The 118,583-nt window shown below is 42.0% G+C and overlaps 12 protein-coding genes across 22 annotated transcripts; 6 read left to right on the top strand and 6 right to left on the bottom strand.

Moving 5' to 3' along the window:
* Positions 1 to 19,961: 19,961 nt before the first annotated feature.
* On the top strand, positions 19,962 to 23,788 carry LOC116197638 (serine/arginine-rich splicing factor RS41-like). Of its 3 annotated transcripts, XM_031527844.1 has the most exons (7): positions 19,962 to 20,144; positions 20,707 to 20,843; positions 21,781 to 22,025; positions 22,241 to 22,353; positions 22,476 to 22,702; positions 22,925 to 23,185; positions 23,460 to 23,788. In XM_031527844.1, the coding sequence occupies exons 3-7, from the start codon at positions 22,019 to 22,021 to the stop codon at positions 23,494 to 23,496; spliced, it is 645 nt and encodes a 214-aa protein (XP_031383704.1). In that variant the 5' UTR covers positions 19,962 to 20,144; positions 20,707 to 20,843; positions 21,781 to 22,018; the 3' UTR covers positions 23,497 to 23,788. The 3 variants fall into 3 exon arrangements, with proteins under 3 accessions (XP_031383704.1, XP_031383691.1, XP_031383697.1); XM_031527831.1 differs by lacking the exon at positions 21,781 to 22,025 and having other exon boundaries at positions 19,963 to 20,144; XM_031527837.1 differs by lacking the exons at positions 19,962 to 20,144; positions 21,781 to 22,025 and adding an exon at positions 20,251 to 20,271.
* A 6,868-nt stretch (positions 23,789 to 30,656) lies between these two features.
* On the top strand, positions 30,657 to 34,199 carry LOC116197617 (U-box domain-containing protein 4-like). Of its 4 annotated transcripts, XM_031527798.1 has the most exons (3): positions 30,657 to 31,131; positions 31,337 to 31,377; positions 32,228 to 34,199. In XM_031527798.1, the coding sequence occupies exon 3, from the start codon at positions 32,307 to 32,309 to the stop codon at positions 33,972 to 33,974; it is 1,668 nt and encodes a 555-aa protein (XP_031383658.1). In that variant the 5' UTR covers positions 30,657 to 31,131; positions 31,337 to 31,377; positions 32,228 to 32,306; the 3' UTR covers positions 33,975 to 34,199. The 4 variants fall into 4 exon arrangements, with proteins under 4 accessions (XP_031383658.1, XP_031383666.1, XP_031383678.1 ...); XM_031527806.1 differs by lacking the exons at positions 30,657 to 31,131; positions 31,337 to 31,377 and adding an exon at positions 31,611 to 31,752; XM_031527818.1 differs by lacking the exons at positions 30,657 to 31,131; positions 31,337 to 31,377 and adding an exon at positions 31,809 to 31,996.
* Positions 34,200 to 37,245: 3,046 nt separating this feature from the next.
* On the bottom strand, positions 37,246 to 39,242 carry LOC116192534 (probable inactive receptor kinase At5g53320). The gene is made up of 4 exons (XM_031521108.1): positions 39,068 to 39,242; positions 38,831 to 38,889; positions 38,149 to 38,522; positions 37,246 to 38,054 (listed from the first exon to the last, which is right to left on the bottom strand). The coding sequence occupies exons 1-4, from the start codon at positions 39,068 to 39,070 to the stop codon at positions 37,678 to 37,680; spliced, it is 813 nt and encodes a 270-aa protein (XP_031376968.1). The 5' UTR covers positions 39,071 to 39,242; the 3' UTR covers positions 37,246 to 37,677.
* Positions 39,243 to 40,495: 1,253 nt separating this feature from the next.
* Positions 40,496 to 42,736, top strand: LOC116210500 (peroxisomal membrane protein 11C). 2 transcript variants are annotated; one of them, XM_031544387.1, is made up of 8 exons: positions 40,496 to 40,652; positions 41,052 to 41,265; positions 41,501 to 41,575; positions 41,692 to 41,766; positions 41,874 to 41,954; positions 42,044 to 42,118; positions 42,205 to 42,378; positions 42,492 to 42,736. In XM_031544387.1, exons 2-8 carry the CDS (start codon positions 41,074 to 41,076, stop codon positions 42,525 to 42,527), a joined length of 708 nt encoding a protein of 235 aa, XP_031400247.1. In that variant the 5' UTR covers positions 40,496 to 40,652; positions 41,052 to 41,073; the 3' UTR covers positions 42,528 to 42,736. The 2 variants fall into 2 exon arrangements, with proteins under 2 accessions (XP_031400247.1, XP_031400253.1); XM_031544393.1 differs by lacking the exon at positions 40,496 to 40,652 and adding an exon at positions 40,841 to 40,941.
* Positions 42,737 to 42,869: 133 nt separating this feature from the next.
* LOC116210481 (F-box protein At4g00755) lies at positions 42,870 to 45,861 on the bottom strand. 3 transcript variants are annotated; one of them, XM_031544368.1, is made up of 6 exons: positions 45,707 to 45,861; positions 45,047 to 45,189; positions 44,163 to 44,579; positions 43,871 to 44,043; positions 43,441 to 43,559; positions 42,870 to 43,333 (listed from the first exon to the last, which is right to left on the bottom strand). In XM_031544368.1, exons 2-6 carry the CDS (start codon positions 45,171 to 45,173, stop codon positions 43,054 to 43,056), a joined length of 1,116 nt encoding a protein of 371 aa, XP_031400228.1. In that variant the 5' UTR covers positions 45,174 to 45,189; positions 45,707 to 45,861; the 3' UTR covers positions 42,870 to 43,053. The 3 variants fall into 3 exon arrangements, with proteins under 3 accessions (XP_031400228.1, XP_031400221.1, XP_031400236.1); XM_031544361.1 differs by having other exon boundaries at positions 45,429 to 45,855; XM_031544376.1 differs by lacking the exons at positions 45,047 to 45,189; positions 45,707 to 45,861 and adding an exon at positions 44,670 to 44,688.
* An 11,283-nt stretch (positions 45,862 to 57,144) lies between these two features.
* Positions 57,145 to 61,303, bottom strand: LOC116206612. Its single transcript, XM_031539391.1, has 2 exons — positions 60,899 to 61,303; positions 57,145 to 60,537 (listed from the first exon to the last, which is right to left on the bottom strand). Exons 1-2 carry the CDS (start codon positions 61,301 to 61,303, stop codon positions 57,214 to 57,216), a joined length of 3,729 nt encoding a protein of 1,242 aa, XP_031395251.1. The 3' UTR covers positions 57,145 to 57,213.
* A 1,127-nt stretch (positions 61,304 to 62,430) lies between these two features.
* Positions 62,431 to 64,233, bottom strand: LOC116206604. The gene has a single exon (XM_031539379.1). The coding sequence runs from the start codon at positions 64,231 to 64,233 to the stop codon at positions 62,431 to 62,433; it is 1,803 nt and encodes a 600-aa protein (XP_031395239.1).
* A 9,592-nt stretch (positions 64,234 to 73,825) lies between these two features.
* On the bottom strand, positions 73,826 to 75,881 carry LOC116192555 (F-box protein PP2-A13). The gene is made up of 3 exons (XM_031521129.1): positions 75,203 to 75,881; positions 74,956 to 75,074; positions 73,826 to 74,525 (listed from the first exon to the last, which is right to left on the bottom strand). Exons 1-3 carry the CDS (start codon positions 75,521 to 75,523, stop codon positions 74,105 to 74,107), a joined length of 861 nt encoding a protein of 286 aa, XP_031376989.1. The 5' UTR covers positions 75,524 to 75,881; the 3' UTR covers positions 73,826 to 74,104.
* Positions 75,882 to 88,912: 13,031 nt separating this feature from the next.
* On the top strand, positions 88,913 to 94,600 carry LOC116192011 (probable methyltransferase PMT15). Its single transcript, XM_031520398.1, has 7 exons — positions 88,913 to 89,502; positions 89,864 to 90,179; positions 92,672 to 92,882; positions 93,049 to 93,346; positions 93,478 to 93,870; positions 93,958 to 94,035; positions 94,118 to 94,600. The coding sequence occupies exons 1-7, from the start codon at positions 89,123 to 89,125 to the stop codon at positions 94,365 to 94,367; spliced, it is 1,926 nt and encodes a 641-aa protein (XP_031376258.1). The 5' UTR covers positions 88,913 to 89,122; the 3' UTR covers positions 94,368 to 94,600.
* A 299-nt stretch (positions 94,601 to 94,899) lies between these two features.
* On the bottom strand, positions 94,900 to 98,867 carry LOC116192012 (plant UBX domain-containing protein 9). The gene is made up of 9 exons (XM_031520400.1): positions 98,338 to 98,867; positions 97,650 to 97,711; positions 97,153 to 97,510; positions 96,898 to 96,981; positions 96,708 to 96,815; positions 96,203 to 96,319; positions 95,864 to 96,007; positions 95,729 to 95,785; positions 94,900 to 95,369 (listed from the first exon to the last, which is right to left on the bottom strand). Exons 1-9 carry the CDS (start codon positions 98,431 to 98,433, stop codon positions 95,262 to 95,264), a joined length of 1,134 nt encoding a protein of 377 aa, XP_031376260.1. The 5' UTR covers positions 98,434 to 98,867; the 3' UTR covers positions 94,900 to 95,261.
* Positions 98,868 to 100,878: 2,011 nt separating this feature from the next.
* On the top strand, positions 100,879 to 105,232 carry LOC116187843 (probable methyltransferase PMT13). 3 transcript variants are annotated; one of them, XM_031516834.1, is made up of 8 exons: positions 100,879 to 101,568; positions 102,279 to 102,482; positions 102,573 to 102,783; positions 102,917 to 103,124; positions 103,299 to 103,673; positions 103,860 to 103,955; positions 104,334 to 104,534; positions 104,876 to 105,232. In XM_031516834.1, the coding sequence occupies exons 1-8, from the start codon at positions 101,143 to 101,145 to the stop codon at positions 104,913 to 104,915; spliced, it is 1,761 nt and encodes a 586-aa protein (XP_031372694.1). In that variant the 5' UTR covers positions 100,879 to 101,142; the 3' UTR covers positions 104,916 to 105,232. The 3 variants fall into 3 exon arrangements, with proteins under 3 accessions (XP_031372694.1, XP_031372683.1, XP_031372673.1); XM_031516823.1 differs by having other exon boundaries at positions 100,880 to 101,568; positions 102,875 to 103,124; positions 104,891 to 105,232; XM_031516813.1 differs by having other exon boundaries at positions 100,880 to 101,568; positions 102,875 to 103,124.
* Positions 105,233 to 109,653: 4,421 nt separating this feature from the next.
* LOC116211020 (homeobox-leucine zipper protein ANTHOCYANINLESS 2) lies at positions 109,654 to 116,903 on the top strand. The gene is made up of 9 exons (XM_031545211.1): positions 109,654 to 110,571; positions 110,673 to 110,923; positions 111,042 to 111,159; positions 111,329 to 111,994; positions 112,234 to 112,335; positions 112,459 to 112,674; positions 114,762 to 114,936; positions 115,112 to 115,482; positions 115,947 to 116,903. Exons 1-9 carry the CDS (start codon positions 110,347 to 110,349, stop codon positions 116,331 to 116,333), a joined length of 2,511 nt encoding a protein of 836 aa, XP_031401071.1. The 5' UTR covers positions 109,654 to 110,346; the 3' UTR covers positions 116,334 to 116,903.
* The last annotated feature ends 1,680 nt before the right edge of the window (positions 116,904 to 118,583 follow it).

Here is a 118,583-nt window from a genome sequence, read left to right as displayed (position 1 = left end):
GTATCGAATGAACGCGGTAGAGAGTCTCGCCACTCAGGAAAAGTGTGCCGCAATGCGGCGTAGAGTCCTCCGGTCATGACGATCGGTGAACGCTGGGAATTGACCTGTTTGCAGCAAGTGCTTGATGTCTGCGTACCACGGTTTGCCGTCAACAGCATCAATTACATCGCAATGGGCAGGGCCCTGAGCAATCTCAAACTCGAGAGGTTCTATGAGATTCTCCTTCGTAATGCTCACCATGGATGCGAGCGTTGCAAGTGCATCTGCGAACTGGTTCTTCATTCGCTGGGGTGTACGTAAATGAGATATCTTTGAAGTTCTCTGTCAACTCTTCGAGGTACTCATGATATGGCACCAACTTTGGATCTTTCGTCTTCCATTGTTTAAGCGTCTGGAAGATTGTGAGCATAGAATCGCCAAACACTTTTAACTCCTTGACTTTGAGGTAGATTGCGGCCTGCAAACCGAGGATACAAGCTTCATATTCGGCTATGTTGTTGGTGCAAGGGAAATCAATCTTCGCTGCAACAGGGAAATGACGCCCCTCAGGGATATCAACACCGCGCCGATACCAGACCCAGTGGAATTGACTGCACCGTCAAAGTACATCTTCCATCCTAGAGTCTCTTCCTCATCACTCACTTGGAGGATCCTTTCATCTGGAAAGTTAGGGTTGATCGGTGTGTCGTCCTCGATCGGAAACTCCGCTAGATGATCTGCAATTGCTTGGCCCTTCATTGACGTGCGTGATACGTATTCGATGTCATACTCCGTCAGTTGGCAACGCCATTTTGCTATGTTCCTCATGGAGGACGGACTGCTGAGTAGATACTTCAAAGGATCTGTCTTTGACAGCAGGCGAACAGTATGGTAGAGAGTGTATTGCCGGAGCCTTTGCATGACCCAAACGAGTGCGCAACACATCTTCTCTATCTCAGGGTAGTTGGACTCCCCTTCAGTGAACTTTTTGCTTAAATAATAAATTGCTCGCTCTGCATGAGAGGAATCGTCCTTTTGCCCTAACATGCATCCGATGGATTGTCGGCGTACTGTCAGGTACAGAATGAGAGGACGATCCGGTGAAGGTGGAACCAACACCGGTGGCTGAACTAGGTATGCCTTGACTGTATCAAAAGCTTTCTGACACTCGTCATCCCATTCAACCGCTGCATTTTTGCGAAGCAAACGGAAGAGTGGTTGGCACTTGTCTGTTAAATTTGCAATGAAACGTGCGATGTAATTCAGCCGTCCTAGGAAACTCCTTACTTCGCGCACTGTCGATGGAGGGGGCAATTCCATGATCGCCTTGACTTTGTCGGGATCAACCTCGATGCCCTTTTCGCTGACTACAAACCCTAGCAATTTTCCTGACTTGACGCCGAAAGTGCATTTCGTTGGGTTGAGTCGGAGTTTGTACTTCCTGAGACGATCAAATAGCCGCCTGAGGTTGACAAGATGATCTTCACCTGCTTTGGACTTTGCAATCATGTCGTCGACGTAAACCTCTATCTCTTTATGCATCATGTCATGAAATAGAGTGACCATTGCCCGCTGATAGGTTGCCCCAGCGTTTTTGAGACCAAAAGGCATGACCTTGTAACAAAACGTACCCCACATCGTGATGAACGTCGTTTTGATCTTATCCTCCTCGGCCATCTGAATCTGATTGTATCCAGAGAAACCATCCATGAAGGAGAATTGTGTGTGGCGTGCTGTATTGTCCACCAAGACGTCGATATGGGGCAGCGGGAAGTTATCCTTAGGACTGGCCTTGTTAAGGTCTCGATAGTCGATGCAGACTCTGACCTTCCCATTCTTCTTTTTTCCACTGGCACCACGTTAGCTACCCATTCAGAGTAATTGCATACCTCTAAGAATCCCGCATCCACCTGTTTGACGACCTCCTCTTTAATGCGGAGAAGAAGATCAGCTCGTTGACGCCGTAAGTGTTGACGTTTGGGCGGAAATCTTTCAGTGTCGAGTGGGAGGAAATGCTTTACGATCGAGGGGTCCAAACCTGGCATATCGGTATAAGACCAAGCGAAGACCTCTTGATACTCTGACAAGAAATCGATCATCCGGGCTCTCTGTGCGGGGTCGAGATCCGTCCCGATCCTTAGGGTGCGTTGCTCTTCTGTGGTGCCTATGTTGATCTCTTCGGTTGGCTCGATCGAAGTGAGTTGATGGTTTTCAAGACGATGCAAACTCTCTTCTATCTCGGGCACGCGACCGTCCTCGTCAAGTCCTTCCCCGAAGTATATGGGTAGGGACTTTCTGAGGTGTGTTTCGGACGAATTCGAATCGTTGCATCGGTGATTTGGATTCGATTGGAGCCTGGACACGAAAGCGAATTGTTTTAGAAATTAAAGATGCTAGAAGTAAGCATGAGAGAGAGAATCTAGACACAAAAATTCAAAAAGCATGTAGGGATTTTATTAACAAGCCATAACAAAAACCCCTCTTCTGTTGTGTGGCTTATGGCGTTGCCGACACACAGGTAGCATTATATATAAAGACCGTCTTACACATCGGCAACTACGGCCGAGTAGAGCGGAACTGAAGTCCAGTTGGTAAGCTCCTCATCCTCCCGTACAGGGCGGATATGAACCCTGGAAGATGTCTCCTCAGTGACGGCATATATGGCTGGCAAAGCCAAAAACGCTTCAACTGCATCCGAAGAGAAGTCATCTGTTTCAGTGATTGGGCTATCGGAGGTGCCTCCCATGATCTGCGGTGGTGCTGCAAAAAACTGTGAGAGTGGTGGAACCAGAATGCCCCTGAAGAGCTTTTCGTAATGTACAGCAAGGCGGTGTAGATGCTTTCCACGGCGAGACTGCACGATCTCATGACAGGAGGGGCGAAAGCCAAGTCCCCTCCTATTGCGGTATTCCTCCATTTCAATCGGTCGAAGGATTCCCTGTGCACGTGCCCCAAGTCCAGTTCCGGGACGTAATCGTTCTTCAACAGAACCTTTCCAATCATACGATCGGTTCGTGATGGACCGACTTTTCCGTAGTCTCGGATTACGGAAATCGTGTCGAAAGAGTGAAAGGGAAGATTCTGATCTTCTCCAATGCTGATGTAAGGAACGGCTGTCTCCTTGTAGACTGCGTAGTCTTCCTCACCGTTGACAGTGATAAGCTTACCTTCGACGAAGAACTTCAGTTTCTGGTGCAGCGACGAAGGAACAGCGCCGGCGGCGTGAATCCATGGTCTCCCGAGCAAGAGACTGAAAGCATTGGGTATCTCGAGGATCTGAAAGGTGACAGAGAATGAGCAAGGACCCACATCGATCAGGAGATCGATTTCTCCATTCACTTCTCTCCTAGAGCCATCAAAGGCTCGAACAGTGGTCTTGCTTGCACGGATGCGGCTCATGTCCACGTTCATCTGTTTCAGTGTGGAGACGGGGCAAACGTTGAGAGCAGAGCCGTTGTCGATCATGACTCGACCAACAATGTGATTGTTGCACTTACAGACTATGTGCAATGCCCGTAAGTGTTCCTGACCTTCGGATGGAAGCTCATCATCTGCAAAGGATATCTGATTCGAGAAGATTGAACTAACAGTCTGCTCGATATTATCCGGTGCCGTGTCTTTTGGGACTTGTGCCGCGGTGAGGACTTTCAACAAAGCATTCCGATGCGGCTCGGAGCTCAAAAGCAACGCGAGGAGCGAGATATGGGCGGGTGACTTGCCCATTTGCTCCACCACTTTGTACTCACTTGCCTTGATCACTTTCATGAAAGCTTCCGCTTCTTGATCGGTGACCTTCTTTGTAAAGACTGGCACGGCTTCTGGAACGGCTGAGGATGTAATAACAGGGGCTTTCCCTTTGTCTGTAGACTCTGGACCCTGATAAACTCGTCCTGAGCGCGTGATGCCCATCGCACTCATCTCATGCTCCATGTTGGCAACCTCATTCCCATAATCCCAGGGAACTCGACGGTCTTGGTATGGCTCCTTCGCAAGAACCTCGATAACGAATGGGACGTCAGATGTAAATGCATCATTTGTCGGAGCATAATTGACAATAAAGGGAATTGAGGTCTTCTGCGCGTCTTCTTCCTCTTTGATAGAAGCGATGCTGATCATGTTGATAGAAGGTCCTGAACCTGATCCATGATCGGGGAGAGGGTTTGCGCGGACATTCGGTGGCTTCACTTCATTAAAGGAGATTTGCCTTGCGTCGATCAACTCCTGAATTTTATTCCGGAGTGTCCAGCAATTGTCGAGGGTATGACCAGGAGCACCCCGATGGAATTCACAGTGTAAGTTCTGATTCTGCACTGCGGGGTCAAAGTTGGGACCAGGCGCTTCTGTTCTGATCTTGTTGCCTGCAAGAAGCTGCCTGAATATGTGAGAGAGAGGGGCTGGTAAAGTGGTGTACTGCTTGCGTGGACGCGGTTGTGCAACTTTGTCCTGATAAGTTCTGGGGGCTGGAGCACGTTGAACCGACTGAGGAGATCTCGAAGCCGGGGGTCTACCTTGTTGAGCCTGAGCAGGAATATGCTGTTGCGGAAGTTGCGACTGGATAACAGTTGGCGGGGTTGGGAAATAAGCCTGCGATGTTTGGTAGGGCTGCACATAATGCACGGGATGTGCATATGCCTGGGAGTCTGTAATGCAGGAGTATAGTCCACCGAAATCGGCTGTGAAGCCTGATATCCGGAGTTGACGGCGCCAATAGTCATGTCTTTGCTTCTCCTGGAGGTTCCAGCAGTCTGCTTCTTTGACGTCTCTCCATCCTTCTTCTTTGATGGGCCTTCGATTCTTCCTAACTTAACACCCATGTCAAGCTTCTTTCCTGCCTCGATCAAGTCCGAGAAGGAGGAAGTATGAGCCAGGAGATGTGAGTAATACGCGCCTCTGAGTGTGGAGTGGAACAGCTGAACTTGTTGTCGCTCAGTGATTGGAGGAATGTGCTTTGCTGCTCTTCCTCTCCATTCCGTTGCGTATGCTTCGAAAGCTTGACCCTCCTTCATCTCTGTCATGCTGAGATCGAGAAGGGTAGGAGGTGTTTCCGCACAAAATCGATACTGGTCGAGGAACTTCTGAGAAAGATCTGTCCATGTAGGGACATCGCCGGCTTTCAGGGTCATAAACCAATCTAGCGCCGATCCCATAAGACTATCTTGGAAAGTCTGAATGACGAATTCCTCATAATCCCAGTATGAGAGCATTTTGCTCTGATAATGACGGAGATGATGCCGAGGGTCTCTGGTCCCATCATATCTTTTGAACTCTGGAATTTTGATCTTAGGGGGCAGCCGCATGCCTGGAAAGAGATTCCAGTCACTGTCACTGAAATCGAAACGGGGGTTGCCTACTTGGAGGGCTCGAATGGTTTCCTCCATTCTCTTTATTCTCTCTCCTGTTCATTCTCCGCTTCGAGAGGAACGTTTGTCGGTAGAGCTGGAGGGGCAGCCTGAGTAGGCGTGCCCGGTTCAGTGGGAGGAATGTTTAGGGGCGGTGGAGCAGGGTAAGAAAAGCTTATTTGGGGTTGTGGAGTTTGGAAAGGAAATTGGTCTGCAGTGGAAACAGGAGCCTGTGCGATCGTGACCGGAGGAACTGTCGGTGGTGGCACAGTATAGATTGGAGGATGCATTGACACGGTTAGCGGTGGCAGCGCATGCATAGTAGAGTCCGTGGATAAGAAAGCTGCTGGTGGCAACGGAACTGCTGTTGGAGCAGGTGGTGGCGGTAAGGATCATTGATCGGATGGACTGTTGGTGCAAACGCCATTGCCGAGAAAGATGCGTCTTCAGCCTCCGAAGCAAAGGTTGGAGTGACCATTGGATTTGGATCGACAATTGGTCTATGCTCCAGAGGCGGAGTAAAGCTCGATGAGGCCTGATTCTGATTCCTGAGCATGGCCATGAGCTCAGTCATGTTGGTGGCCATGTTGGCCGCCAAGTGGTTCACCATTCCTTCTAACGCAGTAAAACGTGCGGACTCCACAAGGTTGGACGCCGTCTGTACTGTTGGTGGAGGATGTCCGATAGGGACGCCTGAATGCGCTGTAGATATGTCCGTGAGCATTACAGGTGATGTAACTTGCGTCAGTGGTGTTTGAGAATGTATCGGCGTTGGCGGAGTATCCTGTTCAAGAATGGCGGGTTGTTGGTCTTCTGCCATCCTTACTCGTGCACGAGTCGGATATCGATGGGACGCCAGTTGTTAGTACCTGTATGCGTAAGTGTATGAGTGTACTTATAGTGCTTTGACTATCTTCAAAATATAAATGACAGTATATGAATGCATGAGGTGCATAAGTTTGAAAATACTAATGCCATTACATCAGTTTGATTCATATTCTATAATTTATAAAGACAGTCTGTTTGAAAAGGAAACATAAACATTAAACCGCCAACTATTACAACCCGTAGCTGAGTGAACGCTGCGTGGGTCCGGTGCGGGGCAAAAGCGTTAACAAACTAAACCTAAGGATGAAAGACCTTGCGAGCTTTTGCCCGCGCTCGGTCCAGCATAGCGCTCAAACGCGCTATCTCCCTGTCTTGGTTCGCTATGCGTGCGCGAATCTGAGCCAACTCGCTCTGAAGCTCTCTGTGATCAGTGAGTTCTGCGCGAATATCCACAAGCTCACAACGGAGTCGATCTCGCTCTTCTCTGATGGACTGCAATTCTGTGCGCATGACTCCTTGGACTGAGCTCTCCGCGTCTGGAATGTCTGCATGCGGTGCGTGAGGAATCCGCGGCAAATGTCGTCGACGAACGGGTGTGAGTCCCTGTGGATGGAATTGCGCCACATATGCTACGGTAGCTGAGAAAGCTCGTTCGTCGTCGGTAGGGTGCTCCGGGAAATAGAGCTCTTGAACGGTGCGCGTGTTCCATAAACGTTGAACTTCTCTAATCCGCAGAACCCTATCTGGAAGTAAAGTTATAATATCCGTCCACATGAAGCGGTGTGGAGTGCGATCTGCCTCTCTAGGAATATCCTGTAAGCCGCCAAGTTGTCTGATGACTCGGGCTGGGAAAACAAGTGTGCTCCCTAAGTGACTGATCAGAGGAAGTCCTATGACTGAAGGGCATCCAATGGTCATGGGTCCACCGGGATTCCAGCGAGCAGCCCACAAAAACTGTGCCGGGGTGAGTCTCTTGAAGAACTGGATCCAATCGGTGTAGTCGCGATCGGAGGGCCGAAACACTTGAAGTAGGCGAGCGATGAGCGAACGCTCGTCAGTGATGTAGGAAAAGGGATGTGATGAGCAGAACGGCCTGATGTGTGCGAGGAGCCAAATCTGAAGAAGATGCGGAGCTCCTCTCATTCTACCACGTCGAACCTCTCGTACATAGTCAAGAGACCGAATGGTCTCAGCCAAGACGGCTTCTACATAGCTACGGCCTCCTACCACTTGGAGGATGACTTGGGCAAGTGCCCCGTCTATGAGGTTCGACGAGTGGGGGAATAGGATGGTCCCAAAGATGAGCAAGAGGAACCCGTGACAGGCGTCACGCTGGTACGATTCTCCCCTGGCATTGAGAGAACGAACATGTATGAAGTCTATGAGCCATGCGGTCCTAACGCTATGCTCCCCTCCATGCTGAAGCTCAAGACGAATTTCTTCGTCGCGGAGATCTAAGAGGATGGCGAGTCTACTCTGTATCGTGGCGAACTGGTTGGGCGCCACGATGTCGAGGGTCGGCATGGGTCGCTGAATGAGTGCCGCGTACTCCTCTACTGTGGGAGCTAGCTCTGACCCCTGAAAACTGAATACGGCCCGCTGAGTGTCCCAAAAACTAATAGCAGTTCTGAGTAGGGTCCAGTCAATGGGGGAATCAGCGAGTAATGGCAAGTCTCCTATGATGAGCCGGAGGAATGCACGGTCAACTGGGCGGAATGTATTCCAAAGGCGAGTAATGTCCGCAGATGGCATGATGATGACATCGAGCCTAAGACAGGGATGCGAGCGATCCATCCTTACCTAATGGAGAGATGTTGGTTTAATGTTTATAAACAAACTGATGTAATGTCCTAGGTTGTTTTGAAAACATGCATGCAGTGCAGAAAAGTAAAGTATATCTGTATCTATTACAATGTACATCGCTCATTGTAGAAAAACAACAAAAGGCCCGCCTAAAAGAAAACTAGGGGCCGACTCAAAGACCGGACTTTGGGTCGGTTGACGGCATGAGGTTTGTTTTGGTCCAGCATGACGGTCCCTGTTTATGCATGGTTTCAGTGTTCTACTGGGAAAACCACTAACTAGGGATGGGGGCTCCCGATTCAAGGGGATCAATTCCTTGAAATCGAGCGAGGATCTTTGGGGGCCAGTTCGGTGGCGGAGCCAACTCGATCCGTTCCCTTACTCGGAACCTCTGACTAACCTAGCTTCCTAGATTGGTGCCCGTGGGATTTCAGGCATTTGGTACCTAAATCCACTAGAATGATGCAATGCGAGTGCAGAAAAGTAAATGTGCAAGAAAAGTAAATACAGAAAGCGATAAATAAACATGCAAGCAAGCAAACGGATCGAGCCTGAATCCACTAAGTATGTCCCCAGTGGAGTCGCCAAGCTGTACGGACCCGAATGTGGACTCTCGTCGGGGCCCGCATTGCGCGCTTTTGGATCGCGCGGCTTGGGAGTGTCCACCTTCCCGTGGGGACGCGTGACGGACACGCGTGAGAGAAGGAGTCGCCACTTATCATTTTACGACCCGTAGGTCGAGGGCGGATAAGTTACCCGAGTCTAGGGGTATGGAACACCTAATTTGTCGTTAAGGCATTGATCTGTGCGGAACCGGAAAATCCGTGTTCGGGGGTTCATGTTACGTGCGGGCCTATATCCCGCACGCCCTTTCAGTACTTTGGTTTGCTAGGCTTGCATTTTTGTTTTATTTACCGCATGAATTAGGCTGCACTCGGCTCACACGTTTTGACACCGTAACTTCGATGAATTAAACGATGTCGGTGGAGAAGCTGAGAGAGAAGTAAACCCGTGTGTCGAGGAATTGGTTCACAATCTTGCGTTACAGTTCATCGAACCATGAAGGTTGAATCCCTGCGTGAACTAGAACCGCGAGTTCTTGGATTTACTTGTATTTGGGCAAGCATTAGACCGATTCGATTAATTCGACTCTCGGACCGTTCGCTCACCGACTGGAATTCTTACAGAATAAATGTACAAAATAAAATCCTTACAATGCTCTCGAAAACAACAAATACAAATTACAAATGGCCGAATTCCTGTCGACTCGCGTTCGGTTATTATTCCACTCTAACTCACCGTGAGTTTAGGGAAAAAGACCGAAAAACTGAAATTCAATGGACGCTCTCACTGAATAGGGCGTTGGACCCTGTGAGTGTTGATTAGGGCGTTGAACCCTATGCTCGATGATTAGGGTGTTGAACCCTAATATTATTCGGCCTAGGGATCAAGCTCGACCCGTATGGCAAACAAGTGCGGAAAGATAACACGCAACATGTTAATAACAGACAAGGTGTTTTGTATTTACCGAATGCACGTGGATTAACAAGTTTATTAATCCAAAAGTGTTTTTGCAAGCAAATGCCATATGCTAAGCAATCAAACACGTGCCAATGTTTTAGTATTCTGCTTTTGTTGGAAATTTGGAAAAGAGAATCGAATATCATGTGTGTAGATTGCTTTTATAGTGATTCGGTGTTGTGACACTGAATTACCACTGAATTGATCCAAACTTGTATTTTGACTCTAGATTTGGAACCTAGAGTTCCGCCTAACCATTTTCTAGGATTTGGTTAAGTCGAGTGAAATGATTAGTCCGATAACTGTATTTTGATACAGAATACCCAACTGACATCTTAAACTGCGCTAGGATGTCGGCGAATCACGAAATGATGTTCTTGCCCTTGATTTGAAAATTTGTTTTCAGAAAAGGAGAACAACACAATAAGGATTTGAAAGTATGAGGGTTTTGAAAAGGGCATTAACACCGTTTTGTAATTCGTCGACGCGAGTTACAAATTAATGTCCAATTCGTGCAAAGTTATTTAAATGGAATGAATTAACCGTGTGAACGTCTCGATTAACCCGTTCGTGGAATTAATGCTTAAGGTTATTGCCGAATACTTTAATTGTGAAAACGATTGGTGATTCGGCGACCAACACGAATCCGTAAGGATCGAGGATATTTGGTCCAATGACCGAAATTACCCTCGTAACCGAATGGACCCGAATGAGTCAACGATACCCGAATCCATGCATGTTTTGTTTTGAAAAGACATGTAATCGATGTTTTAACATGGGAATCGTGGAAATATCGAAATTACACTTTCGTACAATCCGAGAAATGAATTAAACTCGAAATAAGGAAATCATTCTTGATCCAAAAAGGGCCAAGAAGCCCTCGGCTTCACTATGTCAAAGATGGCCGAATACTCTCATGGCTCGATTCAAATCACAAAGAATTTCCTTGTCTAGGTTTAATCATTTTTCGCATGCTCAAACATCAAACATCATGAATAACACGTTTTGACAAAAGCCGGTATTACCATGATTTGATTAACTCATTTAAACATGCAAACATTCACAAACATGTTATTTAAGGAATCGATAAAATAATACCGGCTTCATGCATGCAAGAACAACAAAATAAACTCGGAAAATAACTTGGATCGGGCTAAGGAGACCAATCTTAACCCGAAAAGAGCAACTCAAGTCTCGGCCATCCCATTTAGAGACTTGGCCGTGAGCTCACTTGCCATTTCCGGGTCGGGATGATCTTCCAAACAACAATCCAAACCTTTTTCCGACATGCTAGCAAGTTATAAGGTAATACACATGCATAATATAACATAAAATTGCATAAAAGTTAAGTCTTGCAAGTTAAGTATGCATAAAATACCATAGTACTCCATAGCCATGCAAAAATATAAAAAGCCCTAACTCCTCTAAGTCAAGAGTGATTTACCTAGCCTCGGGATACGAGGAAAGAGTCGGGGAAGTGTTCGAGAGTCGGGTGACTCGGTTGAACGCTTGGAAGGATGCTCGGGTGCAAAGGATGCACGTTCGGGGAGCTAGGTGCACGGGGAATGCGGCTGGAATGCACGGGAGGCGCGCGGCGTGCGCGGGGCACGGGCAGGCGCGCGGGCGTGCGCGGGCCACTATTCACCCGAGAGTAGCGATTTCACCTGAAATGCACTATTTGACCTGAAACAATAATTTAAAGACTTCAAATGGAAAAACCAATTTCACCAATGAACTCCATGGGTCCAAAATGAGTGGGATATGAAGTTTGAGAAATTTTGAGCTTAAGTCGGGATGATGAACATCGGCTTCCGACTTAAGAACTCAAGGCTCTCTTTTGATCTTTTCGGTTTTCTTTTCTCTTCCTTCTAAGTGCTGAAGTTTTCTGGTTCTTGAGTGTTCTTGGCTATGGAGTTTGAGAGGATTTCTTGAAAGAGAAAGGTTGGAGAGAGTGTGTAAGAGGAGAAGTGATTATCTTAATCACTTTTGGGCCATTTATAGGCAAAGCTAATGACACAATTAGCAAAAGCAAGTGCTCTTAACCCCCATGCTTAGAAAATATCAAGCCTCATCCTCTTCCATTGCATTAATGAAGAAGAGATAAGACATTGATGAGCATTGATGAGCATTGATGGAGGCTTGAGTGTTGTCTTCAAACCCTTGGATATTTTCAAGCAAGAGTGCAAGTTGGCTTCTTGCATTGAAGAAGAAGAAGAAGCTTCTAGAGTAAAGGGTGACTCATCTTGAATAGCCCGTGGGTCCCACGACCGAAGAGGAGAAACCGGAAAAAAGCTCGGGTCTCGATTGATCGCGCATTCGAAGTTCGTGGTTTGAATTGAACGTCGAATTATCGATATACGCGAGGAAATGGATTTAATGAGTCCGAGATTGGCATTTTCCGTGAGAAATTGCCAAATGTCTGGATGAGGCTTGGAAGCCGGTTTTGCTCCTTTTATGCATTCAGAGCGAGGTTACCCACTTCTGACAGCATATCTTGTATCTGCATCCCACGTCGGTCATTTTGACATAAATTGTCAAATTACGTGGGCCCTTGTCCCTTAAGCCGGTAAATACAAATATGGAGCCGGAGATGTCCTAGGAGGCCGAAACTGGATTTCTCAGATTGCTTTCTGAGTTTCTTGGGCGATCCGGAGATTACTGCGATCTCTGTTTGCTGAGATTGGGCCTCTAAGGATATGAAAAGTGCATCTGAGACCCTTAAAGCACTGCTCGAGGGGTCTAGATGAGTTGTGTGATTCATTCCGACAATTCCACATTGAGCCTTGAGAAGGCTAGCATTGTGTAAGGTAAGCATCCGGCGTCAAGTTTCCCCAAAGAGGACCTCCGGATATGGATTTTCACTGAAAATGGCCTTTTGTGCCCCTCGGAGGTTACTCGGGAAACCGTGAAGGGTTTTGCTGTCTGTTTTGCCCAATTGCGAATGTCCGCTGGAGTTCTCAGGGCAATGTAGTGTGAACTTCGTTTGCCGTAATTCCATCAGACCAGTCTCCGGTTACGCTCTTCCGAAGAAGGGTATGCCCGTTTTGTCATTCGGAAGTCATTCAGAGTGTCTGTATGGCTTCTAAAAGACAATATGAAGCATTGCTCGTGCTCTGTATGATTGAGGGGCATGGCCGCATCTGATATTTGGAATTAACTTTTCTTCGAGAAACCGGCATTTTTGGACTTCCACTGAAAAGTTGTCTGTATACAGAAAGTTGTTCTGTATAGAGCAGATGATTTGCAAAATGCCTTTGGGGACACTTTTCATCTGTTTGGCATTGGAGTGGATTTTTGGGGTCCAATATTGGCTATCTTCCGATGATCGAGCGAACTATCGGAAAATAGAACTGTCCGTGTGATATACTGAAAATGCCGGTTTTGGATATTGCTGAGCTCTCTAGTCACTCTATTACCCTTTGGTGACCCCTGGAGTCATTCTGTCATATGCATGTGTCATTTGCCCGATTTTGCCGACTTGAGGATGAATAGTGATTTTCTGCTCTGTTAAGTCGTTTTTCTGTATTCTGCTCAGGTTGTGGCTTGGATCATTGCTTATATCATCGTTTGGAAAGGTGAGCCAAAATGGGGTGCTGACAATGAGCTTACAACCTATGCGGAAGCCGTAATAAGCCCTGACTCTGAAAAATGGCTGGAGGCCATGAGATCTGAGATGGAGTCCATGTACACTAACCAAGTATGGACTTTGGTTGATCCACCTGAAGGGGCAAAACCCATTGGGTGTATGTGGGTCTTCAAGAAGAAGACTGACATGGACGGTAATGTGATTACCTTTAAGGGCCGACTTGTGGCAAAAGGTTTCAGACAAGTTCATGGTGTTGACTATGACGAAACTTTTTCCCCGGTGGCTATGCTTAAATCCATAAGGATCTTGCTTGCAATTGCAGCTTATTATGATTATGAGATCTGGCAAATGGATGTCAAAACTGCTTTCCTGAACGGGAAGCTCCTCGAGAATGTGTATGTGACACAACCTGAGGGTTTTATCGATCCACATAGTGCCGGAAATGTTTGTAAGTTACAACGGTCTATTTATGGGCTGAAGCAAGCTTCTAGGAGCTGGAATCTTCGTTTTGATGATGCAATCAAAGAGTTTGGTTTCATCAAGAATGAAGATGAACCCTGTGTTTACAAGAAGGTTAGTGGGAGCATAATAATCTTCTTGGTGTTATATATAGATGACATACTTTTGATCGGGAATGACATTCCTTCCCTACAGTCTGTAAAGACTTGGTTGGGAAGGTATTTCTCTATGAAGGACTTAGGCGAAGCTACCTACGTGCTAGGTATTAGGATCTATAGAGATAGATCCAGGAGACTGCTTGGCCTAAGTCAGAGTGCATATATAGATAAAGTGCTTCGGCGTTTTAGCATGCAGGATTCTAAGAAAGGGTCGCTGCCTATGTTACATGGCATAAGCCTTTCGAAGGCTCAGAGTCCTTCTACTCGAGAGGAGAGGGACCGCATGAATAGGATTCCATATGCGTCGGCTATTGGATCCATCATGTATGCTATGTTATGCACTCGATCTGATGTCTCGTATGCTTTGAGTATGATGAGTCGATACCAATCAGATCCAAGTGAGAGACACTGGATCACAGTAAAGAACATCCTTAAGTACTTACGAAAGACTAAGGAGATGTTTTTGGTATATCGAGGCGAAAAAGAGCTCTTTGTAAAAGGTTACACCGATGCTAACTTCCAGACCGATAAGGACGACAGTAGATCGCAATTAGGGTATGTGTTCTGCCTGAATGGAGGTGCTGTGAGTTGGAAGAGTTCCAAACAGGAGACAGTAGCCGACTCTACCACAGAGGCCGAGTATATTGCTGCCTCTAACGCTGCAAAAGAGGCCGTTTGGATCAAGAAGTTCGTGACAGAACTTGATGTGATTCCTAGCATCGTAGACCCAGTGGATCTCTATTGTGACAACAATGGAGCCATTGCGCAAGCTAAGGAACCCAGGTCTCACCAGCGATCCAAACATATACTCAGGCGCTTCCATCTCATTCGCGAGATTATCGACAGAGGAGATGTGAAGATATGCAGAATACCAACAGATGAGAATCTCGTAAATCCACTTACGAAGCCTCTTGTGCAGTGCAAGCACGAGGCTCACACTAGATCTATTGGCATTAGACAGATGCCAGATTGGCTCTAGTGCAAGTAGGAGATTGTTGGGAATTGGTGTATGCCCTAGAGGCAATCTATAATCAGTTTTGTAATATGATATCTATTTCATTATAAAACGAGGCATTTCTGTTATTGTGTAGATTGCGCTAAATATGATTTTACACAATAATGTCCTTGGAATAGTATGTTCAATAGGCATCAAGTGTGACTTGATTGTGAGATCCTATAATTACCGAACATTATTCCTAAATGTCCATAGTCAAAGTATTATCGTTAATTAGGACAACGATAATACGGTTAGACTAGTGTGGGTGTTGATTGATAACCAAGTCTCACATGTCATGGATATGGAGATATCAAATCACACCACATGTATACATTAAAAGTAATATGTATTGGACTGATCCACCATGAGATTGCTACATGGGTTGTTACGTGACTGTCATTAGCACATCTCAAAGTGACTATAGTGTAATGGTCCTTTGACTTGAGGTCACCATGGATTCCTACATGTAATGTCGTATATTTTGATACTGTCAAACGCCACCGTAACAGGCTGGTTATAAAGATAGTTATTGGGTATGCCACAAAGCATGGAAAAGAATGTGAGTGACCAAGATAGGATTTGTCCCTCCTACGAAACGAAAGCGATATCTCACGGCCACTTGGTGGTTAAGTCTAAAAGTGTATGCATACCCAAATGAGTCGATATAATGATATCGAGCTCATTTGTTCTGATAGACTTACCCGGTAAACCAAGAAAAAGAGATATTGAGCCATACAAGGATCTCATCGACCATGCCTTGGGCTCAATAGAGATATAGAGGACAAAGAGATTATATTACATGGTAATATAGGTCACGAGGTTCGTCGAAAAATTGACTTTTCGATTACTTGAGTAACAGTGATGCATTGCTAGATGCCGCTCACTATTTGTAATATTGAAATAGATATTTCGATATTACTATCAACGTAATTGGGAACCTACAGGGTCACCCACTACGACTAAATTGACGAGATATTTTAAAACAATAAAATCGTCTAATAGAGATTAGATGATTTATGGTGCGACTAATTAATCGGATATTTAATGAGATTAAATTTGTCGATTAATTAGACTCGATTTATTAGATTAAATGGACCAAATTGATGCACGATTAATACGGTGACACATGGCAATTTGGGATCCTTAAATCCCCTTGTCCTACATCGGTAAGGAGACTTGAAAGTCTCCCCCTGATGCTTATATATATGTGTGCATGTAAATGTACATAGAGATATACGTGTGCTATATATATACATACATATGTGTGTACGTGCATTAATGTGGGGAAATTCAAGTTGAATTAACCCCATTAGTCTTAAATTTCGGGTGTTGCATCGGTGTTTCTTTCTAGTATTGGCCGCTAGCACCGCCGATCTCGAAAACTCGTCGACAAAGTCGGTGTGGATACCAGTAGAGGCGTCACGCGTGGGACGCTCGGTCAACAATTTTAAATATTCCAGGTACGCTTTTATTTACTCTTATTCTTCTAGTAGGTCTTAGGATTAGTTTCACGGGTAGGAAATTTTGAATTTCTGTTCCTTTTTCGCTTCCGTTGCGCCCCGTGAAACTAGCATAGGAGAGGTGAATTAGTCGTGAACCATACAAGATGGCCCTAATACCAAAAGAAAAGAGAAAAAAAAAGTGAAAAACCGGTACATATCATATATATTATATATACGGTGCTATTTTTACCACATATACCTTCCTCCTACTTTTATCATGTTTTATTTTCACTATGACCTTTTCAGTACGGGTAAACTCCTTGCTCGAGGTGTGGTGCGGACTACTCCGATCCATTGTAAGATTTGTTTCCTCCCTTCATGTTCAGCGATGGCCAGCACCACGTTTATTATTTGAGTTCCCAATGACTTCTTGGAGCAATAGTGACTAGCATTGAAATCTGAATATATAAGCTTGGTTATGGCAAGGTCATCGACGAATTTGATTGGGATTGTGCCGACTTTAGGCCTCCGTTGCTTCGATCAGTCCCTGCTTCAACTTGTCTCCCCACTCTCTTTCACGAGGAGTGACGAGGACAAAATAAAAGTTCGTTGGTGGCTCATTAGCATGACGGTGTCTCCCAATATGCGCCAATCACTCTGCCTCATGTTCTGAGTCTTAAAACCTTTAATTAATTATTTTAATTTTAATTTTTTTAAGAATATATTTTTCAAAAATTCATATTACTGTTTTGAGTGCTAGTTAAGTTGTTGGTAGTTATGAATGCTGTGAAGGTGAGAATGGATTGATGAAGAGTTAGAGTGGGAAAAAACAGAATATATTCGTAGAATATATTGTATTAATGACTTAATTGTGGATATAGCACCAACTAAGGTGGGTGCGCTCTCCTCATGTCATATGTTCGGTTTTTTGTTTCATATCACGTCCAACATATTTGCACATATTCCGTGTATGAAACCTAGATGAGTAAGTTTAGAGGAGTTGACTTCGAGAGAGGAGTGTGGAGGAGATATTTGACTACCACGAAAAGGCGTAAGGATGCAGAGTCCTAGAGAGTCATCTCAAGGGATTGGCTTTTTGAGACGAGAGGGAGGACCATGAAGGTGTTCGACTTATGGAGAGGAGCATGTGATGCTGATTTTTAGAGAGCAGTGCGCAAAGATGTCCGAACTAATCATTAGTGATATGTCCTAAAGCCTGTTTAAGTATTTGGATAATTCATTTTATGTCAATGATGTTTATTCTATTATTCATATATTGTCTATTAGAACAAAGTCCTTAAGTTACTTTGAATGATTCATTCTTAAAGAGTTAAGAATATGAGTGACGGAGTAATTCAGTAAAAATATTTTTAAACTATTCACGATTATAGGAGACTTAACCGGGCATTATCTCTTCGGATATATCGTCATCTCTGTCTGTATCCATGATTAGTATATAGATACTAACGAAGATGGAGTAGTGAGTCTCATGCTATCTGACAACTGTTGTCATGACAAACATGTAGATACTTATCGGATAAGTAGTCGAACATGACGTTCAGATAATATTCATACAGTAATTAACTAGTATTAGTGCATATAGTTCTTAGACTTGAGATGGAACGTTATCTCATGTAGTTTGCTATTGCTAAGGCATTTGTATATAGCATGAGTATTTAGCAGATAGTGGTTCTAGTTATTTATATTTGGAGATATTTGTCCGATCAAGACGGAATTCACTAACTTGAGTAAACAGGAAAAATGTCCTATGGATGTGAGTTTATTCTGGATTGAGAAATTCTCGGCAGAGGTAGATAAACTTGAGTAGAAAAGAGTTTCTGCTTAAATTCTACAGATCTAAGAATGAAATCAAATAATACATATGATCGGCTAAAGGGCTTGACATTTACCGTACCTCTAACTAGGTCAGGATCTTGTAGTGAATGGACTTAGTGCATGGTACATACGGTTATAAGTTCATTAGAATATTTTAATTATATATTCGTCGCCATTTTGAATGTCGAGGTATTCTACTAGGCGTCATTCATGACTTTAGGAGCTAAAGGCATTTTGGAAATTATGCTTTTGATTACGGAAAGAGTTTATGATAATGTCAAATGAGTTGATATTATAATTCCATTGCCATTTGGTGATGAACCTAGCTAGTCACACACATTGAGCATGTTTAAACTGAGAAAAGAATTAACTTTAGTTAAAGAAGTTAATTGGGAATTAATTATCGAATGAGGCTTGCAATATGATTGCAGGGGTGCGAGCACATCCTGAAATCGAATTCAACATCAAGGATAAATCTAATTAAGGAAATACAAGAGTTTCTTATTTGGAGAGTTTCTATAAATATATTATTTATTAAAGGAACTTGTGTCAAGGACTACATTGATCTTTCTTTATTACTTGGGAGGGCAAGTCATTAGATGATTTAAAGTGCGAGGACTAATTTGTGATTTATTAATTAATATAGATTAATTTATAAATTGCAATTAGATCCCTAGGGTAAATCTATATATAGATATGATCTTGTGATTAACCCTAGATGTGATTAAGCTCAAGACCCGAAAAGTAAGATAGAGAGGAGAGTCGGCCGAGACTTTATAGACTTAGTCGCACACTGCTCTTAGTCAATCAGAGGCTTCTCGGCTTCGTTCGGCGATTCGGAGTTGACCAAGACATCCTTGAAGCAGTCTTTTTCCTTTGGTGGTGATTCCGTTCGAGTTTGGTGACCTAGATCGGAGTGAACGGGTCGAGAGAAGGCTATACTCAGTGGTGACACATTCGTGTGGACGAGTTAAAGAACGAACAATTAGACGGTTGCGTTGATTGATCAAAGCGACTTGATAAGATTTTGCATTCGAATTCCCGATTATGAAATGGATTTTTGTAAGCATAACTTATTTTTTAGAAAACATTCAATTTGGTCCTCGAAATATCAGTTTGTCAACAATTTGTTCCCTCACTGAATTTTGCCAACAATTTAGTCCTCAAAAAATTAGTTGGCCAACAATTTGGTCCTCGAAAGATTAATTTTGCCAATAATTTGGTTTTTCAATAAATTTTGCCAACAACTTGGTCCTCGAAAGATTAATTGGGCAACAATTTTGTTCCCAAAAGATCAATTATGTTAACAATTTGGTCTTTCAATGAATTATGCCAATAATTTGGTTCTCGAAAGATTAGTTGGCCAACAATTTGGTCATCGAAAAACCGTTTCGTCAGACAATTTAGCCCTGACGTTAGTTTACCGTCGACTCTGAGACAATAATCTGACCTGAAAACTGATATGTCACAATCTTAACTAACAAATTTTCAATTGTCGTTAGTTAAGGATGTCTCATATCAGCTTCCAGGTCAAATTATCGTCACAGTGTCGATGGTCAGGGCTAAATTGTCTGCCGGAACGGTCTTTTGAGGACTAAATTGTTGGCCAACTAATCTTTCGAATACCAAATTGCTTACTAACTAATCTTTCGAGGACTAAATTATTAGCAAAATTCATTGAGGGACCTGGCAAAATTAATCTTTCGAGAACCAAATAGTTGGCCAATCAATTTTCAAGAACTAAGTTGTTAGCAAAAGTTACTGAGGGATCAAATTGTAGGCAAACTGATATTAAATGTTTTCTCCTTATTTTTTCTTCCCTCCAATGTTGCTTTTGCATTTGATTCCATCCGATTGTATTGTGGATTTTCCTAAGCAAGACTTGGCATAGGACTATCCATTGGCTATTGCGAATCCTGTGGTGTTCCGATCAGGATTAGGATAAACGCTAGATTTATCCAGAGTCAAACGGCCCCTTTAGATTCCGCGCCTCAAGCGTCATGCCTGATATTTATCCAGAGCCTGAAAACCTCAGCTACGTCGTCGTTTGGTTAGATCTCTCTCTCTCTCTCTCTCTTCACTGGAGCTGTTCCCCGGGAACCCGAGCGCGAAGCCTCGCATAGCTAAAGGCAAAAGCTTCTTCGATCTCCAGCTTCAACGAGTTCGACCTAGGGTTTCTTCACAATTTGCAGGGAGGTACTCTCTCGCTAGATCCATTTCCATCACCGTATATAACGAGTTCGAGATCTCGTTCTGATTTTGATATTGCGGCCAATTGTTGTTCAGAGCTCAAATTTGTGCAGAAAGCTTCTTTTTCTGTTGGGTATTCGCTTCCCATTTCCGTTTCTTTTCTTCGTTCGAGATCGTTGCTATGGCGATCTGGCCCGCTTTTGTATGAGTAGTTGCAATGTAGGCGTTGCGACAGATGATTTTTCCCCATTCGTATTAAGCTTCGTAAATCAAAGTTTTGACTTTTTGAGTCTTATGTTTTGAAATTACAACCAAGCTGCTCGATACAACTTGTCACTGGCAGCAAATTGAAGCAAATGTTGGGCTGAAAAGTCGTAATTTTCATAGTATAAATTGATTTATGCTTTGTGAAGTGATTCTTTTGGGACAAATGCCGAGTCAATTTCGTTGTGGGTAGGTTGACTATAGAAATCCCAAGCTGGGTTATGTTTGATTGGGAATTGCATCATGGTTTTTCATCATTGCCAACGAGGTCCCTTTCTGATTCATTTTCTCTCTTAAATTCCAGGGAGGGTTCTTTCGCGTAGTGGCTTAAGAAAATGAGGCCCCTATTCTGTGGTAACCTTGATTATGATGCACGCCAATCCGATGTCGAGAGACTTTTCCGAAGATATGGGAAGGTTGAGAAAGTGGATATGAAGTCTGGTAAGACTCTTCTTTAATTTCTCTGGTTCAATATGTTTTGCTGTTGTAAGCATTTCTTTTTCTTCACTATTTCCAATACAAATATTCCTGAACTGGATCTTCTTTTCAGCTGGTGATCTGCTTAAATTTGGCATGGAAGCAACCTTAAAACCATAAAAAGGATAAATTCCTGAAGTAGGTTCTTGTTGTTTGATCTGTTAGATGCACAATGTTGCTAAACTTTTGATGGATGTCGAGTTTCTATCATGAGCATTTCATTTCTAAACCAGGAAAATATATCTCCTGGGCAAGGAGCTGCACTCTAGCTTGTATGATTTCATCTGAAATAAATAATATGATAATTGTCTTATCTGGTTGTCAATCTTGCTGGGAAATGGATGCTCTTGAGAATCCTGCTTAACAGCAACACTCGAAGTTTTCTTGAGGCTGTAAGTTGTCTTATAATTATCTTCGAAAACCTGAAGGCTGAAGGTTTGTAACTTCGCATTTAATAGGAGAGACAAAGGGAAGGCATTGTGTATGTTGATGTTTGGTGTTGAAAATTTTTGTAAAATCAGAAGCAATCAGTGATCTCAGATATCGGGCCACCTTCTTCATGTTTGAGCCTCAAGGCCATGTGAGACCACTCTCGCTTTTTTAATATTTTCCTAACATCAGTTGTAAGAGGTGTCATATTAGTGGTATGTTTGTTATAGACCGGCATAAATGCTGAAGATTTCCTACATGTATGGATGTGTGCTTCTAATGGAACTTCCAGCTAGATTACTGAGCTGTTCTGTCTCCATATAAATTGTGTCTAAACTTGAGAAATCAGCTTCAAGCTGAATTCTTCTTTTCAGAAGTAATTCTATTTGAGTGGATAATGTTTCACTTCTTTTCTTTTAAGGAAAGCAAAATTTTTAGTTTGCCCCCATGATCAACTATGTCTTTGGCGCAGGATTACTTGGAATATCCATTGACCTCTTGGATGGATGTGCTCTCCTGCATTTCTTTTCTTGCCTGTGCTACGCTTCATCTTCTTCTGTTTTAAAGGAGACCCAACCAACCTAATTTGCAATGGCACTCCCATCCTATGACTCTCTGAGACACTATTGCCTTTTCACTTTTCCTGGAAACCCTTCAGTATTCCATTTCCAACATGTTTCACAGTAGAGGTCTTAGTGATCTCACAGCCAATGGCAGGTGTTGTGTTCCTCTTTATTGATTTCTTCTGCTTCTACTTCTGATCTTTATACATCTTCTTTCTATATGACGTATTTGTAGTGATTACTAAAAACTTTAGTATGTCTGGAAGTTTCCACTAGAGAATGCCGCAATTGCTCTTCGTCCATTCCTTTCATATAATTTGTGAAACTAAGGTTGTTTTCCTGCGGTTTTTGCATTCTTTGATTGCATAGGATATGCTTTTATCTACATGGAGGATGAGCGAGATGCTGACGATGCAGTTCGAAGGCTTGACAGGATTGAATTTGGTAGGAAGGGCCGTCGACTTCGTGTTGAGTGGAGTAAGGTAAGGTTTACTCACGAATTCTGGAAAGGAATAGCTTTAACAGGGAGGTCGTTAGTCTAATCCAGTCAATATATAATCAGTTGTGGTTTGACTTTGTAGTATTTTTCCTCTCTTCAATGCAGGAAGATGGTAGAAGAGGTGGTTCCAAAAGGTCCTCAGGTAACATGAGAGCATCGAAAACCTTGTTCGTCATTAACTTTGACCCAATGAATACCAGGACAAGGGACCTTGAGAGGCATTTTGAACCATATGGGAAAATATCAAACGTAAGGATCAGAAGGAACTTTGCATTCGTCCAATATGAGTCATTAGAGGATGCAACAAGAGCCCTGGAGGCCACAAACATGAGGTCTGAATATCTGGCTTTAATTAACAAAATATCGTATTTTCTGCTTATATTGACAATTAGAGCAATCTTACCAGAGAGGGGTTTCGATGGCAAGATCTATTCTGTCTTAATAGGCCATCGTTTCAAAGCATAAGATTGCATATACTTACACTTTGAAAAATGAGGTGAAGGACCTCTACTTGTTTTTGTCAATCTAATGGTATACAGCAATTGTGAATACAGCAAGCTGTTGGATCGAGTCATAACAGTGGAATATGCGGTTAGGGACGACGATGATAGAGGAAATGGGTATAGCCCCGATAGAAGAGGTCGCGATGGGTCTCCTCATGGAAGAGGCTATCGTGGGCGATCACCCAGCCCATATCGAAGAGATCGAGGTAGTCCTGATTACGGACGTGGTGCAAACCCAGATTCCAGATATGAGCCCAGAGGAAGTCCCAGGTACGAGAGAGCCGAAAGTCCAGCAAATGAGAGATATCACAGGTTCGTACTGCTATGAAATAACAGTTTCTTTTTGAAAAGCACATAAAATGACAGGACAAGTACTTAATGCTCTAGGAGATGTATTCTTTTGACATATGTCTCATAGCTTCCCTTATTTGAAGAATAGAGGGAAGCAAAAGGAAAAAAATGAAGAAACTTTTTGGTGCAGGACCATATGTCCTTGTCTCTTATGTGCTGCTTTTGTGCTCTATTTGCAGCCGAGTGCTTCATTCAATTAAAGAGATGAATATGACATTTTTATTTTACAATGCAGCCGCTCACCTCCGCCACAGGAGAGGTCACGCTCTTGAGATTCGCCCGGAGTCGAGGAGAAACAATTTGATGATGGGTAGGTCTTCTGTTTTATTTCTTAGCAGTCTCCATGCTGGTTATGAGTCCTTGTTTATCTCGATGTAAGATGTGCATTTGAACTCTCGAGAAGTCCTTAGATTGGCAGTGCCAAATTTGTCGGGGATCTGTTGTACTACCAGTCATAGTCTCTGTTGTTCTATGTGGACGAGCGCTTGTTTGTGTAGCTAACCATTGTGGATGTTCGAAATTGTATGGACTAAGTTGTCTGAAGGTCTTTTCCATCCCATGATTTAATCTTTAAGCGTAGTAGAAACCCGATGAAATTCTCTGGGCCCAACGATGATCCTATCCCAATGGACAAAGCAGCAGACAGCACACAATGCGTAGCCAACGCACGCTGCAGGGAAGGGAACGTCGACCCTTCATAAAGCTTCTCACGCTGACATTTATTGGGAGCCTCACTGCAGAGAAAAGCCTGTGTCCGCTGCCCCGTTGGTTGTCTGTTGCTCTGATCAGCTGAACCCAATGGACACAGCATGTCGGGAGATCATGATGGGTCATGGAGGCTGTAACGTTATGTTTACGTGGGGGGCGTCAACTGTTGCTGGGCTCACAGGATGTGTGAGACAGGATGGGAACGGTACAATCGTACATCTTTTTACGTCCCACTTTGCCCGAGCGAAAAAGGGCAGATGAAAATTGAGTGTCGGAGAGGGAAATTGGAGAATAATCTCTGATCTCCTCATTTTGTAGGCCATTCGTGCTAAATTCTTGGAGGTTCATACCTCGTGATTTGCAGGTGTATAACGAAATTTATGAGTTGTTTAATAATAATAATAATAAGTTGTGATAATTTATTGACAACAGTTATTGATATAGCTCGATAACTCTTATTTATTTATTTTTTCCAATCACAAAAGAACCATCAGTCAGTGTAAGAATCTAGAAATACTATATATTATCTGCTTTTGCCTTTCGCAATTATTAAGGTGACTATTGAGAAATCATTTATTACTTTTTTGGGTGAACAAGAAGTTAGATATTATCAATTCCCTTACAATGTGGAAAACTTGGAGTTTTCTAAGTAAGATAATTGAATTTCTATATTGGAGGAGACTTGTTAACTGTTAAATTAACTTAGATAATTTTTATGTACGGGACATGGAGGTGATTACATGAATCCATGATACGACGCCACATACTAGCAAGATTTTTTTCTTTTTTAATTTTAAATGTATTCAATATAGACAATCAACTTAAGGAATATCCGAGCAAAGATATCTTGGGAACGTTGAACCAATATTCAGAATAAATGTTGTTGTAAATTCACGTAACACCATAATTATATCGACAGGAAAAAAATTATGCAATAAAACTAATAAGAACAGTATTGCAATGATAAGAACACTGCAATTTGTGAGATGATTATTGCCAAGGAACAATAGAAAAGTATAACAGTTTTGAAAATATTTAATAGATACACTGCACGAGTAAAAGGTAGCATGCCAAGAGTGAGACATATAACGAATTGGAGCAAGGTGGACTGCTGGGAAAGAGGAGAAAAAATATGACGTGGAAAATGAATTTTATATATATCCTATACGAAAGTTAGAGAAATTAGGCTTTGTTTGATTTTAGAGTTTTTTTTTTAATTTTATTCTACTTAATTCCACTTATCTTCAATTCAACAACACAATTATTACTTTTTTTAAAAAAAAATTTAATAGTTCAATTCAATTTTTAATACTAAATTATCTCAACTGTTCATTACTTTTTTCACAATTCAATAATACAATCATTACTTTCTATTAACTATTCATTACTTTTTTTTTCATTTTTTCTCATGATTCGACAATACAATTATTATTATTATTATTATTTTCTCATTCCACCTTATTATTATTATCCCAATTAAATATATATAAATATAGTTGGAATGGAGTAGAGTTAAACTCTACTCGATAATTGTTTTCTAAGTAAGATATTTCTATATTGGACGAAACTTGTTAATTGTAAAATTAATTGTTTAATATTTGGAAACGAAACTCTTTACTCATATTCTCAGTATAGAAATAACATAGATGGATATCTAAAATTTATGGAATCGGCCACATATAAAATATTACAAAATCATTCATCCAAAAGAATATTATAAAATTCATTTTAACCTAAAAACATGGTCTTGATTCTTTTTTAGGTTTATGTTTATTAGGTAAAGTCATGCCACCAAAAGAGCTGAGGATATGAGAAAAGAAAAAAATAAAGTTATAGATTCTCCTCGTTGCATGTTTTAGCTTTTATATATTTATATTAACTAAAATAAACATCTACGCTAGATGTGAAAATAATATAATTTGATACTCTATTTTGCATAATATATAAATAAATATTAGTTATTATATATATACATATAACAATCATAATAATTTTTATTTTTTCAAATGATAGCATATATTGATTTTTTTTCATCTATCAACTTTTATGTTCAATTTAACCCTCATGATTAATAGTAAAAAAGAAATATCAAAATATTGACATACATAAATAAATATAAAATGATAAAAAATTTTCTTAAAAGTAGGTTTTTGTAAGTAGTAGAGAAGTAATTTGTATATACAATAATAAGTTCACCTACCAGAAATATGTGAGAGTTGTCTCACATATTTAATAAAAATTATATCAAAATAAGAAGCATAAAGAAACATAGTAAAAGGAAAATTGAGGGCTATATTCTAATTTTTTTTATTTGTAACATATATAAATATTCGTAGTTTGTTATTTAATAGTTGTTATACATGGTATTTATATGAAACTCAACTAATTTGTTAAGAAATTATTGCCGGAGCAAATTTCAGTGTTTTGGTTTTGGATTACTTTGAACGATGCTAGTGGTTTAAACAAATCTTTAGTATCAATTACTTGTTGAGGACAACTCAATCAACGACAACTCAGATCAATGACAAGTTAGGACCTGTTTGGTTTTTAAATTTTTTTTAATTCTATTACACTTAATTTCATTTATCTTCAATTCAACAATACAATTATTATTTTTCCCTTTTCTTTTTTCAATTTTTTTAACTATTCAATTCAATTTTTAATACTAAATTCTCTAAACTATTCATTACTTTTTTCACAATTCAATAACACAATCATTGCTTTCTCTTAACTATTCATTATTGTTTTCCACAATTCAACAACACAATCATTACTTCATCTCAACTATTCATTACTTTTTTTCATACTTTTTCTCATAATTTATCAATACAATCATTACAAACCAATTAAAACCAAAACTCGACTATACTCAACTCTAAAACCAAACACAACCTAATATTTTGGTTTGGGATAACTTTGAATGATAACAATGGTTTGAAACGCTCCTGATTGTTGGAGCAAGTTCCGTCATTTTGATTTGAGATAACCAAGATGGATTATATGGTAAACAGTAACAATGCTATGTTTAGTTGAAAAGCTTGCGCCTATTATTCCAGAATGAGGACCATCACTCAAGCCCAAGTAGCCATTCAAGAAAACCAACATCACCCCAATCAACCCCCATTATAATTCAATAACACAATCATTACTTTCTCTCAACTATTCATTACTTTTTCATAATTTTTCTCATAATTTATTAATACAATCATTATAAACCAATTAAAATCAAAACTAAACTATACTCAATTTTAAAACAAAACACAACCTAATATTTTGGTTTGGGATAATTTCGAATGATAACAATGGTTTGAAACACTCCCGATCGTTGGAGCAAGTTCCATCATTTTGATTTGGGATAACCCTGATGGATTATATGGTAAACAGTAACAATGCTCTGTTTAGTTGAAAAGCTTGTGCCTATTATTCCAGAATGAGGACCATCACTCGAGCCCAAGTAGCCATTCAAGAAAACCAACACCACCCCAACCAATACCCCTTACAATTCAACAACACAATCATTACTTTCTCTCAACTATTCATTACTTTTTTCATACTTTTTTTCATAATTTAACAATAGAATCATTATAAATCAATTAAAATCAAAATTCAACTATACTCAATTCTAAAACAAAACACAACCTAATATTTTGGTTTGGGATAACTTCGAATGATAACAATGGTTTGAAACGCTCATGATCATTGGAGCAAGTTCCATCATTTTGATTTGGGATAACCCCGATGGATTATATGGTAAACATTAACAATGCTCTGTTTAGTTGAAAAGCTTGTGCCTATTATTCCAGAATGAGGACCATCACTCGAGCCCAAGTAGCCATTCAAGAAAACCAACACCACCCCAACCAACCCCCCTTATAATTCAACAACACAAGCATTACTTTCTCTCAACTATTCATTACTTTTTTTATATACTTTTTCTCATAATTTATCAATACAATCATTACAGACAAATTAAAATCAAAACTCAACTATACTCAACTCTAAAACAAAACACAACCTAATATTTTGGTTTGGGATAACTTCGAATGATAACAATGGTTTGAAACACTCCTGATCGTTAGAGCAAGTTCCGTCATTTTGATTTGGGATAACCCCGATGGATTAATGGTAAACAGTAACAATGCTCTGTTTAGTTGAAAAGCTTGTGCCTATTATTCCAGAATGAGGACCCATCACTCAAGCCCAAGTAGCCATTCAAGAAAACCAACACCACCCCAACCAACCCCCTCCCCCTCCTCACAAAACAACAATGGCCTCGAAAACCAAGTCATCGGCGACCTCACATGGGTAGTAGTGACTGGCGCTGGGCCACTATTGCCCCAATCAAGGTCTTCGGTGACCTCTGTGGCTGCAGGAAGCCTTGACTGAGGCGGTGGTGGCAGATATCGGGCCACCACAATCCCGATCTCCTCTCTCAGCCTCCTTTTTATTTTTTTATAAATCTTGGGAGGTGGTGGCCCAACTCTGGCCACCATTGCCTAGGCTAGATCTAACTTATATTTTGCGGGGCAAATGTCAAACTCTGAAAAATATAGGTTCGTGATCAATAATGATAGATAAAAACATGTATGGCAATTCATGATTGCTTATTTTATGCTCAGAAAGCCCAAATAAAAGCTAGTTGAAATGATGGAATGAATATTATTTAAGTTTTTTAAAAGAAAAATTATGCCATCATATTGAAGAAACGCCACAAAAAAGGGTCTTTTCGTGATAGCTATGTTTAAGAGCCGGTCCTCGACCCTAAGGGAAAACGTCTTCTCTTAGGGCTAGAGTGCAACCCTCACTATTATTTATCACGAAAATCTTTGTTTTCTTGTGGTGCAAAAAATATTATCCTAATAAAATGTCATTTTCAACTCATAAAAGAGATATAGAAAGAAGAAAATGAAAGAAATGATGAAATATTTATTTTTATTCTATCTTTGTCGAGTACGGTGTACCCAATGTAATCTAAGTTTTTCTTATTTTTTCTTCACAAAGGCCTTTCAAGAATTTTTTTTTCCTTTGAAAGACATTATTTTTTCTTGAAAGGCTTTTGTGTTTAGAGTGGAATTTTCTTGGTAACTTACTGGTGTTGGAAGCGTGTGACGTGGATGAGTTTCTGGCCGGCCAGCAAAGCAAAAAATTGGGAAAAAGAAAGCGCAATTATTGTACGCGGGCCCTTGTTTAGAAGGTCTTCATCATAAGCTAATCATGATCATGCACGCATGGACAATTTCCTATAATATTACACCATGTCTGGAATGTTCTACTGTTTGAAATTCCTTCTAAATTATGCATTCAAGTTCATTGATGAACTTTCTCGCCTTTTTATTCATTTATTTATCTTTTACTAGCTAGGGAAAAAAAAAATTTAAAAAGGAAATTTCAATTCTGTTTGCATTTGTCTATTACAAGAAATTCTCGTTTAAAGAATTGAACTTGGTTTTTTTTTTCGGTTATAGAATTGAAGTTGGTTTTGATTGCATCAATTTGCTTGGTCAATTGATTTCTTGGAATTTAATTTAATTTAATTATTTGATTTAATGCAAAGTGACCTTGCTGTTCAAAGGCAATTAAAGCGAGTTGATTCCTTTATTTAGTGTGAAAAGGATAATTGATATGATTCGTATCTTTTTCAAGGGACAAAGTTTTCCTCTACTATGCGAGAGCACGCGTGCACATTATACATGCACAACAAAGTATAATTGTGTGTTTTCCTTTAGTGTGAATAAAATAATTGATTTCTTGTAATTGTATTTCAATGCCTATGGATTCAATAATTAATTTTTATGATTCCTATCCAATGCAGCAAAGTAAATTTACGAGTCTATATATATAAACATGCATATATAGTCAAGATAGTATTGCAATTATAAACGGGATCTACGTATATAGACAAGGAAGCCTTGCTTGAAAGAGTCAATGGAGCAATTAATTATTTAAATCTCAGTTATAAATTACAATGGTCCTTCCTAACAACGTAAAATTTTAAGAGCAAACGACGTGATCATCTTATAAGTTTTACATGGTACAAGAGTATATGTTTGAGATATCGCACGTGCTTGTATCTCTTCTTCAAGTATTTCATGCGATAAGCTTTCAAAATTATTTCAATAGATGAATGGGATGAATGGTGTCTATCATCCAATGAGATTGACTAATTTATTGTTTGATCAAAATATTATTATTATTTTTTCTCCATCTCTTCATATTCAAATCAGGGAAATAAAAGAAAATTTTAAGATTATTTTCTAACTATTTGGGCGCGGTCGTCCATCACATGGTCTATCGAATATGCTTAGCCTAATCTAAATAGCGTTGTTTCGTGTCGGTCGATTAGACCGGCTAACAATTTTTAATCAATATTAAAAAAATCTCTCTATCTCCACCGTTCGATTGATAGGGAAACATATCCACCGGTACGCATGGAGCACGGGACAAACTCGGTTAACGTGGAAACGGTTACACCTAATTACTCTCTCTCCTGCAACGCCCACCCCGCACGTGATCGTTTCCGCCACGTCATCATTTTGGACATTAAAAAAGCACATAAAACCAAAAATTCAAAATCAACCCAATCACGGCCGTTGGATCTCCGAGCCGTAGCTTCGCATCCGTAGAGCAAAACCATCGTAGAGTAGACGACGTATAGAGAGGATTATTTATTTTATAAAAAACATTAATAATTCTTGCAAAAACCGAAAAAGGGTAGAATCTGAGAGACCCAACAAGACACACTCCTGAGTCCTGACACCATCCCTTCCATTTGATAAGGACACAGAGAGAGAGAGCGAGAGAGAGAGTTTGAAGAGTTCTGGGGATGCTCGATTTTCTCGAGTATCATTAAATCCTTAATTAAATGGATCGTATGATGTCTCTGTCTCCGTGTCTTGTTGTGCTAAAAAGCTCGAGTTTTTAAGCTGGGATTTTTCAAAATTTGATCTGCTTCTCTCTCTCTCTCTCTCTCTACAGTTTCATCTCTGCTTCTAGCTGAGCATTATAATACCAGTTTTGACTTGTTCTCTCTGAGGCTGTCTGTTGTTTGCTTCCTTCCTCATAAGGAAAAAAATAAGTTCCGTCTGTCTGTGTCCAGAGAAAGAGAGGGAGGGGGAGAGGAAGAGGTTTGAAGATGAAGCTGCAGAGGCGGTTGCTTTCCTGAGAGAAGGGGACAAATTTGTGGCGTCTGAGTCGTAAAGGTTGGTGCTTAGAAGCAATTTCAGCTTGCTTTCTTTGTTCTCTCTCTCTCTCTCTCTCAGCTTAAGCAAGAAAGAAAAGAGAAGGGTAAAGCAATCCCATTTCCCAAAGGGGCTTCTGCTTAGCATTTGGGATTTTGTTAGTCAGCTGGTTTTGGTGATCTGACCGTATGCCATAATTTTTATTTATTTTTGGTTGGGTCTGCAGATGTCCATTTGAGAAGTTGGGAAAAGTCAAAGCAACTCGAGGTATACCGCATTTTCTCTCTTCTTCTTTTTTTTTATTAATTGCTGCTGAATATGAATTTTGTAATGTTTTTTAATATATGGGGTTGGTGTTCATGAGTTTAATTTAAAATACACTCCATACAACTGTTGATTGAGACTTGTATCTTCTCTTCAAAGTGAAGTCCTCTCTCTCTCTCTCTCTCTAAACCAATACCTCAAACGTATTTTTGGGGTTGAGATGAGAATGGCAATTGGGCTGAGAATCCCACTTTCCACCCTCGCCATCTTCTTTGTTGAAGAGTAAAGTTACAATCTTGATTCCTGCTTTTTACAATATTACCCTTCACTACTCGCTTGATTACACTTATTACCCTTCTGTATTTTGGGGTTGCCCAGGTGGGTAAATTTGCCTCCTTTCCCTTTGTTCTTTAGCAGCACCGCCCTAGTCATTTACATTGAAGAAGTGAAATCTTTCATTGTCACCATACAGCTGTATTAGGATCATATCATCATTAAATCTTTTTGTATCTGTTTATGTCTGCATCTCATAAACATGTGTATAAGCCATTCATCTACTGTTCTTTGCATTTAATGATGGCACTTGAAAAGTAAAAGAAAAGGCTCGTGGGGCATCTTTTAGGTACTTGTATTGTAGTGTATACCCTTTCAGAAAAGCAAGCATTCTGTGATCATATAAGATTCTCGAAGCCCATTGATGTTAACCTCTTCCTGCTTAACTTTTTTGCCATTTGTCTATATTTTATTCCGAATCGATTTGATATAATTTATGTATTGATGCCTCTGCAACTGCTCCACTGCCTTATCATTTTCCATACCAAAGTTTGTTCTCATCCCAGTCATCATCTTCCAGGAATCTTGTTGAGCTTGCTTCTTCTTCCGCCGGTGGTTAGATCGAGCTCGGTCAACTCCAACAGCTCTGCTGGGAAGCTATGGTGGGATTGGAAGGAGGGGGTAGTGAAGTCTGGGATGATCCCGATTTAGTGGAAGATTGGCTCTCTCGAACGCAAGAACTTGTTCCTGTGGCACTGGAGAAAGCTAAAGAGGTTAAGGGATTTCCGGGGAGATGGAAGATGATAATTTCGAAATTGGAGCAGATCCCATCCCGGTTATCGGACCTTTCTAGCCATCCTTGCTTCTCGAAGAATGCCCTTTGCAAGGAACAGCTGCAGGCGGTTTATGGTACTTTGAAGGAAGCAATCGGATTAGCAGACTTGTGCTTGACGGAGAAGTACGAAGGGAAGCTTAGGATGCAGAGCGATCTCGACTCCTTGTCGGGGAAACTTGATCTGAATTTACGTGATTGCGGCCTCTTGGTCAAGACCGGAGTTCTTGGGGAGGCCACCTTGTCCGAACCGGAGGCTGCTGGGACCCAGAGCAATATTAAGGAACTGCTAGCCAGGCTTCAGATCGGGCACTTGGGAGCAAAACACAGAGCTCTCGACAGTATAGTCGAGGCTATGAAGGAAGATGAGAAGAACGTTTTGGCTTCTCTGGGTCGGAGCAATATCTCTGCTCTCGTCCAATTACTAACCGCCACATCACCTACAATACGAGAAAAGACCATCACGGTTATCTGCTCACTTGCTGAATCAGGTTGTTGTGAAAACTTTCTTGTTTCCGAAGGTGCTTTACCCCCTCTTATAAGGCTTCTAGAGTCGGGAAGTGCCGTGGCCAAAGAGAAGGCGGCAATCTCACTTCAAAGTCTGTCCATGTCAACAGAGAGTGCTCGGGCAATCGTGGGCCACGGTGGGGTTCGGCTGCTGATTGAGATTTGCAGGACAGGCGATTCGATTTCTCAGTCTGCAGCAGCTGGTACTTTGAAGAACTTATCAGCTGTTCCCGACGTAAGGCAAAATCTGGCTGAGGAAGGGATCGTGAGGGCCATGATCAGCCTTCTCGACTGTGGGCTTCTGTTAGGCTCAAAGGAATATGCAGCTGAGTGCTTGCAGAACCTCACAATAAGCAATGAGAACCTACGGAGAAGCGTAATCTCTGAAGGTGGAATCAGGAGCCTGTTGGCTTACCTTGATGGCCCGCTCCCTCAGGAATCTGCGGTCGGGGCATTGAGGAATTTGGTGGGCCCAGGATCAATGGAGACCCTAGTCTCTCTAGGGCTTCTTCCTCGCTTGGCTCATGTGCTTAAGTCAGGCTCGTCAGAGGCCCAGCAGGCCGCTGCTGCCGCAATCTGTGGTGCCTGCAGCTCGAAAGAGATGAAGAAATCAATAGGAGAATCGGGTTGCATTCCTCTGCTTATCAAGCTGCTTGAGGCAAAATCTAGCGGTGCGAGGGAGGTAGCCTCTCAGGCACTATCGATCCTCATGACAGTTTCTCAAAATTGCAGAGAAGTAAAGAAGGACGATGAGAGCGTGCCAAACTTGGTCCAACTCCTCGACCCAGGCCCACAGAACACTGCAAAAAAGTATGCAGTCTTGTGCTTGTTATGTCTCTCAAACAGCAAGAAGTGCAAGAAGGCGATGATCTCTTACGGCGCAATCGGTTACCTGAAGAAGCTGACTGAGATGGACGTGCCCGGAGCGAAGAAACTGCTCGAAAGGCTGGAGAAAGGGAAACTACGAAGTATGTTTGGTAGGAAATAGCGAGAAGAGAGGTATGGGATGAATTGCATGGTCCCATTGTAAATGGTAGCCCAGTTTTTCTCCTGTCATATTTAGTACCAGGATGTCCTTTGCCTGTAATGTATGAAACACAGTAATTGAACATCTAAATCCAAACTATACCACTTATAAGCTAATTCACTGACGTACACCGTGGGCATTGTTACATGCTTACCATTATTGAATCGAAGTATGTTTACTCGATAATTTGAGCTTTTTCCCCTCATTTCACTTTACATGTTCTTTCTTATGATTAAGTAACGAATCTTTGGTCTTTCTTTGTGCTGAATATACCGATCTAAAGCTTTGAGATGGTCAGATAGTCAAAAGTCCGAGAACCATAATAACTGTTCTTTCACATCTATATTCATCAGCACATTGGTTATACCCTTACCTAAAGTTGATCATCCAGGGTCTCCTTACTCCGCCAAGATTTCGAGTTCTTTCGTTTCGTTTAAATGTTGCCCTGTACTGTACTCCTCGAGCATTGTATGAACATTGTATTTCCCATGTTGTTACATCAACATTTTGAGTCCATGTGATGAGAGCTGATTATGGATGAGGATTCAAGAACTTGACCCTAGAGAAGAGGTTCGGGTTTCAACTTCGGCTTCAGCTTTCTTTTGTCTGTCAAGTGGAAATCCCTTCTGCTGCATTCGACATTATACTTTTGCTTCTTCAATTCCCGAAACAGAACAAAATCTGATCGAGCTATGAGTCGAGCTTTGACACGAATCAATATATAATATATAATTTTTAAAAATTTACAAATAAATTTTTAAAATAATATATAATTTTTAAAATTTACAAATGAATTACAAATTAAATTTTTGATGCATTGATATTTTAATGAGTAAGGTAATAAATTACATAATGTTAGCGGCCAAATAATCTAAAACTCTTCTATATAATTAATATATATGTCCTATTAAATTGAATTTTATTGCATTGCAATCAAGACACATGAAAATTGATAAATGGCACCTATTCAATGCTGCAAAATTAGTCGATTAAATGTTTGTGAAACGTTTTTCTTATCTACTGATTTACGTGTTTTAATGAACCAAAAGGACTTAATATTTCATGTCTAAATATAAAGCACCAAATTGACATTTTAATGTGTAAGGTAATAAATTATTAACATTAGTGGCCAAATAATCTAAAACTTTTCTATAAAATTAATATATTTGTAATAGTAAATAGATTTTTATTGCATTGCAATAAGAACATATGAAAATTAGTACATGATGCATATTCAATGCCTACTAAATTATCTAATTAAATGGTTGTGAAATGTTTTTCATTATTTACCAATTGGCGTGTTGTAATGTTCCAAAAGGACTTAATAATGCATGTCTATATATAAAGCACCAAATTGTTAAAACCTTTCATCATTCATCGGCAAAAGAAAATTTTCTCTCCCCTTGTCTTTTTGTTGCACTTTTTATAACTAATGTCTCATGTCAAATTCCGTTAGTATTTCACAAAAGAAGAAGAAGAAGATATCCTTTGGGGTACATAAAAAATTAATCTTGGTGGATTTCCAATATTCGAGTGCTTGGTATCTACATTTACCTTGAGCAAGATGATGCTTCGGCAGATGCACTTACATCGGCTGATTGTACATCGACTTTGAGTGTTGCGGGAGAAAAGAAAAGGGGAAAAAAAGAAGTTTGTTTCTTATTTCTTTTATTGTTCATTGCTTTCTTTTTTATGTTATAACAGATATTTCTTTTCAACAAGATCTCACTAAGATTTTTCATAATTTCTAAAATATTAGAAATGCAATTAGATTACTAAGATAATTTTAAAAACTATTACTATTCTATTAATCAAAATGTTTTTGTTAAATATTCTTTGAGCAAGATACCTAAAACACATTTGTGCATAAAATATTACTCATATGCGGATGCCACTTGATTCTCTATCAGCATTAGAAAAATAAATTTTCTATAAGCATTTACTTTTATCATTCTTCTTTCATTAAGAAAAAAAAAAGAATAAAGATTGCAAAAATCATGCGTTTTGAAATTTGTAACAAATTATTTTTGTGATTCACTATCACTATAATTTAATAAATCATTTTTATGTACGAAAGGTAAAAAACAGAGACTTTCAATAAGTAATTGTAGAAACATAATTATGACTCAAGTTAGAAACGTTCTGATTTTACATTTCTTATCCGATTTTAGTGTAGTTTAGATTATAATTAATGCCCACTAAATTCGAGTGGAAACAATTTATTCTGGAAAATATATAGTTAGAACGATTATATTGTTGATGAAATTTAAAAATTGCATGAGAAGTTTTAATTAGTTGTCATTTACAACTAACTTTTCCTAATGATAATTTATTTCTTTTAAACGGCACTCTAATAATTTTGTTCAATACACCAACGATTACACACTACTATGAAGAACTATTAAGTTTTAGTGAATAAATGAAAAATACTATATAACTTATGTACCAAAAATTTATTTTTGAGCAATCATTTTGAAATTCATATCCAAAACCTGAAAATTTATTCACTAAGAAGATTTTGGAATAAACAACGTAAAATTGGCTATGCAATGCACGGGATGAGAACTAGTTACAGATAGAGACGTGGCCAGAGAAATGTCAAACATACAGAGTAGCACAGTACAACTCAAGACAGATGTACCGGATGACTATATGTTCTATATATATCTTCTAACACATTTTGTCCAGCTCATAATCTAGAGTTGAATTCAATTATGTCCAATAGCTTAATGGTGATCTTTACTTTAATCAATCGGGATAATGGTAATAGGATTACCGTGAATTAAGAGAAACATCGAACCATTATCGAGACACCCAACTAGATTACGCAGATGAGATACTCGAGACCAAGACACTTCTCGACCATAGTCCCGAAGGCACTAGTGCTTGGCCATTACGGCCAAGGGCTACATTTAGCTGGTCGTGTTCTTATATCATCAGTTGTTTAATTGATCTGAACATAATAAGGATAATGAAGGAGCAACAGAATGTCATTGCTTGCTTGATCACTGCGCAAAGACAAGAGTTAGTGACTACAATGCTGCAATATCCTTGCAACATCATTCTGCAAACTAGCTCGTGCTGTTCCAAGAAGCCCGACATTTTCACTCTCTGGTAGCGCACCATAAAAGCAGAAGTGCTCTTGCGTTGAAGGCCGCCACATAAAGATTCTTCATGATAATAAGACAATCTGGCAATAGTCAAGTGATATGATGTCTCGACTCTGCAGCAACTGTATTATTTGAGACATCTTGTGTTAATGTTCTCAACAGTCTAGCTTTTTAAAGTGCTTGAATTTTCAGCAGATGCTGCTGCGTTTGTTTATGACAGACAAAAGAACACCGATGTTGCATTCGATTAAAAAGATTCAAAAACCATGTTAACGGCCACAAATTGTATTGGGGGTGACCATTGTTTTACATATCGGCATCTTTCAGCATATTTTTGTATATCAAAACCGGTTTTGGTCCTCCTTAATTCTCATTCCTCAGTGCAAGAATTTCCTCCAAACTTTTCACCACATCCGATATCTTTGGTCTCTCTTCGGGCCACTTTTGCACGCACAGAATCCCTATATGGAATGTCTCCTGCAGTTCTTTCAGTATACTCGGTTGATCCCTAAGATGGTCATCAAAGACTTCTCCGCTATCCACCTCTCTACTCACTACCTGCCCCCATTGAACGAAGTCTCTGACCTCCCCATCACTCGGGGCGGGCTCAAATTTCCTAACAAGAAGCTCCAGCAGAAGTACCCCGAAGCTGTAAACTCCGACTGCTGGAACCGCCTACTCACTACAACTTCGGGGGCCTCATATTTGGTGCTTGGTTGCTGCTGAACATGGTTCATCAGAGACGGGAAGAGGATGTCCGACACAATCCCGTATCCTTGAGAGCTTAAAAAGATGTTTGAGGGCTTTAAGTTCCCATGGAAGAGTTTCCCACCTTCTTGCTTGTGGATGTAATCAATGCCTCTTGCTGCTCCGATGGCCATGTTAAGCCGATCCTCCCAAGTCATAGGGGCCACAACCTTCCCTTTTTTACCTATTTCAGGCAACAGAATTCAATAGGTTGAAGCTGCACAATAGTACATAGAAATGCAACGAAAGGGGATTAGGAAAGACTGAGGAAATGATACCGTGTAAAAGAGATGACATGCTTCCTAGATCATAGTAATCATAAATAAGAATCCGCTCGTCCTTGTCACAGTAGTACGCCCTCAGGGTAGCTACATTCTCGTGCCTAAGACTTGAGATCTTTTTCGCCAGTTCCTCGAACTCGGTTATAGCAGTATTTGCCATTTTCATCCTTTTGACAGCTACGGTGGGCCCATCCTCCAGGTCCGCCTTATATGATGTCCCAAAAGAGCCTTTGCCAAGAACCTGTGCTGATGCCCTTAACATGTCCTCCACGTCGAAGTCATAACCACAGTCCTGCATGAACACGAGCTTACCAAGTTCGCGCTTTGTGGACTGTTTGGGGGGCTCGGGCTCACGCTCATGCTCACCTCCACTGTTTCGGAGGCAAATGGTCATAAGTACCGGAAATAATTACTAAATGAAACTCAAGTATGCAACCTCCAACTTTTGCAGCTTTCTTATACGACTAGGAGCTTGAGTACAAAGAAAGAGAAGTCCAAGAATATCCAACTAAGAAATCTCTCATGTAGTAGACAAAATCAGACCATCGAAGGCTAAAAACGAGACAAGGCTCCATCTAATCTGTTCAAACCTCAAGCGAGCTATATTAACGACCGGAAAGAAAGCTTCATATCTGATTAAAGGCCATCTAAAATAGCATGGAGGAAGCAATATGTCTACCTGAGCCGTGAGTAGCTCCCTTGTCCCTGGAATTTCCTTTCGAATGAGATTTTCTGTCCCTGTGAGCATTAGTTGAAAATGAAAAATTAAACCGAGAGATACATCATGTTAATCTTCCCGATCAGATATTGAGACAATCAATTTAGCAGAAAACAAACACTCATCTCAGGACCCAGGACGAGGCTAACAGAAACACTGCGAGACATGACACACAGGTAAGTAAGACTAATTGCATACCATATCGATATCCTAGAAGGGAGAGGACCGTTACTCGATTCCAAGGTCGGGTGCGAAGGCTTGCTTGCTGGGGAAGGAACAAGGAGATGGCAGGACGAGGAAGAAGAAGGCACACTGAAGGTCAACCCCTCTGTAATTTACTCTGCTTATCATTGGAAGCTGCAAGTCAACGAACTTTGCCGCCAAAATAATATTTTTCATGTCTTTAACATTCTGAGCAATTGCTCTGAAAGGCATATATATATTTGGGTAGGGGACATTAAAAAAAAAAAGAAAAAAAAAGGAGGGCATTGACCTTTAGGAAGCACTCCTTAAGGTTGAAGATACTCTTCCTACCAGCTGCTATGTCGATGTTTTGACCGATGCAGGTGAGATATCGTCAGTCGAAGAGCCTCCTAGAGGAACGGATATTTATCAACTTCATCACCTCAACCTTGTTGGACAAGGTAACAAGGAAGGGCCTGCAATCAACATGGACGAACGACATTTTTGTGCCCTAGGAGGTATTGTTTTTCATCCATAATGCACAACAATTTTACTATGTAGTCGCTGAAGTAATCCTAATGGGGCCAGAGAAGCTGCCGAAGAGTCTACTTAAATGTATTCCCATTACATATAATTCATCAAGAGACAGAGAGACGGAGATTCGGGGCATTGGTGGATCCTTTTCCGGCCACCACTGCCCGTGCGAGATTGTTGGCAGCCTCTGGAGATGCCAATGACCTCATCTTGGATGGTGGTGGCTGTGATCTAGGCCATCATCGACCCTCTTCCCTCCAATCGAAATTTCTCATTTTCTTCGTTTCCTTCTCTCTTTTTTTTCAATTTTCAATTTTTTATTTTTAAAAACAAAAATGGGTCAAAAGTGAAAATATATTGAAGTCTTGGGTAATAATCTAAATATATATCCGAATAACTTCAAATTTTCAGCGGTTATAATTTTTACCTAACCGAGCAATTTTCACTTAATCCCTTAAGCACTTTATTCCATTTATTTTAGATTTTCAGCAATTAATATCAAATCGTGTAGCGTAGTCGCGCACGTTTTCTCTTGACAGCCAAGGGATTCCAAATTCGATACTCGCTGTGGAACTACAATGCCCCATTATTAGTTATTAGAATATATATTTTATTGTACTAGATCATGGACATTCTTTATAACTGAAAAGAAAAAAATTAAGTTCATTTGTAATAAAATACTTCAATGTCAAGTAATTATGTGTATTTTGGACCACATATGCAAACTAAATCCAATGTAATTCATTACAGTAGTACAGAAGTAGAAATCAAAAGAAGAAGCAGAGTTGGGACTAAGGAAGAAAAATTGGAGCAGTGAGGGGAAAATGGAAGGCGAGGGATTGATTTAGGGGATCAAATTTTGTTGGTTTGTTTGGGTGAAGAGAGGACCAGACAAGCCCTTATCACACTCCTATCACACTTGCGATGAGTGGAAGCAGACACAGAGCCCACCTCTCTCTCCTCCACCACCCTTGTCCTTCCTTCCTATGTATTTTAGAGAGAGAAACTGCCATTAACACTGCAAGATTAGCTGCGGGTTTTAACGCCTCATCATCATCCCCTAAAGGTCTCTCTCTCTCTCTCTCTCTCTCTCTCTCTCTCTGTGTCTGTTAAGTGTTAAGGAATGTGATGAGAGACAGATAAAAGTTGAGTTTTTTATGCAAGCAGGCTTCTGGGTTATTGAAAGTTAACCATTTCTTGAGTTGCTGTGGGTTAAATCTCTGCCCTTTTTATGTGTGCCATGATTCATCACAGGAGGAATTGTACGGTGGGTATGGTTCTTTTCTTGAATTGGAGCTCTATAGAATGTAGATGGACTCGGTGACTGAGTTAGTCTATGCCTTCGACGTTTTTCGGTCTGTATGGGAGTTTCAGCTGATACTGCTCTCTCTTTGCTTATGGAAATTCAACCTCGTCATGCGTATGATCTCTGTTTTGTTTACATGATGTCATCGACTTGCTGCAGGTTTGTTCTCTGGATATAGAGGATGAGCTCTTTGGATGTGGCGAGAGCAGAACTCGCGCTTGCGGTTCTGTATCTCAATAAAGCTGAAGCCAGGGACAAGATCTGTAGGGCAATACAGTATGGTTCGAAATTCATCAGCGATGGCCAGCCCGGCACGGCTCAGAATGTTGAGAAGTCGACTAGCTTGGCTCGCAAAGTTTTCCGTCTCTTAAAGGTAACGAAATGAAATGATCACTCGTAGTACCTCTGATGAATTCTGCTTTCTTACATCCTAACCAGCTATTTGTTTACTGTTGCTGGGTGAGATTATGTCTGTGTCGTGCTTTTTACGGTTTAAACCTGCCTTAGATGCATTCTAGAAAATGGGCGGTGCAGCTTTTTTAAGAAAAATTCACGTGTGCGGAAGGAATCTGGTATTTCGCTTGTGGTTGATCCTGTCATGTTTGCAGTTCATCAACGATCTTCATGCTCTGATCAGCCCGAGTCCTCAAGGGACACCACTTCCTCTGGTTTTGCTGGGAAAGGTAAATTTCAACCGTCAATTAATTGTTCTTCATTAGCTGGTTCTCCCTCTCCCTCAAACTGACTTGCGATTTATCTTCCACTCGACTGATTCTAAATACATGCTGCTCACCCTCAGTCCAAGAATGCCTTGTTGTCAACCTTCTTGTTCCTTGATCAAATCGTCTGGCTCGGTAGATCTGGCATCTACAAGGTATTGTCGCTTCTACTTCGCATCTTACACCCATTAGTGCACAAATATATTTCCATATAATCAATTCCATTAGAAGCAAGAAGATGAGATGTCTTATTTGGTGGTAGAACAAAGAACGTGCTGAGCTGATCGGTCGGGTCTCCCTCTTTTGTTGGATGGGTTCCTCGATCTGCAGCGTCTTGGTCGAGGTATTCTGCTCTTCTACTTTTCCTTGAATACGAGGTTTCAAAAACAAAATCAAACGTTAAAGTCATTCGTCCATTTACTTGTGTATCAGATAGGGGAGCTGGGAAGGCTTTCAGCATCGATGAAGAAATTGGAGAGGGAACTTAAGAACAGCGATAAGCACCAAGTGCGAACACGAGCCTTTAATTCCTTACCTTGCTCTCCCTCTTTAATCCTCATTTTTCCAAAAAGACACCATGTTCTGCTGCACAGGATGAACGATACCGAGCCAAGGTTAAGAACTCAAACGAAAGATCTCTTGCCCTGATCAAGGCAGGTTTGGACATTGTAGTCGCAGTGGGTCTGCTTCAACTGTCCCCAAAGAAGGTTACTCCTCGAGTAACCGGAGCCTGTGGATTCGTCAGCTCTCTCATTTCCTGCTATCAGGTCACCTGCCAATAATCTCCAGTTACATTTGACTTAGATTTCTGGTGCATGAAGACTTATAATGCGTACTTGTAGAAATTCCCTAACGAAATGTCCAAATCCCGTGATTGCAGTTACTTCCATCACCCGCAAAATCAAAGCTGTCTTGAAGTGGGAAGGTTGTGAGATCAAGATCGAGAAGAAGTGTCATTACTTAAGTTTACACGTTTTGTTACAGTTGGAAAATTCTGCTTCCCACTACTGGAATGATACTGATAATACCTCTCTGCGCTCTGTATTTCTGAAATCCACACCCCAACGCAACCATTTCTGAATTCAATGGCTGTCTTTGAATTCGAATTTTTGTGAGTGTCTGTTCTTCACGTGTTCATATGTTAATTCGGAGCTCTGCAGAAGAAATAGAGTTGACAAGGGAAGCGGGGAGATTTTCATTAATTTCCTCGAATCAGTCCCCACTGCTTGTCCCATGAAACCAACAAAGATGCCGGAGATATAGAACTGTCAATAAATTCAGGACCTCACAGGATATATACATTATATTGGACAGCAAATTGTCTCTACATTCAACACTCCTCCGGCTATAATCAGGGAAGAAGCCTGAGAAGGCGAAAGAGATTAAAGGTCAGTTGGTCTTGGTCGGGAAGAAATTATTACGATTCCAGTCATTTGACAGGATCATCCTAATAAGACTTCATCATCCGACTCATCCTGCTCTTCATCCTGGTTCTCATCCCAGTCATAGTCAACTTCAACTACATGTCCTCGGAGCATATGAAAGATCCGTCCCAAGTACAGCACACGCCTTTGCAGCGCTGTTGTAGCGACAGCACTTGTTTCTTCTAAGCATTTTGGGTCATATTTCTGAACCTTGAGGGCGAACTTCCCTTCCGGTTCGAGTATCTCAACTCCAAAAGCAGGTGACAGTGGGCGCCCCCAGACCTGAACATGAGTTACGCTGCAAAGCAAGAATAAGTTCAACTGACAAAGATCTGAACATCTTTGAAGTAAAGAGTGATCGTAGAACGGGAAGGGGAAGAAGTGGGAATAGAGAATTATACATACCATATGTAGAACAGGCCGTCCATTTCTTGTCTCTGTACCCTTCCCAGTAGCTCGACAAGCAACATTCCACCAATGCAGAGAACTGGCTCTGCAAGCTTAAATTTTTGCAGGCAGTTTTCCTGTTGAAAAGACCCAAAAAGCGTTTTATGGTCAAGAAAAGAGAAACCAATAGAATGGTGGCAGAAATAGCTCTATTATGACATTATTCTCTAAATCTAATTTTTATGTCAAAAGACCAGATAAAAAGGCGAAACTTCCTCAATCCTTAGGCAGCAGATACAACGAACAGAGGCTACTGTCCTATCTTCTTAACTAGCTTATTGAAGTCCAACGTTCAAACTGTTTATGATTGCCTCCACTTACTCCCTCATTATACCTAAGGACGAAGACTGGAAGAGAAATGAACAGAGCTTCAGAAGGAACAATTTACCTGAGCCATGGGAAATTCAGGCGAAGTATAAGTCCACGTGAACTTTTCATGAGCAGTTTCATTGTCTGCCCGATCCATCTGATAATCTGATGTATCCATCGAGCCTTTAGGATGGCCCAAACGAAAACGTACAAAATCGGCAGAGTATATTGGGAGGCCCGACTGAAAATAAGCTGAAAATAGAAAGGAAAAATTGCAAAAAAAAAAAAAGGTTGCATCAATTTATCAGTACTGCGTCAATTTGTTAGCGCAAATAAAACCCAAGCATATCAGCTGAAATGTCAGGAAATACCTTGGAAAGGTTGAATACCAATTTCAGTGATGATGCACAAGTCACCAGCAAGCTTGTAAATCAGTCTCTCAGGGGCAGAAGGATTCTTGTTCCCTTTACTCGACCAGTATGAGGCGAGTCGGCCGACCCGATCCCTACTCTCAAGAGTGTTATGAATACTTTCCTCGGGATAATTATCAGTGCTGGAAGCACTGATTGCCTCATTAACGCACACTCTGACATCTGATCTAGTACAGCAATGGGCCAGGTAAGCATAGATCCTATGCTCCTTCTCCAAGTTTTCCCATTCTGAAGAGTTGCTCGGTCCAACTTCTGCAACAGTTTTCTCAGAGGAGGTTGGCTCAGTCACATGGACTACTTCAGACAATTGAGGACACATTCTCAGGCACATCCGCTTAGAAAGGCTGTTTCTAACCACTGCAGTAACGTAGAAACAGTTTAGATTACAACCCCCAGCACAGATGGGAAAAATATCAGGTTAAGCATCTAACTTGGAAATGAATTTACTTATTCACCACGAGCTTCCATGACTTAACAAAGTCACAGAAATTGTACCCACAATTAATCCAATAACATATCCAGTGCATCCTCAACTCATGCTACGTTAGGGTGACATCAACCATTCTCACCTGCTGATCAAATCTCAAAGAAAAGGTCATTCTCTTGAATGAAACCCAGCTTTCAATAAAATTGGCCACTAGTTTTAGCTGTTATCAATCAGCCTATTCACCTTGTATATTTGACTCAGAAAGTACAACTGGTGATGCTCATCATTCTCAACTTTCCCACATAAAACCTCACTAAATGCATCTGATAAGTACTATGGAGAAGATTCACAAAATCGCAATGGAAATATGCATATGTTGCTTCGTTTTAGAGCTCACCAAATTGGTGCCAGGAGCGCGAGACACAGCCGGCACGAACAACATCAGAAGGGTTGTCCAAAATTTCCAGTATTTTGAAGGACATATCTTCCTCAAGTTGGGGAAGGAAGTCCGAAGCACTGTCCATTTTAACAGGCTGAAACCTAATTTCCCAATGCAACAAAAGAACAGTAAGGGCCCACAGGAAAGTTACAATTATTAACAGATTCAAAGAAACAATTAGGACAAACAAAAACCAAAATGTCAGGTTTCGCTACAACCTCAAAGCACAAGCAAATAAGCTTAGAGATCAGTTAAGAACATAAAAAATAAAACCCAGAGCATAATTGTGCTACAGAAGCAGCATTCAGCATACATACGTGGAAAACTATTTCAAATCAACCTTAATCAAAATGCAGAGAACTCAAATGGGCATCGAGAATCGAAGAACCAAATCCGAATTCCCGACGGAGGCGCTTTACATGAATTGGGGATTCGATGTTTCAAGCAAGACAAATCCTCGACCAATTCGACAACCCAAAAGATCGACAATAATGAAATTGCCAATTTCACAGAACAGATACAGAATTACAGGCAAAGAGGGTCAGTAGACATGGCCAAATCCCGGAGGAGGATGAGGCGGAAATGCGAAAAGGATCAGTGCGGGCACGAGGTCTCAACTTTTGATTCCCGAAGGCAAGCAAGATATTCAGGAGAACTCGAACCCTAGAGAGAGAGAGAGAGAGAGAGAGAGAGGCGTGCGTCGAGGGAGATTGTCATCTACTGAAGTGAACGGGAGGCACGCAGGGAACGACGCCAAGGCGCCTACACGACGAAGGCCAAACTTAATTATTATATAGTGTAATTCAATATAAAAATTAATTAATTAATTAACCAATTATTTATTTGTAGTTATTAATATTATGAGGGGTTTTGTTTAATTATTTTTCTATATTTGGATTTCGATCAAATGATTCTAATGTTATCTGCTGGGGGGAATAGATGACCAATCCGATACCGTCAGGCATGATGTTTTACGTTTGTTTCAAGCAAAGTTGCACATAGACTCGGTTTTTTCTTTTTTTCTTTTTTTTTATTTCCCCCTAAAAATTGTCGGTATCGTCATTCAATCAAAATCATACTTACACCGTCCAATACCATCCCGGGCCCAACAATAAAGGCTATCAAAACCCCCACCACAACTGGGGATGGACTCTGATATTTTTAGTCATTATATTTTATAATTATATATATATATATATATATTTTTTGGTATTATTATTATTATTATTATTATTATTATTATTATTATTATTATTATTGTTTATGGAAAAACTATACTTTGTGACTGCCATGCTTTTTCTCAAAATTAAATTTTATTTATACAGAAATTGCTAAAATCACCCCTACTTCAAGGAAAATATCAAGAAATTAGACATTGTGTGGCAAATGAAATTTTTTTTAATTCTACTCCACTCCACTCCATTTCAACTATAAATAATTATATTTATTTGATATTGTAATGATTGTATTGTTGAATTATGAGAAAAAATGAAAAAAAAAAAAGTAATAAATAGTTAAAAGAAAGTAATAATTGTATTATTGAATTGTGAAAAATGTAACGAAATGGTTGAGAGAATTTAATATTAAAAATTGAATTGAATGGTAGTTAAGATAAAATAATTGAAGAAAAAAGAAAAAAAAAGTAATAATTATGTTGTTATATTATATCATCTATTATTTATTTCAAAAAATTAGTATATTCTAAAACTATCTAACAAATAAGGTTAATTTTTTCAAGCAATTTTGAGCCTGTGGAAAGGCGTGATTTTCTAATGCAAGATGAATATTGGTTGAGTATTACTCACTCACTTGAATGTGTAACACTCAATTAAGATGTATGCAAGTGAAAAATTGACCCTACAATGGGCCCTTATATTCGCATTTACAAGCATTTTGATTGGTTTTTACTCATCCAAAGTGAATGAGTAATACTCATTGAATATTTAGTCAGTATATATATATATATGGAATACCAAATGAAGCAGTGCATTAATACTATGGGTTTTCTTACCTATGTTGGCTATGCATAAAATGTGATCCTTATCATGGATACGTGTCTCAATCTAGCTTAAAACACAATGTGTGTTTGTATATTTATCTGGCGAAAATAAAATGAGTATAGCTTAAATTTAGGAAATTATTTTGCTTTTTAAATCTTACTCTAAACTCCTTGATAATTTAGTTTTGAATTTTTTTTCTTTTCAGAATGTACGCACAAGAACATATCATTAATATGTCTATCAATTTGAAAATAAAACAAATTCTTATTTTAATTGGTAATAGTGATATACATAGTACAACATACAAAATTTACTTTGTTTATTAGATTTTATTTATCTCATGCCTTTATAGCTTGTTTGGATTAAAGGTTGGGGGTTACGAAAAGGCAGTTTATAGAGGGGTGTTGATAATTCGTGTTTGCCTTTTAAAATTTTTAAGAGGAAAGAGGATTAAGGAGAGATAATAAACCACCCTACCGTAATCCTTCATAACATCTAAGTTTTTATTCCACCAAATTGGGATGTTATAGAGGGTTATGAAGGTCAACAATTAAAGCAACATTATAAAAACGATCGAGAGTCAAGATTTTTCCAACATATTCACACCAAACCACCCCATTCTTTAATTGAGTTTATCCAAAAAAAAAAAAGCTATAGAGGGTCAAATAATCCCTCCATAACCCACACAATTCCATTCCCCAATAACCCACCCCACCCCAACTTCACGCCAATCCTTCGTAATCTTTATTCCAAATCGGGTCAATTATTCAAAACAAGCAATATTCGTGAGTTTGTGTGAGATTTACGCACGCCAGAGGCCTAGTGTATATATATAATGAATACCAAATGAAGCAACGCATTAATAATATGGGTTTTCTTACCTATGTTGGCTGTTCATAAAATGAGACACTTATCATGAAAACGTGTCTCAATCTAGCTCAAAACAGAATACGTGTCTGTATATTCATCTGGCGAAAATAAAATGATCGTATAGCTTAAATTTAGGGAAATTATTTTGCTTTTTAAATATTATTCCAACCTCCTTGATAATTTAGTTTCTCTTTTTTTTTCAGAATGTATACACTAAGATCTATCATTAATATATCTATCAATTTGAAAATGAAATAAAATCTTACTTTAATTGAAAAAAAAATGGATAAGCCTAATACAACATTAGAAAATTTACTTTGTTTATTACATTTTATTTATCTCATGCCTTTAGGCCCAGGTCAGAACAGCCCTTTATGAGATATTTGGTTTGACTATTATAATCATGCTGAATGTCAAGATTGCTTGCAAAATTGACATCATGTTATATAACATGTGAGATGCGAAGATAATAGAATTATGACAATTATATTGAATTACTGGGAAAATGAGTGTCATATTTATAGTACGTAAAACAAATGAATGGGGACTATCCGTGCCGATATAATAACTGTCATCGCCACTCATGTATATAATCATTGATGATCTCACTGTGTTGCATGCAACCGTTTGTTTTCAAACTCCTAATGCGAACAAATTATCGAATTGATTGGGATTTTGAAATAGGAAAAGTAAAAGCGCATATTAGAGTTATGGAAAATTTTTAAGATTACTGAGATGAATTCGACTTCTGCATTTTAAGAATTCTACGTGTTTCAAGCACAAAGATTTTGCTTGCACTAGTGGGGTTTTTTTTTTTCTTTTTCCTTTTTCCGTTAACCTTGGGAAACCCAATTAATAATACTGCAGCCATGTATATTCCTGTCAAGCTGTTGAAGAGTTCTTATAATCCTTGTATTTTTTGTGGTCTTATCAAGTTATCAACCACACCCCTCGGGGGCGTTTGTTAACCATATTGCAGCCATTTAGTTTAGTTCGGTTTTCTTTGGTTTATAAACTATCGGGTCATTTCTAGTTGGTTTTCGAGATTTTTCTTTAAATATTATTAGTTATTGAAGTCACATTTGGTGTTTTAAGAACAAGTTAGAAGCTTGGGGGAGCTCGAGGATCGTGATCGAGGCTCGAGATTCGTTGAAAAAGATGGAGTGAAGCCTCAGGATAATTTGCCACAGCATAGCAAGAAATTTGCTGCAGCACTTCTCAAGGAGTTGAATGTTTATATGATGTTACGGCACCGTATGAAACTTGTCACGAAGCACTTTGCTGATTGGGAGTTTCTGGCATTTTCATTGATGTTGAGTTATTTCGGGCAACTCCAGGCTTGATGACATCATGTCGGAGATATTTTGCAATGGAACAAATTGAGGGCCAAAGCTAGAAGATGACCGATTGTGTTTGATTTTAGAGTTGAGTTTTCGTTTTAATTAGTTTGTAATGATTGTGTTGTTGAATTATGAGAAAAAGTGTGAAAAAGTAATGAATAGTTGAGAGAAAGTAATAATAGTGTTGTTAAATTGTGAAAAAAGTAATAAATAGTTGAGAGAGTTTAATATTAAAAATTAAAGGAAAAAAAAGAGTAATAATTGTGTTATTGAATTGAAGATAAGTGGAGTAAAGTTAAAAAAAAATTTAAAAATCAAACGGGATAATTTTTAAGTTAAGAAATTGAACCATCAAATCATAGGAAGTAGAATCTTTGATTTCGAGAGAATATTTTGGGAGTTCTCTTGGGATTTTTAAGGTGAATTTTATGGTAGCTTGCAGGAAGTGGGCCGAACGGGGACCACCAATGGAAGAAAGGAGGCGTGTGACTGAACGGAGACGAAGAGAAGACCGGATACAACCGAAGTCCAAAATCGGCCGAGTTTCTATTGATTTTTCTTTTACTGTTCTATTGTTCAATCATGCCGTTCTTTATATCTTGGATGTTGAACATATTGACTATTATGAGCTAAACTTCGTCTTTGCATGGGGTTATGAATGGATCCTAGGGTTTTATTCTAATTTGTGATTTCATCTCCTCGCTTTTTGAATGAATTAACGTTGTTTATTCTATCTTGCTCCTAATGTTGTTTGATCGCCTGATCAACAATGAGCTTGTCCCAGCAACCTTAATGAACTTGGGAGAAGATTCGAAGTTTAGCCTTGATAGAATAACCTAAGATTGATTTGCGTTGGAAAACAAGATTGATAAGTGATTGTGCGCACCCGAATTTCATCTCGTCGGGGCACGCGTGTGCGCGCCTATGCAACGTGGCTTGGGAGTGTCCACCTTCCTGGGGACGCGCGACGGACGCACGTGAGAAGGAGTCGCCACTTGCCATTTTACGACCCGAAGGTCGAGGGCCGGCAAGTTACCCGGGTTTAGGGGTACGGGGTACACCTAATTGCTAAGGCATATGGTCTGCGAAACCCGAAGTTCCGAATTCGGGGGTTCTGTTACATGCGAGCCTATATCTCGCATGCCCTATCGGTACTCTATCTTGTCTAGGCTTGCCATTTTAATTTAATTACCGCTTAATTAGGTTCCGCTCATCTTACGCGTTTTGACACCGTAAATTCGAAGGAACACTCCGACCGTCCACTCTCCGACCGGGATTCTTACATGAATAAATGTACAACATAAATCCTTACATTGTCCTCTCAAATAAATAAAATACAAATTACAGCAACTGAATCCCGGTCGAATCGCGTTCGGTTATTATTCCACTCGTGCTCACCGTGTGGTTTGAAAAGACCGGAATTGAAATTAAGATGCGCTCAGTGTTAGGGGGGGTAGACCCCGTGATCTACGGTGGGGCGTTGGATCCCCTATGGGTTGCATCCTAAGGGATCGAGCTCGATCCACATAACAAAACAAGTGCAAGAATGTAACAAAACGGGCATAAATAAGCAAACAACGGGATTTTGTTATTGCCGAATTTACGTGAATTAACCGATTATTAACCGGGGTATCTTGGCATGCAAATCCTACCCTAAAACAAACAAAGTAGGTACAAGGTGTGAATCGATCAAGGATCGCCTCGGGAAGGTATTTCGCATTTGGCATTATTTTATGAGGACCTGACGTACGTGACGTCTTTTGTCAAGCCTTGTGTTTGTGGGTTATTTTTAGGGTTGTTCTATGTTGTGACACTACGGTTGTTACAGGTTATTACCAAATATTGATTCCGCCTGTACATCCTAAAACCTAGTGCCTATCCCACTATTGCCCATTTTGTCTTAGCCGAGTATACAATTAATTCGGTATTTGTATTTTGAACTAATCCACCCGAACTAACTACCCGAGACTATGCTAGAATAACAAAAACTCATCGGTCGGATAGGGCGGGCTATGCAGATGAACCTGCGCCTAGATAGGTAGCCCATCCCTACCCTGATACCGCATGTTTCTCTTATTCTAACCCTAGGGGGGTGTCGCTAGGTTGCAAATAGACGATTTTGCCCTTGAGATAAAAATTGTTTTCGGGAAAGAGAGATTACGCGGTGCGGGCCACCTCGGCCTGTGACCGGCACTAACCGATCCCCTGGACCTTCCAGGGTTGTCAAGAACCCTAAAAGAGCCAAAAGATCAGTTAATCTATCCGGAAGTGATCTAAGAAGAACTTCCACGTCCAGACCTGAGTTTCCTGAAATCAGGTGAGGCCTCGAGTCAAGACGCGCAAGTCCTTCCTAGACATCCATGTCACATCGAACTACGCGTCTCGAGTTTTATAAAATTTGCAAGTTTTGAGAAGGGCACCAACGCATGTTTGCAACCTATCGACGCATGTTACCGGTTTATTACCAATTCGTACAAAATTATTAGGGCCAAGTGAATTAATTAATCGTGTGAACGTCCAATTACCCCGTTAGTGAAATTATTGATTAAATTAATTAATGTTTTGCCAAATGCTCTAAATATTCGGGTTTCGGACCGTCGAGCCGATCATTGATGGACCGTCCGATGCGAATCCTAATTCCCGATCGCTTTAGGATTTAAAAATTAATTTTAAGTCGAGTTTGCATGATTAACCCGATTCATGAGAGGTTTCGATTTAAACGATAAAGCATTTTAAGCACAGATCAAGAGCATATCACCACATCAAGCACGGCGAACATACAAATTTACATAACCGGTGCCGCCATGATCATGATAAACACATACAAACATACACGCAAACACGATATCAACGAAATCGATAAAACGGCACCGATTCATGGAAAGCGGAAAATCATGCAAAGCACACACGTTGTCATGCCGTATACATATAATTACAAGAATAAAATATTTAAACATGGCACACGCGCTGTCGGTCGGTGATCCAAGTAGGAAAGGGCCGGATGTCTTTGGAAAATGTTCAGGACTGATTTGAAAATTCCGAAAAGTTAAGGGACTGATTTGCAAATTCCGAAAAGCTCAGGGACTGATGTGAAAATTCGAAAGGTTCAGGGACTAATGTGAAAATTCCGAAAAATTCAGGGACTAATTTGAATTGCAAAAAGTTTAGGGACTGATCTAAAAATTCCGAAAAGTTCAGGACTGATCTGGAGATTTCGAAAAGTTCAGGGACTGGTTTAAAAATTACGAAAAGTTCAGGACTGATATGGAGATATTAGAATGACCGGGACTTGACTGGAAACAATTTTAAAATTCGGGGCAGATCTGAAAAAATAAAATGCGTCCTCTGGACTGAAATGAGACAAAATGAAAAGTTCGTAAAATCGAGTTCGCGACGAATCCGATCACCCACATGATCCAATAACACTCATTTCACATCATATTCATCCAAGCAAACGTAGATATTTGGCAAATGAGCCCTAAACATGCCACTAAGTAGAGGATTTACCTAGTTCGGGAAGTTGAGGGATGATTCTGTAAATAAAAAAAATAAAAAAATAAAACTGGCGGGCGAGTTGGGCTGGGCCGGTCTGAACTGGATTGGGCCGAGTGGGCCTGCTGGGATTTGGACTGGGCTGCGCTAGGCTGCTGGGCCAGACTGGGCCGAGCTGGGCTGGAATGGGCCGAGATGCTGTTGGACCAGTGCTCGGCCGGAACGGGCCGAGAGTTGCTGGACCTGTGCTGGCCTGGAACGGGCCGAGAGTTGCTGGTGGACTGAGCTGATTCGGGTACCCGGCTGGGTTTGGCAGACCCGATTGGAGGAAGAACACCTGGTCGGCAGGAAGGCCGGTCCGAGCGGCTCGAGCCGCTTCTCCACGTTGGCTAGGGAGGCTCGAGCTCTCCGAAGGTTCCTAGACACGACGGTAAATGGCTCGGGGGCACCGAGAATCTGCGGCCGTGTGTGTCTGTGGACGAGCTGTGGGATTTCGGCCGCCGCGAGGTACGAGCTCCGAATTTTTTTGAGGGAATTCGTGAGCTGAGAGGAGGAAGAGAGAGCCGGAGCTGAGGGAGTTTCGGGCGAGCTGAAGGAAAATGAAAATCGATCGAGCTGTGGGAATTTTTCCGGGAGAATCGATGAGCGCTCGGAAATTTTTTTCGTCTGTTCCCCCCCCCATTTTCGTGTGAGCTTCCGGTTTTGTTCCGGAATCGAGAGAGAGAGAGAGAGAGAGAGAGGGAGAAATCGCGTGCACGAAATCCATTCGCGTGTGAAGAGGAAGACGTTGGCGTGTGCAGAGGAGTTGGCGTGTGGCAGGCTCGGGTGCAGCGGCGCGGGAGGCTCGGGTCCGTCCCTGCCAGGAGGGAGAAGAAAAAGGAAAGAAAAGAGAAAGAAAAGAAGAAAAGAGGAAGAAGAAGAACAGGAAAATAAATGATGAAAGAGGAGCAGCGATCAGAAGTCAGTGACTTCTGACCGTTGCTGACTTTTTTTTTTTTTCGAATTTCAAAATCGACGCGCGTATAAATTTAAAAATCTCGTCTACTTGATCGAACGTCGGAAAAATAATTCGAGACCGCCATCACGCTTCGAAAAATTTGATGATCGATATTACGCGATAAAATTATTTTCAATCTCGAATTTTGTCCCGAATTTTAAAAATTGACGTCGATGCACGCGAAATTTGAAAACGTCCCAAAATAGTATTATTTTTGAAAAATCATAAAATTGGTGCTAGATTAGGAAAATGTGCTATATCCGAAAAGTCGTGAATACTCGGGCAATTAATCGGAAATACTTCCCTTACGGGCGGCAAAAAAACGACGATTCTGCCCCTCTGAAGCCGGTGGACCAAAATTGGGTGCTGACAGCTTGCCCCTCTTTGGTTGCGTGCTCGGATAGAGGGTGCAGCCAAAGATAATGAGAAGCACCCGTTCGGTCTTGACGACCACCTGGCCATTCTCTCAGATGCAACGGACTTGTTTGTGGGAGGAAAAAGACAAAGGAGTCATGGCAAGCAAATGCAGAGCTAAAGTTCGTAAAGCAATAAATGTGAACACGAAGTCCTAAAAGCGATAAAGGTTGACACGAAATCCGGAAAGCAGTAAAAGTGAACAAGAATTTTAAAAAGCAGTAAAGGTGGACACGAAGTCCTGGACGCAGAGTCCGAAAAGCAGTAAAGATGGACACGGAGTCCTGGACGCGGAGTCCGAAAAGCAGTAAAGATGGACGCGGAGTCCGAAAAGCAGTAAAGATGGACACGGAGTCATGGACGCGGAGTCCGAAAAGCCGTAAAGATGGACGCGGAGTCCGAAAAGCAGTAAAGATGGACACGAAGTCCTGGACGCGGAGTCCGAAAAGCAGTAAAGATGGACACGGAGTCCTGGACGCGGAGTCCGAAAAGCAGTAAAGATGGACGCGGAGTCCGAAAAGCAGTAAAGATGGACACGGAGTCCTGGACACGGAGTCCGAAAAGCAGTAAAGATGGACACGGAGTCCTGGACGCGGAGTCCGAAAAGCAGTAAAGATGGACACGGAGTCCGAAAAGCAATAAAGATGGACACGGAGTCCTGGACGCGGAGTCCGAAAGCAGTAAAGATGGACACGGAGTCCTGGACGCGGAGTCCGAAAAGCAGTAAAGATGGACGCGGAGTCCGAAAAGCAGTAAAGATGGACGCGGAGTCCGAAAAGCAGTAAAGATGGACACGGAGTCCTGGACGCGGAGTCCGAAAAGCAGTAAAGATGGACACGGAGTCCTGGACGCGGAGTCCGAAAAGCAGTAAAGATGGACGCGGAGTCCGAAAAGCAGTAAAGATGGACACGGAGTCCTGGACGCGGAGTCCGAAAAGTAGTAAAGATGGACACGGAGTCCTGGACGCGGAGTCCGAAAAGCAGTAAAGATGGACGCGGAGTCCGAAAAGCAGTAAAAATGGACACGGAGTCCTGGACGCGGAGTCCGAAAAGCAGTAAAGATGGACACGGAGTCCTGGACACGGAGTCCGAAAAACAGTAAAGATGGACACGGAGTCCTGGACGCGGAGTCCGAAAAGCAGTAAAGATGGACACGGAGTCCGAAAAGCAATAAAGATGGACACGGAGTCCTGGACGCGGAGTCCGAAAGCAGTAAAGATGGACACGGAGTCCTGGACGCGGAGTCCGAAAAGCAGTAAAGATGGACGCGGAGTCCGAAAAGCAGTAAAGATGGACGCGGAGTCCGAAAAGCAGTAAAGATGGACACGGAGTCCTGGACGCGGAGTCCGAAAAGCAGTAAAGATGGACACGGAGTCCTGGACGCGGAGTCCGAAAAGCAGTAAAGATGGACGCGGAGTCCGAAAAGCAGTAAAGATGGACACGGAGTCCTGGACGCGGAGTCCGAAAAGCAGTAAAGATGGACACGGAATCCTGGACGCGGAGTCCGAAAAGCAGTAAAGATGGACGCGGAGTCCGAAAAGCAGTAAAAATGGACACGGAGTCCTGGACGCGGAGTCCGAAAAGCAGTAAAGATGGACACGGAGTCCTGGACACGGAGTCCGAAAAGCAGTAAAGATGGACACGGAGTCCGAAAAGCAGTAAAAATGGACACGGAGTGCTGGACGCGGAGTCCGAAAAAGCAGTAAAGATGGACACGGAGTCCTGGACGCGGAGTCCGAAAAGCAATAAAGATGGACACGGAGTCCTGGACGCGGAGTCCGGAAGGCAATAAAGATGGACACGGAGTCCTGGACGCGGAGTCCGAAAAGCAGTAAAGATGGACACGGAGTCCTGGACGCGGAGTCCGAAAAGCGGTAAAGATGGAATGTAGAAGCAATGACTAATGTTGGGGGACGACGCAGGGCGCCGGAGGGCGAAGGCCATGATCCGTTGGATTCGAGCTCATATTGTGCTTATGACGGTGCCGTGGCAAGCGTTGTTCGTCGCTTGTCGCAGGATTGGGCGTTGTGTGTCTCCTTGAGGGTCATCCGCTCGGATTGGGATTTCGTCTTGTCGCATAAGGCAGACATGAGTCCGTCAGGAAGAGACACCTTTCAGGATCCGAATGCTCACACCTGCACACAAGGAATAGCGGCTAACGGTCGTTGTCAGTCACGCAATACCGCTGGAATTACGATGTGCAAAGGAAATCTATGTAGCGATGCTTCGGGGATTTGGACACAGTGGCCATTTGAGGGGCGGCCGTGTCCCCGAATGTGACATGTACTTGACTAAAAGAAAGGCTTTTTTACAAGGAGGGGCATGGCCCGCAGAGTTTTGAGTAAAGGTAAAGGGAGGGATCTTTAGGATCCTCCAAATTAAGGATACGACGATTCGACCCCATTTCGAGGCATGTCTCGAGCCTGGAGAGTCGAAGAGAGTTTGCTTGCGTCGAGGACTGCCGAACCACTACTAGCTGTAGCTTCACGCGAAGTGCCGCTGTTCTTTCGTGGTCAAGCCGACAATTGCCCCTAATTTTTGCCTAGGCCGTAGGATGAGTAACGACCTAGCGGGGTATTTTATTTGACTTTTCTCACATGAGTGCTCACCTTTTGCTACGATCGCCCCTGTCCGGGTCTGATCGCACCTCTCGGTTCCTCTAACTTTTGCCTAGACCGCCCTTTGCGGGTTTTCGGCCTAGCGAGAAATTGATTTGCGCTCTCCTTTTGCCACGACTCCCCTTTGCGGGATTTTAAGTCGTGCCCCTCGTTCCCTAACTTTTGCCTAGGCCGCCTCAAGGAGGTTTTCGACCTAGCGGGAAAATTATTATTTTTCTCTCTGAAGTATCCTTAGATGAGAAGAATTGAATGGACAGGACACGTGCGTGATAAATAGAAAATGTGGTGAGGTGAAATGGCACAGAGCCCAAAGGAAGACAGAGGAAGATAAGGGCCTGGACGGTAGCCTGAAACCTCCGAGAACACAAAGAAACCGCCGGATGACAAAGAGGCCATTAAGGGTAGTACTTCTTAAGGGCATCGGCATTGACCGGGAGTGCGTTTTCGGTCCCGTCCATATCGCTTAGGATAATTGCCCCTCCGGAGAAGACTTCCCTGACGACGAAAGGTCCATCATACTTGTATGCAAACTTGCCCCGAGAGTCAGGTGTGATGTGCAAGACCTTTCGTAGGACGAGATCACCGGGGCGGAATTCGCGGTGGCGAACCCTTGCATTGAACGCTCGAGCCATTCTTTGTTGGTAGCATTGACCGTGGCAGAGCGCTGTTAGCCGTTTCTCGTCAATGAGATTGAGCTGTTCGTAGCGCTGCTTCGCCCATTCTGCTTCTTCGAGCTTGGACTCGGCGAGGACCCTCATGGAGGGAATCTCCACTTCGATTGGGAGGATTGCTTCCATGCCGTAGACTAGGGAGTACGGAGTTGCCCCGGTTGAAGTGCGGATGGACGTTCGATATGCCAAGAGCGCAAAAGGGAGCATCTCGTGCCAATCCTTATAGGTCACCGTCATTTTCTCGATGATCCTCTTGATGTTTTTGTTCGCAGCCTCCACCGCACCGTTCATTTGGGGACGGTATGGTGTGGAATTGCGGTGGTGTATTTTGAATCGCTCACAAAGCTCATCGATGATCCTGTTGTTCAGGTTCTTAGCATTGTCGGTGATGATTGTTTCGGGGACTCCATATCGGGCGATGATGTCGCGCTTAAGGAAACGTGCCACGGCATTTGCGGTGACCGAAGCGAGCGTTATGGCCTCGATCCACTTGGTGAAGTAGTCAATTGCCACCAAAATGAACATGTGTCCATTGGATGCTTTGGGATTGATAGGGCCGATCACGTCAATGCCCCACATTGAAAAGGGCCACGGGGCCGCCATCGGGCGTAGCTCATTGGGGGGTGCTTTGATCTGATCGGCATAGACCTGGCACAAGTGGCAGTGTCTGACGTGTTTGGCGCAGTCGGCCTCCATGGTGGACCAAAAGTAACCTAGGCGCATGAGTTTCTTGGTGAGCATGAGACCGCTCATATGGGGTCCACAACTCCCTTCATGTATCTCTCCCATGAGGCGTTGTGCCTCGTTTTCGTCAACACACCGGAGTAGCGTGGCGTCGAAGGAACGGCGGTAGAGAGTCTCTCCGCTCAGGAAGTAATGCGCTGTGAGTCGCCTAAGTGTTTTCCGGTCCCGACGGTTGGCAAATGTCGGGTATTGGCCAGTTTGCAGAAAATGTTTGATGTCTTCGTACCATGGCTGTTCATCGGTCGCCTCGATTGTGTCGCAGTAAGCCGGGCCTTTGGCAATCTCGATCTCAAGTGGCTCGATGAGGTTTTCTTTTGTGATGCTCACCATTGATGCCAGTGTCGCAAGTGCATCTGCAAACTGATTCTTGATACGTGGCGTGTAGGTGAACGAGATTTTCTCGAAGTTCTCCGCTAACTCCTCGAGATACTCGTGGTATGGTACTAACTTTGCGTCTTTCGTCTTCCATTGCCCTAACGTTTGGAAGATTGTGAGCATTGAATCTCCGAACACTTCTAGCTCCTTCACCTTGAAATCAATCGCTGCTTGCAAGCCAAGGATGCATGCCTCGTATTCGGCCACATTATTGGTGCAGAGAAAATTAACTTTTGCTGCAATCGGGTAATAACGTCCGTCCGGGGATATCAGCACTGCGCCGATACCAGAACCGGTGGAATTCACCGCGCCGTCGAAATACATCTTCCACGCGGTCCCATCCTCCTCCTCATCTACTCGGAGGATCCCTTCGTCTGGAAAGTCGGAGTTGATCGGCGTGTCATCCTCGATGGGAAATTCCGCCAAATGGTCTGCAATTGCTTGCCCCTTGACTGATGTGCGGGGCACATACTCGATGTCGTACTCCGTCAGTTGACAGCGCCACTTTGCAATGTTCCTCATGGAGGATGGGCTACCAAGTAGATATTTCAGGGGATCCGCTTTCGACAGCAAGCGGATAGTGTGATAGAGGGTGTACTGTCGAAGTCTCTGCATGACCCACACCAGTGCGCAGCACATCTTCTCAATCTCCGGGTAATTGGATTCCCCTTCAGTAAACTTCTTGCTCAGATAGTAGATGGCATGTTCTGCGCGTGTGGACTCATCTTCTTGTCCCAGCATGCACCCCAATGATTGCCGGCGCACCGTCAGGTAAAGAATGAGAGGTCGACCTGGCGTGGGCGGGACCAACACCGGCGACTGAACTAAGTATGTCTTAATATCGTCAAAGGCCTTCTGACAATCGTCGTCCCATTCAATTGCTGCATTTTTACGAAGCAGCCGGAAGAGGGGTTGACACTTATCTGATAAGTTCGCGATGAAACGCGCGATGTAGTTCAGTCGTCCTAAGAAGCTCCGTACCTCGCGCACTGTTGATGGCGGAGGTAACTCCCTAATCGCTTTCACCTTGTCAGGATCGACCTCGATGCCTCGTTCGCTGACCACAAATCCTAGCAGTTTTCCGGATTTCGCGCCGAATGTGCACTTGGCCGGGTTGAGCCTAAGCTTGTACTTCTTGAGACGTTCGAAGAGACGCCTCAGATTGACGAGGTGATCCTCTCCCTCCTTGGACTTTGCGATCATGTCGTCGACGTAGACCTCGATCTCCTTATGCATCATGTCGTGGAAGAGCGTAACCATTGCCCGTTGGTAGGTTGCCCCGGCATTTTTGAGCCCGAAGGGCATGACCTTGTAGCAAAACGTGCCCCACATCGTGATGAAAGTCGTTTTGATCTTGTCGTCTTCAGCCATCCGGATTTGGTTATACCCCGAAAAGCCATCCATGAAGGAGAACTGATTGTGGCGCGCGGTGTTGTCGACCAAGACGTCGATGTGAGGCAGAGGGAAGTTGTCTTTAGGACTAGCCTTGTTGAGGTCCCGATAGTCGACGCAAACCCTGACCCTTCCGTCCTTTTTCTCCACGGGCACGATGTTTGCCACCCATTCAGAGTAATTGCAGACTTCTAGGAATCCCGCATTTATCTGCTTGACGACCTCCTCCTTGATGCGGAGGAGAAGGCCGGCTCGCTGCCGCCGTAGGTGTTGCCGTTTGGGCGGGAAGTTCTCTGTATCGAGTGGGAGAGAGTGCTTGACTATCGACGGATCTAAGCCCGGCATGTCGGCGTAGGACCAGGCAAAGACCTCTTGGTACTCCTTCAAGAAATCGATCATCCGAGCTCGTTGTGTTGGATCGAGGCCCGTCCCGATCTTTAGCGTGCGAGGTTCCTCTTCAGTGCCTATGTTGATTTCTTCTGTTGGCTCAACTGAGGTGAGTTGACGGTTCTCGAGGCGGTGCAAACTCTCCTCTATCTCAGGCACTCGACCGTCCTCGTCGAGCCCTTCCCCGAAGTATATGGGTTGGGGCTCTTCGAGGAGTTCTTCGGATGGGTTCGAATCGACGCGTCGAAGATTTGGATTCGAGTGGAGCCTGGAAATTTAAACGAGTCGTCTTAGAAATATTTAAAGTGCTGCGAATGAGTAAGAGAGAAGGAAACGAAGGAGACACGAGAATTCAAAAATGCATGTAGGGATTTCATTGAAGGTGGGAACATTGATGCCATAACAAAAACCCCTCTTCCGTCGTGTGGCTTATGACTTTGCCGACACGCGGGAAACATCGTCTACAAAGATAGCCTTACACATCGGCGATTACAGCCGAGTAGCGCGGGACTGAGGTCCAGTTGTTGAGCTCCTCATTCTCCTGCGCGAGGCGGATGTAGACCCCTGAAGGAGTCTCCTCGGTGACGGCGTATATGCCTGGCAGATCGACAAGCGCGTCGTCTAAATCCGAGGAGGGGCCGTCAAGAGTACCTCCGACGATGTGCTGTGATCCTGAAAAGAAGTGGGAGAGTGGCGGAACTGGGGTGCCCCTGTTGATCTTCCCGTAGTACGCTGCGAGACGGTGGAGGCGCTTGCCTCTACGGGCTTCAATAATCTCGTGGCAGGAAGGGCGAAAACCGAGTCCCCTCCTGTTCTTGTACTCTTCGATCTCGATTGGGCGGTTGATCCCTTGCCCACGTGCTCCGAGTCCGGAACCCGGAATGTAATTATGGCGCAGCAAGATCTTCCCCACCATGCGGTCGGCGCGGGACGGACCGGCCTTTCCGTAGTCTCGGATGACGGAGATGGTGTCGAACGAATGGAAGGGGAGGTTCTGATCGTCCCCAATACTGATATAGGGGACAGCCGTCTCCTTATAAATCGCATAGTCCTCCTCACCTTTGACCGTGATGAGTCGCTCTTCCACGATGAACTTAAGCTTTTGGTGCAAGGTGGAGGGGACTGCGCCCGCAAAATGGATCCATGGCCTCCCGAGCAGCAAGCTGAAGGCATTGGGGATGTCGAGCACCTGAAAAGTGACATTGAATGAACATGGACCTACCTCGATCAGAAGGTCGATCTCTCCGTTCACCTCTCTCCGCGAGCCATCGAAGGCTCGAACCGCTGTCTTGCTTGGACGAATACGATTCAGATCCACATTCATCTGCTTCAGGGTGGAAAAAGGGCATACATTGAGAGCCGAACCATTGTCGATCATGACCCGGCCTACCACGAAGTTATTGCACTTACAGACGATGTGCAACGCCCGCGAGTGTGCGTACCCTTCGGAGGGAAGCTCGTCATCCGAGAATGAAATATTGTTGGAGAATATCGAACCAACGGTTTCTTCAATGAGATCTGGAGCCGTCTCCTTGGGGACCTGTGCCGCCGTCAGGACCTTCAGGAGCGCTTCACGATGTGGCTCCGAACTTAAGAGAAGGGCGAGTAGTGAAATGTGGGCCGGAGACTTGCCCATTTGTTCAACAACCTTATACTCGCTTGCCTTGATGATCTTCATAAAAGCCTCGGCTTCCTCTTCGGTCACCTTCTTTTGTGGGATCGGCGTAGCTTCCGGGGCGATTCCTAATGTCGCAGCAGGCGCCTTTCCTTTGTTCGCGACCTCCGGGTTTTCATACACTCGTCCCGAGCGCGTCACGCCCATGACGCTGAATTGACGCTCGAGGTTCCCGACACTCCCTTCGTAGGTCCACGGAACCTTGCTATCTTGATATGGCTCTCGTGCGGGGACATCTATCACGAATGGGGCGGGCGTGGCATCAAACCCCGCGTACCCTATACCGGTTTCCGCAGGCACATATTCGATTACGAACGGGGCGGATGGCTCCTGCCCGGTCTCGTACTCCCCTATGGCGCAAACACTGATCATGTTAATGCTGGGTCCCGAGCTTGACCCGTGATCGGGAAGAGGATTAACTTGCACGTTCGGAGTTTGACGGCGTTGAACGTGAGTTGTTTGCCATCAATCATAGCTTGGATCTTCTCCCGCAGCTTCCAACAATCGTCGGTGGTGTGACCGGGTGCGCCCTGATGGTACTCGCAGTGCCGACTCTGATCCTGAATGGTGGGGTCGAAATCGGGGTTAGGCGCTACTGATTTAATCCTATTGCCTGCGAGGAGTTGCCGGTATATGTGGGAGAGCGGGGCCGGAAGGGGTGTGAATTGTCTGCGCCGCGGCGCAGTGCTTTGTTGGTCCTGCGGGGCCGGAGCCCGTTGCACCGGCTGAGGAGTTCTCGAAGCCGGAGGCCTGCTTTGTTGGATCGGAGGGGGAATAGGGACGTAATTGTGCGGGGCCGGCAACGGAAAGGAGGCCGGCGGGGCGGAATAATATACTTGTTGCGCTGGGAGTTGCTGCTGATAATGCACCGGAGGTGGGGCATACGCCTGAGTGGTCGGTGGTGCGGGCGTGTAATTGATGGAATACTGTTGGGGGGCTTGGCGCCCTGAGTTAACAGCATTGACGGACGCGTCTTTTCCTCTCCTGTTTCCCGCGGAGGGTGTCCCAGTAGCAACCTTCTTCGAGGACTCTCCCTCTTTCTTCTCGGCCGGTCCTTCTATCTTGCCGAGCTTAACGCCGATATCAAGCTTCTTCCCGGCGTCGATAAGGTTGGAGAACGAAGACGTGTGAGCCAACAGGTGCAAGTAGTAGGCCCCTTTGAGGGTAGAGTGGAATAATTGGATCTGCTGCGCCTCACTGATCGGGGGGACATGTTTCGCCGCTCTAGCCCTCCACTTTACTGCGTAGGCCTCGAAGCCCTGATCCTCGGCCATCTCCATTGTACTGAGCTCCAACAGGGTCGGGGGCGTTTCTGCACAGTACTTGTACTGGTCGATGAATTTGCCCGAAAGGTCCGTCCATGTAGGGATATCCGCGGCTTTCAGTGACATGTACCAATCAAGAGCCGCTCCCGCCAAACTGTCCTGGAACGTGTGGATGACGAACTCTTCGTAGTCCCAGTACTGCAGCATCTTTCCCCTGTAGTGACGGAGATGGTGACGGGGGTCGGTAGTGCCATGGTACCTTTGGAATTCAGGCACCTTAATCTTCGGGGGTAGCCGCATACCCGGAAAAAGACTCCAATCGCAATCGCCGGCATCGAGGCGAGGACCACCTGATTGTAAGGCTTTGATGTTCTCTTCCATCTTCTTCAATCTCTGCTCCTGCTCAGTCCCCATTTCCGGGAGAAAGTTTGTCGGTGGAGCTATGGGGACAGCCTGGGTTGGCGTGCCCGGTTCAGGGATGGGAATGTTTAGGGGAGGTAGAGTTGGGTAAGAAAAGCTGATGTGGGGTTGTGGAGCTTGGAAGGGGACAGGCTCGGCTGTGTGAGCAGGAGCGTGGGGGCTCTGTGCCTGGAAGACCATCGGCGGAGGAGCCGCGTAAACCGGTGCCGGAACCGGTATGGACATCGGCGGCGGTACTAGAGTAGTCGGGTTCGACGGTGGAAGAGGAATGGCTGCCGGGAGAGTCACCGATGGCGGAGGGACGTTAGCTGGGAGGCTCGCCGGTGCGTGTATCGCAGGCGCTTCAATACCTTCCGAAGCATGGGTCGGCGGGACCCAAGGGTTTGGGTCAACTGTTGGCCCGTACCCCGGAGGCGGAGTAGAGTTCGAGGAGGTGCGGTTTGGAGCTCTGAGTAGGGCCATGAGCTCGGCCATGTCGGCAGCCATCTGATTGACCGTGCCCCTTAATGTGGAGATATCGCCTTCCAGTGCGACGATGCGGGCCGCAGTGCGACGATGCGGGCCGCACCCTCTGTAGAGGTGGACGGTGCTTGGGCTTCCGATGTTGGGACTGGTGGCGGGATTTCTCCCGAGTGTACCGGGGGTGCGCCTGCAGGAGTTAGTGGTGGCAGTGCTTGAGTCATGGACGGTTGATAATAAACCGGCGTCGGTGGAGTGTTCTCCTCGGAGCTAGCAAGCTGATTGTTCTGTGCCATCTTCGATTGCAGACGAGTGAGATAACGGTGTGGCGCCAGTTATGGTTACCTGTATTAACAAGTGTGTAAATATCTACGCAAACGAGTTACGTTCTAAAAATAAAAACGTGTGACATAATAAATAAGGGGATGACGTGCATGAGATGCATGGATTTGAAAACTAATGTTGTCACTCGCATTGATTCAAAAGGTTTCTAAGATACAATGCAATTAAAAACAAGCCCTAAATCGTTCTTCCACCGCGCTCAGGGTGCGAGTGACTGTTGCCGTGGAGAGCACCGATTCAGGTGAGGGCCTGGTGGAGGCGTCTATCCTAAGGGGTGCGTGGACCTCCACGGGCTCTCTTCCTGAACCTCTCCAAGGCGACATTCGCTCGTGCCAGCTCCTGTTCGCGCCTCTGCAGCTCGGCGCGGGCCTGGGCGAGCTCTCTCTGTAATTGTCGTTGATCCACAAGCTGCTCGTCTTTCTCTGCGACTTCCCGACGAAGGTGATCTCTCTCGGCCCTGAGGTTAGCAAGCTCTGCTTGAATGGCCACGTTCGGGGTGAAAGACGCTCCCGTTGGTCCGTTATCTTCAGCTCGTGGAGAGTCGGCGAGATCCTCGTGTGCTGTAGGACCCCACCGATAGAAACGGAGGACATATTCCTCGGTAGCCTGGAAATCCTGTTCTTCAAGGGTTGGATGCTCGGGGAAATACGGACGCTCGATGACCACGGTTCGCCACGCGTCCAAAACCCGTTCGATGTCTCTTTGGCGATCCACGGATGTCTGATCCTCCCGCCAAGTGTGTTCGAATTTAGCCCGTGCCGTGTCCTCGGGGACTGTCTGCAGGCTGCCAAACTGCCTCATCACTCGTGCCGGAAAATATGTGGTGGACCCCGCATGACTCACGAGTGGTACTCCGTTAAAATCAGGGCACCTAAGGGCTGCGGGTCCGGGTGGCATCCACGCGGCTCGCCACTTAAAGCCCCTAGGTGGTATTTCGCGAAAAATCTTGATCCACTCGGAAACCTTGCGTTCTTCCACACGTATCAGAGATAATAACTGCGAAATGATCGACCCCGAGCGACTGAAAAACAGGACTGGCCTCACGAGACCGAAGGGGTTTGCATGACTTTGAAGCCACATTTGTAAGAGGATTGGGGACCCTCTCAACCTACGATCAGCTGTTCGTGTGATGCGGTCGAGGGACCGGATAGTCTCGGCCACTAGGCCTACCTCATACTCGCGGCCTCCGACCACTTGGAGGACGACGCTAGCTAAAGTTGCGTCTATACGATCAGCTGCGCGAGGGAATAAAAGAGTCCCAAAAATCAAAAGTAAAACTGCATGACACAAATTCTTTTGGAAAAGATCCCCTCGGACCACGCGTGATTGTGAATCGATAAAACGGAGTAGTTTCGCAGTTATTATCTCTGTACCGCCGGAATATGCGAGTTCGGCCTGCAGCGAAGACCTTTGCACCCCGAGTAGGCGCGAAACTAGAACTGGTCGAGTAGTCTGGAAATTAGGCTCCATAATTCCGTGAGTGACTGTGGTCCGGCCGATGAGGGTCCTATACTCCTCAATAGTAGGCGCGAGCTCGGTGCCCTGGATGTTGAAGACGGCGTGTGCTGGATCCCAAAACGTTACAGCAGCTCCGAGAAAATTCCAGTCTACCCGACGAGCGGACAACAGAGGTACATCTCCGACGAAGGTGGTGATGTAGTCCTGATCAATTCGGCGCAGGCTTATCCATATGCGGTTGATTTCGTCCAGTGGTGGTGTGATCCTGTCGAGGCGCGGAAAGGAGGCCGGGCGCGACATCCCTTACCAAGATGAAAGGAAAATCGACTTAGGACTCATCAATGCGAGTGACACCCTAATTTTGAAAATTATATGATGTATGCATGCGGAAATGTAAATGCCCACGGCTTAATTGAATTACAAGGTGTATGTACATGTCTCTCGAAATTGGAAAAGACTCAAATGGCGCGCAGGCCGACTCAATGGACTGTCGTTGAAGCCGAGTTGGAGGATGGCATGAAGCTCCTGCAGAATGCATGGTTTTAGTGCTACAGGGACCGTGCTACGTAAGGATGGGGGCTCTCGACTCAAGGGTGTTAATTCCTTGAAACCGAGCGGGATTCTTTTCAAGGCCTAAACGGCAGTCGAACTGCGCGCCGTACCCCTACTTCGAACCCCTATCTAACCTATGCTCCTATTACCGGTCGTGGGACGCGACCCATAGGTACCTAGAAGCTAGTATGATATGCAATGCATGTGCGGGAAATAAAAGTGCGTTAAGTAGATAAGCGGGAAATGCGGAAAGCGGTAAATAAACAAGCAAACAAAGCAAGCGGGAACGAGCCCGAACCCTCTAAGTGTCCCCAGTGGAGTCGCCAAGCTGTGCGCACCCGAATTTCATCTCGTCGGGGCACGCGTGCGCGCGCCTATGCAACGCGGCTTGGGAGTGTCCACCTTCCCGGGGACGCGCGACGGACGCACGTGAGAAGGAGTCGCCACTTGCCATTTTACGACCCGAAGGTCGAGGGCCGGCAAGTTACCCGGGTCTAGGGGTACGGGGTACACCTAATTGCTAAGGCATATGGTCTGCGAAACCCGAAGTTCCGAATTCGGGGGTTCTGTTACATGCGAGCCTATATCTCGCATGCCCTATCGGTACTCTAGCTTGTCTAGGCTTGCCATTTTAATTTAATTACCGCTTAATTAGGTTCCGCTCATCTTACGCGTTTTGACACCGTAAATTCGAAGGAACACTCCGACCGTCCACTCTCCGACCGGGATTCTTACATGAATAAATGTACAACATAAATCCTTACATTGTCCTCTCAAATAAATAAAATACAAATTACAGCAACTGAATCCCGGTCGAATCGCGTTCGGTTATTATTCCACTCGTGCTCACCGTGTGGTTTGAAAAGACCGGAATTGAAATTAAGATGCGCTCAGTGTTAGGGGGGGTAGACCCCGTGATCTACGGTGGGGCGTTGGATCCCCTATGGGTCGCATCCTAAGGGATCGAGCTCGATCCGCATAACAAAACAAGTGCAAGAATGTAACAAAACGGGCATAAATAAGCAAACAACGGGATTTTGTTATTGCCGAATTTACGTGAATTAACCGATTATTAACCGGGGTATCTTGGCATACAAATCCTACCCTAAAACAAACAAAGTAGGTACAAGGTGTGAATCGATCAAGGATCGCCTCGGGAAGGTATTTCGCATTTGGCATTATTTTATGAGGACCTGACGTACGTGACGTCTGTTGTCAAGCCTTGTGTTTGTGGGTTATTTTTAGGGTTGTTCTATGTTGTGACACTACGGTTGTTACAGGTTATTACCAAACATTGATTCCGCCTGTACATCCTAAAACCTAGTGCCTATCCCACTATTGCCCATTTTGTCTTAGCCGAGTATACAATTAATTCGGTATTTGTATTTTGAGCTAATCCACCCGAACTAACTACCCGAGACTATGCTAGAATAACAAAAACTCATCGGTCGGATAGGGCGGGCTATGCAGATGAACCTGCGCCTAGATAGGTAGCCCATCCCTACCCTGATACCGCATGTTTCTCTTATTCTAACCCTAGGGGGGTGTCGCTAGGTTGCAAAAGACGATTTTGCCCTTGAGATAAAAATTGTTTTCGGGAAAGAGAGATTACGCGGTGCGGGCCACCTCGGCCTGTGACCGGCGCTAACCGATCCCCTGGACCTTCCAGGGTTGTCAAGAACCCTAAAAGAGCCAAAAGATCGGTTAATCTATCCGGAAGTGATCTAAGAATAACTTCCACGTCCAGACCTGAGTTTCCTGAAATCAGGTGAGGCCTCGAGTCAAGACGCGCAAGTCCTTCCTAGACATCCATGTCACATCGAACTACGCGTCTCGAGTTTTATAAAATTTGCAAGTTTTGAGAAGGGCACCAACGCATGTTTGCAACTTATCGACGCGTGTTACCGGTTTATTACCAATTCGTACAAAATTATTAGGGCCAAGTGAATTAATTAATCGTGTGAACGTCCAATTACCCCGTTAGTGAAATTATTGATTAAATTAATTAATGTTTTGCCAAATGCTCTAAATATTCGGGTTTCGGACCGTCGAGCCGATCATTGATGGACCGTCCGATGCGAATCCTAATTCCCGATCGCCTTAGGATTTAAAAATTAATTTTAAGTCGAGTTTGCATGATTAACCCGATTCATGAGAGGTTTCGATTTAAACGATAAAGCATTTTAAGCACAGATCAAGAGCATATCACCACATCAAGCACGGCGAACATACAAATTTACATAACCGGTGCCGCCATGATCATGATAAACACATACAAACATACACGCAAACACGATATCAACGAAATCGATAAAACGGCACCGATTCATGGAAAGCGGAAAATCATGCAAAGCACACACGTTGTCATGCCGTATACATATAATTACAATAATAAAATATTTAAACATGGCACACGCGCTGTTGGTCGGTGATCCAAGTAGGAAAGGGCCGGATGTCTTTGGAAAATGTTCAAGACTGATTTGAAAATTCCGAAAAGTTAAGGGACTGATTTGCAAATTCCGAAAAGCTCAGGGACTGATGTGAAAATTCGAAAGGTTCAGGGACTAATGTGAAAATTCCGAACAATTCAGGGACTAATTTGAATTGCAAAAAGTTTAGGGACTGATCTAAAAATTCCGAAAAGTTCAGGACTGATCTGGAGATTTCGAAAAGTTCAGGGACTGGTTTAAAAATTACGAAAAGTTCAGGACTGATATGGAGATATTAGAATGACCGGGACTTGACTGGAAACAATTTTAAAATTCGGGGCAGATCTGAAAAAATAAAAATGCGTCCTCTGGACTGAAATGAGACTAAATGAAAAGTTCGTAAAATCGAGTTCGCGACGAATCCGATCACCCACATGATCCAATAACACTCATTTCACATCATATTCATCCAAGCAAACGTAGATATTTGGCAAATGAGCCCTAAACATGCCACTAAGTAGAGGATTTACCTAGTTCGGGAAGTTGAGGGATGATTCTGTAAATAAAAAAATAAAAAAATAAAACTGGCGGGCGAGTTGGGCTGGGCCGGTCTGAACTGGATTGGGCCGAGTGAGCCTGCTGGGATTTGGACTGGGCTGCGCTAGGCTGCTGGGCCAGACTGGGCCGAGCTGGGCTGGAATGGGCCGAGATGCTGTTGGACCAGTGCTCGGCCGGAATGGGCCGAGAGTTGCTGGACCTGTGCTGGCCTGGAACGGGCCGAGAGTTGCTGGTGGACTGAGCTGATTCGGGTACCCGGCTGGGTTTGGCAGACCCGATTGGAGGAAGAACACCTGGTCGGCAGGAAGGCCGGTCCGAGCGGCTCGAGCCGCTTCTCCACGTTGGCTAGGGAGGCTCGAGCCCTCCGAAGGTTCCTAGACACGACGGTAAATGGCTCGGGGGCGCCGAGAATCTGCGGCCGTGTGTGTCTGTGGACGAGCTGTGGGATTTCGGCCGCCGCGAGGTACGAGCTCCGAATTTTTTTGAGGGAATTCGTGAGCTGAGAGGAGGAAGAGAGAGCCGGAGCTGAGGGAGTTTCGGGCGAGCTGAAGGAAAATGAAAATCGATCGAGCTGTGGGCTGTGGGAATTTTTCCGGGAGAATCGATGAGCGCCCGGAAATTTTTTTCATCTGTTCCCCCCCCCCCCCATTTTCGTGTGAGCTTCCGGTTTTGTTCCGAAATCGAGAGAGAGAGGAGAGAGAGAGAGGGAGAAATCGCGTGCACGAAATCCATTCGCGTGTGAAGAGGAAGACGTTGGCGTGTGCAGAGGAGTTGGCGTGTGGCAGGCTCGGGTGCAGCGGCGCGGGAGGCTCGGGTCCGTCCCTGCCAGGAGGGAGAAGAAGAAGGAAAGAAAAGAGAAAGAAAAGAAGAAAAGAGGAAGAAGAAGAACAGGAAAATAAATGATGAAAGAGGAGCAGCGGTCAGAAGTCAGTGACTTCTGACCGTTGCTGACTTTTTTTTTTTTTTTTTTGAATTTCAAAATCGACGTGCGTATAAATTTAAAAATCTCGTCTTCTTGATCGGACGTCGGAAAAATAATTCGAGACCGCCATCACGCTTCGAAAAATTTGATGATCGATATTACGCGATAAAATTATTTTCAATCTCGAATTTTGTCCCGAATTTTAAAAATTGACGTCGATGCACGCGAAATTTGAAAACGTCCCAAAATAGTATTATTTTTGAAAAATCATAAAATTGGTGCTAGATTAGGAAAATATGCTATATCCGAAAAGTCGTGAATACTCGGGCAATTAATCGGAAATACTTTCCTCACGGGCGGCAAAAAAACGACGATTCTGCCCCTCTGAAACCGGTGGACCAAAATTGGGTGCTGACAGTGATAATATTATGAATAATCTAATCACCTAGGTGGCCGTTTAATGTTTGATCTTAATGGGCTCTTACTAGTCATTTGCCTAGAAATAGTGTAATCGATGCGATACATAGGAAAATGTTTATGTAACTACCGGAAGACGTGCAAGAAAATATCAACCTTAGGTTAGCAATAGGTGAGTCATTTGATAGAAAGTGAAGAGACGGATCAAATTAGGATTAACCCTAAGAGAAGTTGTATGTCCTAGGTATCTCATTCTCATTGATTTATCATTTTGGTTATTTTCAGTTTTAGATTTTTTTTTAGTTGAATAATCCAAAATCGACCATCTAAGTAGGAGTTGACTATCTTAATCCCAGTACTTAATGATAGTCTAGATTAGTCCTTGCGAGAAAACGATACTCATACTCATTCTATATTACTTGTTCGATACGTGAACTTGCTTAATTCAATTAATTTAATCGTAACAATGAAGAAAACTATGAGAAAGATGGAGAGGGATGATGGAGAAGCTTAGTTGATGAAGAAGGAAGAGGTGGAGTTGACGAGGAAGAGAGGAGATGTTATTGTGAACGCTTGGAGAGTTAAGGTTTTTCACACTTGTGAGAAAATTTGGAGATTGCAAACATGGGTCCGGTGGGTTTATTCTTAGAATTCCATGTGTAACAAATGGAAAATCTTTTCTTAGCATGAGATTCTTTACAATGGGAGACCCATTTAACCAAATTCCCATCATTTGCATTGTAACCAAACATATCAAAATTCTTGATAATCTTGGTAGATTCCCTGTAATCTCCAATGATTACATCGACCTAAATTCATAGACATTCCATCTATAAATTTCTTTGTAGCAGTGCCATTCGAGCACATGTTGGCTAAAACTAAGGTGACATTTGATAAATTAAGTAATCAGTTAAGAAAAGATTAAAAGAATCTATGAGAAGAGGGGAGGAATGACAAGGATGAGAATATATTTTGTGATGGATTAAGGACACTAATAAATGAAAAATGACTTATTTCATGTTAGAATTTTTTACTTATTCGTTAAGTGATTTTTTAATTTAATAATTAAGTAGTTTAGACCATTGTGCGCACCCGACAACCATTATCTATTATCTTTCCCTCTTTCTTACCGTTATTTTCTTATATAACTAACATGCGACTAACTTTTAACCATATGCTTGGATAAGTTAAAAGAAAAACATCCTAACAGTTAAGATAATATGGACATATTTTTCTTATCGTTATTTTTGTATTTGGAGTTTTTCCCTTTGAATTGTACCTTTGTGAATTCTTAGTTCTTTTTATGTTATATTATAGTTGCGAGTGAGGATTTCTCGAGATTAAATCAGAATCTAATTACCCGTTTAGTTTTAGGGTCTCTAACTTTAACTTTACTCGCTACATAACAAAAATCAACAACACAATTATTATTTTTTTATTTTTCTTCAATTTTTTTAACCATTCAATTTAATTTTTAATACTAAATTCTCTCAACTATTCATTACTTTTTTCACACTTTTTCTCATAATTTAACAACACAATCATTACAATTCAATTAAAATTAAAACTCAATTCTACTTAATTTTAAAACCAAACACACTTTCCATTGGAACAATCCAAACGGACCATTTATGGTCGGCTTGAAAGTATTTATGACCTCCCTTGCCTTCTAGCACGATTCAAGGTCGAAATCTCAAAAAAAGAAACTTCTTTCACCGTCTTAGCCAAACTTTTATAATCATATATGCCTCCTTGGATTGTACATGTGATCTGATCTCAATGAGCGCATTTTTTAGCATTTTATTTATGAGCAGAAAAGTGATTATTCTCTTCACCCTTCCTCAATTGTTCTATACAGTGAAACTTGCGGGACGATTGAATTCTTCCCAAACCCTCTTTGGTTTTAGGATGTAATTTTAGAATCATAATTCTAATTTAACTCTACCCGCTACAAAACAAAATAATTCATACAAAGTCAAAGAGTGGGTCCCATTTATATTACTTTTTTTCATAATAAAACAACATAACTCATGCAAAGTCAAAGGGTGGACCCCATTTATACCACTCTTTTTCAAAATCAAAATCTAATTTTAAAATCCTACTATGAAACCAAATGCAACCTAAACCTTCTAGAAAGGATCGATTTCAAACCCTTCCCATCCCGACAAGGAATAAATAAATAAATAAAAATTTCAAACCTTCCCACTAATTTAACCAGTTCGCACTGGGAACTTGTCTTTTACCCGCCGCCATTATAAAAAACTTGGACAACAACGACCACAAAATGAATAACCACACTAATTTCATAAATTAAAACATCAATTAAATTAATATATCTGGAAAGAGTTTCATTTCATCGAAATTCTCCGACACAACTCATTTAAAACAGTTCACTTAATCAAACACACAAAACTCCTTATCCTCCTCCACAAGCTCTACATTTTCATCGTCATCTTCTTCCGGCGCATCGAAGACACCATACATTCGACGACAATCAGCACCATGCTACTGGAGATAAAGACATTTCAAAGAATGAACTAATAAAACAATAAATTGGTAAACTCACAAATTTTATATTTTGATAAAGTTCATAACTTACCTCCTAATTGAAAGTTGATTTGAAAAATTAACAAATGATTGGGCATATTTCAGTAATTTATGCCATAAAGGGTTTGGGATGAGTTTTAGAGTAAAATACCAAACCCTACAAAACTCTGACAAGAAATTCCTAAACACCTATCTTGACCCATTAGGATCTGAAAAGTGTCAAGACCCATTTACGAAAACCCAGGAACGTCCCTTTTTGCAAAGGCAAGAATGAGTAGTGTGGAAACAAAACCTCAGACAGCAGCTTTTAATTCACATAAATTGGCAAATGTACATGAGAGTTGTAGCATAATTTAAGGTACAGTCTATCGAGCATATCAACATTAACTACTCGTACTCGAATTCCTTGGATTCTATACCATTGATCAAAGGGGGGGAGATAGTTTTAGAACCATAACAACAGAACAGATCGAACCAAAACGAGAAAATATATATGTATTTACACGTGATCTTAACTTATATAACAGACGCGGTAAGCGGCATAGCCCCGGAAGAAAAACTGTGACACAGAGCCACCACAATCCTACTGTCCTGTATATTATACTCCTAATCTTCTTTTCAGACTTTCTACATCTCTCACAGAACTAGAATAGTACATCTCTAAGCCGATGAATCAATTAATGCATTTTCCTATGCTAGTGGGGCACACAAGAACCGAATCTAAGCAGAGCCCACCTTTGGTGTGCGTACAGTCAATCTGGGTCATCGAGAACTTGATCTTCGTGGATGATTCATGACGACCCTCGACGACAAAATCCCCTGCGTGGTAGTTAGCCCAGGTCCTGGTGTTATTCTTCAGGTGGCACTGAGAGACAGAATGCTGGCCATCTGACGTTGTCAGCTGGAACCGAACCGGCTTAATGTCCCAGCCATGAACGTGCTCCAAATTGCAGACCCGACGGCCCAGCCTCCTTGTGGGCCGGCCAAGCTGTACCCTGAAGAATAGGCTATAGGTCCCTGAAGGAAATGGGAACTCAAACTCTCCATCCACTTCGAACCACCAGATCTGTTGGAGGTACGCAACCGTGTGGAATCTGCATGAAGACGGACATAGTGTAAATTCTGATCAAAACCAATTTGCGGATGGTACAAAGAACCAAAACCAAATGAAATCCAAAGCACAGGATTTGCTCAATTCTTTCAAGCAGGGAAGTTTTCGATCTTTACTTCAAAGAGAAAGATGATTTTGAAGTTCGACAATGACCAAGACAGCCTACTTGGCCTGAACAAGAGTTGAGAACCGAACTAGAGATGAGAGGATTGACAAATTGATCTGATCTTCAGGCAATGTCCAAAAGATTAACTTCTCTAATGGTGCACAGAATATTTAATTTGTGAACGTTCCAGCAGTTACTTAGGCTAACTGTACTTCAAAAGTAGATGAAGTTCCGAACAGCACGAGCTGTTACAGTTATTACTACCCTGCTTAATGGATGTTTTTCCACACGAAGCTAAATCGCTTACCTCGATTCCTCAGTCGAGATATATTTCCAGTATCTGCGATCATCGATCCCGGTAATTGTCAAACCCTTAGAAGAAATCGACAAACAGACCCCACCTGTCTTCTTGTCCAGACAGATCTCCTGTGAAAACCAGAGTTTCCAATATCATCAGCACAATTCTCAATTAATCATCGACTTTCTTTCCACTCACAAACCATCATACAAGCATGATACAGCAGGAACAGACGCCGAGTAAGCGAGAACCGTACCTTAGTGCCGCCATCGAAGGGATTAGGGCGGCAAAGCCGTGCGTAGATATCCTTCTTCCCCAAATTCAACAGCTTCGGCTCATCCAACACTTGCTCGATAATAGCCCGATAGTTGGGGGGCAGCTTCGATTCCCAGATGAAATCGGCGGAGGAAGCCCCGTGGAAAGCCCGGTTCAATCGGGCCAAGTTGCAGATTTCGGGCGGATCCAAGTAGACCAAGACTAATGCCACGCAGCTCTCCGGTATGTCCCCGAGCCGAGGCTTCGCCAGGGAGCTGTCCCCATTAAAATCCGACGCTGGCCCAGAGAGACTAGCACCCATAAAACGAAGAACCCTAACAGAACCCCCAATCTTGAAAATGGAACAGAACAAATCGCGGGCTCTTGGGAGCAATCGAAGAAAAGCGAAGACCTATGCAAGAATCGGAGGGGAAACACCCAGAGAGGTTTGAGAGAGCTTCAGGACCTGAACTTGAACCTGAAGGTGTGGATTTTCAGGGAGAGGGACACCTGAATTTCAGAGCCGGAAGGATCCATTCCTTTTCCGATCTCGGCTCTGAATCCAAGGGAGATGTGAACTCTGACTCGGAGACGGTGATGAGATGATGATGGAGATGGAGGAAGGAGAAGGAAAAGCTTTCCCTTTTATTTAATTAGATATTAAAACGGAATCTAATGGAGGAAGATGACAGATATATCTTAGGTTGGATTTTTATTATCAGAGCAGAGCGACAGACAGATACCTTTGACACAAAAAAAAAAATATTCAGAACTTTCGTGGCTGACCGGTTGTTAGAATTTTTCTGTCGTAACATAAAATATTCCAATTAAAAAGAGATTGCAGTGCATGACGTGCGGCACCACCTGATAATCAAAAGGTCTCTAATTCGATATTTAATGAAATTACTCGTCTACCTTTATTAGTTGTTTAAGATATTACTTTTATTGTATTAGGCTAACGAACCTCTCAAATAATCGAAAAAAATATTTCATTAGGGAAGGAAAAAAGCAAAAAGGGCAAAATTTCAATTTTGCACCCCTCAATTTGATCTTTAAGTTATTGAGCACCCCCAATTTTCAATTATCCAATAATGAAGTCTGAAGTTTGTGATTTCGTCTCAGTTTACACCATAACCTTAAATAAATAAATGAAAGACTTATGCTACGTTTGGTTTCAAAGTAGGCTTTTAAAATCAGATTTTGATTTTAAAAAAGAGTGGTATAAATGGAACTCACCATTTGACATTGTATGAGTTATTTTGTTTTGTTGTGGATATAATTAGGTTAAAGTTGTGATTTTAAATTTATATTTACAAACCAAACAAGCTATTAACAAACAACAGTTTTGACTGGGGACCAGAATAAATTGAAGGTCAAACTTGCGGGCATAAAACGAAATTCCGTGCACGGGGGAGTGGATGGAGGGATATGATATGCTCGACTTGGAGGGATTTATGTAAATAGGCTCATGTCAATCGATCCCTAGCGCCTTTGTATGAGTCCTAAAAGAAATTTATAAGAGTATTCTCAGCAATAATGTTGACCGTCCACTAAATGAAACCTCATTAAATTAAGAAAAGGAAGTGGGATAAGGTAAAATACGAGGGTTTCTTTTTTAATGGGGGATAGTAAAATAACATAAAATAAAGTAAAATACAGAGAATGATTTAATCGCCGTTGTGGAAAGACAGGTAACGAGGTTGCCGTTTTCTTATTCTTGTTTGTAATGGGAAGGAGTTTTCTTGAAGACTGGGTTCTTTTGTGGCTGTGCACCTTAGTATCAGCAAGTGTAATAGACCCGACCAATCCAGTTCTAATTGTCACTAAATAATAAAACTCTCCCAACATGAAAATTTTCCATTCACAAAATTTGAATAGGGAACCTTTCTTATAGAAAACAAGTATCATACCGTATGAACCAATACATGTAGTTCCTTGTTTGTTGCATTTCAGCCATATATTCAACATAATAATATACTAGTTGATACACACGTCTTATGCGGTGATATTTTTATCAACATTTATGTAATCGAATGTAAATAACAAATGCATGTGTCAATAATAAATATAAATAGAAAAAAAATAAGGGTTTTTACCCCAAATGGCCCATGGTTTACGCGTTTTGTCAAATCTATCAAATGCTTTTTTTTTATCAACTACATCCCATGGTTTACATTTTGCTTCAAATCTATCTCGCCATTATATCTCCGTCAACGTCTAACGGTTTTGCTACAATAACCTTTTTTATCCAGAATAGATTTGAGAAAAAATTAAAATTATAGGATAGTTTTGAAGAAATAATTAAAATCATATGATAGATTTGGAACAAAATTGAAACCATATGATAGCTTTGAAGCCTACTAACGTTTCATTGACGGACAACAAAAACGGCGGGATAGAGTTCAAGCAAAAATGTAAACCATGGGATATATCTAACAAAAAAAACATATGATAAATTTGACAAAACGCGTAAACCATTGACCATTTTGGGAAAAAACCCCAAAAAAATGTATGTATGGAGTAGATATATTAATATCAATTGTGAGCAAGATAAATAAAAAAAAAGTGAATTATGTTCGCAACAAACAAATACTTACTATATTCTTATAAAAATGAAACTAACAAATACACACATATATATCTCGAGAGATAGAAATTGAACTTATAATATGTATTGAGAGAAATTGTCTATGATTTAAGAGTACGGAAATTAAAATGAAGAGGAAGATTATGCACAAAATGAATTATGTCATCTATTTATAGGATATTTAGTGTATTAAACTTGAAAAAATATATCTTATTTTGATGAGTCTATGCAAATTATTGGAAGCACTTTTATTTTTTCAAGAAACTCTTAATTATATACAAATAATATTCACAAATATATATAATTGGTTGAATATGTTGAGTATGTCTCCTATTCGAAGATCGAAAGCGATAACGAGATCGAATGGAAAAGGAATGGGCGAAATCTCAGATTCTCCTGAGATTATATATCCTATTTTCTAGGGATTTCGTTATATGTCTTAGATCTTTAAATGGGGAAATTACGAAATATTAGAGATAATTCTAGAATATCTTTTGAATATTTCAAAGGGGAAATATCCTATAATTATATTAGGATATCTTTGAGATATTGGGAAAGTATCGTATCTATTTAAAGGAGAGAGTGTCTTATATCAAGACCAAGGTTTTCAGAATCGCGATTCTAGGTAGAATCGGTCGAGGGTGGTAGAATCGTGAATCGCGATTCGAATCGTGAATCGTAAGATTCTACCTGTAATTAAAAAAAATTAAAAAAAAATAGCATATATATATGTAGCATACTTTCTGCGTAAAAAAAAAATCAATCCTTGTTCAATACTTTTTGCGTAAAAAATGCTGAACGCTGGGCAATAATTCACAAATTCAACCCTCAGTAACTCACAGATTCAATTTCAATTTCAGTAATTTCAATTTTATCGATTCACGAATTGATTAAAGCTTCAACCATGAATTAAGTTCAAATTCGAGAATGCATAGACAAACAATCCACCAACTCGTTTCGGCAAGCAAAGCCACACATACACATAAATACAGATAATTATATGCCGAATCTGCATACACACCCGGTATTCCAAAACTGGAAAACAGAGGACCGACTTGTCCCAGAAAAAACGAAAACGGAGTAGCGTATGCATCCTTCCGCAGGAAGCGAAGCTTAAGCAGAGAAAACTAACCGAATGCAAAATCGAAGAGGACAGACAGCAGAGCAGAAGACGAGAGGGAAGACGGTTATGGGAAGATCCAATTCCAAATCAGGCGAAACAGCAGAATTAGGATTTCGACGGCGATGTTGCAGAAAACCGATGCGGTGAAGCTCGGACTGAAACTCGGAAGTCGGAAGTCGAAACTTCGGAAGCGAAAGTCGGACTGAAACTTGGAACCGGAGATGGCTCGGAAGTCGGAGAGAAACTCGAAACCGGAGATGTAAGCTTGGGCTGAATCGTCACAGAGGACCGCCGGAGAGAAACTTGGAACCGGAGATGTGTTAGGGTTAAGGCACTCAATTTCGCGACTCGGGGATAAAGGGGATCCAGAGAAGAATGGGGAAAAGAGGGGGGGTTGGGGGAAGAAACTGCTGGGCTCAGGGCAAATGGGTTGGGCTTCGGCCCGACTCCCACCGACGGCCCGAATGAGGCCTGGGCTTTGCCCGTGTCTGGGCTGGATCCGGAATCGCCGAATCGGCCCGATTCCGCGATTCCGCGATTCAAAGCCCGATTCAGTTCCGATTATGCATTTTCCGACTCACCTACCCGAATCGGAATCGGATGACTCCCCTTGAATCGTAGAATCGTACGATTTTACGATTCGAATCATGATTCTGAAAACCATAATCAAGACAACACATTGTGTGGGAATCACAGGTGATCTTCTTGGGAATTCTCATGTTTATTCTCATGGAGTCTCTAGGGCTCATAGAGTGAAAGAGTGGTGGGAATTGAGAAGATTGTGAGACTATTCTAGGTTGGATCTTATAACGGGGGTAGGGAAACACGAGTGTGATCTCGAGCTTGTAATCTCCGGTTTATTGATCTAGTGAAATCTCCTTGTTTTGTCCGTGGATATTTCTCTCGCTTTGGGGATTTTACCACGTATATCCCGGTGTTATTTCTTCTCTTTTTTCGATCTAAATTCCTCGAATTCGACATCTTCCACAACTGAATATACTAAAAATTCGTTGAACTGAAAATGAAAAATCTACTAATATGGAGCTGCGGGTTTTATGATCAATCTTATATGGTGCGATCACATCTTGCGCCTTGACTTATATATTGTAACAAGCCATTTTACCCCTGCATTGCGTGGGATTATTGTTTAACTATATATTTTATATTATTTCATATATACATTATTAGATAATAATTTTATTATATTGTGCATTGAATAATTAATATTACTTATTTTTGGAATTTTCATGGTTTATAATTAATGTCCTCGTTTAATTAATATGGTGGATTAATAAATGTAAATCATATAATAATTGCAAATGTTTAATTAATGTCATAGGGTATGTGAATGGTCGGGCCATGAAGAGCTGAAATTTTGAAATTGAAGCGACAACGTTAATTATCCATTTCCTTGTTGCGATTATATATTTATAAATAGATTGGTGCGGGGGGTGAATATTTTAATATCCTTTTTCTATTTCCCGAGAATAAATATTTTAATATACGATGAATGGATATGGATAAATTTGATGAATCTCATGCAATCGATTGGGAACATTATTAATTAATGGGAGAGCGTGGAGAAAACGCGCTTGAATGATTGGATTATCTGTACATAGTTAACAGCTGTTAGGAACTTAATTAGGAGGAGGGAGAGTATCCAAGGAAACTGATAAGAAGATTGAATTATATTTATGGAAAAATTCCTTGGTATTAATAATTGGTAAGTTTTGAGGATAAGTACGTATATATGAGAGAGTATATGGCATTATGGATTAGGTGAAGTGATTGTGCCCGAAGAAATTTATGAAAGTATTGGAAGATGCGATAATAATATATAATGTAATGATGTAATTAAAGAGTCATTTTAGTACTTTTGACCCTTGTGACATTTCTCGAACTTTAATAATGGTACAAATATTATGCTAACAATTAAATTTCATAATTTTTCTGGCACTAAAATATACAAAAATAAAATTGGATAAAATTTGGAGATTGGTGGTTATTGAAATGGAGTATCTTCGTTCATAAACTAATATATATATATATATATATATATATATCATATCTATCTAAATAAAGATTGAGTGAGGGCGCACTTTAACTTCTATTTGGATCGAAGTTGACGGTGAGAAAGGAAGGGAAAGAGATATTTGTATAAATAGTGATTGCGCACTTTTATTTATGGCGAACTATTACATTAGAAGAAGTGAAATTTAATCAATGATGTACTTGATAAGGGTAAATTTTCGTAAACTCGCAATATTTGGAGGCTGAATATTATACCCATACATGATGCTTTGTGGCCAGTTTTCATTGCAAGAATTGGACGGCTGCATTTAAAAGTTTACCCGAGACCAAGAAATTATAAATTCGTGGGGCTAGCAACAATAATGCCCCAATCGAACATTTGTTAAAGCCTCTTGTGAATAGGAAAGACGACGTCATCGCGCATTATGGCTTCTAATTGCTTTCAATTCTAAATGGATGATTCCCAAACTATTTCCCGATATTATATTTATGATGAAGAAATTATATATTAATATTTCCTCAATTTAAAAAAAATAAAAAGAGCCGCCTTACGAATTAAACAATGACAAAGTGACCCAAAAAGATTAGTTTGAGCTAGCTTAATTAATTTAAATTAAAAAGAGGATGCCGATTTCCCTTTTGCATAAATAATTAATGCGTTGCAAATTATTCTCCACTTTGGTGGATTATAGGGGTTGGGGTTGGCAGTATTTGAAACGACACGAAAATACGACATGGACATGACACAGACTTAAGCGGGTTTGGGTTAAAACTAAATGTGTTTCGTGTCTAAACAGGTCAAACTCGTTTAGACACTCGTTTAAACACGATAAATAAACGTGTTTAAACGAGTCCAATCCTTGTAACCTGTTTAGACACGGTTAGACTCATTTTATATCATGTGTTATCGTTTTAATAAATTTATTTCACGCATTATATCAATTTATAGAAGAAAATACACTAAAATTATCTAAGTTTTTTTTATATAAATAATCTATTTATAGTGCTTTCATCATGTCAATCGTGTTGTAACATGCAATTAAAGTTAATAGTGTCATATCAAGTAGGTATAATATGTACCTAAAGGTAGTAGTGTCATATCGTGTGGATAAGTATACATACACATACACGCTTAACTAAACGGGTTAGATGTGTCGTATCCGTATCAACCCGTAATTAACGTATCGTGTTTATGTTTAAAAATTTTGACACGTTTATTAAATATGTTGTGTTCGGAGTTAGAGATTCTAGACACGAACCCATTTAAATATGACATGTTTAAAACACGATACGACACATATTGTCATTCTGAGGAGCATATATATTCACTGACTAACATGGCAATCGGCAATTTGGCATCCATAATAATGAAAAGAGGCCAAAGTCTCCGTCAGTTCTTTATATGTGTAGCTGAGTCAGCAGCTTCCACTCGCTGCAATTTGATCCAATCAACGATATATTCACGAAGGTTGATGAGAGAGAAAGGTATATTATGTTATGAGTTAAACCATCGTCAGCTTTGTTGCTTTTATCTTCTCATTCTTCGTATGCTGAGTACTGGTTACAATCGATGTCATTCTTTCAATGTCGGGTTTTTTCGTCCAATATATCGCTGACAATTATGTAGTACAATGTTAATTTGATTAAGGTTAGAATTTTTCATGGTCGACTTTCATTAGTTTATGGATTTTAATATATTAGAGACCCATTGCTAGTCATAGTCTAAGAAAAGAGGGGTGATATTCAGCGCCAGGGCAAAAAGTACGAAATGTGAAAATAATTTAGGTCAAAAGTACGGGGGAAAAAGGGTTTTACTGAAATTTTTAGTTCTAAGACTTGGTTCGAGAATGTTGATGCTAATGTAAAAATAACTGTTGATTTTAAAATAAATTTAGTATATAAAAAATGTAATATATAATTGATGATTTTATAATTAAAGCTCAAATTCATGATTTTAACATATTTTGTTAAATAATATTTCTATGTAAAAGATAGTGAAAATACCTATTCAGTAATCCACGATACTCTTATGTCTTCCATGCGAAAGAACATCCATTTAAGTATTTCCAGCACTTAATCGTAAGATCAATCAGACACCCCCTTAGATCGGAGTCCTTGATAGTTACGCAAATGATTATTTTTCTTTTGTCCATAGTAAGGTAAATATTCATAGACAGTTTTGCTACGACTATTCCTTCAAATTAAGCTTTCTCTTTTTTTGTATTTTCCCCTTTTCGTGACAGTTCTCACTAAACTTCTTTTAGTTTACATTTACGGGTGCGATGAGAGGTTTGAATAGCACAATACTTTTATTATTTTTAAGTAATAGAGGAAATGATTCTAAATAATAGCCTTCCATGTATACGCATTTTATTAGAGGCATAAATAGCTACACATTTATATGTTTCCTTGTACGTAATTCTGTACAGTGTACATATATAAATGTTTCGCAAACAAATTGAAAAAACAATAGTTTGAGTTATATTTAACAATTTTAAACATGAATTATTTTCACCTTATAGTAATAGATGATTATAACAATTGTTTTCATTTGGGAAAATTACACCACACAGCACGATATTTTGACTTTTTCACCGCACAACAAATATTGTGACCATTTCACCACATGACACGATATTTTAAAAAAATTTCGTCACACGGCACAACGTTAACTTTCCATCAAATGGTGGACGGAAAGCTGACGTGGCCTAATTTTTTGAGTTCTCCATGCACATGTGGCAATTGTGGGTCCAATTTTACTATTTTTAATTAAAAAATTATTAAAAAAACGAGAATAAAAAAAAAACTGGGGAGCAAAGGGGGTAGGCTGCTGTGGGTGCCCCGATTGAGGCCACCGCCCCACAATCAAGGTTGCCAACGGCCCTAATTGTGGGGTAGGGGCCGCAATCAGGGCCCTCACGGTAGGAGTGGAAAAAACCCCAAATCGAGGGTTTTCTCGATTCTGACCATGGGATCCCAATTGCTGCCCCCACCCCCATAATTGGGGTCGTCGGTGGCATAAGAGGTCAACAGCGACCCCATTTGGGAGGCAGGGGTCGCAATCGGGGTACCCGCAGCCCACTTCCACCCTCTTCGACTTCAATAGGTAGGCATCAGTTTTCTTTTTAATTTTTTTCCTTTTTTTAAATTTTTTTTAGAAATATTAAAATTGGGGCCGCAATGGTTCACGTGCGCAAAGGAAACTCAAAAAATTGGGCCACGTAAGCTATTCACCCCTTAACAGAAAGTTGACGTTCTGCAGTATGGTGAGAATTTTCAAAATATCGTGTTGTATGGTGAAATTGTCATGATATATGTTACGCAATGAAAAATGTTAAAATATCGTGCTGCCCACTATAATTTTCCCTTTTCATTTAAACTAAATTTCAATCACCCATGTCCATTTCAGCAATTATCATTATGTCTAACATATTTTAATTTATCTAAATCGATTATTATATTTTTTGCAATTTTGCCAAAAGTCGCAAGCAACGTTACCTCAAAACAGAGGGGTGGAGAAAAAAGCAAAAGCATAAAAATATTGGGGCTTCCGTTGGTAGAATTCATGGAAGACATAAGTCAGTTCTATGCCTTTTAATGGGCTTTCAATGTAATAACCAAACACTTCTATGGTGGCCCGCTCTACGATGTTAGGCCCATTTCCGATTGACATTTTGTTTAGATAATAATGGCTGGAGTTCTCCTCGCACTATAATGCGTATTAGACGTAAAAGTTTTTCGTATACGTTTCTAAGTTGTCGAATTAATTTCTCGCAAGTCAATGCGAATTAAATGGAATGGCCAATTAATTCATATAATTTTCTTAAATTGCTGCACGTCAATGCTTATTCACGGCCCCCGTCCTTCGTCTTCACGCACTTCAACTCCAAGAGTTATTTACGTCAACCATTTATGAGCCTAAAATGATATTTCTAAACTTATATACATCGAGTATATAATTTTAGAAATTTTTGGCAATTAAGTGTCAACAATAGCCCCCAGTGCGTGCCTTAAGTTCGGATTAAAAGATGCCCAACTCAGTTTACTCGATCGATTTCAATTTCAACTGAAATTGCCCCTGGAAATCAAACTTTCTCACGTTAAAACGCAGCAGAGGCCGAATTTAACAGCGAGAGATTCCACCACATTTGACCATACACAAATACTTTGAACACAGTTATATTGTTTGTGGTGCTGTAATTTCTTATTTTGCAAGGAAAAATATGAGAACACTCGACCAAAATCACAATGAATCTCTTTCCGCATGCTTCAGATGATAACTCGACCATGGCATTAGCCTCGCGTTTCTGATTTTGCGGATGTTATCGGTCTCATTTATAAATAAATTAGCGGCAAACAAAGTACAAATGTTAAAATTCATGCATTCACGGCATATATGTTTCAACACAAGTATCTGATGAGCAATAAAATCACTTAAAATAGCGAGCAAACCGTCATGCGATTTGAAAATGCGACCCAGAAGACTGATGCCCGCATATAGAGTTCAGCGAAAATGAGAGCTTTTTAACTAGTTTCGGGTGTAGAGATGGATTTCCGCCTCGTTCAGCTAGGTTTAGGTACGACTTTTTTTTTATTTCCAAACATGTATATTTCAACCACCCGCTTCAGAGGCGTACTTACATTCGGTGAGACCGAGTCTGTTGGCACCGATGGTTGATACTCCCCTGATCGTATGTGATTCCATCATAGAATAGACAATGTTAGCTTGTTGGATCGAGTATAGTGAATGAAGAAAATTCTTAATTGGGGGAGTTTTACCTCTGACTACAAGCTAATGCTACTATCAAAGAGAATTGTCCGTGTACTATATCAATTTTATCGACGTAATATAATGACTTTTCAGCACGTTTCCATTGCTTTCTACAAAGTGTATATTTCATCATCTAGTTATCGAGATCACATCAATATAATATAAATTCACACACCCAGATTGTGTAACTCTAGTAGTATAAATATAATGGATCAATAGAGAAATATAAAAAAAAAATCATACATTATTCATGATACTGATTGTTTCATCGTTATTGCTAATTAGCAATATTTTATAAATTTCATTTTTCTCATGGTGATATTTGATTTTGATAACTCGATCAAAACCAATTCAACCCAAGGATTTGAAATAATTGAACAAATGACGTCGGATCTAGCTATAGAGGGAGAGAAGCCGTCAATCGAGTAACGGAATTTCATTTGGAATCGAGAGGAAACGTGAGAATTTTCTCGATCAAAACGGGTTCAACTCAAGGATTTAATCTATCCATGTATAACTGTGAGTAACCTCTAACTATCTGTCCATGTCCCAAATCGTTGATCGAGACAGAAGGGGTATATAAATGCATGTCATACGCATGGGAAATGAGCATGTACGAGGTGATGGGCCAATGCTCCTATAGCAGCACCTGCATGTCTGTAATTCCCAAGGGAAAAAGTATAGTTTTGGTCCTATAAATTGAAAGGACTCAAACATGAAAATATCGAAATGTACATGATGAAAATGAACAAAAAAAAAATAGAAAAAACATTTAAAAAATAAACTCAAACCTACAAGACCAAAACTATATTGTTTCGTAATTTCCAAATATATAAATATATACAATTTAATGATATATTTTGCTGACGATACATCTTTTCGGTGTGCAATCTGATGATATTTGAAGCTCAAACTGCTCCAACTAATTCAACTCAAGCCGAATTGGTGCCTTAAAGGGTAATACTCATCCAACTTGAATTTTCTTTACTTACAAGACTCAAACACGAAATACTATTTAAGAGGAGGAGCAAGTGTTGAGCGACCTAAAGCAATCCAAATTAATCACTCACCATACGTCTTCAATCTAATTGAATGAAACTTGAACCTCATTCAAAGTCAGTTTTAATCATGAAGTACTTCTAGTGCTTTCTAAACAATCATACTACAATTAATTACAATTAATCATGTGTATCATTGATGGCCACTTCGAAAGCTTTTTCTTCTACTAAACACAAATAATTTTGTTAACTAATGAAAAAGAAAATGTTAATTTCTACTTGTGAAAATCGCTTATAAGAAATGGTTAAAGATGAAGGAAATCCTGGTCAGATCCAAGGTATGGTTGTTTGACTGTTGATTATTTTGCATACTACCCCAACAAAAACCTGCCCTACAGAATCACCTACTTAACAAGAAACAAGGTTCTCGAAAAAAATAATAACAATAATGAACTTTGACACTCCCTCTTGCCAATGAACATTGAGATTCAAGGTTCAATTATCGTTAGTGGAATCATAGACTTCTGTTGTAATTGAAATAAAAAGATGAGCTCGATAACAATAAATATGACATCCTTGAGGACTGGTTTGCAATTAGTGATGAATGCCAGCTAAATTGGGAAAAGAAAAAGAAAAGTAAGGGAAAATCTTAAAAAGAGGAAAAAAAATCCAACATGGGAGGCAAGGAATCAAAACCATTACAATGCCTGCCTTAACAAGTTGACTCATTGTATTTTGTACACCCTAATATGGTCAAACTTACCAACCAAAGCTTCGATATTAAATCCATGTGGTGTGGGAGATTAAATCCCATGAATTCCCAACCTCATCATAAATGACATTCTTGACCCAGGAACGAATCCTATAAACATAAGACAAACCTCTTAATTACTAGCTCGAAACAATATCAAAATTGATAAATTTATTTCAGTTCGAAATTTAAAAAATTATTATTTTTTTGTATAAGTAAAAAAGTTAATGTTTCTTATTACATGATATTCTAATAATTTAGGTTGCGTTTGGTTTCATAGTAGGATTTTAAAATCAGATTTTGATTTTGATTTTGAGTGAAATAAATGGGACCCACCCTTTGACTTTGTATGAGTTATGTTGTTTTATTGTGGAAAAAAGTGGTATAAATGGGGCCCACTCTTTGACTTTGTATGAGTTATTTTGTTTTGTAATGGATAGAGTTAAGCTTAGAATTGTGATTTTAAAATTACATCCACAGTCCAAACAGGCCCTAACCATTTAGAAGCGGACAATTTTGATCATTTCAAATTTTCACACGGTATCGTAGTTCAGATTGTAGAAGTTGCGCAGAAGTGCTGCCTTCTATGTGATTCATTTCCCAAGATGGACCTTTAAGACAATTCCAACCGACGAGTGAGGTCATCTGAGATTTTCACAATTGAATGCTGAGTCAACGTATGTGGAGCAATGTTAAGTTTTCATGTGACATCTATGCCTGTTTTAGATCCCTTCATCAATGATACAACACGAAAAACCTTATTTCTTGTGTCTATTCCTTTCTTCAGATACGCGAGCAATTTGGCCATACCCAACTCTTTTTTCTAGTCACAATTGAATATAAATAAAGAGTAAATGGTGAGTTATTCTCTCGCCTGACAATTAAAGAAATCCATATTCGATTTTCATTTAAGGATTTATCTCTTTTTTATGTTAGTTATTGTAATTTCTATTTTACCACATTAGACCTATTTGTACTAGCTTCATTTGAATAAATATATATATATATATATATATATATATATATGCAAGAAATTTCACTGGTAAGAATCGAATTTAAAATCACTTGATTCCAGATTGAGCACACGATATTACGATACCAAAAGAGAATAAATAAGAGAGGATAATATAAGAACTCGAAAAAATCACTTTTGAGAATTGAATTTAGAGCGTCTTGATTATATTTTAATCGAGAGATGCGTCATTGTACTAAATCTCCCACATGGGACTTCACATGGAGACAAATAAATAATTTCACATACGGCAACCTTCTCCCCTCCCCTTACCTTATACATGTCAAGAAAATATTCAATGAATATTAAAAATCAATCAAACTATTTTTAGGTGCGAAATTATGGACTCGAGTCGGTTTCTCACTTTCAGATATTTTTATTGGGTGTTATAGATTAAGGTAATACTCACACAATATTCGACATATATGTCGTCCCTGAAATCCTCACTCGTCATCGCCACCCTGACGTTCACTCTCTCTCTCTCTCACACACACACACACACACCATTAAGCCCAAGTGTTCATCACTTTCCCTCTCTAGAAACAGGGGAGGTTTCTTGAAACCAGAGGATGAACTGATTCCACTCTGATCCTCACTCTGTTGCTCTTTTTGTTTTTTTGGCTGTCGGAGGGGGACAAGACCACTGACATGGCGAGGAGCTGGCCGATCCTGTCGCATCAATTTCCCTCCAGGACGAAGAGGGCCAACCTCTTCTACGTCACCGCCGTCGCCATCCTCTGCGTCCTCTTCTACTTCCTTGGCCTCTGGCAGCTCTCCGGCCCCGCCCTCCTCTTCCCCACAAAGGGCATCTCCGCCTCCTCCCGCTGCGTCCCCGGCCAGCTGGATGCACGCAACAGCACCGCCAGCGGACGCGGTCCTATCGTCCTCGACTTCGCAGCCCACCACGGGGCAGGGGACCTCGTTCCCACGGAGGTCCTCGTGCCCCGCTTCCCGCCCTGCCCCTCCAACTTCTCCGAGTACACCCCCTGCGAGGACGCCCAGCGGTCGCTCAAGTTCGACAGGGACAGGTTCGTACCGTCTCCACAACATCGTATTGATCGTTCACCTACAAATATACATATCGATCCATTCTGGTGTTGATGACATAAACCCGTGTCGATTATAATGTCCTCCAAATGATTTATGGGTTGGAGTAAACAGCGATCATGAGATAATAATGCCGAATGGATATGCTGGAAAAATAACTAGAGTTCTGTATGACAGAAGCTTTACTCGAGAATTGTCTCAAAATGATAGTGCTTCGTGTCTCTGTTTCGATCGAATCAGTTGTTATCGGCTGTAACATTCGATGATATATTATATAACTCGGTTATTCGACATCGGAGCCATATAAGTCTTACATCGGGATCATGTACATTTATGCATTAGGTTGATATACCGAGAGAGACACTGCCCCGAGGAGTACGAGAAGCTGACATGCCGGATCCCAGCGCCATATGGGTACAAGGTACCGTTCCGATGGCCGCATAGCCGGGGCAGGGCGTGGTTCGCCAATGTGCCTCATAAGGAGCTGACTGTGGAGAAGAAGAATCAGAACTGGGTCCATTTCAAGGGGAACGAGTTCATATTCCCGGGCGGCGGGACCATGTTTCCTCGCGGAGCTGATGCCTACATCGACAGCATCGGGAAGCTGATAAATCTCAGGGACGGGTCCATACGAACTGCCATCGACACCGGTTGTGGGGTAAGTATAATAGCACCTCTTCTCCATTTCCACTGTTATATTCAAATTGGACTGGCCGATCTCATCCGATCAACCGGCCGGTCCACTAGATCTTATGCATACCAAAACAATATCAAAACAAAGATTACTTTCGCAACACATACTTAGAAATGTAGGGATGTGCTATATCTTTTTGATCTCGTAGGATGTATTATATCGCAATCAGATAATCACGAAGCGTAATCTTACAATATTTATAGCCGGCCACATGGTGATATTCGCCATTAAATCTTACCTAATCATGGACATTTTCTAACATATTTCCGAGTGCCGTTCATACTGAACGCATCTAATCTGACAAAGAGGTCCAAATACAACATAGAAACTGATTCTGCAGAAGGTGGGACTTAGGGTAGCCGGTCCGGTTGGACCGGGCTGGGTGTGAACTGGGAAGAACAGTTGAAATTGATATGATCGGAATTTTGGTGGATTGGTTGGAAACAGCAAAACGGAGGCACAGCGAATTCCTTCCTATTAATCGTTTTTGGTAAGAAATTAATTATTGATAAATGTTCCATTAATATCCTCATAATTAAAGTCAATGAAGTCAATACTTTGTGCTGTCATTATCAAGATTAGCAAATTTTTTAAAATGCAAAAAGGAAATAAAGGGGGAAAACGGAAAGTTTATTAATCTTGCGTATGGAAATTTGGATAATTATGGCCATCAGTAATAGCTTGCTAAAATTTAAAATATTTTCCCAGCAGGAAAGAGATTCTAGATAGCAAAAAATATCAAGTAATTCATAATTGTGATAATTTGGGTAAACATGAACTAACGCTGACAAAAATTTATATATTAATCCCATTTTGCTGCCTATGGGCAGCTTTTATTAATTAATAAGGTTAATTTCAATTTGCTCCCTGTACTTTGAGGCAGCCTTAAAGATACACCATATGAAATATTTTTTTCTCAAACTGCCCCCTGGAGTTTGAGAAACTTTCCCAAGTCAGACAAAACTATTCAATGCTAATAACTCCTTGGATGAGTTTTGATATTGTGCATTCATGTGACTTTGTAGCAAGCACAAATCGAAATTGACTATGATGATTCAATATTGTGCCAAGTTCAATGCGTCGGAATCTGATAAGTAGAACGTGCAAAAACTTATCATCGATTTAGATTTCTCCAATAAAAAGGGATTCACTTCGTAAATTTTCTTTTGTATTACTTATTAAAAAAATGATACTAGTCTTGAACCTATACTATTCAAGCAAAGGTTTCTATCATTACCGGTTTTTGAGATGGTTGTCCTCTCGAACTATGAAGGCAAAACAATATCAACTATACCAATGTAATGTTATAAATAAATATAATAGTATGTATATTGTGAACATTATTAATTATTCCAATTTAGTCAAAGCAAAATTAGTTCCACCAAATCCAACTAAAACCCACCAAAAATATATGGTAAGGCCCCTTTTCGGGTTTCGTAGGGTCTCACTTTTCCTTGGTTATTGACTAACGTCCGGTTTGCCCATAACAACAGTCTCGAAAGATTTGGGACCAAATGTTGATATTTCCAAAGTTTCCATGTTTTTATTGCGGCGCCAACTGTTCTTAGTCAGCGTGGTTCGCTCAACCCAATGGTGAAAAAAGTCAACGATTCGATGGAGACATCCAAGACAATTTTCTTCTTGTTCTAGCTTACAGTATTATGGTGTTAGGCGAATATAACACGTGGAACGTGGCCTTTGTTTGACAAATGAGAATTTTCTAATTGAGTTATCTTTAATTTAATAATTTAATAATTCAATAATTATTTTTTTCTCTTTTTCTTTAATTTTTTTATCTTAATTATCATTCAATTTATTTTTAATACTAAATTTTTTTGACTATTCATTATTTTTTTTCATAATTTAACAATATAATCATTATTTTCTCTTAATTAATCATTATTTTTTCTCTCTTTTTTTTTTATAATTCAATAATGTGATCATTACTATCCATATAAATATAATTATTTGGAGTTGGAATGAAATGGAGTATTCCCAAACATAGTCTCTAATTTGTTTCGAATATATATTGATTTTATATTCGACTTGTTTTACTTCTCATTTCATTATTAATGAGGTTCGCGAATAACTCTCGTCACGAAATAAACAAATGTTACTTTTCTTGTTGATTTGAAAAATTACTCAAGTTTTACTCAAGATTCTGGAAGCTGCATATTTTCCTCGTCAGTTGCCTTGCGGTAGATGCTGAAGCGGCTACCGCTTGACTCTAGTCTGTCGACCTCTAGGTCGAATCTAACATCGACTTAGCCATCCTAGGACCAGATCAACATTGCTGCGCCTTCCTAGTCGAGATTGACCCAGCCGGGCGCATAGATTATATGCATTTGCAACCTTTTGAATCAATTAATTTAATTGATCCAGTTGATATTTGCATGCTTGATGCACGTAATCGATTTGACATAATGGCATGTATAATTCATATGCACATGTTGTAGGTGGCGAGTTGGGGAGCGTACCTAATGTCAAGAAACATCCAAACGATGTCGTTTGCGCCGAGGGACACCCATGAAGCCCAGGTCCAGTTTGCCTTGGAAAGAGGGGTACCTGCCCTTCTCGGGGTCCTTGCTTCCAAGAGGCTCCCTTACCCTTCCAGGGCCTTCGACATGGCTCACTGCTCCCGGTGCCTCATCCCGTGGGGCCAATACGGTACTTTCACTCTCCATACTCGGTTGGCTAATTTCCAGCCATCCTTATGTCATGTTTGGTATGCTGGAAGGAATGGGAAAAAAACATATATTATGATTTGCATTTGCGAAGGAATGCTTTTAGTGCCAAATGCTTGGATTCAAACTGCTTTAAAATTCTTTTGCAGATGGCATGTACCTTATGGAGGTTGATCGGGTTCTGCGGCCGGGAGGGTACTGGATCCTGTCGGGGCCGCCCATAAACTGGGAGAGGCACTGGAAAGGGTGGGAGAGGACGCCGGATGATCTCAAGTCGGAGCAGGCTAAGATTGAAAGCGTGGCGAAGAGCTTGTGCTGGAAGAAACTGACCCAGAAGGGTGACATTGCTATTTGGCAGAAGCCTACTAACCATGTCCACTGCAAGGCCAGCCGGAAGGTCTTCAAGTTTCCTCCCTTCTGCCCTGCTCAAGATCCCAATATCGCCTGGTACTTCGATTTTTCCTTGCGCAATTATTCATTCTCCCGCCTGTTCTTCGAGTTACATAGCTTAAAACTTACCCGAAGGTTTAGGTGCATCCCGCTTATCCTAATGCTTGGTTCTTCATGCTTTGCGAAAGGTACACCCCGATGGGGACATGCCTGACCCAGCTCCCGGAAGTGTCCGACATTAAAGAAGTTGCAGGCGGAGAGCTGGCAAAGTGGCCTGAGAGGCTGAACACCGTGCCCCCGAGGATAAGGAATGGAGGAGTCGAGGGAGTCACGGCAGAGACGTTTAAAGAGAATACGGAGCTGTGGAAGAAGAGAGTCGCGCACTACAAGACCCTCGACTACCAGTTTGCAGAAAGGGGAAGGTACAGGAACTTGCTGGACATGAACGCTTTCCTCGGAGGTTTCGCAGCCGCCCTTGTGAGCGATCCGGTCTGGGTCATGAACGTTGTCCCCGTCGAGGCTAGAGCTAACACTCTTGGCGCCATCTACGAGAGGGGTGTCATCGGAACGTATCAGAACTGGTAAAGTTTCTCGACCTGCTCTCTCTGTTTCGCGATACCTAGAACTTCGAACACCAAGCAAATTACCATTGCCATTCTTCCCTGAAGGTGCGAGGCCATGTCTACTTACCCGAGAACGTACGACTTCATCCATGCACATGCAGTATTTAGCCTCTACAAAGACAGGTATGATTAACATTTACGTGCTTACCATACGACAACCACGAATTTATGATTTCTGAAGCATCATTGGTATCCTTTTGCCCAGGTGTAAGATGGGAGATATTCTGCTGGAAATGGACAGAATACTGAGGCCCGAAGGCAGCATGATAATCAGGGACGATATCGATATACTGGTGAGGATTAAGAGCATCATCGACGGGATGCAATACGATACGCGAATCGTGGACCATGAGAAAGGACCCCATGAGAGGGAGAAGATACTATTGGCAAATAAACTGTACTGGACAGCACCAGAGGAAAAGGCTGAAGGAACCAAAACCGGTTCCCAGAGATAGTTTCCTGTTCTTGCTCTTCGTGGATTTTTTTTCCCATTTTAAAGTTAATATTTTTTGCCTAATTGGATTTCAATTCCTTTGTACCTGCACTTTCGGTGTTCGGGTACGAAGTATTCATTCATCAAGACAGATTCTTGTAGAGACAGCTCGTAGAATGTTCGGAACTATCAACGGCTATGATTTAATGAGGTCAGTTGTTAAGCCAATAGAACGCAATATCTTCCAACCCCCAATATATTCAAGCTTCAGTAACTGACCAGCATCGAGCTCAAGTTCAAGCCTAATTGGACCATTCAGAAATGTGCTTGATGTGCTCAATTGGACCCGACCCAATTTGGAAAATTTCTTGTCCAATGAAATCAAGCTACATTGGATCTAATTCACGCTTGACAAAGGTCCGATCAGAACAGACAAGGCTGCGTTTGGATTGAGAGTTTAATTTTAGAATTATGATTTTAATTTTAACTCTACCCACTACACAACATAAACACACGTTTCCCAAGTCAAATTTATAATACAATCTCATTTGTCATTTTCCACAATCAAAATCAAAATCAAAATTACTTCAACTCTGAAACCAAACGCACTCTAAGAATTTGTCTTGGTAACTGAAAATTTCAAATCCACTAGAAATAACTCAACATTTTAAATCCACTAGAAATTACATTAAGCTATGTTCAACAATCAACCTACACTGCTAAAGTTTCCTCTGAACATCTTCTCCAAGATACCGGTGTCAAGCATCGGAGGGATTCCAGAAAGGAGCAGGGGCGGAGACAGAGGAATATTTGCTTTCCTCTGAACATCTTCCCCAAGATTCCGGTGTCAAGCATCGAAGGGAATTTGGAAAGGAAGCAGAGGTGGAGAAACAGGAATATTTGCAGTTGATGATGGTTAGATCAACTCCAGAAACAATGCTTCTTGTTTGCTGGTGAGGCCCAATGCACTCAAACTCGAGGAGCAGTCGCCTGCAACGAATGCTCGACGAGGGTATGGAGCAACCTGCCCACAAGGGAGAGCCAGAAATAGTCAGTATGTCAACCTTAAAAGGATTGACGAAGGATAAGACTGAATTTCATTCAGCACGAATGTGGATTAGACCATCTGCAATCCCAGTACCAGCAAGGAAAACATCCATTTGGGTTTCGAAGCAATTATTTTATAATTGTGGAATTAATTCAATTCTCTAATTAAGAAACTTTAAGAAAACATATTGCACAAAATCCAACATGCGTATGCTGCTAGCAGCATCAACAATTAAATTCAATACAGGACATAGCCCTTTCTTTGGACTTTGGAGTCATGACAAAGGGTAAAGCTGAAAAGGAAAAACCAAAAGATTGGAATGTTGCAGGACTTACCAATCTATAGCTTCCAGGTTCTGCCCATCCACAAAGATCAACGAAGTCAAAGAGAGACTGCCAAATGCAGACGAGGGTCGATTAGAGTTAATTGGAAAAAGAAATGCATTCAGAGAATCTCGACGAATCACCTACCTGAAGCTTGTCAGATTTGAGAAAGCGGCGGCCGTGGCGGCTGCTGTCTGGCATGCGAACGACAAGATTTATTGCGTTCACATCATCTGATAGAGGCTCTTGTGGTAAAGAAACCGCTTTTGTCACAAGCCTTGTTCGAGATTGCTGTCATCAATGAGAACATTTTGAGCAAAGCTTATTATAGGTAGATTGACCTTAGCATGATCAAAGTAACCCTCCATCCAAAAGAAATAGCTAATTGCAGTGCCAAGATATCTAACGAGAGTATAGCCAGATATTTTGGTTTTTGGTTGGCAAAACCCGAGAACAAGTAAATTGTTGCTGCTGAAAGGAAAGTACTTCGTCAGATGGAATGGTATGGTGACCATGCCGGCAAAGCTGGGTATCCTCACAGGATTTCTGACCTGCTGGTCCTTCTGCATGGCCAGCTTCATCTCGATGTGATGAGCTTCCAGGCTTTAGACAATATAACCGTTATTAGAAAAAAGAACATACTCTTAAATGGGACTATTATAACCTGAAAACAAAAGGGCAAACAAAAACAGCTGATGCAAATAATTTCGTCATTGACTTCACATAACTCTACCCTCCAAATGTCTCTTAGAGGATCAACTTGTTTCTTAAGAGAAATAAAATTCGAGATATATTGGATATTATCACAGGCATATCCCTCGGCTTTTGGAATCAGAACAGATTAGAAGCATCAGAATGTGCCATCAGCTTTAATCAAGTTATGCTCACCAATCGCAACAAATGCTACTGAATAAGGACATATCATTGTGCTTTTACAAGGTTAATAATCTATATGGAAATATCAATCATAAAGTACTCCATAGTAACACACCTTGCTGCTGCCTTCTTTCATCTCCTCAGCACTGCTGGTTGCAGCCAAACCTCCCAATTCTTCACCTCTATCTTTAGCCTCCCTGTTTGTTATTTCTTGCTCTGCCGTCTGAATTAAATTAATGTAGTGAGCAATGAATTTTTATTAAAGAGGAAGATAATTTAAGAAGAGTTGTCTGCAATTAAACAACCATCAACGACAGAGCAATTGCATGATTTAACTCCTCATCTTCCATGAGAACTTGGCCTTGCCTAAGACCAGGACTGGAGGAAGCCTGTAACATACATATCACACAAATGAGATGAAATATTCACCAGGAAAAAAAAAAGAAAAAAGAAAAAAAAAAGAAACATAAACATAAACTTGGGAAAAGATCGACAATAAAAATAACGAAATAAATAGATAATTGCAGCAATGACTCTTTCCATTAGATAGCCCGAGCTACCTCCTGCTTTGATGCTTCTATGGCAGCTTGAATCATTTGTTGCTCAGCATAGCTTTCATATGAACTTGAGTTATACATTTCAGCTCCATAGTCGGGGTGCAATGGTGGCCTCGATGCTGATTGATGGCTGTTGTCTCCAGTGTTATTTATAGGGTAACCAACTTGCAAGCTATTACGGGATGCAGAGACACCAATCTGGTTAAGGAAGTTCCTTCTATAATTTGGGTCAAGTAGAGATGAAGGCTTAAAACTTCTGACAGCTGAGAGGAAGGGTAGAATTCCACGCTGTCCAGTATGAGCCTGACTATTCATCCCCGTAGAATTATAATGGGGATTTACAGCAGATGGTGGATTTTCTCTGAGCAAGGAAGACCAAGAGTTGGCATTCAGAATCAAATTTGCAGATTCAAACAGAGTACAATGCAGTCTAATCCCGAGGACAAGGAAGCAGAAATTGTAGACTCATTTTTTGGGAATACAAAAGGGGAAGGACTTACATGTCGGGAAACCCTTCAGTAAAATGTGCATTCACTGCTTTGGTGAGGTCACCTCCATGTTCCTGACATGCAATCAACACACAACGAAACTGAAATCAACTCATATAACGGTAAAGATTATACAGGGTGACAATGCCGATGGTTGTAATTCTTTGAATGTTCTCTCCTGACTATTGCATCAAGTATTTAAGTACGGCAAAGATATAAGTGGAGTTTGGCGGGGTCTCTTCTCTTGGACATATCAACCTCGGAAAACCTCGAGAAAAGCATTATTAAAACTCAAAAAGAGTGAAGAGGAAGAACTGGTAAATAAGACATGAAGGCAAGGCAACACGTCTCGCCTGCTTCTCATTGCAGCTGTTCTTATTAACTAATAAGACCACTCTCTAGCAGATGGGACAAACTTCCTCTCTGGTCCCAGTTACAAAGTCGGCCGGCGTCGAAGAAATCAAAAGGAAAACATAAGCCATTGATCGTGTGATAAGCAACTCAACTCCGGCATCTATCAGCATAAATACACATTTCGATCAAAGGCTTCCCCGAGCTAAAGAGTTTACCGCCGATCTCATTGCAAAAACAAACAGATTGATAATAGCATATATGCCCACAAGCTGGGCTCACCGCAATATTCCAGGAACTTCCGCTCCGTTAAACGACAGCATGACGACGGTAAGGAACGGGAATGCACCTGCAACTTGAGAAGCGCGAGTGACTCGGACGCGCCGGTGATGCTCATGTACGTCTCCAGGGCTTGTCGAGTCGGCGTCGGCGTCGGCGTCGCCATGTGTCGAATCTCCTTCGGAGGGAAGCCGCCCAAGGAAGGAGAGACGGGCCGAGCGGAGAGAAGGGGTGCTGGAAAGGAAGTGAAATTGCAGCAGAAATCGCGGGCGGATCTCGGACTTCACTGGCAGTGGCACGGCCTCGACTCTTTGGATTCTTCCTTACTCTTCTTCTCTCTGCTCTGTCTTTCAACTTTCGCTTTTTTCCGCGGCACGAGTACCCATGCGTGATTGGAATCATACGTGGGGATGGACGGGACCGGTCGAAAATACTAAACTCGCGAGTCGTGTTCGGATAAGGCTCGTCCGGGCCCACGACTCGCCCTGGCTGTGGGCTCGTGACGTCAGAGCGACATCTGGATGGCCCTTGTCGAGCTTTGCCTCGGGCTTAAGTGACCTCATCCTGAGATCGTCTGGGGTTTGCAAGTTCAACGCCAGCAGGAAGAGCCTCATCCCAGTGAGGCTCGTAAGAAAAAAATCGTGTGTCGTAAACCCGAGCGACGTGCGGGCTGAAAACTAGTCCTGAAAATTGTAATTTTGACGGATATGAAGGCCCGTTTGATTTTATGATGTGATTTTAGAATCGTGATTTTGATTTTAACTCTACCCACTACATAACAAAAACACACGTTTCTCAAGTCAAATTTATAATACCATCTCATTTGTCTTTTTCCACAATCAAAATCAAAATCAAAATCAAAATCAAGCTTAGTTTAACTCTGAAACCAAACACCCCAGAAAACAGTGAATACTCCCTGGCCGAATGCAATTTGAAGAGTCGGAATTATGATTTTCAAATTTAATTTGCGATCAACTTGCATGGCGTTCGGTTCATTGGAATGAAATTGAAAAGGATTAGAATCGACAGACAACGAAATTTCAAGGATATAAAACTGAAATTCTGATTCAAAACTTTTTTTTTGGCTCTGATGAACCCATAATTCTGGGAGCTATGAGTCTAGCGAGCACCATGGATGGGTTCGCCTTGCCCTCGTGAACATAGCCCAAGGGTCCGAGCCTTCGATTTGGCGAACCTCAGACTGGGCTGGGCTCATCCGTCGATGATGGAGGTGGTAGAATCAGGAGTGCAGCGATATGCGACGTTGCTATGGAAGAAGAAGAGAGAATCACATAGGGAACTTGAGGCTAGAGCGGATTTCGACAATGTTGGGTACGACCGTCGAAACTCATCCTTGAAGGTGAGATTTTGCCATGCCGAGGCCAGATTTGGCCTCGCCTTGCCGAGACGTGCCGGAAGAGGTCGATCAAAGATCCGCAGGATGAGGTCGAGCGACGGTGTCATCGAAAGGTGGCTGAGGTTGAGGGGTATTTGGACTTTCTCCTTTGGGGCCTATTCCCCTTCATATCAGAATCGCTAATCTGAGATAACTGGGGAGAGTCGCAATTCTTCGTTTTTACGGAGTTGGGATGCCGAGAGAATTTCGATTCCCACTCCATTTGCACCGAGGAAGATGGCAATGGGAACCGGTCCGGAATGGCAATTCCGATTCCCATTGATTCCCATGAACAAAACAGCACGTTTGGGGATTGGAATTGGGAGCAGAAGCTGGAATACCGATTCCCAGGAACCATACACCCCATTGTGTACTTTTGGCCCATAACTTTGGATTTTCTCTTATTTTAGTCCTTGAGAAGTTTTTATTCTTTTCCAAAATTCAGAGGCCCATTGACTTAGTACAAGACGTAAGAAGGGCAATAAAACGGCACAGAAGATGAACTCTTTTTAAGATGATGGCATTATTTTGTTGCCACACATCATGTATTCGTCACACAAGATCTATATGCAGCGAACAAAAAATCATAAAATTTTTATGATGATAATGAATAATTTCGCAAAAAACAATTATAAAGTTCTTAAGAGCAATTATATGCCTATAATAGCCCCATAAAAGAAATACTGGACCACTTGAGTTGTGTATTCAATCCAATTCATACTCTCGAAATACTTATTCTAAAAAAAGTCATTATAATCTCTAATAAAACTCACTGGCTTGCTCAGTTCATGAGCGCATACACAAATTGCTTGTCCTTGTAAAGAGGTAATTGATGAGGTCATTTCGATAACTGTTGTTCAATTCGTCACTAAATATGGTAAAACTACAACTGTACAATTAAACGACAAGATTTTGAAGGACAGAAAGTAACGAAGGCTCTCGCAGGAAAGAAGAGGTCCTTCATTACACATTTCTCAGTCGTTAATATTCACAAACCGAGCGAAAATTGCAAGTCTTAAACATTAGTGGGTAAAATTGCAAGATCATCATATTCAGGGGGGACATTGCATAAACCAAAAAGATGAGATGAGGACGAAAAGTCCAAGAAATGAAATTTCAGGGACATAATCTTGTCCTAAATTTCCGGGACATATATTCTTTTTTTCCAGTCTTATAAACATTTTAATTTATTTAATTTAACTTAATAAGATAATTTTTTTGGGCTGGATTTGATTTGGAGCTTTGAGCTCCACCCTGCAATGCACTGCTCTGCTTCACTCTCGATCTCCTCGCGCTCGAAGCTGCCATCGCCATGGACGAGTAGAATCGTCGGGACAACTTGCTTGCTCGTCACCGTAGGGCCATAGCTCGATCTCCATTGATGAGGTAATAGTTATCCTCAAACCGCTGCAATCTTCTCCCTTCCAATCTCCACCGACAATGAGCACCTGCCCGATCTGATCACTACGAGCTCCCCAAATGCGTGGCCTGAACTTGAAGCGGAACCCCCGCCAATGGCGGCTCTGGGACCTCCTGTCCGCCGCGCTTCTCGCCTTCGTCCTCGCCTTCTTCTTCGTCCTCGTCGCCTACTCTCCGCTCGGCAGCTCCCGCTCCTCCTCCTCCGCCAGCCGGCGCCAGGCCGTGATAGTTGCCGTCCGGGATCGCAGCAGCGTCATCGCGGCGGTAGAATCGGGCAAGCTGGCCCCGCGCCACATAGAAATCTGCCCTGCTGATTACGTCGACTACATGCCCTGCGAGGACCCCAAGCGCAGCAGTCAGCTTAGCAGGGAGATGAATTATTACCGGGAGCGGCACTGTCCCCGGCCGGAGGAGACGCCGCTCTGCTTGATTCCTCCGCCGAAGGGGTACAAGATCCCAATACTGTGGCCCGACAGCCTCAACAAGGTATTCCTTCATCAGTTGGTTGTTGTTTCAAGCTAATGTTGCCCAGGTATTTCTGCTGTGGAGCTCCCCTGGATTTTATGGATTACTGGCTCATGTAATTTCGCCATATGAAGCCATTGAGTTATGATAATGGTTCAAGTTGCTTATGCGAATTTGTCAATTCGATAAGTGAATTATGGAAGTTCTGTTATGGAGAGTGCAGTTGGCAGCTTTTCAGCTAGAAACTTCATGTGTTGAGCTTCTGACTTTGTGTCTTGCCTCCTGTGTATCGATATATCAGACACTAGAGTTCTAATTCTTTCGACAAAGCTAAAGTGGATCATGAATGACATTAGCATCAATCCCACAGTACTAGTATGCCCATTCTTCCTAGGTTGTGGTTTTTTATCGAAGGATTTAAGTTGTTGTATGAGATATGTTCATAAAGGAGGAGTTTTGCTTAACGTCCTTCGGAAACTCGGAAAGGCAATGCATGAGCTTGATGTTCCAAATAGTATGTAACTTAGTTGCAATTAGCCCTTCCGTTCCTGGTAACACAAATAGAATAGTCTTGGCATGTGTTATGTTGAGTGACCCAGGATAATATTAATGGCCTGACTAAGAGAAAGACGGAAATTAAAGATATGTGCTTGGTCATATTTCCATCGTGGAAGTCTTGATTGCTTGCGGAGGGAGAGATCTTCGACTGAACATTTGTCCTGTAATTGTAGATATGGCATAGCAACATGCCACACAATAAAATTGCCGACAGGAAAGGTCATCAAGGATGGATGAAAGTAGAAGGGCCTTACTTCATATTCCCAGGTGGTGGCACTATGTTCCCTGATGGTGCCGGACACTACATCGGAAAACTTAAGAAGCATGTTCCTCTAGCCGGTGGTGTCATTAGGACTGCACTTGATATGGGATGCGGGGTAGGATCAATGCTCTCATATTCTTCTTTCAACCCTGTTCTGGCAGAGGTGCTGTATGAAGAAACATCTTTTTTCTTTTCTTGATTTCAGGTAGCTAGCTTCGGGGGATCTCTGCTAGCAGAAGGCATCTTAACAATGTCATTTGCTCCAAGAGATTCACACAAGTCACAGATACAATTTGCTCTGGAAAGGGGAATTCCAGCTTTCGTTGCCATGCTTGGAACTCGCAGGCTTCCCTTCCCTGCCTTTGCTTTCGATTTTGTACACTGCTCTAGATGTTTGATCCCGTTTACAGCCTACAGTGAGTTCTCCGAGATCTTGTACTCCCATGCAAATACTATTTCTTCCATTTTCGACCATTTTTATTTATAGGATGAATTATGCCATTTTAGATGCAACATATTTCATTGAGGTGGATCGGTTGCTCCGCCCAGGAGGCTATCTAATCATCTCTGGCCCTCCTGTTAAGTGGGCCAAACAGGAGAAAGAGTGGGCAGATCTCCAGGCTGTGGCTAAATCACTGTGCTATGAGCTCGTTGTCGTAGATGGAAATACTGCTATCTGGAAAAAGCGTACTGGAGATTCATGCCATGAAAATGGCCCTAAATTGTGCGATGAGTCTGAGGATCCAAATGTTGCATGGTAATTATTCCTCACTGTTTACTGCTTATTTGAATTTTTAGACGACGAATGCAACTCTTGAAGTGTAATATATTTCCTTCACCCCCACCCTGCAGTTTTAGGTATGACTATAATCCAGATGAGAAAGCAAACTAGAAGCTCTGCAAATCTTTAACTTTCTTTTTCCTGCTTTAGGTACTACAAAATGAAGAGATGTGTAAGCAGGACAACTTATGTCAAGGGAGCATATGCTGTTGGAGATATCCCAAAATGGCCAGAGAGGCTGACAAAAGCTCCTGATAGAGCCGCAGTTGTGCAAGATGGGATTGATGTTTTTGAGACTGATAGAGAGCGGTGGGCAAGGAGGGTGGCTTATTATAAAAATTCATTGAAATTGAAGTTGGGAACTGCTGCTATACGCAATGTCATGGACGTAAATGCATTTTTTGGAGGTTTTGCGGCAGCACTCTCGGCTGATCCTGTGTGGGTGATGAACATCGTTCCCTCTCACATGCCATCAACTCTAAGTGTAATTTATGATAGAGGCCTAATTGGAGTCTATCATGATTGGTAAGCTACAACCCATATTCTCTCATCTCGTCTTTGAGCAAATATGCATGTAGAAACTCTCTTTGGCAGAGCTGATAGATAGGCATTTGGCATGTAGTAAGATAATGCATTCACTATGCAGTCTGTATATAGACAAAATATTTTGTATATTCAATATGAAGTAATTGATTCTTCTACTGGTTTCAGGTGTGAGCCTTTCTCGACGTATCCTCGTACGTATGACTTCATTCACGTTGATGGGATTGAGTCCCTTGTAAAAGATCAAGGTTTGAGAAAAACCAGGTAATGCTTATCAGCTGTTTAGTGATTTTCTCGCTTTGTGAAACTGTTTACAATATTAGAAATTTGATAATTGCAAAGAAACAGGTTAAGGGAAGGCCAGTGAAGGATCTCTCCCTCCTGATGATGAGATTAGTAAGCTTGAGAGTGCTGCTTCAGCTATATGCTTATGGATATCAGATGCAGCAGCATGCATGAGATTTGAATTTGACAGAAACCGGATATCATATTCTTCATTGTTAAATTTTCATCTGTCTATGCCTCCAACGTGGTTGACTCAAACCATTCTATTACAATGTTGAATGTAATTACAGCCTCGTCCTTTCCATAGAGACCTCCAAATCCAATTTCGCATATCTTAATCTTCAGATTTCTCTGCAGATGTAATCTTGTGGATCTGATGGTGGAGATGGACCGGATTTTGCGACCCAAAGGTACAGTTCTTATTCGAGACTCACTTGAAGTTATAGAGAGAGTCGATCGGATAGCTCGTGCTGTGAGGTGGAAGACTGTAATACACGAGAATGAACCCGAGTCACACAGTGGCGGAAAGATCCTCGTCGCAACAAAAGAGTTTTGGACGTAAGCTGCTCTTTACACGACTTCACTTTCTTTGTCCATTCGGAAGTCACTTTTAAGCCTTGATGGGTTCTTGTCAGTTAAGCTGATGAAGGTTTTTGTCCTCGTTTCTCCTTTTAACTTACTTACGACTCCGGAGGGTTGCAGTGTAGCCGTAGACCAACATGTAATGTACGGATAGATGGCGTTGTAGAGAATTCATTCAATCGACAATAGCACTTTGGTGCATGCTTCCTGCAAGTTGATGCCCTATTGCATGATTCGCTGCATAATAACATCCTATGACTCTGTTTTTTCAAGTTTAAATTTCAAAGCAGTTAGCTGTTCGGACGTAATGGGTGTAGACATGGTCGTTGTAGATGGGATGAATCTCGACCCGACTGAGATGAACGGGAGGCGTGAATGGACTGGGTCGGAGTCCATTATTTTGCTGTCATCATCAATCTCTGTCAGAGGTCTGCACAGATTGAATGTCTCATGCGCATCTCAGACACAATCGTATGGGTCGACTGGACCCCGCAGGGGTGGCTCATCACATGTAAAAGCTCCTCCAAGGTCAGCCCATGGACCCCATCTGAGCCTCTCAGAGCCCACCATGCCCCACTCCGGTTGACAGAGGGAGATGTCCTTTCTTTTGGGAGAAGAAACGGAAAACGTCAAATCAGAACTTCTAAAATTTTGTTTGATTTTCAAATAAAAAATATTACTTTATCCTACTCAACCTTATTGTTTCATAAATTTAACATTATAATTATTACTATTTTATTTTTTTTATTTAATAATAATTTTTCACTCATAATTTTTCTTAACCATTTTTACAATTAATTTTTAATAATAAATTCTCAATCTATTTTCACACACATATATATATATATATATATTCTCATTCATTTATAAATTTGTCAATACTTACCATCATTATATAAAATCAAATTGAATTAGGTGAAAACCAAACGCAAGCTAGGTGCTCCTTGGCTATTTTTGGTGATCGGGAGAAGGGGCGAAATAGAGTTTTGTCAATTCTTATCGTGTATTTAGGCACTCCAAGATAAACTATTTTGGTAATTATCTCGTCGAGGGATGGGATTGGACAAGATTGAATAATATTCTAACTGAAAAGACAGAATTGCCTGTACTCTCCTTCTGATTTTGCAAAAATTGCCATTGAAAGAATTGATGAAGAGAGAGGAGCGGCGGTGGCCAATGCTGACCACTACCGCTCTAACAAGGTCGCCACTATTCTTAGAAGTTGCCTGCGACTTCACCTCGGCAGTACATCAAGCTCAAGTCCTTCCCCTAAAAGAGAGAAAGAAGGGAGGGCTAGTGGTCGCCGTTAGTGGACAGGAGGGATACTTTAAAAGCTCCCTCTTACTACCAACCCAAACCCAAGGGGGTTTCAGTTGAACGAGCATGAGCTCTCAAGGAAAGAGCCTCCCTTTCCATCTACAGTACATATATACTATCGGCTTAATACGTAGTAGGCGATTCGAATCTCTCAAATTCCTTGAGAGGATAAAGAGGATGTCACTTTCCGCACGAAGGGAAGTCGGGGAGGGTCTTTTGCTGTAAGAATAAGGAGAGCCTGTGGGTGCGAGGTTGTAGGGTTGCAATGCATTCATGAACGGCATCCATCGAATGCTTACCGCATTTAACGCGAGCAATGTTGATATGTTGTTGGGGCTTTCTCTTACCTGGATCCACCCTTGTACGATAATTGCTCTTCCCATCTACTTCTTTCGTTTTCCATTCTCGTTTGACTCGCCCGCCACGACCAGAACAGATCGTATGCAACAAGATAAGATAGATACGCGCTGGACCTAGGGGTGAATGGGGTCCGGACACTGTAATTTTCATGGAATCTAGACTCTGCTCTGTATAGAAGGAAGACTCGTACATGTTAGGTTGTTGTAACTATCCATTACACGATACATGTTATGCGGTTGTGTGAACCGAGGCCATCATCAGCAGGAACCACGTACACGAACCACTCCACCTAGGCCTGATCTGTACAACAGAATGAATGGGGTAGAACTACAACACGTCTGCTCTTTCTATTCGTTGGACATAGCTCGCGTCCGACACCCTCGAACCACGTAAAAGCGCCGGCCCCATGTCGCGAATTACGATCGAGAGAGGTGGTGGTTGAACATTCAACTGCACTGTGGGGCTACACCAACAATACAGCATCCGACTGGGTTTGCTACATCAAAATTAAATTTCTTCGGTACACGTCCATCCTCACTCTAATGACTGGGACTTGGCTGCTTTCGGCCTTCAATTGTGAATCCTACTCTCCCTTTTCCACAGTACGTGGAATGACGAGCGGGTCCCAGTCTCCCAATCCTTTGATTTGAGTCGACCATAATCTGACTTGGGCCCCTGATGGGCCAACATCAATTCTTCAACCGAAAGAAAGTGGTCCAGTGATGACAACCTTTTACCGGGCCTAGGCCCATCGAGAGTTTCGCATCGGCGTCGGGTTAGGGTTTTTACTTTATGTTCGCGGTGCTTCTAAATATCGACCCTCCCTATTCGGAGATCGTTATGTTTTCTATTCCTTCGTACCAAATATGAATTAACAGTCGCGAGCTCTTTGTACGAACAACCAATGGGCCCATAATAATAAGAAAGTTTCGATTTTTACGAAGAAACACTATTATGTCGTTTTCGATTACAATGAAGATCTATGAGACTAGTATAAGAAATGTAAAATTTAATAAAAGAGTATATATAGGTCCACCTGAAGAATTGAATTTGAAACTTTGAAGTTACTAAGCGAAGGTAAGTGCCACTGCATTATATCCTTTTTTCGGGATTGCTTTTTCTTTTATTTGGTTTTGAAATTGATTGCATTACAAATGCAATACACGACATTACAGGATTTTCTAGATAACACAAGATATGAATATGTGGAAAAGTATAAAGCCTCATTTGAATTCAAAGTGATATTTTAAAATCTTTGTTTAACTTAATTTTACCCACAACAAAATCGCATAACTCATACAAAGTCAAAGAATTCACTTCATACATAACTATTTGTACCACTCTTTTTCAAAATTAAAATATAAATTTAAAATATTACTTAAAAATCAAAGGCAGCATAAATCTTTTCTAGAATTTTGTTTTATCTAAAAATTTGCATCAAAGGCTCCAAGAGAGATTGTATGGCAAAAGTCCCATCACATGTTTGGGGATAGGAAATGATGAGAAGATGGAATACTTTTATTTGGTAGAATCACATTTGTTTTTAAGTCGATTTCGGGAATAACTTCGCATTATTATATTGTTTTTCACCAACCAGTGAATAATGAAGCAATAAAAGTGTCTTAGTAGGTACATAGCCACCAAGCCGGGACACAAAATGCATTCATTTGTACTAAATAGACTTATAGGTACAAAGCACATTATTCCCCTCACTCGACTATACGACCAATGCACCTGGCAACGAGGAATCTTCATTGAAATACAAATCACATTGCCCCCGGCGTAAAGATACTATCTTTACTATAAGGGAAATCTACGATTTAAAATAAAATAAAAATTCAGAAAGGATAAAACTTTCACAAACAAGAAAAAAAAATCAAATTAAGCCGAGTGTTGTTGTCCTGAACCCTATTTACTAAGTTATATACTACACCGATTAATTAAACTGGAAAAACATGGACATTTTTAGCAAAACCAACCTCTAAACGTAATGCCATAGGAACCAACTCTCTCTCTCTTTTTTTTTTTTTTTTTTTTGGCCCTCGAAAGTAATGAGATTGTGGTAATGTAACTACTGAAAATTCGAGTACAAAATGCTCGACGGTCAAAGAAAGTCGAGTCATTACACGAAGACGACATTGGAGGGATCCTCCAAGGTAAAACTACAACATGAAAAGTGAAGATCACCAGAACAATAGGCACAAAGTAGCTAACCAACCAATGCCTCAATCGAACTTCTCGCCGGCCGCCAGGATCCCCGGTGAAAACCGGGAAGTGATCTCTAACCATTAAATCCACGTAATCTCAGCTTCTAAAAAGGACATCGGAGCCCATAATAATCATCTTAGACGTGAAACGGACGGGGTCTTGGCACTGTTCTTCACAGTTCCATCAGGATGAATGTCTAGAGATGAGGATGAGTTCATTTGTGGAGTTGCCTTTTGCTGAGCTATTTATATTGTAGGAACGTTGTCTGCTGAGACTGTCTTCAATCGGTTAAGCTTTTTGAGCCCGAGCACCACTCAAGACCCCTTCTTCCATTTTGTGTCTAAGATGATTATCAGTTCGTAGGAACCAAATATGGTTTATGGCATTATGGCGCGAATGAAATTTGGCGCATGAATTACCCGCATAGAAAGATTACCCTTCCCCATAATTATCGATAATAACGTCGAAAGATTATATAAATGAAGTGACATCAAAGATCAACATTTCATTCGCCCAAAAGAAGAAGAAAAAAAAAAGAGAGGGATCAACATTTCTCGCCAGTTTCGATATTATAACTATGTTAACTCTTCTGAAATGGTATCGATGGCGTTACTAATATTGTTCTTACTAGCAGTCAGCAGTGGTCCTTACACTACTAGAATCGTCCAAGCGAGAGATAAGCGATGAAAGGGATCTCGGCTTGATCATAGATGCTGCAATAACTTTTAGCCGATCGAATAGCCATGAGCGAACAAGTAGCACGGTACGTGGAAGTGGCAGCAAAAGATCTTAGTATAGCATTAGTTTTGCAATAATTCACAAAACTGTTTTTGCCGGAAAAATAAAAGAAGTGAATTATTGTACGTATAGATAGATGCCCGTACGCACATGTACTTCTCTTCGGTCAGCACCGTGGGATCTTCGAAAAATCAATGATCGAACTAATCTAAGTCCGAGTCGAATAAATTCATTAGTAAATAATGTTGTTTCAATCGTAAATTTTCTGTATTCACTTAAATCGAATTTCAAAGTTTCTTGCCCAACTATACGAACCAGTCCGGGTTGATTGTACATGTATGATTGGGGGGAACATTTTTACACTGACAATCGGAGACTTTTTGAGGGGGGGGTGGGGGGAGGAGTAGAGTCAACCAGTCACCCTTTATGGGCTATGTATTTGTATGGCTTCGAAGACTCCACACTACCCCCAACCGTAAAGCCTCTTTATCTTCTTCTTCCTCTTCTTCTCCTCCCCCTTCTCTTTCTCTCACTACATCCTCTCTCTCTCTCTACCTTGTCTGCACAAATCTTTCGTTGTCTCTCCCCTTTCTCCTGTTTGTCAGCTAAGCTTTTGAAAAAAACTCAAATCCACACTTCTCTCTCTCTCTCTCTCTCTCTCTCTCTATAATTTTTTTTTCTTTGGGTCAAGCATGCAGTGAAGATAAAGCCCCCTCCCTGCCCCTCTCTCTGTAGCTCTCCCTAAAACAAATAAGAGAGCAGCTGGCTAGGGTTTCTCTCTTCTCCTCTCCATTCCATCCTCTCCTTCCTCCTCCTCAGTCTCAGTCTCAGTCTCAGTCTCAGTGTCGGTCTTGAACTCGGACTCAGTCTCAGCCCCTTGTTGATTCTTACATCCGATAGTCTCACAGCAGGGGCGCCGGTGGAGAGGAAGTTAGAGACATTTGGAGTCGCTCTGTTTGAAGTTTCTTCGGACACCCATTTGTCTCCTCGTCCTCTCTGCTTCGGTCGTGTCGGCGGAAATGGTGGAAACCAAGAGGTTTTAACAGAGGGAAGGGGGAGAGAGAGTTGGTGCTGTGGTGTGGCGTGCGGGGGAAGAGGGAATCAGCAGGAAGAGGAGCGAGCGAGCGAGCGATTGGGGCGTGTCGTCGTCCGTGGCGAGACTTTCATGAGTTTTGGGGGATTTCTCGACAGTACTACCAGCAGCAGCTCAGGGGGAGGACTGGTGGGTGACAAAGCCATAAGCTTGCCGTACAACAACAACACCGGCAGCAGCAGAAAGGACGAGCCGTCCTCCATTAATATGCCCTCTGGTGCAATCTCACAGCCCCGCCTTGTCGCCCCTTCTCTCGCCAAGTCCATGTTCAACTCCCCCGGCCTCTCTCTTGCCCTCGTACGTGCGCCCTTTCCGATTCGAGCTCTTTTCCCCCTTATTTTTATTATTGGCTGGGTTGATTCCTGAATTTTTTTTTTTGGGGGGGTTTGATATGGCAGCAAACGGGGATTGAGAGCCACGGAGACGTGACCCGGTTGGGGGATGGGAACTTCGAGGCGGCGGCTGCTGCGGTGGCGGGGATGATGAACAGGCGGAGCAGGGATGCGCTGGATCAGGAGCACGAGAGCAGATCCGGCTCCGACAACATGGATGGCACCGCCTCCGGCGACGACCAGGACGCCGCCGACAAACCCCCCAGGAAGAAGCGCTACCACCGACACACTCCCCAGCAAATCCAGGAGCTCGAGGCGTATGATTTCATGCTCATCCTTCTCCTTCTTCATCCTCTCTCTCTCTCTGTCTCTCTCTCTTTTCCACGGATTCATTTTCCTTATTTTGGTTTTTTTTTTTGTCGACCAAAAAAAAAGTCTGTTCAAGGAGTGTCCTCATCCCGACGAGAAGCAAAGGCTGGAGCTGAGCAAAAGGCTGTGCTTGGAGACCCGTCAGGTCAAGTTCTGGTTCCAAAACCGCCGCACGCAGATGAAGGTGATGAAACTGAAAATCATTATTATTTCTCATAAATTCATGAAATTTATAGAGAAAAAAAGAATCATGGCAAGTGGGTTTATTTCCATTTGGAGAAAGAGTTTATGCCATTGGTGTGGGTTAGCTGAGATTTTCTTGGCCGATGTTGTTATGGCTGCTGTTGCATCAGACCCAACTCGAGCGCCATGAGAACTCACTGCTCCGGCAGGAGAACGACAAGCTGCGGGGGGAGAACATGTCCCTCCGCGATGCGATGAGGAACCCGATCTGCACCAACTGTGGTGGCCCCGCCATCATGGGGGAAATTTCCCTCGAGGAGCAGCACCTCCGGATTGAGAACTCTCGCCTCAAGGATGAGCTTGACAGGGTCTGTGCCCTAGCTGGCAAGTTCCTGGGCCGCCCCATTACCTCCTTTGGTGGTCCCATCCCTCCCCAGCTGCCCAACTCCAGCCTCGAGCTCGGGGTGGGTGGGAATGGTTTCGGCGGTCTGGGGCCCCTCCCGGACTTTGTTGCGGGTGGGATTGCTGGTAGCCTCCCTGTGGTCCCCTCCGCAAGATCTGGGATCCCGGGGCTTGACCGGTCAGTGGAGAGATCTATGCTGCTGGAGCTGGCTTTGGCTGCAATGGACGAGTTGGTTAAGATGGCGCAGACGGACGAGCCCCTTTGGATCAGAAGCTTGGAAAGCGGGAGGGAGATACTGAACCACGATGAGTATTTAAGGACATTTACACCTTGCATTGGAATGAAGCCGGCTGGGTTCGTCACTGAGGCCTCAAGAGAGACCGGGATGGTGATCATCAATAGCCTAGCCCTCGTCGAGACCCTAATGGACTCGGTGAGTAGCCCTCCCAGTCTCCCATTTTCCCCTATCAATTGGCTTAGTTCTTTCAATGGGAGCAGATCATCACCCTTCTACATTATTGGGCAGTAATTGATATTTAATGATTTGGGTTACCAAATTATTCTTGTTTCCTCTTATTATATTACATGTTGGGTGTTTGTTCTTGTGATTTGCCAATTGCCATATTCAAGAAACTGACAAGTCTCTTGAAACTTTGATGTAATGTAAATTAGAATCGATGGGCAGAGATGTTTCCTTGTTTGATAGCCCGGACCGCCACCACTGATGTCATCTCTAGCGGAATGGGAGGCACCCGAAACGGTGCACTTCAGCTGGTAAGTTGTGGCTTTCAATCAATGAACCCATTTATTTCAATTGATTGCTGAACTCATCAGTAGATCAATCTATATATCTCTTTACAATTTTGTTAATTCCTCTCTTTGGGCTTTTGTGCTTAGATGCATGCTGAGCTTCAGGTCCTGTCACCGCTAGTTCCAGTCAGGGAAGTGAACTTTCTGCGATTCTGCAAGCAACTCGCGGAAGGAGTGTGGGCCGTGGTGGATGTGTCCATCGACGCGATCCGGGAGACCCCCTCTGGCCCGCCCTCTTACTTGAGCTGCAGGAGGCTTCCTTCAGGCTGTGTCGTGCAAGACATGCCCAGTGGGTACTCTAAGGTAACATTATTACATTTGCTTCTCCTATTCATTACTTCCTCACTTCCTTTCCCAGCCTTAATAATATATCGTATCGTACGTTGCCTTTTGCTTTGCTTGAGTGTGTTTTTATTTTGTCATTCACTCACATTTATTGCGTCATCCCAAGTGGGTGTCGCGTTTCCTTCCTCCCTCTCCTTCGGCGTCTTTAATGAGTTTGTTGCATCAACACATGCAAAGTTGGATCTCCCGGGGTACTCTCTTAAAGAACCAGACGGGGTCCGCCCCCACCGATCATCATAACTGATGACCCCAAAATCTTAAATCCTTTCCGGTGCCACTGAGCAGTCGTAAAAGTCAATGTTCGAACTTTGAGACTTTAGCAGTTCAAGATCTTCATTTTTAGGGGCTCTTAAGCATTGCCCCCAAGGAAACCAACCAGACCAAGGAAAAGGTTTCACAAACAGTTTGGTGATTACTCACTGAACAGCTACTATGTCACCCATGTCAATGCAGTGAGTTTATTTGGTCCCAAGATCAGAGCAAAATCATTTTAAAAGACAGTCTTCCGAGGAGTCTTCAAATCTCTTTTTATTTTATTTTCTTGAGTACTCGGATGCTTCTCTTCTGGTCTCAAAATCAATACTTTAATTAGGACGTGATCAAGTTTCAACAACTGGGGTTCCATAGGGCACCATTAGTACACCATCGAATCGAGGCCCTCCATTAAAATACTAATTGGAAGTCTCCATTTCGCTTCCTTTCCTGTGCAAACACATTAATTTCATAATCCCTTTGGAAAGTAAGGGCCTTGTAATCTGCAGAAGGTTTTTTTAATCATATATGCATATGTGTGTTTGAGGGGGCAGCATTTGAATAAAATACCAATTTGATGTTTCTATTCCAATCTTTGATGCTGTCTCGGATATCCCCCCCACCCTGATTCTTTAATCTTTCCATGAACATGTGTTGGTGTCGAATCTAACCCTATTCATCGCTCTTCCTAGAAAGATCTTACCTGCCCACCTCATCATCCCGCGGTCAAATCACACAATGTCCCACCTTTAGCAAAGATAATCTCTGAACAATTCTTTTCCCAAAATAATCTTTTGATTTTAACAAGTTAGACAGGACTATACATAGAGTACATGTGATATATAATTTGTATTTATGTATGTATAGTTTTGCCTGATTCAAGGAAAGACCTTGGAGTCAAAACCCGAAGGACTGGGCATTGTTTTGTTGTGTTGCGTGCTTTTTAGGGTTTCTTAGTAGACATCACGTTACAAATCTCGATGTCAACTTCACAAACTCGCACTGTCTTCCTTGAAGTCCTGCGGGAACTTTGATCTCAATGTGAAATATTTTATGTGGGCATTTTTTTTTATTTTTTTTTCATTTTGTGGTGGTGGAGGGGAAGGACTTATCTGCTGTGGGATACTGTTTGTCTCATTGATACCAATTTTCGAGGTTGGCCACATTTTTTTATGGCTGAATCATTCACAGCATGGAAGCATAGAATTTCTTCCGCCCAATAAAATATTATCGATCAATTATTTGAATTTTCTTTTACCAAAAGATTGAAAAATGGGAAAATGGATTTTTCATTCTGCAACAGTCCAAATGTCCAATCCCATCTCTGCAGGAGTGTTTGTGGGGTTTAGGTAGCAGAATTTTTAGACTGCCCATTTTCTTGCACATAATTGGTGTCTTCTTCTTCTTGTTTGTATTTTACTTTTCTGCTTGACAAAATTATATTTTAGAAGAAGACAATGCAATCTCTTTTTCACTGAAATTTGAAAGATTGTTTTTATCAGAACAAAATAATGCTTTTGGTTTGAAAAAACCAAAAGAAGTTATATAGACCGATTATGGTATTCTGTTTCTTTTTTCTTTTAGAATTGTTATATCATAGTGGAAGAGATATCGGTGGAGCAAGTAATTTATTGTTTTTGCTTTAAATTTAAGAACGTCGCTGTGCCTGAGTTCGTAAGTGTGTGATATCGGCCCCGATGAAATGCGGAAGTCTTCTATCAAATCTATGGTTTGCTTTGCTTTCCGCTGATGCAGTTAAAGCGTCTTAGTAGCTGCTATTATTTTTACACTAGGTGACATGGGTGGAGCATGCTGAGTACGACGAGGCACAGATACATGAGCTTTACCGTCCACTGATAAGCACAAGCTTAGGGTTCGGGGCCCAGCGGTGGGTCGCCACTCTCCAGCGCCAGTGCCAGTGCCTTGCTATCCTCATGTCATCCTCTGTACCCTCCCGCGATCAAACCGGTACATATTTATTACTGTTTTCTGGACCTCTATCGAAATGAAAACCTCGAAGACTGCAAAACTCTGATATGCTTGACTAATGTGTTGATTTTGGCTTACGATGTTTTTGTTAATTTATTAAATTTGGTCGATAAGCGTTAAGTGATTTTCATTAATGTGGTGATGGTTGGCGTAGCGATAACTGCGAGTGGGAGGAAGAGCATGCTGAAGCTGGCGCAGAGGATGACAGCCAACTTCTGCGCGGGGGTGTGCGCGTCGACAGTGCACAAGTGGAACAAGCTCAGTGCGGGTGGGGCAGGGGACGAGGACGTGCGGGTCATGACCCGGAAGAGTGTGGACGACCCGGGGGAGCCCTCGGGGATAGTGCTGAGCGCCGCGACCTCGGTCTGGCTGCCGGTCTCCCCGCAGAGGCTGTTCGACTTCCTGAGGGACGAGCACCAGAGGAGCGAGTGGGACATACTCTCAAACGGCGGGCCCATGCAGGAGATGGCCCACATCGCCAAGGGCCAGGACCACGGCAACTGCGTCTCCCTCCTCCGTGCCAGTGTACGTACTCCTCTCTCTTGTTAACGTTAAGTGACAGAACAGTCTCCCCGGAAACGACGTAATGACGCATGTGTCCCTTGGACGTGGGCCCCCTCCTCGGGTTGTCGGTTATGGATGGAAGAAGATGTGAAATCTAAAAAAGGACACAGTTTGGGATTTGGAAGCATCCGTGACGACAGCTCTTTTGAGCCTGCAGAGAGACAGTCTCTCGGAAACTGGGAAAATAAAAATTTATTAAAAAAGTCAAATTACAAATAGACAGTTGTCACCTTTTTATGAAAAAATAAAATAAATAAAAATTAAGAAAAATAAAAGTCCACTTGCGGGGTTTTGACTCTTCTGCCTCCCTGCAATGAATCTGACGTGCTACCATAGTATAGATCGTGGCCTTCTAGGTATATATAGGGTAAGCTCAGGGGTAAAGTAGTCATTTGGGGTTGCTTAGTAAATTTTCTTTGGCGCAGGCGATGAACTCGAACCAGAGCAGCATGCTGATACTGCAGGAGACGTGCATAGACGCGTCGGGGTCGCTTGTGGTGTACGCGCCCGTCGACATACCGGCCATGCACGTGGTCATGAACGGCGGTGACTCCGCCTACGTGGCCCTTCTCCCCTCCGGCTTTGCCATTGTCCCGGACGGCTCCGCCCCTGCCCCCGGAGGGCCTGCTGCGGCAGCCTCAGCCAATGGGGGACCACAGAGAGCTGGCGGGTCCCTCCTGGCGGTGGCGTTCCAGATCCTCGTGAACAGCCTCCCGACGGCGAAGCTGACAGTGGAGTCGGTGGACACGGTCAAGAACCTGATCTCTTGCACCATCCAGAAGATCAAGGTGGCGCTGCAGTGCGAGAACTGATCATCACGCGCCCGTTCATGCGTGACTCTTCTTCGGGTGCCAAAAACAAAGCAAGAGAAGGGAAAAAAACTGATACAATATGATTGTCGAACTTTATGTGAGGTGTGCTAAGGGACCGAGTTTGAGCGGTGGGTGGTGAGTCAAGAACGAACCGCGCGAGGACAGTCCTTGCATTGTGGTAAGGGACAGAATGGCGCCGTTTAGCACAAGGCAAGGGTGGTGGTTCGGGTATTGACTCAGTTTGACCCTCCCCGAGGTTTGGCTCTGAAAAAATGTTGGAGATTTAGTGAATTAATTTAATTTTAAGGGGGAAAAGAATGTTATTATGAGAAAAAAGGGTGATCCTGTTTTGTGGCTTAATTCAGGTATTAATTATCGATCTAATTAAATTTGGGTGTCTTAGTCCTTGTTAGTTGGACGAGGCTTTGACTGTTGTAGCTTTTGTGGTTACTCTGTGTTGCCTCTGTCGAAGGGTTAATTTAAATTAATATGATCTGATTCTAAGAGTTCGACAGGGACATCTCTATTGTTGTAGTAATCTTTAATGAAAGGGGTTCTTTTTGCACTGCTTGACTTGTATGTTTTTGTTATATATATATATATATATATATATATAAATATAATGTGTGTGTGTCCTATACTTAATTTCTCAAATATGTGTATATCTCGATTTAATTAATTGAGAAAATTGACCCAAGCCTCAATCTATGTATTTTTTGTAGCCGAGGTATGTCATAATCATTAATCGATATGGTCCATCTTGGATCAAGTTTAGAGGCACTTTCATCTTTCTTTCAATTATAAAGGAGATTAAAAAAAAAGGATATAAAATCGAACCTTCAGATGTTCAAAATAACAAAAATGGTTTGCCAATAAAAACGTCCGTCCGGAGACTGCAGACCTAGGAAAAGGCGATGCTAAAGTTAGGGCTGACCATAATTCGGCCAGCACGGAATGTGAATCGAACCGAATTGGATTCGATTTGGCCAATTCGATTCGGTTTGGTTCGATTTGAACCGAATGGACAGTTGTAGCCAAAGTTAATGTTGAGTTTGCTAACGAAGTCAAGTTCATCCCCTCTTCTCTCTACTGTAAAGGGTGGTGGTTGAAGTCGTTTGTTTCTCTCCGTTCGGATCTTCGATTAGCGAATTACTTGTTTCTGCGGAAAGCTAAATTACAATTCATAAACAAGAGTTGAATCAAAAGTAAAGGAATAACTTCAAAAACTCGATCTAAAGTTTACTTCTTATCATGAAATCATAAATTTACAAACGATTTCTCTAGATGTTGCAAAACGGTGAAAGATAAAGTTAAAACTCGAGCATGTTGTTGAAATACATCAACTTCTTCCTCCAACCAATTCCTCGAAATATTGTGCCCACAATCTCATCCGTGGTAGAATGACAACTCAAAGTTATAGTGAGCATCAAGAGATAATAGGCGCTATGAAAAATTCAGATGATTGTCTTATTTATGAAATGATCCAACTCTCTTTATCAAAATTGGAGCCACCGCAAAATCACTCGAGAGAATGCTCTCACTGTTTCAGCAAGTCGTTGAGCTCAGCAGGCTAAGAAAGAAGAAGAGATTCTTTTATTTTTATTTTTATTTTAATTTCCCTCCAATCCCAATCAATCATCGTCTCTCTTCTTCTCCTCTTTCTGTCGCCATTTCGCTTTTGTTGGAAGCGCGACACCAACTGTAAACAATTACAACGAATTGCACAAACAAGGAGACAGATAGAGAATTCTAAAACTCGAATTGCGTTCTGTATAATTGCTCGTCTTACACACACTGATTACATTAGAGCATTAAAAGACCCAAGCCCTGAACAATCTTAGCAAGTAAACAAGCATTCCAAATCCTAATCTAATTCTAACTTAATTACAAAAACTAATTATTCAAGATTTGACTCAATTCTAAGATTCATAAATCCTTCCCACTCTCCTTCTCTTATCTCCACCAATCCACAATACACTTGAAGCTTCAGCTCCAAAATATCTAAAGAATCCTCTCCCTCGTCCCTGTAAATGGATATCTCTCTCTCATTTTTTTTTTTGCTGAATAAAAGGCTAGGTTGAGTTATTAGCCCGCTGTGACTGCCCCAACTAAGGGAACCTAACCACTACGGAATGTTCTTTTCGCCATAGCTCTCTGAGACTTTAGTCCAACTTGATTACCGCAGCCCCACAAATACACTAGTGAATTAAGTCCAACGCCCACTGGATCAAGTATTATGCGCCGGCCACC

The sequence above is a fragment of the Punica granatum genome, chromosome 1 (assembly GCF_007655135.1).
Source record: "Punica granatum isolate Tunisia-2019 chromosome 1, ASM765513v2, whole genome shotgun sequence".
Lineage (NCBI taxonomy): Eukaryota > Viridiplantae > Streptophyta > Magnoliopsida > Myrtales > Lythraceae > Punica > Punica granatum.
This window is presented reverse-complemented; position numbering and strand designations above follow the sequence as displayed.

What these genes read in the sequence shown, in the direction of transcription:
- LOC116197638 (XM_031527831.1), top strand. Translation starts at nt 20,738, where the DNA reads ATGAGGCCCCTATTCTGTGGTAACCTTGATTATGATGCACGCCAATCC. An exon ending in TTCGTGTTGAGTGGAGTAAG is followed by an intron (nt 22,354 to 22,475) that starts GTAAGGTTTACT and finishes TCTTCAATGCAG; the next exon opens with GAAGATGGTAGAAGAGGTGG. An exon ending in CTGGAGGCCACAAACATGAG is followed by an intron (nt 22,703 to 22,924) that starts GTCTGAATATCT and finishes TTGTGAATACAG; the next exon opens with CAAGCTGTTGGATCGAGTCA.
- LOC116197617 (XM_031527798.1), top strand. Translation starts at nt 32,307, where the DNA reads ATGGTGGGATTGGAAGGAGGGGGTAGTGAAGTCTGGGATGATCCCGAT.
- LOC116192534 (XM_031521108.1), bottom strand. An exon ending in GGGAGCTACTCACGGCTCAG is followed by an intron (nt 38,523 to 38,830) that starts GTAGACATATTG and finishes CCTCCGAAACAG; the next exon opens with TGGAGGTGAGCATGAGCGTG. An exon ending in CATGTCATCTCTTTTACACG is followed by an intron (nt 38,055 to 38,148) that starts GTATCATTTCCT and finishes TGCCTGAAATAG; the next exon opens with GTAAAAAAGGGAAGGTTGTG.
- LOC116210500 (XM_031544387.1), top strand. Translation starts at nt 41,074, where the DNA reads ATGAGCTCTTTGGATGTGGCGAGAGCAGAACTCGCGCTTGCGGTTCTG. An exon ending in AGAACAGCGATAAGCACCAA is followed by an intron (nt 42,119 to 42,204) that starts GTGCGAACACGA and finishes TCTGCTGCACAG; the next exon opens with GATGAACGATACCGAGCCAA. An exon ending in CTCTCATTTCCTGCTATCAG is followed by an intron (nt 42,379 to 42,491) that starts GTCACCTGCCAA and finishes CCGTGATTGCAG; the next exon opens with TTACTTCCATCACCCGCAAA.
- LOC116210481 (XM_031544368.1), bottom strand. Translation starts at nt 45,173, where the DNA reads ATGGACAGTGCTTCGGACTTCCTTCCCCAACTTGAGGAAGATATGTCC. An exon ending in GCGCTCCTGGCACCAATTTG is followed by an intron (nt 44,580 to 45,046) that starts GTGAGCTCTAAA and finishes ACGTTACTGCAG; the next exon opens with TGGTTAGAAACAGCCTTTCT. An exon ending in CTGAATTTCCCATGGCTCAG is followed by an intron (nt 43,560 to 43,870) that starts GTAAATTGTTCC and finishes TCTTTTCAACAG; the next exon opens with GAAAACTGCCTGCAAAAATT.
- LOC116206612 (XM_031539391.1), bottom strand. Translation starts at nt 61,303, where the DNA reads ATGGTGGGGAAGATCTTGCTGCGCCATAATTACATTCCGGGTTCCGGA. An exon ending in AGCTCAACAACTGGACCTCA is followed by an intron (nt 60,538 to 60,898) that starts GTCCCGCGCTAC and finishes CGAGTGCCTGAG; the next exon opens with ATAGAGGAGAGTTTGCACCG.
- LOC116206604 (XM_031539379.1), bottom strand. Translation starts at nt 64,233, where the DNA reads ATGGCTGCCGACATGGCCGAGCTCATGGCCCTACTCAGAGCTCCAAAC.
- LOC116192555 (XM_031521129.1), bottom strand. Translation starts at nt 75,523, where the DNA reads ATGGGTGCTAGTCTCTCTGGGCCAGCGTCGGATTTTAATGGGGACAGC. An exon ending in CCTTCGATGGCGGCACTAAG is followed by an intron (nt 75,075 to 75,202) that starts GTACGGTTCTCG and finishes TGGTTTTCACAG; the next exon opens with GAGATCTGTCTGGACAAGAA. An exon ending in ATCTCGACTGAGGAATCGAG is followed by an intron (nt 74,526 to 74,955) that starts GTAAGCGATTTA and finishes GTCTTCATGCAG; the next exon opens with ATTCCACACGGTTGCGTACC.
- LOC116192011 (XM_031520398.1), top strand. Translation starts at nt 89,123, where the DNA reads ATGGCGAGGAGCTGGCCGATCCTGTCGCATCAATTTCCCTCCAGGACG. An exon ending in CATCCCGTGGGGCCAATACG is followed by an intron (nt 92,883 to 93,048) that starts GTACTTTCACTC and finishes ATTCTTTTGCAG; the next exon opens with ATGGCATGTACCTTATGGAG. An exon ending in TTTAGCCTCTACAAAGACAG is followed by an intron (nt 94,036 to 94,117) that starts GTATGATTAACA and finishes CCTTTTGCCCAG; the next exon opens with GTGTAAGATGGGAGATATTC.
- LOC116192012 (XM_031520400.1), bottom strand. Translation starts at nt 98,433, where the DNA reads ATGGCGACGCCGACGCCGACGCCGACTCGACAAGCCCTGGAGACGTAC. An exon ending in TCGCGCTTCTCAAGTTGCAG is followed by an intron (nt 97,712 to 98,337) that starts GTGCATTCCCGT and finishes ATTGCATGTCAG; the next exon opens with GAACATGGAGGTGACCTCAC. An exon ending in TAGAAGCATCAAAGCAGGAG is followed by an intron (nt 96,982 to 97,152) that starts GTAGCTCGGGCT and finishes TGTATGTTACAG; the next exon opens with GCTTCCTCCAGTCCTGGTCT.
- LOC116187843 (XM_031516813.1), top strand. Translation starts at nt 101,143, where the DNA reads ATGCGTGGCCTGAACTTGAAGCGGAACCCCCGCCAATGGCGGCTCTGG. An exon ending in CACTTGATATGGGATGCGGG is followed by an intron (nt 102,483 to 102,572) that starts GTAGGATCAATG and finishes TCTTGATTTCAG; the next exon opens with GTAGCTAGCTTCGGGGGATC. An exon ending in ATTGGAGTCTATCATGATTG is followed by an intron (nt 103,674 to 103,859) that starts GTAAGCTACAAC and finishes TACTGGTTTCAG; the next exon opens with GTGTGAGCCTTTCTCGACGT.
- LOC116211020 (XM_031545211.1), top strand. Translation starts at nt 110,347, where the DNA reads ATGAGTTTTGGGGGATTTCTCGACAGTACTACCAGCAGCAGCTCAGGG. An exon ending in ACCGCCGCACGCAGATGAAG is followed by an intron (nt 111,160 to 111,328) that starts GTGATGAAACTG and finishes CTGTTGCATCAG; the next exon opens with ACCCAACTCGAGCGCCATGA. An exon ending in GAAACGGTGCACTTCAGCTG is followed by an intron (nt 112,336 to 112,458) that starts GTAAGTTGTGGC and finishes TTTTGTGCTTAG; the next exon opens with ATGCATGCTGAGCTTCAGGT.